This window comes from Lissotriton vulgaris, chromosome 7, assembly GCF_964263255.1.
Source record: "Lissotriton vulgaris chromosome 7, aLisVul1.2, whole genome shotgun sequence".
Classification (NCBI taxonomy): domain Eukaryota; kingdom Metazoa; phylum Chordata; class Amphibia; order Caudata; family Salamandridae; genus Lissotriton; species Lissotriton vulgaris.
In genome coordinates, this window is record NC_141695.1 from 1,435,138,749 (window position 1) to 1,435,282,927 (window position 144,179).

Here is a 144,179-nt window from a genome sequence, read left to right on the forward strand (position 1 = left end):
AAAGAAAAAAAATCCAGCTATGATTTGATTAGATAAGAGGTAGACAGCTGAATATCCTGACCTTATCAAGGGATGCTGCCTCAGTTGTCAGCTTGTCTATTTACAAAGCTTCATCCTCAGGTGGTGGCTGAAAGAAACCAGAAATCCAGCTAAAATATGATTAGATTAGATGCAGACAGCCTAATATTCTGACCTCATCCTGGGATGCTGCCTCAGTTGTCAGCTTGTCCATTTAGGCATCTTCATCCTGATATGGTGGGTGAAAGACAAGATTTGTTTAGATTAGATGGAAACAGCTGAATATACTGATCTAATCAAGGGATGCTGCCTTCATTGTCAGCCTGTCAATTTGGCCATTTTACTTCTCAGAAGGTGGCTGAAACAAACAAACAATTAAGCAAAGATTTGATTAGATTAGATGCAGACGGCTGGATATACTTATTGAATCAAGTGACGCTGCCTTTGTAGTCAGCTTGTCCATTTGTCCATTTTCATCCTAAGAAGATGGCTGAAAAAAACAAAACATCCAGCTCAGATTTGATTAGATGCAGACAGATTAAAAGTCTCACCGTATCGGGCATACTGCCTCAGTTGCCAACTTGTCCATTTAATCATCTTCATCCTGATATGGTGGCTGAAAGAAAATATTTGCTTAGATTAGACGGAGACAGCTGAATATACTGATCTAATCCAGGGATGCTGCCTCCATTGTCAGCTTGTCCATTTGTCCATTTTCCTTCTCAGAAGGTGGCTGAAACAAACACAAAAGTCAGCTAAGGTTTGATTAGATTAGATGCAGACAGCTGGATATACTTATCGAATCAAGGGATGCTACCTCTGTGTTCAGCTTGTCCATTTGACCATTTTAACCCTCAGAAGGTGGCTGAAAGAAACAAAAAAATCAGTTAGGATTGAATTTGATTAGATGTAGACAGCTGAATATTCTGACCTTATCCAGGGATGCTGCCTCAGTTGTCAGCCTGTCCATTTTGGGCATCTTCATTCTCAGAAGGTGGCTGAAAGAAACCAAAACTCCAGTTAAGATTTGATTAGATTAGATATAGACACCTGGAAATACTGATCTAATCAAAGGATACTGCCTCCTTTGTCAGGCTGTGCATTTGACCATTTTCATCCTCATAAGGTGGCTGAAAGAAAAGAAAAATTCAGCTAAGAATTGATTAGATTAGATGCAGACAGCTTAATATTCTGACCTTATCCAGGGATGCTGCCGCAGTTGTCAGCCTGTCCATTTAGGCATCTTCATTCTCAGAAGGTGGCTGAAAGAAACCAAAAATCTATTTAAGATTTGATTAGATTAGATATAGACACCTGGAAATACTGATCTAATCAAAGGATACTGCCTCCTTTGTCAGGCTGTGCATTTGGCAATTTTCATCCTCAGGAGGTGGCTGAAAGAAAAAAAATCCAGCTAAGATTTGATTAGATAAGAGGTAGACAGCTGAATATTCTGACCTTATTAATGGATGCTGCCTCAGTTGTCAGCTTGTCCATTTACAAAGCTTCATCCTCAGGTGGTGGCTGAAAGAAACCAGAAATCCAGCTAAGATTTGATTAGATAAGAGGTAGACAGCTGAATATTCTGACCTTATCAAGGGATGCTGCCTCAGTTGTTAACTTGTCCATTTACAAAGCTTCATCCTCAGGTGGTGGCTGAAAGAAACCAGAAATCCAGCTAAAATATGATTAGATTAGATGCAGACAACCTAATATTCTGACCTCATCCTGGGATGCTGCCTCAGTTATCAGCTTGTCCATTTAGGCATCTTCATCCTGATATGGTGGCTGAAAGACAAAATTTGTTTAGATTAGATGGAAACAGCTGAATATACTGATCTAATCGAGGGATGCTGCCATCATTGTCAGCCTGTCCATTTTACTTCTCAGAAGGTGGCTGAAACAAACAAAAAATTCAGCTAAGATTTGATTAGATTAGATGCAGACGGATGGATATACCTATTGAATCAAGTGACGCTGCCTTCGTAGGCAGCTTGTCCATTTGTCCATTTTCATCGTAAGAAGGTGGCTGAAAAAAACTAAACATCCAGCTCAGATTTGATTAGATGCAGACAGATTAAAAGTCTCACCTTATCGGGCATACTGCCTCAGTCGCCAGCTTGTCCATTTAATCATCTTCATCCTGATATGGTGGCTGAAAGAAAATATTTGCTTAGATTAGACGGAGACAGCTGAATATACTGATCTGAGCCAGGGAGGCTGCCTCCATTGTCAGCTTGTCCATCTGGCCATTTTCCTTCTCAGAAGGTGGCTGAAACAAACACAAAAGTCAGCTAAGATTTGATTAGATTACATGCAGACAGCTGGATATACTTATCGAATCAAGGGATGCTACCTCCGTGTTCAGCTTGTCCATTTGACTATTTTAACCCTCAGAAGGTGGCTGAAAGAAACAAAAAAATCAGGTAAGATTTAATTTGATTAGATGTAGATAGCTGAATATTCTGACCTTATCCAGGGATGCTGCCGCAGTTGTCAGCTGGTCCATTTAGGCATCTTCATTCTCAGAAGGTGGCTGAAAGAAACCAAAAATCTATTTAAGATTTGATTAGATTAGATATAGACACCTGGAAATACTGATCTAATCAAAGGATACTGCCTCCTTTGTCAGGCTGTGCATTTGGCCATTTTCATCCTCAGAAGGTGGCTGAAAGAAAAGAAAAATTCAGCTAAGAATTGATTAGATTAGATGCAGACAGCTTAATATTCTGACCTTATCCAGGGATGCTGAGGCAGTTGACAGCCTGTCCATTTAGGCATCTTCATTCTCAGAAGGTGGCTGAAAGAAACCAAAAATCTATTTAAGATTTGATTAGATTAGATATAGACACCTGGAAATACTGATCTAATCAAAGGATACTGCCTCCTTTGTCAGGCAGTGCATTTGGCAATTTTCATCCTCAGGAGGTGACTGAAAGAAAAAAAATCCAGCTAAGATTTGATTAGATAAGAGGTAGACAGCTGAATATTCTGACCTTATCAAGGGATGCTGCCTCAGTTGTCAGCTTGTCCATTTACAAAGCTTCATCCTCAGGTGGTGGCTGAAAGAAACCAGAAGTCCAGCTAAGATTTGATTAGATAAGAGGTAGACAGCTGAATATTCTGACCTTATCAAGGGATGCTGCCTCAGTTGTCAGCTTGTCCATTTACAAAGCTTCATCCTCAGGTGGTGGCTGAAAGAAACCAGAAATCCAGCTAAAATATGATTAGATTAGATGCAGACAACCTAATATTCTGACCTCATCCTGGGATGCTGCCTCAGTTGTCAGCTTGTCCATTTAGGCATCTTCATCCTGATATGGTGGCTGAAAGACAAAATCTGTTTAGATTAGATGGAAACAGCTGAATATACTGATCTAATCGAGGGATGCTGCCTTCATTGTCAGCCTGTCCATTTTACTTCTCAGAAGGTGGCTGAAACAAACAAAAAATTCAGCTAAGATTTGATTAGATTAGATGCAGACGGATGATATACCTATTGAATCAAGTGACGCTGCCTTCGTAGGCAGCTTGTCCATTTGTCCATTTTCATCCTAAGAAGGTGGCTGAAAAAAACAAAACATCCAGCTCAGATTTGATTAGATGCAGACAGATTAAAAGTCTCACCTTATCGGGCATACTGCCTCTGTCGCCAGCTTGTCCATTTAATCATCTTCATCCTGATATGGTGGCTGAAAGAAAATATTTGCTTAGATTAGACGGAGACAGCTGAATATACTGATCTAATCCAGGGAGGCTGCCTCCATTGTCAGCTTGTCCATTTGGCCATTTTCCTTCTCAGAAGGTGGCTGAAACAAACACAAAAGTCAGCTAAGATTTGATTAGATTACATGCAGACAGCTGGATATACTTATCGAATCAAGGGATGCTACCTCCGTGTTCAGCTTGTCCATTTGACCATTTTAACCCTCAGAAGGTGGCTGAAAGAAACAAAAAAATCAGGTAAGATTTAATTTGATTAGATGTAGACAGCTGAATATTCTGACCTTATCCAGGGATGCTGCCGCAGTTGTCAGCTGGTCCATTTAGGCATCTTCATTCTCAGAAGGTGGCTGAAAGAAACCAAAAATCTATTTAAGATTTGATTAGATTAGATATAGACACCTGGAAATACTGATCTAATCAAAGGATACTGCCTCCTTTGTCAGGCTGTGCATTTGACCATTTTCATCCTCAGAAGGTGGCTGAAAGAAAAGAAAAATTCAGCTAAGAATTGATTAGATTAGATGCAGACAGCTTAATATTCTGACCTTATCCAGGGATTCTGCCGCAGTTGTCAGCCTGTCCATTTAGGCATCTTCATTCTCAGAAGGTGGCTGAAAGAAACCAAAAATCTATTTAAGATTTGATTAGATTAGATATAGACACCTGGAAATACTGGTCTAATCAAAGGATACTGCCTCCTTTGTCAGGCAGTGCATTTGGCAATTTTCATCCTCAGGAGGTGGCTGAAAGAAAAAAAATCCAGCTAAGATTTGATTAGATAAGAGGTAGACAGCTGAATATTCTGACCTTATCAAGGGATGCTGCCTCAGTTGTCAGCTTGTCCATTTACAAAGCTTCATCCTCAGGTGGTGGCTGAAAGAAACCAGAAATCCAGCTAAGATTCGATTAGATAAGAGGTAGACAGCTGAATATTCTGACCTTATCAAGGGATGCTGCCTCAGTTGTCAGCTTGTCCATTTACAAAGCTTCATCCTCAGGTGGTGGCTGAAAGAAACCAGAAATCCAGCTAAAATATGATTAGATTAGATGCAGACAACCTAATATTCTGACCTCATCCTGGGATGCTGCCTCAGTTGTCAGCTTGTCCATTTAGGCATCTTCATCCTGATATGTGGCTGAAAGACAACATTTGTTTAGATTAGATGGAAACAGCTGAATATACTGATCTAATCGAGGGATGCTGCCTTCATTGTCAGCCTGTCCATTTTACTTCTCAGAAGGTGGCTGAAACAAACAAAAAATTCAGCTAAGATTTGATTAGATTAGATGCAGATGGCTGGATATACCTATTGAATCAAGTGACGCTGCCTTCGTAGGCAGCTTGTCCATTTGTCCATTTTCATCCTAAGAAGGTGGCTGAAAAAAACAAAACATCCAGCTCAGATTTTATTAGATGCAGCCAGATTAAAAGTCTCACCTTATCGGGCATACTGCCTCAGTCGCCAGCTTGTCCATTTAATCATCTTCATCCTGATATGGTGGCTGAAAGAAAATATTTGCTTAGATTAGACGGAGACAGCTGAATATACTGATCTAATCCAGGGAGGCTGCCTCCATTGTCAGCTTGTCCATTTGGCCATTTTCCTTCTCAGAAGGTGGCTGAAACAAACACAAAAGTCAGCTAAGATTTGATTAGATTACATGCAGACAGCTGGATATACTTATCGAATCAAGGGATGCTACCTCCGTGTTCAGCTTGTCCATTTGACCATTTTAACCCTCAGAAGGTGGCTGAAAGAAACAAAAAAATCAGGTAAGATTTAATTTGATTAGATGTAGACAGCTGAATATTCTGACCTTATCCAGGGATGCTGCCACAGTTGTCAGCTTCTCCATTTAGGCATCTTCATGCTCAGAAGGTGGCTGAAAGAAACCAAAAATCTATTTAAGATTTGATTAGATTAGATATAGACACCTGGAAATACTGATCTAATCAAAGGATACTGCCTCCTTTGTCAGGCTGTGCATTTGGCCATTTTCATCCTCAGAAGGTGGCTGAAGGAAAAGAAAAATTCAGCTAAGAATTGATTAGATTAGATGCAGACAGCTTAATATTCTGACCTTATCCAGGGATGCTGCCGCAGTTGTCAGCCTGTCCATTTAGGCATCTTCATTCTCAGAAGGTGGCTGAAAGAAACCAAAAATCTATTTAAGATTTGATTAGATTAGATATAGACACCTGGAAATACTGATCTAATCACAGGATACTGCCTCCTTTGTCAGGCTGTGCATTTGGCCATTTTCATCCTCAGAAGGTGGCTAAAAGAAAAGAAAAATTCAGCTAAGAATTGATTAGATTAGATGCAGACAGCTTAATATTCTGACCTTATCCAGGGATGCTGCCGCAGTTGTCAGCCTGTCCATTTAGGCATCTTCATTCTCAGAAGGTAGCTGAAAGAAACCAAAAATCTAGTTGAGATTTGATTAGATTACATATAGACACCTGGAAATACTGATCTGATCAAGGGATACTGCCTCCTTTGTCAGGTTGTGCATTTGGCAATTTTCATCCTCAGGAGGTGGCTAAAAGAAAATAAATCCAGCTAAGATTTGATTAGATAAGAGGTAGACAGCTGAATATTCTGACCTTAACCGGGGATGCTGCCGCAGTTGTCAGCTTGTCCATTTAGGCATCTTCATTCTCAGAAGGTGGCTGAAAGAAACCAAAAATCTATTTAAGATTTGATTTGATTAGATTTAGGCAGTTGTATTTCCTGATCGAATCCAGGGATACTGCCTCCCTTCTCACATTGTGCATTTGGACATTTTCATCCTTAGAAGGTGGCTGAAAGAAAAGAAAAATCCAGCTGAGATTTGATTAGATTAGATGCAGAAAGCTTAATATTCTGACCTTATCCAGGGATGCTGCCACAGTTGTCAGCTTGTCCATTAAGGCATCTTCATTCTCAGAAGGTGGCTGAAAGAAACCAAAACTCCAGTTGGGATTTGATTAGATTAGATATAGACACCTCGAAATACTGATCTAATCAAGGGATGCTGCCTTCATTGTCAGCCTGTCCATTTGGCCATTTTACTTCTCAGAAGGTGGCTGAAACAAACAAACAATTCAGCAAAGATTTGATTAGATTAGATGCAGACGGCTGGATATACTTATTGAATCAAGTGACGCTGCCTTCGTAGTCAGCTTGTCCATTTTTCCATTTTCATCCTAAGAAGATGGCTGAAAAAAACAAAACATCCAGCTCAGATTTGATTAGATGCAGACAGATTAAAAGTCTCACCTTATCGGGCATACTGCCTCAGTCGCCAGCTTGTCCATTTAATCATCTTCATCCTGATATGGTGGCTGAAAGAAAATATTTGCTTAGATTAGACGGAGACAGCTGAATATACTGATCTAATCCAGGGATGCTCCCTCCATTGTCAGCTTGTCCATTTGGCCATTTTCCTTCTCAGAAGGTGTCTGAAACAAACACAAAAGTCAGCTAAGATTTGATTAGCTTAGATGCAGACAGCTGGATATCCTTATCGAATCAAGGGATGCTACCTCCGTGTTCAGCTTGTCCATTTGACCATTTTAACCCTCAGAAGGTGGCTGAAAGAAACACAAAAATCAATTAAGATTTAATTTGATTAGATGTAGACAGCTGAATATTCTGACCTTATCCAGGGATGCTGCCGCAGTTGTCAGCTAGTCCATTTAGGCATCTTCATTCTCAGAAGGTGGCTGAAACAAACAAAAAATTCAGCTAAAATTTGATTAGATTAGATGCAGAGGGCTTCATATACTTATTGAATCAAGTGACGCTGCCTTCGTAGTCAGCTTGTCCATTTGTCCATTTTCATCCTAAGAAGGTGGCTGAATTAAAAATAAACATCCAGCTCAGATTTGATTAGATGCAGACAGATTAAAACTCTCACCTTATCGGGCATACTGCCTCAGTCGCCAGCTTGTCGATTTAATCATCTTCATCCTGATATGGTGGCTGAAAGAAAATATTTGCTTAGATTAGACAGAGACAGCTGAATATACTGATCTAATCCAGGGATGCTGCCTCCATTGTCAGCTTGTCCATTTGGCCATTTTCCTTCTCAGAAGGTGGCTGAAACAAACACAAAAGTCAGCTAGGATTTGATTAAATTACATGCAGACAGGTGGATATACTTATCGAATCAAGGGATGCTACCTCCGTGTTCAGCTTGTCTATTTGACCATTTTAACCCTCAGAAGGTGGCTGAAAGAAACAAAAAAATCAGTTAACCCCTTAAGTGCTGCCTCGGTGCATTGGCCGACGGCAGCACTACCTCCCCAGTGCTGCGCACGACCATTGAACGTCCATTCAGCACTAGTTCTAATGGACAGCGCAGCACTGGGGAGGAATGTTTAATAGCATCTATGAGGTTAAGATTTAATTTGATTAGATGTAGACAGCTGAATATTCTGACCTTATCCAGGGATGCTGCCGCAGTTGTCAGCTTGTCCATTTAGGCATCTTCATTCTCAGAAGGTGGCTGAAAGAAACCAAAAATCTATTTAAGATTTGATTTGATTAGATTTAGGCAGTTGTATTTACTGATCTAATCCGGGGATACTGCCTCCGTTCTCACATTGTGCATTTGGACATTTTCATCCTTAGAAGGTGGCTGACAGAAAAGAAAAATCCAGCTGAGATTTGATTAGATTAGATGCAGAAAGCCTAATATTCTGACCTTACCCAGGGATGCTGCCGCAGTTGTCAGCTTGTCCATTAAGGCATCTTCATTCTCAGAAGGTGGCTGAAAGAAACCAAAACTCCAGTTAAGATTTGATTAGATTAGATATAGACACCTGGAAATACTGATCTAATCAAAGGATACTGCCTCCTTTGTCAGGCTGTGCATTTGGCCATTTTCATCCTCAGAAGGTTGTTGAAAGAAAACAAAAAGCCAGCTAAGAATTGATTAGATTAGATGCAGACAGCTGAATATTCTGACCTTATCCAGGGATGCTGCCGCAGTTGTCAGCCTGTCCATTTAGGCATCTTCATTCTCTGAAGGTAGCTGAAAGAAACCAAAAAATAAAGTTGAGATTTGATTAGATTAGATATAGCCACCTGGAAATACTGATCTAATCAAGGGATACTGCCTCCTTTGTCAGGTTGTGCATTTGGCAATTTTCATCCTCAGGAGGTGGCTGAAAGAAAAAAAATCCAGCTAAGATTTGATTAGATAAGAGGTAGACAGCTGAATATTCTGACCTTATCAAGGGATGCTGCCTCAGTTGTCAGCTTGTCCATTTACAAAGCCTCATCCTCAGGTGGTGGCTGAAAGAAACCAGAACTCCAGCTAAAATATGATTAGATTAGATGCAGACAACCTAATATTCTGACCTCATCCTGGGATGCTGCCTCAGTCTTCAGCTTGTCCATTTAAGCATCTTGATCCTGATATGGTGGCTGAAAGACAAGATTTGTTTAGATTAGATGGAAACAGCTGAATATACTGATCTAATCGAGGGATGCTGCCTTCATTGTCAGCCTGTCCATTTGTCCATTTTCATCCTAAGAAGGTGGCTGAAAAAAAAACAAACATCCAGCTCAGATTTGATTAGATGCAGACAGATTAAAACTCTCACCTTATCGGGCATACTGCCTCAGTCGCCAGCTTGTCAATTTAATCATCTTCATCCTGATAGATGGATTAGACGGAGACAGCTGAATATACTGATCTAATCCAGGGATGCTGCCTCCATTGTCAGCTTGTCCATTTGGCCATTTTCCTTCTCAGAAGGTGGCTGAAACAAACACAAAAGTCAGCTAAGATTTGATTAGATTAAATGCAGACAGCTGGATATACTTATCGAATCAAGGGATGCTACCTCCGTGTTCAGCTTGTCCATTTGACCATTTTAACCCTCAGAAGGTGGCTGAAAGAAACAAAAAAATCAGTTAAGATTGAATTAGATTAGATGTAGACTGCTGAATATTCTGACCTTATCCAGGGATGCTGCCTGCTTTGTCAGGCTGTGCATTTGGCAATTTTCATCCTCAGGAGGTGACTGAAAGAAAAAAAATCCAGCTAAGATTTGATTAGATAAGAGGTAGACAGCTGAATATTCTGACCTTATCAAGGGATGCTGCCTCAGTTGTCAGCTTGTCCATTTACAAAGCTTCACCCTCAGGTGGTGGCTGAAAGAAAACAGAAATCCAGCTAAGATTTGATTAGATAAGAGGTAGACAGCTGAATATTCTGACCTTATCAAGGGATGCTGCCTCAGTTGTCAGCTTGTCCATTTACAAAGCTTCATCCTCAGGTGGTGGCTGAAAGAAACCAGAAATCCAGCTAAAATATGATTAGATTAGATGCAGACAACCTAATATTCTGACCTCATCCTGGGATGCTGCCTCAGTTGTCAGCTTGTCCATTTAGGCATCTTCATCCTGATATGGTGGCTGAAAGACAAAATCTGTTTAGATTAGATGGAAACAGCTGAATATACTGATCTAATCGAGGGATGCTGCCTTCATTGTCAGCCTGTCCATTTTACTTCTCAGAAGGTGGCTGAAACAAACAAAAAATTCAGCTAAGATTTGATTAGATTAGATGCAGACGGATGATATACCTATTGAATCAAGTGACGCTGCCTTCGTAGGCAGCTTGTCCATTTGTCCATTTTCATCCTAAGAAGGTGGCTGAAAAAAAGTCTCACCTTATCGGGCATACTGCCTCAGTCGCCAGCTTGTCCATTTAATCATCTTCATCCTGATATGGTGGCTGAAAGAAAATATTTGCTTAGATTAGACGGAGACAGCTGTATATACTTATCTAATCCAGGGAGGCTGCCTCCATTGTCAGCTTGTCCATTTGGCCATTTTCCTTCTCAGAAGGTGGCTGAAACAAACACAAAAGTCAGCTAAGATTTGATTAGATTACATGCAGACAGCTGGATATACTTATCGAATCAAGGGATGCTACCTCCGTGTTCAGCTTGTCCATTTGACCATTTTAACCCTCAGAAGGTGGCTGAAAGAAACAAAAAAATCAGTTAAGATTTAATTTGATTAGATGTAGACAGCTGAATATTCTGACCTTATCCAGGGATGCTGCCACAGTTGTCAGCTTCTCCATTTAGGCATCTTCATTCTCAGAAGGTGGCTGAAAGAAACCAAAAATCTATTTAAGATTTGATTAGATTAGATATAGACACCTGGAAATACTGATCTAATCAAAGGATACTGCCTCCTTTGTCAGGCTGTGCATTTGGCCATTTTCATCCTCAGAAGGTGGCTGAAGGAAAAGAAAAATTCAGCTAAGAATTGATTAGATTAGATGCAGACAGCTTAATATTCTGACCTTATCCAGGGATGCTGCCCCAGTTGTCAGCCTGTCCATTTAGGCATCTTCATTCTCAGAAGGTGGCTGAAAGAAACCAAAACTCGAGTTAAGATTTGATTAGATTAGAGATAGACACCTGGAAATACTGATCTAATCAAAGGATACTGCCTCCTTTGTCAGGCTGTGCATTTGGCCATTTTCATCCCCAGAAGGTGGCTAAGAGAAAAGAAAAATTCAGCTAAGAATTGATTAGATTAGATGCAGACAGCTTAATATTCTGACCTTATCCAGGGATGCTGCCGCAGTTGTCAGCCTGTCCATTTAGGCATCTTCATTCTCAGAAGGTAGCTTAAAGAAACCAAAAATCTAGTTGAGATTTGATTAGATTACATATAGACACCTGGAAATACTGATCTGATCAAGGGATACTGCCTCCTTTGTCAGGTTGTGCATTTGGCAATTTTCATCGTCAGGAGGTGGCTAAAAGAAAATAAATCCAGCTAAGATTTGATTAGATAAGAGGTAGACAGCTGAATATTCTGACCTTAACCGGGGATGCTGCCGCAGTTGTCAGCTTGTCCATTTAGGCATCTTCATTCTCAGAAGGTGGCTGAAAGAAACCAAAAATCTATTTAAGATTTGATTTGATTAGATTTAGGCAGTTGTATTTCCTGATCGAATCCAGGGATACTGCCTCCGTTCTCACATTGTGCATTTGGACATTTTCATCCTTAGAAGGTGGCTGAAAGAAAAGAAAAATCCAGCTGAGATTTGATTAGATTAGATGCAGAAAGCTTAATATTCTGACCTTATCCAGGGATGCTGCCACAGTTGTCAGCTTGTCCATTAAGGCATCTTCATTCTCAGAAGGTGGCTGAAAGAAACCAAAACTCCAGTTGGGATTTGATTAGATTACATATATAGACACCTGGAAAGACTGATCTAATCAAGGGATGCTGCCTTCATTGTCAGCCTGTCCATTTGGCCATTTTACTTCTCAGAAGGTGGCTGAAACAAACAAAACATCCAGCTCAGATTTGATTAGATGCAGACAGATTAAAAGTCTCACCTTATCGGGCATACTGCCTCAGTCGCCAGCTTGTCCATTTAATCATCTTCATCCTGATATGGTGGCTGAAAGAAAATATTTGCTTAGATTAGACGGAGACAGCTGAATATACTGATCTAATCCAGGGATGCTCCCTCCATTGTCAGCTTGTCCATTTGGCCATTTTCCTTCTCAGAAGGTGTCTGAAACAAACACAAAAGTCAGCTAAGATTTGATTAGCTTAGATGCAGACAGCTGGATATCCTTATCGAATCAAGGGATGCTACCTCCGTGTTCAGCTTGTCCATTTGACCATTTTAACCCTCAGAAGGTGGCTGAAAGAAACAAAAAAATCAATTAAGATTTAATTTGATTAGATGTAGACAGCTGAATATTCTGACCTTATCCAGGGATGCTGCCGCAGTTGTCAGCTAGTCCATTTAGGCATCTTCATTCTCAGAAGGTGGCTGAAACAAACAAAAAATTCAGCATAAATTTGATTAGATTAGATGCAGAGGGCTTCATATACTTATTGAATCAAGTGACGCTGCCTTCGTAGTCAGCTTGTCCATTTGTCCATTTTCATCCTAAGAAGGTGGCTGAATTAAAAATAAACATCCAGCTCAGATTTGATTAGATGCAGACAGATTAAAACTCTCACCTTATCGGGCATACTGCCTCAGTCGCCAGCTTGTCGATTTAATCATCTTCATCCTGATATGGTGGCTGAAAGAAAATATTTGCTTAGATTAGACGGAGACAGCTGAATATACTGATCTAATCCAGGGATGCTGCCTCCATTGTCAGCTTGTCCATTTGGCCATTTTCCTTCTCAGAAGGTGGCTGAAACAAACACAAAAGTCAGCTAAGATTTGATTAAATTACATGCAGACAGGTGGATATACTTATCGAATCAAGGGATGCTACCTCCGTGTTCAGCTTGTCTATTTGACCATTTTAACCCTCAGAAGGTGGCTGAAAGAAACAAAAAAATCAGTTAACCCCTTAAGTGCTGCCTCGGTGCATTGGCCGACGGCAGCACTACCTCCCCAGTGCTGCGCACGACCATTGAACGTCCATTCAGCACTAGTTCTAATGGACAGCGCAGCACTGGGGAGGAATGTTTAATAGCATCTATGAGGTTAAGATTTAATTTGATTAGATGTAGACAGCTGAATATTCTGACCTTATCCAGGGATGCTGCCGCAGTTGTCAGCTTGTCCATTTAGGCATCTTCATTCTCAGAAGGTGGCTGAAAGAAACCAAAAATCTATTTAAGATTTGATTTGATTAGATTTAGGCAGTTGTATTTACTGATCTAATCCAGGGATACTGCCTCCGTTCTCACATTGTGCATTTGGACATTTTCATCCTTAGAAGGTGGCTGACAGAAAAGAAAAATCCAGCTGAGATTTGATTAGATTAGATGCAGAAAGCCTAATATTCTGACCTTATCCAGGGATGCTGCCGCAGTTGTCAGCTTGTCCATTAAGGCATCTTCATTCTCAGAAGGTGGCTGAAAGAAACCAAAACTCCAGTTAAGATTTGATTAGATTAGATATAGACACCTGGAAATACTGATCTAATCAAAGGATACTGCCTCCTTTGTCAGGCTGTGCATTTGGCCATTTTCATCCTCAGAAGGTTGTTGAAAGAAAACAAAAAGCCAGCTAAGAATTGATTAGATTAGATGCAGACAGCTGAATATTCTGACCTTATCCAGGGATGCTGCCGCAGTTGTCAGCCTGTCCATTTAGGCATCTTCATTCTCTGAAGGTAGCTGAAAGAAACCAAAAATCTAGTTGAGATTTGATTAGATTAGATATAGACACCTGGAAATACTGATCTAATCAAGGGATACTGCCTCCTTTGTCAGGTTGTGCATTTGGCAATTTACATCCTCAGGAGGTGGCTGAAAGAAAAAAATCCAGCTAAGATTTGATTAGATAAGAGGTAGACAGCTGAATATTCTGACCTTATCAAGGGATGCTGCCTCAGTTGTCAGCTTGTCCATTTACAAAGCCTCATCCTCAGGTGGTGGCTGAAAGAAACCAGAACTCCAGCTAAAATATGATTAGATTAGATGCAGACAACCTAATATTCTGACCTCATCCTGGGATGCTGCCTCAGTCTTCAGCTTGTCCATTTAAGCATCTTGATCCTGATATGGTGGCTGAAAGACAAGATTTGTTTAGATTAGATGGAAACAGCTGAATATACTGATCTAATCGAGGGATGCTGCCTTCATTGTCAGCCTGTCCATTTGTCCATTTTCATCCTAAGAAGGTGGCTGAAAAAAAACAAACATCCAGCTCAGATTTGATTAGATGCAGACAGATTAAAACTCTCACCTTATCGGGCATACTGCCTCAGTCGCCAGCTTGTCAATTTAATCATCTTCATCCTGATATGGTGGCTGAAAGAAAATATTTGCTTGGATTAGACGGAGACAGCTGAATATACTGATCTAATCCAGGGATGCTGCCTCCATTGTCAGCTTGTCCATTTGGCCATTTTCCTTCTCAGAAGGTGGCTGAAACAAACACAAAAGTCAGCTAAGATTTGATTAGATTAAATGCAGACAGCTGGATATACTTATCGAATCAAGGGATGCTACCTCCGTGTTCAGCTTGTCCATTTGACCATTTTAACCCTCAGAAGGTGGCTGAAAGAAACAAAAGAATCAGTTAAGATTGAATTAGATTAGATGTAGACTGCTGAATATTCTGACCTTATCCAGGGATGCTGCCGCAGTTGTCAGTTTGTCCATTTAGGCATCTTCATTCTCAGAAGGTGGCTGAAAGAAACCAAAAATCTATTTAAGATTTGATTAGATTAGATATAGACACCTGTAAATACTGACCTAATCAAAGGATACTGCCTCCTTTGTCAGGCTGTGCATTTGGCCATTTTCATCCTCAGAAGGTGGCTGAAAGAAAAGAAAAATTCAGCTAAGAATTGATTAGATTAGATGCAGACAGCTTAATATTCTGACCTTATCCAGGGATGCTGCCCCAGTTGTCAGCCTGTCCATTTAGGCATCTTCATTCTCAGAAGGTGGCTGAAAGAAACCAAAACTCCAGTTAAGATTTGATTAGATTAGAGATAGACACCTTGAAATACTGATCTAATCAAAGGATACTGCCTCCTTTGTCAGGCTGTGCATTTGGCCATTTTCATCCCCAGAAGGTGGCTAAGAGAAAAGATAAATTCAGCTAAGAATTGATTAGATTAGATGCAGACAGCTTAATATTCTGACATTATCCAGGGATGCTGCCACAGTTGTCAGCCTGTCGATTTAGGCATCTTCATTCTCAGAAGGTGGCTGAAAGAAACCAAAAATCTATTTAAGATTTGATTAGATTAGATATAGACACCTGGAAATACTGATCTAATCAAAGGATACTGCCTCCTTTGTCAGGCTGTGCATTTGGCAATTTTCATCCTCAGGAGGTGGCTGAAAGAAAAAAAATCCAGCTAAGATTTGATTAGATTAGATGCAGACAGCTTAATATTCTGACCTTATCCAGGGATGCTGCCGCAGTTGTCAGCCTGTCCATTTAGGCATCTTCATTCTCAGAAGGTAGCTGAAAGAAACCAAAAATCTAGTTGAGATTTGATTAGATTACATATAGACACCTGGAAATACTGATCTGATCAAAGGATACTGCCTCCTTTGTTAGGTTGTGCATTTGGCAATTTTCATCCTCAGGAGATGGTTAAAGAAAAAAAATCCAGCTAAGATTTGATTAGATAAGAGGTAGACAGATAAATATTCTGACCTTATCAAGGGATGCTGCCTCAGTTGTCAGCTTGTCCATTTACAAAGCTTCATCCTCCGGTGGTGGCTGAAAGAAACCAGAAATCCAGCTAAAATATGATTAGATTAGATGCAGACAACCTAATATTCTGATCTCATCCTGGGATGCTGCCTCAGTTGTCAGCTTGTCCATTTAGGCATCCTCATCCTGATATGATGGCTGAAAGACAAGATTTGTTTAGATTAGATGGAAACAGCTGAATATACTGATCTAATCTAGGGATGCTGCCTTCATTATCAGCCTGTCTATTTGGCCATTTTACTTCTCAGAAGGTGGCTGAAACAAACAAAAAATTCAGCTACGATTTGATTAGATTAGATGAAGACAGCTGGATATACCTATTGAATCAAGTGACGCTGCCTTCGTAGGCAGCTTGTCCATTTGTCCATTTTCATCCTAAGAAGGTGGCTAGAAAAAAACAAAACATCCAGCTCAGATTTGATTAGATGCAGCCAGATTAAAAGTCTCACCTTATCGGGCATACTGCCTCAGTCACCAGCTTGTCCATATATTCATCTTCATCCTGATATGGTGGCTGAAAGAAAATATTTGCTTAGATTAGACGGAGACAGCTGAATATACTTATCTAATCCAGGGATGCTGCCTCCATTTTCAGCTTGTCCATTTGGCCATTTTCCTTCTCAGAAGGTGGCTGAAACAAACACAAAAGTCAGCTAAGATTTGATTAGATTAGATGCAGACAGCTGGATATGCTTATCGAATCAAGGGATGCTACCTCCGTGTTCAGCTTGTCCATTTGACCATTTAACCCTCAGAAGGTGGCTGAAAGAAACAAAAAAATCAGTTAAGATTTAATTTGATTAGATGTAGACAGCTGAATATTCTGACCTTATCCAGGGATGCTGCCGCAGTTGTCAGCTTGTCCATTTAGGCATCTTCATTCTCAGAAGGTCGCTGAAAGAAACCAAAAATCTATTTAAGATTTGATTAGATTAGATATAGACACCTGGAAATACTGATCTAATCAAAGGATACTGCCTCCTTTGTCAGGCTGTGCATTTGGCCATTTTCATCCTCAGAAGGTGGCTGAAAGAAAAGAAAAATTCAGCTAAGAATTGATTAGATTAGATGCAGACAGCTTAATATTCTGACCTTATCCAGGGATGCTGCCCCAGTTGTCAGCCTGTCCATTTAGGCATCTTCATTCTCAGAAGGTGGCTGAAAGAAACCAAAACTCCAGTTAAGATTTGATTAGATTAGATATAGACACCTGGAAATACTGATCTAATCAAAGGATACTGCCTCCTTCGTCAGGCTGTACATTTGGCCATTTTCATCCTCAGAAGGTGGCTAAAAGAAAAGAAAAATTCAGCTAAGAATTGATTAGATTAGATGCAGACAGCTTAATATTCTGACCTTATCCAGGGATGCTGCCGCAGTTGTCAGCCTGTCCATTTAGGCATCTTCATTCTCAGAAGGTGGCTGAAAGAAACCAACAATCTATTTAAGATTTGATTAGATTAGATATAGACACCTGGAAATACTGATCTAATCAAAGGATACTGCCTCCTTTGTCAGGCTGTGCATTTGGCCATTTTCATCCTCAGAAGGTGGCTGAAAGAAAAGAAAAATTCAGCTAAGAATTGATTAGATTGGATGCAGACAGCTTAATAGTCTGACCTTATCCAGGGATGCTGCCACAGTTGTCAGCCTGTCCATTTGGGCATCTTCATTCTCAGAAGGTAGCTGGAAGAAACCAAAAATCTAGTTGAGATTTGATTAGATTAGATATAGACACCTGGAAATACTGATCTAATCAAGTGATACTGCCTCCTTTGTCAAGTTGTACATTTGGCAAATTTCATCCTCAGGAGGTAGCTGAAAGAAAAAATCCAGCTAAGATTTGATTAGATAAGAGGTAGACAGCTGAATATTCTGACCTTATCAAGGGATGCTGACTCAGTTGTCAGCTTGTCTATTTACAAAGCTTCATCCTCAGGTGGTGGCTGAAAGAAACCAGAAATCCAGCTAAATTAGATTAGATTAGATGCAGACAACCTAATATTCTGACCTCATCCTGGGATGCTGCCTCAGTTGTCAGCTTGTCCATTTAGGCATCTTCATCCTGATATGGTGGCTGAAAGACAAGATTTGTTTAGATAAATGGAAAAAGCTGAATATACTGATCTAATCGAGGGATGCTGCCTTCATTGTCAGCCTGTCCATTTCGCCATTTTACTTCTCAGAAGGTGGCTGAAACAAACAAAAAATTCAGCTAAGATTTGATTAGATTAGATGCAGACGGCTGGATATACTTATTGAATCAAGTGACGCTGCCTTCGTAGTCAGCTTGTCCATTTGTTCATTTTCATCCTAAAAAGGTGGCTCAAAAAAACAAAACATCCAGCTCGGATTTATTAGATGCAGACAGATTAAAACTCTCACCTTATCGGGCATACTGCCTCAGTCGCCAGCCTGTCCATTTAATCATCTTCATCCTGATATGGTGGCTGAAAGAAAATATTTGCTTAGATTAGACGGAGACAGCTGAATATACTGATCTAATCCAGGGATGCTGCCTCCATTGTCAGCTTGGTCATTTGGCCATTTTCCTTCTCAGAAGGAGGCTGAAACAAACACAAAAGTCAGCTAAGATTTGATTAGATTACATGCAGACAGCTAGATATACTTATCGAATCAAGGGATGCTACCTCCGTGTTCAGCTTGTCCATTTGACCATTTTAACCCTCAGAGGGTGGCTGAAAGAAACAAAAAAATCAGTTGATTTAATTTGATTAGATGTAGACAGCTGAATATTCTGACCTTATCCAGGGATGCTGCCACAGTTGTCAGCTTGTCCATTTAGGCATCTTCATTCTCAGATGGTGGCTGAAAGAAACCAAATATCTATTTAAGATTTGATTTGATTAGATTTAGGCAGTTGTATTTCCTGATCGAATCCAGGGATACTGCCTCCGTTCTCACATTGTGCATTTGGACATTTTCATCCTTAGAAGGTGTCTGAAAGAAAAGAAAAATCCAACTGAGATTTGATTAGATTAGATGCAGAAAGCTTAATATTCGGAACTTATACAGGGATGCTGCCGCAGTTGTCAGCTTGTCCATTAAGGCATCTTCATTCTCAGAAGGTGGCTGAAAGAAACCAAAACTCCAGTTGGGATTTGATTAGATTAGATATAGACACTTGGAAATACTGATCTAATCAAAGGATACTGCCTCCTTTGTCAGGCTGTGCATTTGGCCATTTTCATCCTCAGAAGGTGGCTGAAAGAAAAGAAAAATTCAGCTAAGAATTGATTAGATTGGATGCAGACAGCTTAATAGTCTGACCTTATCCAGGGATGCTGCCACAGTTGTCAGCCTGTCCATTTGGGCATCTTCATTCTCAGAAGGTAGCTGGAAGAAACCAAAAATCTAGTTGAGATTTGATTAGATTAGATATAGACACCTGGAAATACTGATCTAATCAAGTGATACTGCCTCCTTTGTCAAGTTGTACATTTGGCAAATTTCATCCTCAGGAGGTAGCTGAAAGAAAAAATCCAGCTAAGATTTGATTAGATAAGAGGTAGACAGCTGAAAATTCTGACCTTATCAAGGGATGCTGACTCAGTTGTCAGCTTGTCTATTTACAAAGCTTCATCCTCAGGTGGTGGCTGAAAGAAACCAGAAATCCAGCTAAAATATGATTAGATTAGATGCAGACAGCCTAATATTCTGACCTCATCCTGGGATGCTGCCTCAGTTGTCAGCTTGTCCATTTAGGCATCTTCATCCTGATATGGTGGCTGAAAGAAAATATTTGTATAGGTTAGATGGAGACAGCTGAATATACTGATCTAATCCAGGGATGCTGCCTCCATTGTCAGCTTGTCCATTTGGCCATTTTCCTTCTCAGAAGGTGGCTGAAACAAACAAAAAAGTAAGCTAAGATTTGATTAGATTAGATGCAGACAGCTGGATATACTTATCAAATCAAGGGATGCTACCTCCGTGTTCAGCTTGTCCTTTTGTCCATTTTCATCCTAAGAAGGTGGCTGAAACAAACACAAAAATCAGCTAAGATTCGATTAGATTAGATGCAGACGGCTGGATATACTTATTGAGTCAAAGGACGCTGCCTTTGTAGTCAGCTTGTCCATTTGCCCATCTTCATCCTGAGAAGGAGGCTGAAAGAAGGTAAAAATCCAGCTAAGATTTAATTAGATTAGATATAGACAGCTGGATATTCTGACCTTTTACAGGGATGCAGACTCAGTTGTCAGCTTGTCCATTTGGGCATCTTCATCCTCCGTAGTTTGATGAAAGAATGCAATAATCCAGTTAAGATTTGATTAGATTAGATTCAGACAGCTGAAAATACCGACCTTATCCAGTGATTTTACTTCCGTTGTCAGCTTGTCCATTTGGCAATTTTCATCCTTAGAAGGTGGCTGAAAGAAACAAAAAATCCAGCTAAAACTGGATTAGATTAGATGTGGACACCTGAATATTTTGACCTTATTAAGGGATACTGCCTAAATTTTCGCTTTGCCCATTTTGTCATCTTCATCCTAAGCCGGTGGCTGACAAAATGCAAAATCCAGCTAACATTTGTAGTGGGTTAAACACTTATTCTACTTCAGTTTATACCACCATTTTGGAAGCTTGTTTATTTGGGTATCTTCATCCTCAGAAGGTGGCTGAAATAAACTATAATTTCAGCTAAGATTTGATTATATAAGAAGTAGATAGATGAATATTCTGACCTCATCCAGGGATGCTTCCTTAGTTGACAGCTTGTCCATTTGTGAATCTTCATCCTCAGAAGGTGGTTGAAAGAAACCAACAATCCAGCAAAGATTTGATTAGATTAGGTGCAGACAGCTGAATATTCTGACCTTATCTAAGTCAGAATATTCAACATTGTCACCTTGCCATTTTTGGTAGCTACATCCTCAGAAGGTGGCTGAAAGAAACCAAAGTCCAGCTAACTTTTCTAATGGATTAAAGACATATTCTACTGATCAGTTTACACCACCTTTATTACACGTCCCTAGAGAACTTTTGTTGGTTTGATAACTAGTTTTCATTCCTCTTAGCTTCTGTATCCGTGTTATTGGAGTGCTCGGTAAATACCGTAAAATAGTGTATCTTTTTGCTTGGTTACCCCAATGTTTGTGGCTTGAATCTGCTGGCTTTTGAACGGTGCACACTGGGGCACTGTTGTCCATCCCCTAATACATGTTTTCTGATCCATAAAACATGGTAAAATTGGTTAATCCCCCACTGGCATATTGGTCAGAAAGTGTTCATGGGTCAACTCTACACAATGACTAGACAATTGAAAAAAGGTAGGACCTCACCCTCAGCTGCTCAGAACACTTTCTGGACCTTTGGCAGAAGAGAAAAGTACTGGACCTGCTGTCTGTCACCTGTCAGGAGACCTAAAGCGATGGACCTGCTTCCACTTTCACAATGATACTACGAAGTTGACTACAAGGGTCAGCTGTCTGAACTCCTTTTTGACTATGAGGACATAACAAGGTGCAAGAGAGCTTTCTTTAGGTTGACCAGTGGGATAATTTACAAGTTACAAATCGAACTGGACTTAACCTTACTGGAGACCTCTGCTGGAGCGTGTTCAGGCTTTACTACACATACCCAATTTCTAGTTCAACACCAGCCTTGCAGTTAATACAAAGCCACTTAAAGGGATGGAGTGCATATGCCATTGGTGAGGGACAGTTACCGGAAACTTTTTCAAGTTTTTACTTTTACTTCCAAAATAGGAGTTTATGTTTGGAAAAGTAGAAAGTAACGGCCCTAAACATCATAATAGTTTTTCTTCCATTTTGTCTGAGTCCTTTTTTAAAATGTTTTCTGTCCCTCACCTCCAGGATATTTCTGGCAACGAGGGACAGTAAAAAAAAAAGGCATCCAACTGCCCTCTGCAGCAGCCTGTGGCCAGACTTATTAACTTGTCACACAACTTATTTACATTTGCACTCCTACCCCAAATTGCTATGGTCCTATTGCATAATGAAGATCTAGAGGACGGATAGGGGAGGTCATTTTCCTCACTCTGTACTCTTCTTAATGGCGGAGGAGCTTCGCCCCACTGAATAAACCAGCAATACAGAGTAATGTGGATCCTGAAATAGCAACGGTACTTTTCATACCTTGATCAACTGGTTTCTAACAGGGAAATGTAGTTTTTACAAATATGGATAATGTATAAACCATCATGCCAATGTGTGTTTTTCACACCAGGCAGTGCGGATACTGGTATCACAGCAGTACCTATAACCTAGAGGATACTACCAATGTGTTAGACAAGTATATGTACAATAAGAAACCAACACTAGTCGTGGCATCCATGAAAATAACTATTACACCATGTTCAGCTCCTTTACCACACTGAGCTCTCTCCTGCCGTTCATTTTCAAACACCCTGGCTTGGGCAGTGGGAATTTAACAAGAAGAAAAACCTTCGATACATTGGCCCTTTCATTCCTATTTTTTTTTAAAGGAGCATGAAACCTTATCGAAGAAACCATGAACAGAACAGTTTTGCTCACATTACAAATCTAATTACAAGAATTGTGCTTGGAGGCGGCACAATGCTACAAGAAGAGGTGCTTTAAGTGACATTACAGACTTACCGGGGCTAGAGAAGCTAGGCTCAAATCTGCTGTGTAGAAATGTTGGAATGGTAGGGCATGGGTATGTGATGTACTCCAAAAGAAGTCCATTGGTAGCCATGTAGTAGGTTGTAGGTAAGAGGTTTGTTAAGCTTGGATAGAGGGTGGTAAGTAGGATAATAAGGTCAGATGTTCAGCAGTTGAGCCCCACCAGGAACAGCATCCTTGCTGCTCAGCCCACACACTCCAACTGTCTCTCTCTCCACTCCACCAGGCACTCCAGCATTCCACTACCTCATCAGACATTCTAACATTCCACACACACACAACACATTCATACAGGCTGAGTAGCAGGGAACAGGTAGCTAAGGAAAATGATGTAAAGCAACATTACAAGTTACAACATATCTCCTTCCCTTAGGGAAAACAATTAATAATTTTACAACCATGTAAAATGAAAGTACACACCATTTGATAACATCGAAATGAAAGAAAAATACACAAATTACAAATAACAAATTGCAAATTTGAAAGAACTCAGGATAGGAGGATATCCACTTTCCAACAATACTGAATAAAAATAGTAATTATACAATGGTTATATTATGCAGGACTGAGAGAATAGAGGACACCACCAAGGTGTAACTCCCTCATCACTCACCCCCTTCTGCACACCACAATTAGCACACCTGACAGAGCAAGAAGTCTCAGGCGAAAACACAGCACAGTGTACACGACCCTTCAGCACAGGGTACACAAGCCCTTAACTCACCCCCAGGTAAAACAACAGTATAGGGTACACGACGACCTTGAACACACACCCCATGGTAAAAACAACAGCATTGGGTAAACAACCCCTCAACACACTCCCGGGCAAAACAACAGCACAGGGTACACAACCCTTCAAAGCACCCCCAGGTAAAACAACAGTACAGGTTACACGACCCTTTAACGCACACCTGGCTAAATCAACTGCATAGGGATCAGGTAGCTAAGGAAAAGGATATAAAGCAACATTACACGTTACAAATGTATGATGAAAGGTAAATGTGGGTTTTGTGACTGTATGTATGATTATAGGACCAGACAAAAAGGGATGTGGGGGGACATTCAGAAAGTGCTTAATTTGAGCTGGTGGATTCCGGTGCTCAGCACTGGCACTTAATTGTCAACACGACAGTCTGCCACAAGGTGGCGCAGTTGGCTAATTTTGAAATGACCAAAACAACAGCTAAATATTTACTCAACATACATTAAAAATAAATATTACCTGCCTCCCAAGCCATTCTTTTAGCTTTGAGGGCCTGAAACAGTCAGAACTGTCACCCTTGTAGGAGTGTGAATGATAGTACTTGTGTTGTTACTATCATGGATGGATTTGGGCCCAGATCTCTGTACTGGGGTGAATGTATGACATTGTTCTGCATTCTGTCCATCACCTGTGGTTTTTGCATTTGTCACCCCTAGTGGGATGGGTATGCTCAGACTTGAGTCCCATGCACTCCACACCACTGGATTCAAGCAAGCCGGGCTGAAGACGTCTGGAATGCCAGAAACCGGTCCTCGGAAGCTTGTTTCCGGTCCAGGGAAGGCATGGCTTGGCAGTTCGGGCTGGACTGTTCCCCATGAGGCACAGGGTCAGACTGATTTGCATATGGCCATGTCTGAACTGGGGTGGTGTGGAGTGCAAAAAACCGATGGATTTGGGCCCAGATCTCTGTACTGGGGTGAATGTATGACATTGTTCTGCATTCTGTCCATCACCTGTGGTTTTTGCATTTGTCACCCCGAGTGGGATGGGTATGCTCAGACGTGAGTCCCATGCACTCCACACCACTGGATTCAAGCAAGCCGGGCTGAAGACGTCTGGAATGCCAGAAACCGGTCCTCGGAAGCTTGTTTGCGGTCCAGGGAAGGCATGGCTTGGCAGTTCGGGCTGGACTGTTCCCCATGAGGCACAGGGTCAGACTGATTTGCATATGGTCATGTCTGAACTGGGGTGGTGTGGAGTGCAAAAAAACGATGGATTTGGGCCCAGATCTCTGTACTGGGGTGAATGTATGACATTGTTCTGCATTCTGTCCATCACCTGTGATTTTTGCACGCGTTACTATCATTGGCAGCATGACAGGGGCAATGTGGAATGAGAACAGCGCAGCCCCTCAGCAAATCTGGCCGAGACTCGATCGCAGAGTGTCTACATGGCGCGCTGCCCTTCACAGGTCCGAGGGAGCACTCTGCACAGAAGCAGTCACATCAGGGATGAATCCTGCAACTTCACAGGTGCTCGCGGCTCACACTGAGACGGCCGCCCAACAACTTGACTCTTTGTTTTCTTCATGTCGGTGGGGTCTCCGCGCTTATGATCACTGGAGAGCACATTCTACTCGGAATCCCTTACTGCGATCTGCAAGACAGACACCTGAGGGTCCCGGAGGCTAATCACTGTTCCTCCACACTAAAAATAATTAGAAAGTTGTTTTCGAAGTAAGGGGCATACTTTCTTTCCTTTTTATGATTCATTAATGTATTACTGGTGAACAGCCTGACTTCAAAATGGCCACCAAAAAAGGCGCCCAATGCCTTATTTCACTATTACTGATCTGCCTGACCTTAAGATGGCGACTAACTATGGAGTATTTTGGAACAATTAGGTTTTCCACACCCACTACTGATCTGCCAGAACTGATCCGCCTCCCAGCTCTCCTGACTTCGACCAGAACCCAAACCCAGCGGAGATGTGGGAATGATACGACTTCCCCTGGATCTCAGCTTACCGGACCTTGGACGAGTTTTTTACCTGTTTACCGGTTTGTGCACCCTTCCCCTCCTCTTTCATGCTCTCTTTCACCCTCCCCTACCGCTTTCCCTCTGTTATTCTTTGTCTACTTCCTCTGCTCCTATCCCCTCTCCACTGCCTGCTATGCCGCCTAGCCCCCTGTCCCGTGTGCCCTATAACTAAGCACTCCTTCTCCTCTTGTTGGGGAAAGATCCAATTACTTACATTCTGGAATCTCTGAGATCCCTCTGAGAGAGTCCACAGCGCAAAGGGAGCCACTCACAGTTGAGGTATGGAATGGCGCCCCTTGCCAATGCACTCCCTCTCCCCTTTTTGGGGAAGGATCCAGTAGGTAGGCCTTGTAGTCTCAGAGACCCCTCTGAGAGAGTCCACTGCATTAAGGGAGCCTCTCGCAACAGAGTTGGGGGAATGATACAACATCCCCTGGGATCACAGCTTACTGGACTATGGACGCAACCATTACTCGTCTACCGGTTTGTGCCCCGTCACCCTCCCCTTCTTCTTTCATGCTGTGTCCCTCCCCCTCCCCCTCCTCTTTCCCTTCTTCATTCGCTGTCTACTGTGAGAAGTTAGCCAGGCATATGATGTCCACTAGTTCTAGTGGGCACCTTGCACCAGTCTAAATGACCCTTATTGATGGTGGTTGTAAAGTCAACCTTATAGAAAGCTATCCTAGTGGTAGCATGGGCCAGCAGTCATCAGGCTAAGACTTCAGAGAGCGTATTAAGCAAGTTGTTTTACCAATTATAATCCCTTGAGTACACCACCCAAGGTATATATCAAATATATATGTATTTATTCTGAACACAACTCCTCTGCACTCTTTATGAGGTCAGAGGTAAAAATACAATACAAGTCACTGAGTTAATATACGATAAGTTGCACAGTATAAGTTATGCCCTAGGGGCCTCACAAACCATATACTAAAATAGTAATATAAGAACCATGAGAGAATTGGAAAGCAGGCCTGGGGCCTGTGGAATCGCTGGGGCTACTCTAAACAGCCAAAGGTTAGGAAGTAGGAGGCCCATGGAAGACGGGTGCAGTGTCTAAATACAGCCGCGGGTTACCATTGACTTTCTATGGGAAACGTAAAAGTTACAAATATACAATTTAAGGACACTTCCAGATGGACTACGATGGAACCCTGTTAAACTAGGACACTTCGAGAGTCAAGACCCACGGGAGCACCGGAGTACTTGTGTTACCTCACCCAGGCAAGCCGGGTGCATAGATGTCTTTTCATGTCGGGTTTCCTCGTTGTTTTCAATGGAGAGCTGCAAAGAAGTGCTGCAGGCGACCAGTGGAAAAGTGTCCTAGTGGATCCAAGGGTGGATCGAACATCTGTAATACCTGAAAGCAGAAGGGACTGAGTCTGGGTCACTTGCCAGTGACCAGGGCGGTGATTGGAAGATGCCACCAGATGTTGGGTGATTTCAGGTGAAGATGTGAAGTTTGTCTCATCAGCCAGGAGGACCAAGAGGTGTCGACGACAACCAGGAGCTGGATTCGAGCTGTCCCATAAAGGATCTATTTGACTGCGGTAGCGGTATCCAGACTGGACCCAACAAGCCTTGGCAAACGCAACCCCCGCAGGATGTCGAGATTGGCTTCGATGCAAACCAGTAAGGTCTGAGGAACTTCTCCTTTGTAGGGAAGTTGGAGCAAGCCTGGAGCAACCAGGAACATGAGGTAGATTCATAATGGAGTCTTCGGGGGGCTCACTAACCAATGGAATCGGAACCGGGAAGATGCGTCCAACTCAAATGCAAGAGCGGGCCCCACGGGACACTCGTGGAGTGTGGAGGCCTGAGCTTCAGTGAAAATGTTGCTCGAGGCTGGGGCTTCAATCACCCCAATGCACAACTTCAAGATTCCTCAAGAAAGGAGTGCAGCTTACAAAATGCAGGATGTCCAGGAGTTAAGTTCCCACGTCTCTCGTGTCTGCCACAGGTCTCAGCTTTGCTGTGAGCGAAGATCGGGGTCAGAAATATCTGGAAGTCTGTGTCCTGTGTCGCAGATTCTTCAGGATCTGGCGGGAGCCTCGAAAATACAGACTTGCAAAGTTGCTGTTGGTGCCTGTTTGAACAGGGTGGTCACTCCTTGACCACAAAAGGGAGATGTCTCCCATCTTCCAGTCGAAATGGAATGTCGAAGGTCCAGGATTTGTGTTTCAAAGTTTCAGCCAGGGTTATCTAAAGTCCTAGGGACACAGCTCCTATACTTATACTGAGTTTAGGGGCTGGACTACCCTTAAGGTCCCTCCTATGGGTGGTCCTGGGAAGGGGGTGGTTACACCCCTTTCCATTTGTCCAGTTTTGCGCCAGAGCTGGGGCAGAGTGCCCCAGCAACCGGTTCGAACTGGGAAATGCATGGAGAACCTTGTGTGCCCCAGGCAGTGTCTGGAAGGTATTCACTGAATGCAGCCCTCCCTGCCCCAATACACAAAAGCCTGTCTGGAGAGGTGCGGGCACCTCCCTGGACAGGAAACCTATTTTCCAGGCCTCCCCTGCCGGGGTTTAGTCCAGCAACACAAGGTCAGACTCGTGTCTGTGGCAGCATCATCCATTTTGTGATGCTGAGGCTCTGTTTAACTTTAACCGGGTAAACCAGTAAATACATGTCTTCTCCCTCTAGAAGGGTGGAATGCTACCCCCGCCGACAAGACTGGCGGGGGGGGGGGGTAGTATTCCAAAGTGTTTGACACCTTACACAACATGTTTTGATAAAGCCAAACCAAAGTTAGCATTAACCGCGAGGGTTATAATGCACTTAAGAGTATATGGTATGGCTATATCATAGAACAGCTACAAGGAGATGGTTCCGAAAGCTGCAGAGGGGCTCAGCTCATGCTAGGGCACCCTCTCACATGAAACCAAGCACTCTGCCTGCAGGATTGTTAAGGCCTGCCATAGGAGTGACTTATAGGTGTATATGTGTCTATTTGTATATAGGGATCTAGGTATACTATATCTCAGTACGGGGTGATTATACCACCTTACCCAGGCTATGTGAACAGACCTGTGGTGTCAGTCTGGAAGGCAAACCAGGGGTGGCACAATATATGCTGCAGCCCCTGGTAGGCCTAAGGTGCACCTATGCCCTGGGTACCTATGGTACACTATACAGGGGCTCACAAGGGTGACCCAGTAACCAATCTGGTATGTACCTAAAGTACATGGTATCAATTTAGAGAGAGAACAGCCGGGCTGTTGGTCTGATTGGCAGGCCAACAGCCACACTAAAGTCGAAAAACCAGAGAATCAAAGCAAAAAGTGGGGGTAACAATAGGAAGCAGACCCTACTCTCCTACATGTACTTCCCCTGCTCCTACCCCGTTCTCCTCTGAATCTCTCCCATTTCCTGCTTTTTCCCTTACCTATATGTCCTTATTGTTTGTCTCGACCTAACATGTAACTATGTAGCTATGCTCTAATAACTGTGTAACCTTTGTAACGATGTAACCTGCAACTATGGTCTGATTCTCATGTAAGGTGCTCTGATGCCTCCGGGTCTAACCAGCGCTATATAAAACCTTTCAAATAAATGAATAAATGAGTGGTACAAGCTGCAGCCCTGGCACTTATTTTTCTGCAAATTAAGCACAGCATTCACTGAAGGCAGTAACGGGGAGTAAAACAAGAAATGTTTTGAAAATTAGAATCAAAGTCAAAGAGGCACAGGTTGGAGAGGCAGAAAGGAAAATGTTGGAAGAACAACAAAAGTGTCTTTGTGAAAAATGGTGATTTCTGAAGAAAGACATATTGTTATTAGGATGGAAAACAGCCTTATATGAAAATCCAGGTAAGTAGAAGAAGGGCTGGATGTCCCTCATTTAGGAAGTGCCTGTTAGACATAGGATTTCTGGTTGGCTAGAGCTTGCGCCTAAGCCAGGCAGAACCATTACTCTAGTCAAGTCAAGGGAGTTACACGCTTAAGATAACCCCTGCTTACCCCCTTGGTACCTTGGTAGAGCAGTCAGGCTTATCCCAGAGGCAATGTGTAATGCGTGTGCGCAACACACTCAAACAGCAGCGACACACTAGACACACCACAAAAAAAACTCCACACAAGGTTATATAACAAATAGCCGTTGTATTACTCATAAAACACATTAGAACGTAACCGCATATATACACTCTTCCACCTGGAATTAGCTATGACTTTACAGGGATTATATAGATTACAGGGCCAATCGGGCCACTGTCAGAACCATCACATCATAGTTAGTGAAAACAACCAGTAATGACTGGTAACAGGGCACTTAGCAACAACATCTTAGGTATACAGCCTAAACATCAGTGCACCCTAGTATGAAGCATTATGCAACCATCATATTTAGCAACAGGGCACCACCTTGGGGGCTCAGCGCAAGACATTAGGCCGTGAATACAGTAAGGGTATTTCACATAGCACATCATATAAACCCTCAATCCCAGTGCACCACCGTACCCACTTTCAGAGGGCACACCTTAGGCAAAAAGCATTCAGTATAAATTATCATCAGAAATGCACCCACTTCATAACACACCATGTCCCTCTAAGGCATGAACATCATTGCGGCACATAACACGGGCAGAGTGCGCATATTAGGGAGATCCCTGAACATGATCCAGCGCACACTATTCCTCAGAGTGCAAATTAGTAAGCTACTTTGCCCCCAATTTTCCCCACTACTCGTGGTGCAACTGCCGTGGTAGCCCCCCCAGGACCAATAAGAAGCCCCTAACAGGGCACCTGACTGCCCGCTGCTGGTGCCAAATATATTGGAGACCTTTCTTGGTCTCATGCACTCGAAGTCGGGTTAGTCCCCATAATTCTGCCAAGAGGCAGGGCAATGAGGCCCAGGACAGGAGAACCCCACCTGGCCTCTCTCGGAGGTCAACTACCCCACTGGCAGCTGCCTGCGATGCCCAGACTCATCAATGCTCGGGGTGAGTCAGGATTTCAAGGGCAGCCTTTTACACACAGAGCAAGGCCTCCGCCGTCTTTCCATTCTTTGGCCCGCCCTCCACCAGGCTTCGCCTGCCTGGCTCACTTTCCCGGGGCGGGATGCTCCGCCCACAGTCAGGCAACAGCCATCCGGCTTCCTGGTGATTGCTCTTGAGCCTCAGCCCTAGCCTACAGAGAGAAGTCTCCGCAACGTCTTGGTCCTGGCAATGCAGCCCAGCACACACTGCACGGCCACGTGCTACTTCAAGAAAAAGGCTGCACAGCACGACTGTCTCCGAGGATCGGCAGGGCCCTCTCCTCAGGCTCAGGAAGCATGCGGGACTCCCCTTGTCACCACGGGAACCCCGCCCACAACCAGGCTTTCTTTGCATGGCTTCTGCTTCGCAATGCGGATTCTCTCGCCGTGTTTGGAAGCAAGAGCCCCTTTCTCGGGCTCAAAAGGAGCAATAAGGTTAAAGCGCTCATGATGAGCTGGTGAGCAGGATTCCCTTTCTCGGTCTCTGGGAAGGTAATTTTAGCCAAGTGCCTATCACGCACTTCTGATGTGTGGCACAGCGCGGAGAGGCATGACCAGGACAAAAAGGTGCTCCTCGTGCTTCAGGTCACACAGGGCAGAGCTGGGCCCAGGCAGGCCAGCTCACAGGGCCCCCTAGCAGAGGGGAAGTCCTTTGTGGCGGTTCCTCAAGGCACCCAGCAGTCCTCTTCATCCTGATCAATAACTACATGGGGTCACAGCCACAATACTTATACCACTGCTAGTCTTTGTTCTCTCCCTGGCACAGGGCTCTGTGCTCGGTCCAAACCAGTTCTTACATATTTCTATACAGTGTACAACAACCTCCTTTGCCAGTGTAGGTCCTGGCCCTAGACACACCACAGGCGGGCAGAGCCAGCATTGTGTAAGGCAGGCACAGTCATATTCAGGCCCAGGTGCTACTCCTCCCACTACTCTTAATGCAAATCGGCCTATTCAGCCTAGCGCTGACTCACCCAGCCCCTCTATCACCACTGCACATCCCCAGACCCTGTCATCCAAAACCAGACATGCAATACACAACAGGCAGGCACAAAGACACATAGCACACAGAAGTGTCCACGTCTAAAAGTGGCATTTCTAAAATAGTGATAATAAACCTGCAAACACCATTACACAACATTTATTACCACTATTCCAAACATTGCAAACTTGATCACGCTGCTCCTCTCATATCAGGAATTTCCACTGAAACACATATCAGGGAATCCCCAGTGCATTCCTATGAGAGAGCAGCCTCACAGTAGTGAGAAACCAAAATGGCTGTTTGTCACTACCAGGACATGCCACACAGTGAAGGCACATGCCCTACCTTTTATCTACAGTGCACCCTGCCCATAGGGCTTTCTAGGGCATAACTTACGGGTGACTGATATGTAGTAAAAGGGGATTCACAGGCGTGGCACCCACTTTATGTGTCACGTCACAGCGACAGTAAACTGCACGTGCATTCCCTGCAATGGCAGAGGCCTGAGACAGGTTTGAAAGGCTACTTTGGTGGGTGGCGCAAGCAGCGCTGCAAGCCCACCAGTAGCATTAATTTACTGGCCCTGGGGATCTGGGATACCAAATTACAAGAGACTGATGGATGAATGAAATACGCAAAACAGGTGTAGACCAATCTTACCAAGTTTACCATAGAGAGCATGTGCACTTTAACACTAACTGTGAAAAAGTGCCCAGAGTCCTAAAACCACCAACACCAAGCCAGAAAAAATAACCAGGAGGAAGGCAATAATTTCAGGGATGACCCTGCAAAAAGGGCCAAGTTCAACAGTGCCAATTAGATCTTTTGACTTCACTATACATAAAACATATTACTTTTTCTTTCTTCTTTCTAATAGCATTCGTACTGTCCTCTTGTTGTTCTATTTTGTCCAGTTTTGCCTCCTAATTAGCCAGGAGCATCCTGTCCAGCCTTGAGTGCTGGATTCATTCTCTCAGCTCTAAGGCCATCCATAGTTCTGCCACAAGCGATACCCTTCTTGTCTGTCATCATCTTTACCAGGTTTCCAAAGATTCTTCGAAACTATGATGTTTTTGCGACTTAAAGGCATTTTCTGGTTCAAATTTCGATTTGATGAAATATTTAAATGCACTCTAGCCTTTCTTACTTAGTGGTTTGTGGGTTAGTTGTAAAATGTCACGCAGATAGAGCAATCGTACAAAATATTAACGTATTAAATGGAACTCACTTTTTAAACACAAAGGGGCATATTAGCAAGGTCCTGCAATAATTATCGCTCAGCGCTTTTAGCGAGCGGATAATTATTGCAGGCTAACGCTGGATTCCATCGCGGAGATAGCGTGCTATCAGCAACGCTTATCTCCCAAGCCATAGGAATCTATGTGTTAGCTGGAAAACGGTGTGATAATCGCTGGAAATCCAGCGATAATCACACTGCAACCAGCGAAACCTTGCTCATGTGGCAGGGTGATCTTAGCCATGTAATTCACCTCCCATTGGATTACATGGCTAAGTCAGGTCACAAGCAGATGTTAGGAAAGTAGCGTTAACTGTGGTAAGCGCTACTTTTCTTAACGCTCTGCTTGTTTGCGTGCAGCTTGATAATTGGAAAAATGTCGGTTAGCGACATTTCTCCAGTTATTTTGGCACGGAATGCCCACTTTGCATCTCATTAGAGATGCACAGCTGGGCGTTGTTGAAAGGGGCGCTAAATCATCAAAACACGCGATAGCTGCTTTTCAGCCGAAAACGGCCACAAAAGTGCCGATAATTTCATATCGCCATCTTGGTAATATGCCCCTAAATCAAGTGAAAATGTACCCTGTTCACTTGATTTCACGACTCAATTTCACCTGAGAGAAATCCAGTCCACAGTTTTTATCGCTACAAGTAGCTTCACAAATTCAAACTACCAGGTAAGACTAAAAAAAGAATTCTCCTTGAAATATTCAACTAGCCACTATGTGAAACCACTGCGAACGTATTTGTTTCCTACTGATGACATGATATGATATTCTCTTACCGGATATTGATCGATCTGCATACGGAGGTGTAAAGCCTAGGAGCCGCCCCCAAGAGGGGCCCTGGCAAGCCTCCATGAAGTCCGCTGACTGCCTTTCAAAGTGGGTATCAGCACAGCCGTTCTGAGGTTAACAGCAGAGACGCCATCTTCTTACAAATCACACTGAGCAAAGCCTACGACTGATGTGGACTCGGACGGCTTAAAGATTCTGACCATCTTGTCATGTGAGGTCACAATGTGACCTCGTGCCTGCTGCCATGGAGACGGATGTCAACAGTTAGGCTGCACAATTCTGAGGCAGACCCATAGGGCTGTAGCTCATAGGTTGATTCAGTGTTTCCCATTACCTGTAAATGTGCACAGGAGTTTAACAGCTGGAGATTCATGGAATCTTTGTGTGAGGCCCACTTTATGCATTCATCAATGGATCTCAGCGTCGAATCGGGCCTTTCTGTGCACAATTCACACCTTTGTGCTCTTGCCACTCTATCAGGCTTGCAGTACACAGTTGTTTATGTAGGCATGTAAAATCTTCACATGCTCGAATTTGTTGCATAAACAAGATTTTAAATTGTGTGTTTTATTAAAGAATTTGAACATTGAATGGTCTTGTGGGATATAGAGGTGGGGCTAAGACAAGACCTGCTTCAAAGCTACCTACCTATGCTAGTTTTTTCGTTGGTGATGGTTCCTGGAAGCTGATTATGAGTTGTGTGAAATGTTCCTATTTGTGAAAGGATAAGAATTCGGAGTTAAGTGGTATTCACTGCATCAAGTAATTGCCGGGTACATCAAATAGTCCACCCTTTATTCAATTTTGACAGGTCAAACCTGCCAGAAATTGACAAAGAAAAAGTGTGTGGGTGTTTAATGCACTATGTGGAGTTTGGTGCCCCAGGTACCAAAATCTGCATGTTATTCTCCAAAAATTTGTAATCGCTGTTTACCACAGTAAATAAATAATGCACCCAGGGTGTTGTTATTTATTGGAAGTGATAAATAGCATAATGTTCTCGACAAACTCTGGGGCATATTTACTAGAGAAGTGGCAAAGGGTGGCGTTAGCCTCCTTGGCTTAAGGCCAAGTTCCACCACTTCTGAAACGCAGAACTGCACCATATTTACAACAAAATGGTGCAGCCCTACGTTTCCCCCTGTGCTGGTGCTAAATTTAGCAGCCTGGCGCCAACGCTAGCACCCTTGCATCATAGTGTAAAGGTGTCTACATTGAGGGGAAGATTGTTTATGTGCAGGAAGGTGTCCCTTCCTGCATATAAACAATCTTTAAATGGTGTTTTGCTTAATGCAGCACACACAGAAGTTGCAAAACATCATTCATTTCTTAATTGATTGTTTATGTGCAGGAAGGGACACCTCCCTGCACATAAGAAATCAACGGCCTTTTGCTATTTCTATGTTTGCTGCATAACGCAGAACACATGGAAACAGCAAAAACAAGGAGAAAGTAAACATTTTTCCTTGTTGCACCTGTTTAAGACCAAGTTTTCCCTGGTCTTAATTTTGGTGCTGCCTCCTGTTTATGCCACCATTGTAAATAGGGGGCAGCGACAAAATCAATGGGTGTTCCGGTGGAACGCACACCGTAACACCCATTGTGCAACCCTTTCACACTAAATATAACATGAAAGGCAGTGTTAAGTGGCTTAACACTACCTTGTAAATAAGGCAATGCACATATTGCAACCGGAACGCCACTAAAAGTGACGTTCTTGTGGCGATAGGGGTTGGTAAATACGCCCCTCTATATCAGAACCCTGGCATCTTTATTGGGAAGGGGAGCAACACCAATAAACCTAGAATAAATTATATCTCCCCAAATGCTGAGCCAAGTACATTTTAAATCGAATACATAGAGACATTCCTGCATGTCTTCCTCAGCATAGTTTATGTGGAATCCATCCATGTATAGTATTTGGGGCTCAGGCATGTCATACGCTTTAAGCACAATACAATTAGGGATCTTACATGCAATCGTACATGACATCACATGCTTACAAAATGAGAGTCCAACCTAACATTCCAAATATGTCTCAACGGTACGACTGTGGTGCATCTTGGTGAGAAATAACCAGCTTGTAATGCCTGCCTATTTAACATATAAAAACACTTGGCACACATGCATTGTCAGATGTATTTTAAGGTACATTAACAACCTTTGTGTAGCACACTTCTACGACACCACAACTATTTCAAAATCTATGTGGCTGATCCGTAAGGTTCTGGGATTTACATCCTTAGATTTAGCATGTTAACAAATGGTTGAGACTGGTTGTATGTCAGATGCCTACTTTGTTAAAGGTTTGCTTTGGTTAGTATGAGAACAACATGAGTTTGATCCTGAAAGAATGCATTTCAGTGCCAGTGGACATTGCTGATTTGTGTTCTGCTCCACTGGCTAACAATTGACCAGTAATACATGTTGTCAATACTAAAACCACCTCTGCAAATGCTCAGGGCATTTTTTACTCTCTGCACCACTTCTACTGGCCTTGTGACATCCATCTTTAAACCCTCCATTGCTGGCCATCACAACCCAGTTATCTAGACTTGTCCCAGCCTCACCTAGCTAATACTCTGACAGGTCAATCTGCTAGTTCCCTGCTAGACCCCTGGCATCAAGTATTTTTCTCCTGACTGAACCTGGCTCAGTTTCCTGCTTCTCATGTATCAAATTGGTCTACTTTCTTCTTTATCCTGTGTCTTCCTGGTCCAGTTTCATGCTTCTGCTGTCTTACCTTGATGCAGTGTTGCCTAGGGGGATGTCAACTGGCAGCAGGTTTTTGTAGACAACAGTAAATAACAGGGTGAATGTGTTTTGTCTGGTTCAACCCAAAAAAGAACTGCATGTGATAATCCCACAAACTGCTGCTAAACCGATAGTTCATATGGTTAATGCAGGAAATCTTCCTGTTTCTCTATTTTGCCTGCACAGCAGATCTTTAGGCTAATATCCCTTTGTGGCCAATCTAAAAGAAATGGCAGATGTCACATGATTGCTTTTCACATAATTGTTTCGCCCAGACCTGGTCTCATCAATTGTGTGTCTGGACCTAGTCCGATCTTTTGCTCTCATGCCTGAACCTTATGCAGCCACTTGCTTTTCCTGTCTAAACCTTGTTCTGCCCCTGCTTACGCAAACCTGGTCCAGTGAAGGACTGGGTTTTTCTAAGACCCAGCGGTGCCAGGGGACAACACCTGAAACCTTCGTGGGTTACCTGTTCCGGCGTACAAATGACAGAGACACGGGACACTTCCTTCGGCGTCAAAGATCGAGGTTTATTTACTGCAGGGAACACAGAAGTCACAAGAAGTACATAGCATGTAGGTTCTAGGAGACTGCTTCAAATTGCATCTGTGGATCGCTCCTTATATACAGTTTTACGTCATAGAACAACATGGCAAACAAAAGGTTACAACCCAGTTCCCACAGTAAATTTCATAGGGGGTTGCTTTCATGTATTCAGGGTCTGGAACATAATTACAGTAGCATCGCCGGTTCCCAACTGTAAAAGTACATCTTCCCACCATTAGTGCATTCCATTCCGTCTGTAAACGAGTTAAGGAAGAGTCAGAAACAGGTGCAGAGGAAGACAAAGATAGTCAACAGATTGAAAAGAGTGTAAGGGGGTGATATCTGAAACACGATTGCAGGATCAAAGGAGACGTGCGTAATGAATGCACGGCTGAGACAATAGACCAGCACGGCAAGATGAGCCTCGAGCGGGGCCATCTGCCTTGCAGTGTCATCCCCCTCATCATAAAGACACCCTCAAAGGAACACGTGTCTTCCGCAAGAGTTTGGGAATCCCAGGGTCACGAAGCGGACAGTGTCCGTTCGCTGGCTACTTGAGGGCAAGAAACAAAAATGGATGCCGTATCTAAAATGGAACCCGTGGGTTCAGATGAAGAAACCCACGAAACAGACGAACGGTTTAGGTTAGCATAGCGAAAACGCGTACACCCACTAAACTCGTCATTTGCGGTTCATAGATACCAAACTCGACCATATTCGAGCGAGTCGAAAACACCACTTACAATTGTCACGGAACCTCAGACGCTCCTTTTGCCCTCATGTAGGCAAGCACTAGTCGATATCAGAATCGATCTCGATATTCATCAGACCATCCAGATGTTGCTGCAACATTATTCTATCCATCAGTGCTTCCTTGGTAGCAGGTGGCCGTCTTATACACGCTGTGGTGCAGAGGCCACATAAGGCAGGACCACACTGTACACAAAGACAACACGTGAACAGAAATGCTACAACAACCCCAATGATCATCAGAATTTTCCAACCCCACGTCGACATCAGGCCCCAAAACCACCCTAGTAGCGTCCAATCACCTACGTCCACGTGTATGGACTCGGAGATCTTATGCAACTTCGAGATGGCTTGATAAACAGTTGGAGCGTTATCAGGAATGAAAATGCAGCAACTCGAATGGATCACCTTACATACTCCACCTCTATCTGCAAGGACAACGTCTAAAACCATACAGTTTTGTAACGTTATAAGCCTGTCAGCCTGAAGCTCTGCTGTGATGTTACCAAGGGCACTTGCAGTGATATTAGCGGTCGATTCCACCACTCGAGTCAACTGTCTCAGGTTCCTACTATTGATCATAGGTCCCCAAAATGGCAAGAAACCCTTAAAGAAGTCTCCTGCTTCTTGACCGGCAGTGTCCTCTTCGCTAATCACGCCTCTCACAACTCTGGTCTTGTGATAATCCGACCCAACAGTAAAGGTCGGCGGCAACAGATTCGCAATATAACAGGGGCCTGAGAAATCACGAGGCAACCATGTATATGCGCGGTCGTAACAAACAAAGTATGTACCCTTGGCAGTCAGAAGAACAGGGGAAGAGGCCGTCGGTAAAACATACGTTTCAGTACAGGCACTCCTCCCAAGCTGAGCTCGCGGGCTTCGGCCAAGGCCTTTCAGACAGAAATTACCGAGATGGGGTACGATCCAGATCGGAGACGAGCTTTTAAGCTGCCGATCACCCACTGACATGCTATACTCAGCCTCACTCAGATCTCTGTATGCTCGCACCCCTTCCTCTGGGATAAGCGATGCGTCGAAGATATCCCTATCTAAATCGGCAATCGCTCTTGCCAAAGGCTTGTGGTACGGGCCAGGACCATGATCTGCAGTGCGTGGCTCTCGATGGGGGTAGGAATCTAGTGCGCTACGAAACATTGTTTGAAATGCTCGAGCTGAACCCTGGGAACTGTAAGGAAGGACCAAGTACGGAATTCCCCTATCCGTGGTATGTGGCATTAAACCACACACCCAACAGTTGGTAGTATTCATCACCAACTGATGTTGATGAAGAAGCTGGACAAAGGAGTTGTTCATGAATTCCGCATGTCTCACCTGCTCGTGTTGAAGTAAAAGGTGAAAGGAATGAGGAGAAACAGTGGGAGTAGGTTTGCGTTCAGAGGAAGAAGTAGGTGAAGCAGAAGGCAATAACGATTGTATCCCATAGTATACTCCACCCACCAATAACATGGAAGCGGTTAGGAACAGTAGGAACACCTGAAACAGAAAGCATTTGGTACGTACAACCCTGTGCAGTAACGATCTTTGCGCTTGAGTCTTCTCCACTTCCGACAACTTTGAGAACGCCATCCTCTAAAAACCGTCCGCAACGTTCTTGACGCACTTCGTTCTGTGTAGCAATTGTCAATCCCCAGGAGTTCCTAGGAATCGACGGCCTCCAGCCTAGTGTCAGAAACCTACTAAACAGAAGGAAGTACCCGCACGGCCCTACGGTCAACCCGGATGTAAGGTTCTTTTAATCAAACAATATATACAAAATCTCCTAGCTGTGGAAAAACACACACGTGGAAAAGAACTCCGAAATTAATAGAAACCACAATTGTTCAAAAATGTTCAAGATGATAATGTGGGGTAACGTGAATTTTCAAAAAGGGGAAAAAACAAAAATTTGTTATTAGTCTCTGGTATTGGAACGAAGAAAATATCTGCTTCTTCCAGGACGAGTCTGCTCTTCAAATAATTGATCAGATTGTGGAACAGAGTCCTGTCGGTCAGACGATAGTTCAGGTCTTGAATTGTCCAATGGCAAAGGTTCAACAAAGTTATCTGATTGCACTGAAGTATCTCCCACAGGCTGAGCGTCACTGAACGGCACAAAGTTCACCGGAGTTTCTGTCTCTGATGCGGCGATGCCAGTCCTCACCCACGAGTCCGCTGGTAAAGGTATTGGTACCTTTTTGGTGTGGGTGGCGTGCACCCAATGCTTGCGGCCCTCCAAACGAACTGCAGTTCTCGTGGCGAGTAGCACCTGGAAGGGTCCCACAAACCTCGGCTCGAGGTTTCGCTTCCGGCCAAAATTCCTTGTCACCACCCAGTCTCCCAGTTGGAGCCGGTGGCCAGGACCCTCCGTCTGTGCCGGCAGTGCTTCAAAGACCTGTTGATGAATTAACCTCAGTTTAGCAGTCAGATCATGAAGATAATCAATTAACATTGGGTATTCAAGACTTGCGGAAGACCTGGGTCTAGGAACCCCCCAAATATTTGCAGGACGGCCGAACACAATCTCATATGGGCTGAGCCCTACTCGAGAGTGCACAGTCGCCCTAGTCGACAAAAGGGCAAGAGGCAAAGCATCAGGCCATGACAGACCAGTCGTAGCCTGAATCTTTGCGAGTTTCAACTTTAGAGTACCATTGTACCCTTCAACCAAACCTGCTGACTGGGGATGATTGGCGCTGTGGAATTTTTGTGTAATTCCAAGGCCCTTACACACACTCTTCATCACACTCCCCACAAACTCACTTCCGTTATCAGACCATACAATCCGTGGCATTCCATACCGAGGAAAGTATTCCTTCAGTAGGACTTTCGCTGTGGACAGGGCAGTATTGTCTTTGAGAGGGTAAGCTTCGATCCATCGGGAGAATGCGCAAACCACAACTAAAACGTACTTCAGGTTATTACATCGCTCCATATGGATAAAGTCCAGTTGGATTACCTCAAAGGGACATGTAGGAGGAGCAAAATGGCCAGGGGGTGTAGGAGTGCCCTTGCCAGGATTGTACATCATACATACCATGCAATTCTTGACCAATCTCTCAGCACACTTAGCGATACCATCATTCTTCCATACAGGGGACAACAACTTGCAGATACCTTTCGCGCTAATATGTGACAAGCCGTGCGCCATAGTCACAACAGCTAGCACATATGCATCCGGCAACATCCATCTTCGATTCTCCGACAAATCAATCCAACATCCATTCGCATCCAACTTTCCTGTGCTCTCCTTCCACTTGCTCTTTTCAGTTTCGGTGGCCTCATTCTGAATCGCTTTCACACTTTCAACAGTATCCTCACACCTACCAGTTTCTGCCGGCCACCTTACCGAACTCGTCACATACATTCTGGTTGCAAGGTTTCTAGCAGTCTCTTTAGCAATCTCATCCGCAAACGCATTGCCACGACCAACATCATCCGTCACCTTACGGTGCGCACTGCATTTAATAATCGCCACCTGCTTGGGCAACGTAAGCGCGTCTAAAAGATTGTTCACGAGCTGTCCGTGTTCGATCTTCGTGCCATGCGTTGTCATAAAGCCTCTCTCTCGCCACAATCGACCAAAACTATGTGCGACGCCAAAAGCATATTGGCTGTCGGTAAACACATTCACCCGCTTTCCTTTCGACAAAACACACGCTCTCGTCAATGCAATTAATTCTGCCGCCTGCGCAGAATTCTGATTCAGTCTCGCAGTTTCCACAACCGTACTCAACGTTACCACAGCATACGCAGTCGTCACATCACCATTCGGCAACTTAAAACACGAACCGTCCACATACAAAGTACCATCGGGGTCTGCCAATGGGGTGTTTTTTAGGTCAACACGACCCTTCGTTTCTTCCTCAGTTCGCAAATAACAATCATGTGGTGGTACCTCGTCTGATTCCATATTGGTTGGCAACAACGTCGCCGGGTTTAGGACATTGCAGCGCTTTATTTGAATATGACTTGCCAAAAGCGTCAACTCGTAACCGGACAACCTTGCGCTCGTCAAGTGTTGAGTTTTTGTACGATTTAAGAGAGTGTCAACTGCATGCGGAACCATCACCGTAAGCATATTATCCATGACCAATCCTGCAGATTGTCGAATGGACACCGCAGCCGCCGCTGTCGCTCTTAGACAACTCGGCAACGCTCTAGCTACTGGGTCCAAGGTCGAGGAAAAATATGCACATGGACACTGCTTACCGCCAAATTGTTGCGTCAAAACACTCAACGCACAACCTTCTCTCTCGTGAAAGTATAGTGTAAACGGCTTACCGTAGTCAGGAGTACCTAACACAGGGGCCGAACACAACACATCACGCAGTTCAGAAAAACTTTTCTGACAATCTTCCGTCCATGGCAAAGGAGTTGGAACATCCTTGCACGTGAGGGCTACCAGTGGTTTCGCTAGCAATGAAAAATTTGGAATCCATTGCCTGCAGTATGACGTGATACCTAGAAAGGCACGCACATCTCTCTGAGTTGTTGGCAGTCATTCGAGCGATCGCTGCAATTCTCTCTGGGGTCAACCTTCTTCCCTCCTTTGACAATAAGTGACCTAGATAGGTCACTTCTTGGCAACAATATTGCAGTTTAGAAGGTGACACCTTGTGATGTAAGTCACAGAGATGCTGTAACAGAGACACCGTAGCAGTCTTGCAAATCTCTCGTGTGTCGGCAGCCACCAATAAGTCATCAACGTATTGGATCAAGGCCGCACCAACCGGTAACACAAACGCATCAAGTTGACTCTTCAGGGCTTGGCTGTATATCGATGGACTCTCACAGTAGCCCTGAGGAGCGCGTTTAAACCTAAAGCTGCGACCACCTAAAGAGAAACCGAATAGGTCCCTGCTTTCCTCAGCAATCGGAATGCTAAAGAAAGCATTCTTCAGATCGATCACTGAGAACCAAGAAGCAGATGCTAGAATCAGAATCAGTAAAGCCGTAATGTCAGGCACCACAGGGAACTGAGGAACCACAATTTTGTTCACCTCCCGTAAATCAATGACAAAACGATAAACAGGAGGCTTAGATGGATCAGTGCGTTTTAGAATAGGTAACACAGGACTATTACACACGTTTCGCCGAGTCTCCTCGATAACATCTTTCTCGATCAAGTCATAGATGATCGCTAACAACGCTCGCTCACCATCAAGGGAGATACGATACTGGGGAATACGTGGTAATCGCACATTCGATTTCAATTGAACAACATAAGGGGAGATGTCAAGCAGGCCCACGACATTGGGACCTGTTGCCCACAAAGATGCAGGAAGAGAACTCAATTCCGGTGGGAGCTTATCAGATGACAAGTACATGGGAGATATCACTCTCTGACCCAACGTAAGCTCCACCCCCGCAGGAGAACAATACAAAGTCGCATACAAACGTTTCAGCAAATCCAGGCCCAAAAGATTTTCACCACAACCAGTAGTCAAAATCAAAGGAGCTTTCAGCTCACGAGGCCCAATTGTAAGGGGCAAAGGGCTAGAAACCGGATTGCTAACAGGGGCGCCAGAGAATCCAACGGAAACATTCGTTAAGCCAGACAAAGGTGCGCCAAGGAGTTTCGAATGCATGATAGAACTTTTCGCTGCACCAGTGTCCAACAGAAAAGGCTCAACTACGCCCGATGTGGCAACTGCGACGTAAGGCCCCCTCTGATCAACCGGAACTGATGCTACTCCCTCTCTTTGTCTGTGGCTGTCCTAGTAATTACCGTCATCAGTACCCTGTTCGATGTAAAAATCGTCCACATGGTACTGTGTGGACCTACCTGACGATGAACCACGCTGATCAAAACAATTATTGGAATCAGAGGAATTGTTAGAACGCTCATTTTGATTCTGAGTAACACCACAACCTCTACCTCGAGAAGCCTGTTGAGGACCACTATGACCTCCTCTAGACGAATTACCATTATTTCGATCGCGCAAAACCGGACAATCAAATTTCAAATGACCCTCACCTCTACAATAGGCACATTGATTGTACCCAAGCATAGATCTCTGCGAGGAAGAGTCATTCCGCGACTGTGACCTAGCGGATTGCGATTGTGATCTATTCCGCTGTTGAGAATCATTTTGATTTGAGCGCGGAGGATACGCTTGCTGTAACAGAACTTTTGTTTTGAGATCTTTCGTCTTTTTATCCGCACGATCATTTTCCTCCTTCTCTCTATTTTCATAGTATTGAGCCATGGCCAATATCTGAGCAGAGGTAGAAACGGCCCACGAACTCTCTGAATTTTTCAATTTGTTGGTAAGTTCAGGCAACAAATTAGATACAAATTTATCCACAAACAACCTCTGACCTCCCTCAGTGCTCATATCTTGACCACTGTGATCGATGAATGCCTCCTCAAATCTCGTAAAGAAATCGGAGACACACTCTTCCTTCTTTTGCTTACAGGCAGACAATTTATCCCAGTTAACTTTCATTGCTGGCATAAGTGTCTTCATCAATGTAATAATTCTCTGAGGCAAAGCCGTAATTAACTGCTCAGGTTTAGCCCCACCAACCTGCAAACCGTCAGCCGCTGTAAGTGCCGCCCAATCGCCACCTAATTCAGCTGCATGATCTTCGTGACGTATTTTCGCCCATACCGGTTGCGGTACGACATTGCCGAACAACATGTCGATGTCGGCAAGATTCATAATCGTAGCATCCACTAATTGGGACAACTCTTTATAGTACTCTGCAGGATTTTTGCGGGGGTCAGGCAAAGTTTGCTTAACCTGCAAAACTTCCGATCGCTTCCATGGAAGGTGTATCCACACTCTCTGGAAATGTGGCGGAATAGCAGGATTAGCAGCAGCATCACCTGGCATCCACACTGGTGGAACTTCACGCATGGGATACTGACCAGGCGTCGCCATCCACTCCTCAGTTTCGTCCTTAAACAATGCTCGGGGTATCACAGTGGGACGAAAAGATAGAAGATGCTCAATAGCACGTCGAACATTGCTACCCACGAGTATACTGCTCGAAAACTGAAGCTGAAGTTCAGTTACGTCGACCGGTACCTCGTTTACCTCATCATTTGATATCGCTTCACGTAAGAATTTGCACATTTCATCAAACACGAATCTCTGTGTTGGCTCATTGAATTGAGAGAAAGTCTCAACAACTATGCGCGGGGGATTTTAAAGGGGATACCTAATCCAATTACGCGCCATTTTGATTAATGTATCACCTTCCCTACCACCAGGAAGCTGACTTCGTCGTTGGGGAACATCAGAATCATCAGACCCAAGAAGCGGTCCAAAAGGAGAGTAAAGATTAGCAACAGCATTAGGAATGCGTCTTCGAACAGACGGAGAAGAGGAGTAAAGTGCAGGAGCAACAACATGAGAGCTAAATACGGGAGCAGTAGGAGCAGTAGGAGTAGCCACAAGAGCAGAAGTAGCGGGAACAACAGCTTGAGAAGGTATAGACAGAGGAGCAGTAGGAACAGCAGCAGGTAGAGGAATAGGGACAGAAGGATTCGCAAGGACAGGACCAGCGACATGCTGATTAACAGCTGCCGGAACAACAGGTTGAGGAACAGGGGGAACCACAGGGGCTGTGGTATCCTGTGCATATGGAGGTGGCGACTTCAGTAGATAGGACAACAAAGGGTCCTCTACTGCTTCCTCTCCCTTCTTATCAGTACCCGTCGGTAAAACGGGATAGCATTTATCCACTGTCATACGTTGTAATCTATCAAAAATTTCCTTTTCCTTCTCTTCTTTGTCACGCTGAAACTGCTCTGCATTTCTCATCGTTGTAACAATACCTTCTCTCTTATTACGTTTAAGCTGTTTGATTTCTTTCTGCTTGGCTTCTTTACGCCATAACCGAAAGGAATCAAACATGGCCGGCCTTGCTTTCTTTTGAAACAATTTAGCTTCAAGATTATCCAAAATAGGGGTCTCAAAACTACCATGAGGTGGCCAACTAAGGACACCGTCATCTTTAGTGTAGCGGACCCAGCAATCATTAAATGCGATAGGACCCACACCATGGCGACTATATAATTCATAAATTGGAGTTCCAACGGGAGGTATCGGACATGAGTCCTCCAATCGGGAATCCGCACCACAACCTCTAAAGCAGCTAAACAAAGTACTACGGCCAGGCATCGTGCACACTAACCGAGTTTCACAAACGTCAAGGGTTATTGGATTACAATGTCCCCGCAAAAATGCAAAAACCCTCGGTTTTTGGCGACTGCAGTCGTCAAATAGAACAACTAAAAACAAAGTACGAAGAACCACAAATGCAATCGAACCATGCAACAACTAAGCACCAACAACAACTAAGGATTCTGGGAGCGACCCACAAATACTTAACTCAAAGAACAATGGCGTCACCAGGAAGGCCCGTCAATCGTCTCGCTGTACCAAGGTCTACGCCAGGCGCCAAAACAGGTCGACAGTCAGGGCATCAGTCCGTCGCAGCCGTCAGGAGGCGGGGATCTTCGCGGGAAAAGTCTTCGGGCCACTTGTTTCGACAACAGGATCGATGAAGCGGGGTGCACCTTCCCTCGGAGATTTCATACGAAGTTCCTCACGATCGTCGGGCTTTGGACCGGTACCGCTGATGCCGCGCCACGTTGGGCGCCAACTGAAGGACTGGGTTTTTCTAAGACCCAGCGGTGCCAGGGGACAACACCTGAAACCTTCGTAGGTTACCTGTTCCGGCGTACAAATGACAGAGACACGGGACACTTCCTTCGGCGTCAAAGATCGAGGTTTATTTACTGCAGGGAACACAGAAGTCACAAGAAGTACATAGCATGTAGGTTCTAGGAGACTGCTTCAAATTGCATCTGTGGATCGCTCCTTTTATACAGTTTTTCGTCATAGAACAACATGGCAAACAAAAGGTTATAACCCAGTTCCCACAGTAAATTTCATAGGGGGTCGCTTTCATGTATTCAGGGTCCAGAACATAATTACAGTAGCATCGCCGGTTCCCAACTGTAAAAGTACATCTTCCCACCATTAGTGCATTCCATTCCGGCTGTAAACAAGTTAAGGAAGAGTCAGAAACAGGTGCAGAGGAAGACAAAGATAGTCAACAGATTGAAAAGAGTGTAAGGGGGTGATATCGGAAACACGATTGCAGGATCAAAGGAGACGTGCCTAATGAATGCACGGCTGAGACAATAGACCAGCACGGCAAGATGAGCCTCGAGCGGGGCTATCTGCCTTGCAGTGTCATCCCCCTCATCATAAAGACACCCTCAAAGGAACATGTGTCTTCCGCAAGAGTTTGGGAATCCCAGGGTCACGAAGCGTACAGTGTCCGTTCGCTGGCTACTTGAGGGCAAGAAACAAAAATGGATGCCGTATCTAAAATGGAACCCGTGGGTTCAGATGAAGAAACCCACGAAACAGACGAACGGTTTAGGTTAGCATAGCGAAAACGCGTACACCCACTAAACTCGTCATTTGTGGTTCATAGATACCAAACTCGACCATATTCGAGCGAGTCGAAAACACCACTTACAATTGTCACGGAACCTCACCAGTGTCTTGCTTCCTCTGTTTTACCGTGATCTATCCTCCTCCTTCTCATGCCTAGCCCTTTTCCCATTTCTCTCTGAACCTGCACCACATCTTCTGCTTCTCCTTACTGAACCTGTCTTGAAATGTCCTTCTTTTGTCTAAACATATTCCATTCTCTTGTTTCCCAGTCTGAACCTAGTCCAGTCAACTGCTTTTTCAGGCTGAAATGTTTTTGGCGTCCTGCTTCTCCTGTCTGAACCTGCTCCAGTCACATGTGCCCTCTCTTTGAAACAGGTAAAGACTTTTCCTTTCTGCATTCATATTGGACAAGTATTGACCTGCTAAGATTCTGGCTGGTTTCAGTACCATACTTCTCCTTTCTGAACCTGGTCCAGTTTCCTGCTCATCCTGTCTTAAACTGGTCCATTGTTTTTGCTTCTTCTATCTGAACCTGGTCCAATCTCTTCTTCCTCATATCTGAATCTGATCTAGTCTTTTGTTTCTCCTTCCTGAAATGTGAGCAATCTGTGCATCTCCTTTCTCGACCTGGTCCACTCCTGCGTCTCTCATTTGAACCTAGTCTAGTTCTTCTATCGCCAGTCCTAATTTGCTGTAGTCTCTTAATTCTGGTGGCTGAGCCGTGTGCAGTCTCCTGCTTCTATTTGTCTGAACCTTGATAAGTCTCTTGTTAAGTCTTCTGCTTCCAAAGCCTAAACCTTTTGTGTCTAAACCTTGTGAAATTCCAAGCTTCTTGTGCAGCAGCCTGGACCATTCTCCTGCTTTTTCAGTCTGAACACAGTCCAGTCTCAGAATTTTACTAACTGAATGTCGTCCAGTCACCTGATATTTCTCAATAAATCTAGTCTAATTTTTCTTATGTCTGAGCCTGATCCAGTATCCTTCTTCTCTTGTTTGATCCTAGTCACATTTCCTGTCTGAATCTGTTACAGTCCTGTCCTTCTTGTGTCTAAACAAGCTCTAATCTTCCCCTCCTGTTTGACCGGTATCCTGTATTGTAGTATATATCCTGAGTCCTGAGTAGTTTCAGTAAAGATTTATTATATCAAATACCCCAGCAACGGGAGCAGTAGCATCCACCGACCAGTAAAAACTCCAGCTGATAATAGGATAATTGGAAACACTCAGTAACCAGACCCCTGTTAAAAAGCCCCTTAGCCCAAACAACTATAGGCCTATTTCTTTATTACCAGGGGCGGCAGAAACTTTAGAAAAACATGTCACAAGAATCTTTCAGTCTTTGTAGAACCACAGGGATTGCTTCATTCCACCCAAATGGGGTTCCAACCACAATACAGCATGGAATGTGCGTTGCTGGCAGTGGTTGAGGAATTAAGGAAAGTTCTGGATCAGGGAAGATCTCCAGCTATCATGCTCCTTGATCTAAGTGCTGCCTTCGACACTGTAGACAATTCTACTTTCATTCAGAGTGTTTTGAATGCAGACATCAAGGGCAGAGCACTTGAATGGCTCTCCTTTTTTCTGAAGGATCATACCTTTCAGACACACTATTCAATTAATCTTTCCCTCAATTGTGGGGTTCCTCAGGGATCTTTCTTGAGCCACACAGTTTTTAATTTGTACATTCTCCCTCTCGCAAATATTGTGCAATCATTTGGAATGTTATTGGTCTCCTATGCTGATGACACCCAGCTAGTCCTGTCTATTCCCCCTGACCATACCAAAATTCATCTTGCTGGTATGGATACTTCGAGAAGTATCCAGAGGATGTCCGGCTGCAAACTAAAACTCAATGAGGACAAGATGGGTCATGTTGATAGGCAATAAATCCCTGAGCTTTGTTCAGAGGCCCATCCAAGATTGTCTACGCAAGCTGCTGACCCCCACAAGCCCAATAAAGAGCTCGGGGGTATGCTCAAGATGGAACACCAAGGCAAGAAAATCTCTGAAAGCTGCTCTGGCATTCTGAGATTATTGAGGAAAGTTCTTAAGCTCCTCCCTTTTACAGCTAGAAGAGTGATTGTCCAAGCCCTGGTGATGGCTCCCCTAGATTATGGGAATGCTTTATACCTTGGTTCTCCGTGCTACATTACCAAAAGACTGCAAAAAGTGCAGAATACAGCAGCTTGACTTCTTACAGACACTCCCAAATGTCAGTCTGCTGCCAAGGTCCTCAATGTGCTTCACTGACTTTCCGTGGCATGCCACATCCAGTTTAAGTCCCCATGCATCATTAATAGGGCAATAAACAATACAGGTCCTCTGTTGTTACAATGCCTAGCCTCTCTGTATGTGCCTAGCATGCCTTTGAGAGTAGCCTCTGCCCACCCACTCAAGGTTCCTAGGATTGGGAGAACACATCAGGGCGGTCGTTCTATGTCTTATCTGGTGTCCAAGCTTTGGAACTCCCTCCCCCTCCAACTTCGCTTCCTGGAGCAAGACCTCCCCTTCCACAAAGCTTTAAAGAACTGGTAATTCAGGGAGTAACCTTATCCCGGAGTTGTTTTATGGTGGCTGTGAAAGGGCTGGGAGGCCCACGGGTAGCCATGCCCTTTACAAATACTACAGATTAAAACAGAGGCCCTGTCCCAACATTCTGCACCAATAATACAATTCCAATTCTACTGATCTTAGGTAAGTTTTCCCTAACAGTACAAATGAAGCACAAATACGCATAATACATTACAAAGCACAATACAACACAACTTTCCACCCAAAATTGTGCAAAAAATAAACATACTACAATGGCATCAAAATACATAGTCATGAAATTTCAATGGTCTCATGAGTAGGATAGAGCGCGCAGGTCACCCGGCCCTACAGACTGCCAGATTATCACGCACTTGGGCCCATGTATGCGTTCAGAATACCCCAATTTATAAGTCGGGTGATTTTACACGCTACCATCAGCCTTGTGGGTGTGTCTCCTGTGACACTTCTAACAAGATACCTGACTTACCACAGGTATTTACTCCTCCTGATGGACCAGGAGCACGAGGGTAGGTGATAAGGTTTCTATCTACAACACTTTATTTATTCAATCAACATTTGATGTACTTTTAGAATGACCACAGACAACTTAGGTAATTCAAGGGTTTTTATATAAAGTATTTTCAAAGAGACAGAATTATGAGACAGATGCTGATAAGGACATCAGTAAGCAATATCAAAAAGATGAAGTAGCTATGCAACAAGGATAACACCATTTAAGGGAAAACGGAATTTCTAAAAGGGTAAGGGTAACAAGGAACATGCTATAAAATTTAGACTTAAACTAGGGACGACAAGTTCAAACCACACAAATCAGTGAATTTATATAGCCTATGAGTAATTCAGCCCTACTCCTATTCTGTCTAGCTAAAGTCTTATTGCAATTTCTGAAGTTCACCACACATTAATAATTCAAGAAAACAGTTCAGATACCTCCTAAGGGAAGGGAAAAATAGGAACATACTAATTAAACAGTTTGCAAATGCATCAGAGGAAAGATCAGAGCAAAAATCATGTGCATATGATAGAGCGCGCGGGTCACCCGGCTCACTTAGATTACCACATTTTCCACGCACTGGGCCCTGGCGTGCATATGATGCAATGAACCGGGTGAAACCTCTGCTACGCTCTATGAGTAACGGAGTGGGCGACTCTTACACCACTTACTATTCATGTACCTGACTTACCACAGGCACATTACTCCTGACGGATCAGGAGCTAGCAGTGGACAGGTGATAAGGGTTTTATAACGAAAATGCCATTACAAGTAGGCAAATGCAAAGCAATACATCAATGATAAGAATCAGAACAAGGGTATAGCTATGGATTAAAGTGAGTACCATAGAGTAAAAGGGAACACTATAGGGTATGAATCACAATAAACAGTATTGTCTAATATGATTTAAACTAGGGCAAGGACGGGAGAAAGACCTAATGTGTGGCCTAATATCTTTATACTAATTCCTAAACCTTATGCTATCTTTACTAACTTCACGGCAACCATGCTAAGGGAAAGGGAATAAGTGGAACAATCTAGATAAACAGTCGGGTTCAACAATGTCCTAAAGGAAGGGCAAGAAGTGGAACATGTACTAATAATCAATTGCATGAAATTACATTCAAAAGAGATATGGAGAATATCACAGGCAAGATTGCTTTAATCAGAGGAGGAAAAGTTGAGGGTATAGTATAGACAGACACCTATGTCAATATTTACCTAGGTGAGAATGAGGATTAACCCTGGCCACGGGTCAGTTGGGAAAGAACGGGACAAGGACCCTCAAGGATTCAGGAAATACCAGAAGGTGAGCAGGTACAGCTCATGGACAGTCAGGACAGGATACCCCTCAGGTCTGGGTCAGGACTGGGTTCACCAAGGCACGACCAACCCCTCACAGGTTCGGATGCAACGCCAGCGTTACCCCCTCTTCTGCACGGAATCCGCCAATAACCCCGATTGGGTTTTCGAATCTCCCAGCAAAGTGCTTTGCTTAGCACTTAGGACTAATTTCCACCCCTTGGAGTTTGTGGAAAGTTTCAGGCAGAATGCTCCGCAGCACTCTGTATCAGGCACCTATAGAGTTCGTAGGGTCAGTGACAGGTCTGCTACTCGGACAAGTCGGACAATTTCTCTAAGCTAACCTAGGCTATTTATACAATTTTAGGTCCCCAGGACCACCCATAAATGTTGCAAAATGACAAAGCCCCATCTTTTGATTGGTCAAGGGAGGTGGTTAGATCATAGGTACCACCTATACTTCACGTGACATTACCCTCCCCCTAACACCTGGGTTCCCAGGCCTACGTGTGGGAAAGTACAATAGTGAAGAAAAGGTTTGCAACATTGTTGCACATTCAGAATAAAAATAGCACATCTTCAAGGGCAAAGGTGCGCCGGGAAAGTCAGTCCCCTTTTCAATGGCCAATCTGGTCAGGTTCCATTGCTGCACGTCCCAGATCTTTGATCACGTGATGAGGGATACGTCAGCTTCAAAATGGAGTCCATCCCCTACTTCAAGGCCCTCATTTACGCGGTACATGAAAAGTAAGCGAAAACAAATTAATAACACAGAATAAAATGAATACACTGTACACCATGACCAACTACTCTTAATCCCTTATTTTATAATACTTATAGCATTAAGAGTTAGTGCAGAAAAGATGCATAGATAAAAGCGGCTTAAGATAGCATGAAGCATGATTAGTGACAAGCGGCCATTTTAACACCACTGCGCATGAGCGAACTTTTCCCTCCAGATTGCGAGTGCGTCACATCACATGGGTATGACCGACGCATGCGCAGACTGGATTTCTGCAAAGCGGCCATTTTATTAATGTGCAAGCTTGATTATGATGAAAAACACATAGGCAAGCCTCCTAGGGACACCCGTGTGTTGGGGAAATACAAATAAAATGACAAACAATCAGAGTTAGTACCGTTATGATTCAGGCGAGGTTCATGAAGAGAGCAAGTCGCGTTACGTGCGAATCCTTGCTCCATCAATCCCCTCTTTGATGATATTTACTATCATCACTACACATGAAAACAGATGCCAACTTCATTCATCCAATTCATCCATCTCAATCTCGACGAACTTATTGTTGAGCTTTCTCTCCGCCTCTCTGTGTGTATGATTGTTCTTTATTTTCTTATATATCTGGTTTCTTAATTCTTCTAATTCTAATTCTTCAGCCTTTCGCTTTCCTCTCTTATTCACTATATATTTTCTGCATTTCTGACATCTGCAACAGATGAATATGATCAGAACAATCAAACCTATTCCAGCTATTGGCATCAGTATTTTCCATATAAGACTTTTACCTAAGTTAGAGAACCAACTACCTACAGAGGAGAGACCATCAGTCAGTCTCTTCCAGGCACTGTCAACCTCTAACGGTTTGAGTTCTTTTTCCAAATTAGTAATGTTTCTTATATACTTCTTAATTTCGACGCTTTTATCAGGAATGTAAGTGCAACAATGTTGTGCCCTCAGCATCCTGCAGACTCCGCCCTCTTTTGCCAATAAGGTATCAAGAGCAAGGCGATTCTGTAAAACCATTGATCTGATCGCAACCATTTCGGTATTGATCATCAGAAATCCAGCAGCAGTGTCAGTAGATAACCGATCCACTACTGTAGATAATTTGCAGATTCTGTGAGTATTCAGAACTACCCCCATTCCAGGTATCAGTGCACTAAAAATATCACCTACAATTTCTCCTACACTTTCACGTTTTCTACGCACTAAGCCATTAGTAATCTCATTGCTTCCAGCTGCATTGTTCACATGGTATATTTTCGGAAAGACAATGCCAAAGTAGCAGCTTCCATACCAGTGATCCGGCAATTTGAAATACGCCTTGTTTCCACATATATAATAAATTCCTGGAAACACAGGTTCTGACCCATTTTTGAAACCCCAACCTCCAATTACCTTGTAATTGTGTTCACACTCGCTGGAACCAATGAATACATTGTTATAATAACTAGTCTTTTCTCTATGAATACAGAGTTTCCCTTTCCGTTCCAAATCCAGCAACAGAGCAGGAGTAACTTCGCTTTGTGAGGTGTTATCCATGTTTTCTGCCCATCTAGGGGTTCGGTTCTTTTCGTCATTTGCCTTTTTCTGAAACTTTTCCCTTCTCTTCTCTGCCATTTTCAAGAACATTTTCTCTTGTGCATGTAAGGAACACGTCAAGTTGTCTCTACGAGCTTCATTCAGATCTATGTCACCTATCGTCAGGAAGTATTCTCCCATGTAGCGAGTCACTCCACCAAGTGTATGTACAAGGTTCAGATTCCCTCTAATAGGAAGTTCTGAAAAGATAACGTCAGTGTTTGAGTAATAGTACTGTAAAGTGCTTCTATAGAACAAGCTTGCTAATATACTACAGGAAATTCCATAGGTCAGGGGTAAATGGTGGTATGTCACGCCTTCAGCTACTGAAGTAGGTAGCATCATGCAGACATAGCAATCTTCTATTTCCATAGCTTCTACATAGTGCACTAAAAGATTAGCGAAAACATTTAAGTGTGTCCTGTTCTTCATTTCGTGATAATGTAGTTATCCAGTATTATGGGTATCTTTCATAGATTCACATGCCTGAATCATTCCCCGTCGTCGGGGTAGGAGTCCCCGGTAAATAACAATAGTAATGTCACATAGACATACACTTAGTACTAGGCCAGAGGCCTCACATTAGCAGCCTATCTAGGTCCTTATGTAAAAAGGACCAAACTTTGGCCAGGAGCCAATCAGCTACCATCACCCTTCTCACCTTCCTGGAAGGAGCCCTAGTCCCTCAGATTTTCTACCGCACGTCGTGCAGAGGAGTCTCCACTGAGCTCTGCTCAGGTTTTTTCCTATATCTTTGGTTTTTTGCCTACTATTTCTTCAGAGTTAGTTGGAAAAGGAGTATTAGTATTTAATATGTCTACTACTCCTAAAAAAGGTCTTTTTAGGCCATGTGCCTCATGTAGTAAAATGAGGTTACACATAGAGGACAAGCATGAAGAATGTTTGTACTGCCTCTATCCTCAGCATTCTGCCAAGGAATGTAAGATTTGTCGCACTCTCCCGGTCAAGACATTGAAAGACAGGGAAGGGCGACTGCTTCTGTGGCTCCAGAGACTGAAGGACAAGGACCAAGTCTCCTCAGGTGAGAGTGAGTGTTCCTTCAGAAGTTTCCACTCCTCTCCTAAAAGGCCTCGACAGACATCTCCAGGTCAGTCTGCTGTGCCTCCTCACAAGAAGCCAAAATCTATGGAGGGTCATCCTAAGGTCAAGCCTTCTCTTCAGATGACAACCTTCAAAAAGCCTGCTGTGGTATCTTCTGGCCTGCCTGTGACGATGTCGACAGTATCCATTTCGACATCCACGGCGTCTACTTTCTCCATGGCTTCCACTGCCACAACGTCGTCGACGATGGGTAGGTCAATACCTTCTGTTATTCCTCTCACAAAACCGTCGACGACGCTCCCGTCGACGTCTGCTTCATCATCGACGAAGGCAAGGCTTCCAGCGTCGACGAAAAACCCATCGTCGACGTCGAGTTCATCGTCGACGAAGACTTCATCGTCGTCGAAGCCACCGTCGACGAAGACACCGTCGACGTCGAGACCGTCGACGAAGACTTCCTCGTCGACGAAGACTACACCGTCGACGACGGCACCGTCGACGAGGACACCGTCGACGACGGCACCGTCGACGAGGACACCGTCGACGACGACACCGTCGACGACGACACCGTCGACGACGACACCGTCGACGAGGACACCGTCGACGAGGACACCGTCGACGAGGGCACCGTCGACGACGACACCGTCGACGAGGACACCGTCGACGACGACCCCATCGTCGACGAGCCCGTCGACGACGACACCGTCAATGAAGCCATCGTCGTCGACTTCTGCAGTGTCGACGCCGCCGTCGACGAGGGCATTGTCGTCGACGTCGACGAGGACATCATCGACGTCGATGCAGTCGACGATGAAAATGTATGATAAAATGTCAACTATTGTAGACGCTCCATCAGACGCTACAATGAATCTACACTCAAAGGGCTCTCCATCACTGAAGTATTCCTATACCCATTTTAAGATGTCATCATGCATGGTGACACCAGAGATGACTTCACCTAGCAAAGTCCAGCAACTGCTGCCAACGCAGTTTCTAGAAGCAGAAGACCCTGACGTGGAGAACATGTTTCCCATAGCATCCAGTCCCTCTCATCTTAACATCAAGGTTCATGAGAGTTCAGACTGTGAAGATCTTGAAGAGGTGACGATTCAAGAAGAAGTTCGACAGCATACCACTGTTCAGCCTATGGTATGCCTTCCGGCGTCAATTGTCTCTGACCTACAGTTTCTGATTTCAGACTATAGGCAAAGATTTCCGTCTTCTGCTCCTGCTTCAGGTGTGCCAGCGCAGCAGGAAGCTCCAACCCCTCAACGTCGCCAGCGACCACCTCCGCTGGTTGTGCATCAGGAGCAAGAGAAATTGCCTCCTCAAATTTCTTCTGATGAGGATGAATATGAGGAAGAAATGAGACATGATGAAGTCCAAGATGAGGAAGGTGAAATACATGATGAGGATTCTGATGACAACGCCAACCAGGATCCGGCATCCCCAGAGCAAGTACAGGATGATTCACCCCCTGAAGATTTAGGGGGATTCCATAATATAGTAGGGAGAGCGGCTGCAAGATTCAACATCCAAATAGCTTCGGAAACGCAGGACTGTTTCCTCCATGACTTTAAGGAATCCTTCAAAAGATCTGTTCGATCCATCCCAGTAATCGATTATATATGGGAGCAAGGACTTAAAATTATGAAAAATCCTTCCTCTCTCATTCCAGTGCCAGGTAGACTTGAAAGGAAGTACAAAGCCCCAGACACTGCTCCCGCATGTTTAACTGGCCAAACTAAACCGGACTCAGTCATATCACAGGCCGCTCAGCAGAAGTCTAGCAACCCGTCAGCGGCAATAACAGCGCCTCCTGATAAAGAGGGAAGAAAACTTGATGCCATCGGCAAAAGATTTTCTTCTATGTCCGCCCTATCAGTCAGGGCTGCAAATTCTCTAGCATTACTAGGTCGCTACAATCGACAGATTTGGGCAGATATAGCCCCATATCTAGAGGAAATCCCAGAAGACCAGAAAGAAGAGGTTAAGAAAATTTTACTGGAGGGCGAACGCTCTGCCTCAGAAATGATCGATGTGGCCTTGGATATCGCTTCCACAGGATTTCGTCAACTGGCAGGAGCAGCGGTTTTGAGACGCCAGGGCTGGCTCAAAGCCACAGCATTCCGGCCTGATGTGCAAGCCAAAGTTCTAGACATGCCATTTGATGGAGAACTGCTCTTCGGTGAACATATCGATGATATGCTGCAAGGTATTAAGAAGGATACCGACACGGCGAAAGCCTTAGGCACCCTACAATACAAAACTAATTCCTTTCGAGGATCCAGAGGTAGAGGGCAGCAGAATCGAGGCAGCTATCAAGGTTACAAGTCCGCTTATAACTCTTCTCAGCAGTACAAGCCTCAATATCAGCAGCGACAGCAACAAGGACGAGCTTCCTACAACAAGTCGTCCTTTCGAGGGAAAGGAGGAAAGAAGGATAATTACAGACGCCAATGACTGCTTTCTCCAGCATGCCTGCACCTCTTCTCCACAATTCGCAGTTGGAGGAAAAATTACCAACTTCCTTCACAATTGGAAGCAAATTACAACAGATCGTTGGGTGCTGCAATTAGTTCGCTTCGGACACACTTTGGAGTTTGTGGAACATCCTCCTCCGAACCCACCATGTCCTATGCAGCACAAGAATCTACGCCTACTTCAACAAGAGCTCTCTCTAATGCTCCAGAAAAGAGCAGTGGAGAGAGTTCCTCGAGGTCAGAAGGGGAAAGGATTCTATTCCCGATTCTTCCTGGTCAGAAAAAAGGAGAAGAAGCAATGGAGACCAATACTGGATCTGAGAAACCTAAATGTATACCTCAAGAAGCAGTCCTTCCGTATGGTTACCCTCCAGGAGGTACTACATCTACTCAATCCAAAAGACTATATGGTATCCTTAGACCTCCAGGATGCCTATTTTCATGTCCTCATTCACAAGAGTCATCGACAATTTCTGAGGTTTGCAGTGGCAGGCAGGCACTACCAGTTCAGAGTTTTACCATTCGGCCTGAAGTCAGCTCCACGCATCTTCACGAAGTGTCTGTCACCAGTAGCGGCATACCTTCGCCAGCATCATCACCAAGTCTTTCCCTACCTAGACGACTGGCTCATCAAAGCTCCGACTCGGTCAGGCGTAGCCAAGTCCTCTTCGGCCTGCCTTCATCTATTCAAAAATCTGGGCCTAACACTCAACCAGGAAAAGTCAACTCTCCAACCGTCACAACGTCTCAATTTCCTGGGAGCAACGTTGGATACACAACAAGAGAAAGCCTTTCCTTCCAGAGAACGTCAGGTCAAGCTGAAGACCCTGGCTGTCCACATTCAGGCCAAACAGAGAGTCAAAGTTCGACTATTCAAATCATTGCTAGGAATGATGTCTTCCAACATTTTTCTCATTCCTCACTGTCGCCTACACATGCGGCCTCTACAGGAAGCCTTAACAAATCAGTGGATCCAATCTACAGGGTCTTTCGACGACTGGATCAGGATCACTCAGGTCATGAAGAAAGCTCTGAGATGGTGGCTTCTGGGCGACAACTTAAACAAGGGTCTCCCTTTTCTTCTCCCAGTCTCTCCTCATGTGATTACCACAGACGCTTCACTGGAAGGATGGGGGGCGTTCCTGCAGGAACTGCAAGTACACGGTCAATGGTCAGTGGCAGAAAAACAACTCCACATCAATCTGCTAGAGTTGAGAGCAGTGCGCCTGGCACTTCGAGCATTTCTGCCCCGAATCAGGAACTCCCCAGTGCTTGTGAGGACGGACAACACCACCACAATGCACTACCTGAACAAGCAGGGGGGTACTCGATCCAGGACGTTGTCTCGAGAATCTCAGCAAATTTGGATCTGGCTGGTACAACACGACATTTCTCTGCGGGCAGAGTATGTCCCAGGAGTAGACAACACCCTGGCAGACTCGCTAAGCAGGCAGCGTTCACTTTGCCACGAGTGGGAGCTCGACCAGCAGACGCTCGACTCGGTGTTCTCCCGTTGGGGCAAACCTCACCTGGATCTCTTTGCGACGGAAGTGAACGCGAAATGCCAACATTACGCAAGCTGGCTTCCCCAGAAAAGGTCCCTAGGGAATGCCTTTTCGATGACATGGTGCAACGTCTTTGCTTACGCTTTTCCACCGTTTCCCCTGATCCCCAGGGTTCTCCGGAAACTGAAAGCAGAGAGTTGTACCATAATCCTGATAGCCCCAGCGTGGCCGCGCCAACACTGGTATACGGAGCTACACCTTCTATCGCTGGAACCTCCAATTCTATTCAGGACATGCCCACATCTCCTCACAATGAACCAGGGACAAGTCCAGCATCCGGATCCAACATCTCTAAAATTATCAGCTTGGCTCCTGAGTTCAGAGAGTTCCAGGATTTAGATATTCCACAGGAATGCAGGGCCGTCTTAGCCCGGGCTCGGGCTGAAAGTACTAATAAGACGTATTCCCTCAAGTGGAAAAGATTCTGTTTGTGGTGTAGAGCTCAGAATTTGCATCCATTCACTTCTACTCCAGCACAAATTCTGCCCTACTTGCTCCACTTAGCCAATTCTGGACTGGCACATGCTTCAATAAAGGTCCACCTGGCGGCCATATCCAGGTTCAGACGATCTTCGTGTGGAGCTTCATTATGGACCAACAGACTAATCAAACAGTTTCTGAAGGGATTATTCAGATCTTTCCCTCCAGTTAGAGCGCCTCCACCTACATGGCAACTAAATGTGGTTCTAGCTCAACTAATGAAACACCCGTTTGAGCCAATCCACAGAGCAGATCTAAAATATTTGTCATGGAAAACAGCTCTTTTGCTGGCGCTCACGTCAGCAAGGAGAGTGAGTGAACTGCAGGCCTTTTCTGTGCAAGACCCCTTCATCCAGTTCAAGAACGACAGGGTCATTCTACGGACTAACCCTAAGTTTATACCGAAGGTTCCGTCCTCTTTCCATCTCAACGAACCTATTGTCCTACGATCTTTCTTCCCGAATCCATCATCTGCGGCTGAAAGATCTCTTCACTCATTGGACCTCAAACGATGTCTCAAATTTTACCTTCACAGGACGGAGCAATTTCGAAAGTCCAACCAATTGTTTGTCGCATTTAGCAGACCCAGGAAAGGCTTAGCCTTAACAAAACAGAGCATTTCCAGATGGATTTCAGCGGCCATCGCCTTCTGTCACCAACAGGCGGGCCACCCTCTGCCTTCAAAAGTACGAGCACACTCCACTAGAGCGGTTTCCACCTCCATGGCGCTCTTTGCTGGGGTATCCATTGTCGACATTTGCAGGGCGGCGACATGGAAGACACCACATACGTTCACGAAGCACTACTGCTTGGACTCTGAACTTATGAAGGATGCAGCAGTGGGACAGGCTGTCTTACGTCATCTATTTCATTAGTGGTGAGCCTTCTTCCTATCATCCCACCTTCCAGGTAATTTATCGCACATTTCTTATCAGGTTGTGAGTATCATGTAAACTGTGTAACAACTTATGATAAGATTGCTATGTCTTTACGAATGTATTATGCGAAATGTGCTCATTATTGCTTGCTATTCTGATTCAGGCATGTGAATCTATGAAAGATACCCATAATACTGGATAAGAAATGCGTTACTTACCTGTAACAGCAGTTATCCAGTATTGGTATCTTTCATAGATTCACATGCAACCCACCCACCTCCCCTGGAAGGGCTCACCTTCTCCCTCTCAGTAGCACTGTGCTTACGAAAATCTGAGGGACTAGGGCTCCTTCCAGGAAGGTGAGAAGGGTGATGGTAGCTGATTGGCTCCTGGCCAAAGTTTGGTCCTTTTTACATAAGGACCTAGATAGGCTGCTAATGTGAGGCCTCTGGCCTAGTACTAAGTGTATGTCTATGTGACATTACTATTGTTATTTACCGGGGACTCCTACCCCGACGACGGGGAATGATTCAGGCATGTGAATCTATGAAAGATACCAATACTGGATAACTGCTGTTACAGGTAAGTAACGCATTTCTTCTCCCTCATCTACTGTTTCTAAGTCAGGTCGTGTATGTCTCAGACTCATTGCATTGTCACGTCTTTCTACTCTTCGTGGTGTTTCTTCAGTATGTACAGCTTCTGCGTCTTGTGTCGTCAATTCTGTAGGATATATGTTAGGGTCTTTGCTTATCATAAAAGGTATAAACACTGTTAATCCTATCCATATCATTACTATCAGTACTATACTACAGATGCATATTTTACAGCATGTTTTGCAACAGCTAAATCTGGATCTTCCAGAGACATTTGAATCAGACATTTTATCTTATAGGTGGCTTTTCAACCCCTCTTCGTTTCTTCTCAGCAGAAGTTTTACTTCGCTTCACCTCAAGGAGGGTCTTCGTCAGAACTCCGATCAGCAATGGACCCTTCGTCGCTTTTGCCACAGGCTTCGGGCTCATCAATTTCTTCCAACACCAGATAGGTCCATTCAGGGCTCCGATACAGTTTGTTCTGTTTCTTTACTCTGCCGCCCTTTCGGATGGACTTTCCTCGGGCTTCTTTTCTTTCACTTTCAGCCCTTTTTCGGTCTTTCAGTTTTTCTTCGACTGTTTTTATTCTTATTCTTAGTCTTTTTACATATCGAGGTTCATCCTTCTTTTCGATCCTATTTGTAGTCGAGGAAACTTGCTCTTCCTCGTGAACTCTTTTGCTTTTTCTTCTTGGTCGCACTATTGCTTCAGCAGTGTCTTTTTCCCTTCCTGTCTGACTAGTTCCAGGTCTTTCATCTATTTCTTCTGCCTGGTCCTTACTCTGACCTAGTTCAGGTTTAGACTGTATGTGATCTTCGTTTGTGAGTGATTCACTAGGCTCTTCTTCCTGAACACGTTCATCTATTACTAACTGGCCTGGTTCATGCTCTTCGATCTCTTGATTTTCTCATGAACTTCCGCTTTGACTACTATCTGTCCCTTTCCAGTCTCCTCTGTCTGAGAAGGAGTGTCGGTGACTTGATCTGTCCCTACTTGGCCTATTCCCTGATCAGATTTGATGATGGCTTTGATGATCTGACCTTCTCCTTCTTGTTCTGACTCACCTGCACTGTCCCACTCACTACCTAGGTAAGAGTATTTTCTGGTTCTTATAGGATCAAGAACCTGGTCATCAGCAGGAAACCATTCAACTTCTTGACTTGTGCCTGGTAGTTCGATGTCAGCGGGATCCGGACCCTCTTCTGGAGTCTCCTCAGCTGGACTACCTTCGGCTTCAGTCGCGTTTTCTCCAGTCACCTTCTTCGTGTGACTTGCATGGATCCACTTTGGTACACCAGCACACTTCACAGCAGTTGTGGTAACAAGGATCACTTGTCGAGGCTTGCCCCACTTCGGTCCAAGGCAACTCTTCCGGGTATGTTTCTTTAACACTACCCAATCACCTGGTCTCAGGTTGTGTGCTGGAGTTGTAGGCCATTCGACAGCAGTCTCTCCAATCTGGTGAGAGATAGAACGCACTTGGTCACCCAACTGCCTGCAGTATTCTAGCACCATATCATCAGAAATACTTAGCAGTTTGTGTCCAGGTACCCATGCCTGTCGCATCATTCTTCCCATCAGCACTTCATGGGGGCTTAGGCCTGTCTTTCTGTTTGGAATACTTCTCAAGCTCATCAGCACCATGGGCAAAGCTTCTATCCAATTCATTTTAGTGGAGTCACACAGTTTTGCCAGCCTGGACTTGAGAGTGCCGTTTATTTGCTCGACTATCCCAGAAGCCTCTGGATGATAGGCACAGTGCAGCCTTTGCTCCATTTTGAATGCTTTGCAGAGTTCTTTTAGGACTTAGTTTGAAAAATGTCCACCTTGGTCTGTTTCAATTGTCTCAGGAATTCCAAAGCGGGGGATCAGTTCCCTAAGTAACAATTTAGCTACAGTCAGGGCATCATTCTTCTTTGCTGGGTAAGCCTCCACCCACCGGGAAAACAAGCAAACTATGACCAGGACATATCTATATCCTTTGCACAGGGGCATTGTTATGAAGTCTGCCTGCATCCTAATGAAGGGACCTTCTGCTCTCCCAATGGTACTTTGTTCCACTACTGTCTTCTTTCCTGCATTGAACTGTTGACACACTAAACACCTCTGGCAAAGTTTGTCTGCTGTGCTCCTGAATTTTGGACTGTAGAACACCTTTTCAAACATTCGGCACATGGCATCCCTCCCAATATGTGTTGGTTCATGTATTATCCGTGCCATTGCGGTAACCAGTCGTTCAGGGAGTACAGGCATACCAGTCACATGGACCACAACACCATCCCCTTTCCTGGGTTGACATTTATCCTGCCTCCACATGTCACTTTCTTTCTTGTCTGTTGTCTGCTGTAGTTCTCTCAATTCATCCCATGTTCCCAACCTTTCAAACAACATCAGTTGGCAGCTGCTTTCACCTCCCCATAATTTAATTAGGAGAGACATTTTATGTCAGGCGCAGTACTGGGCAATTTGGTCAGCATATCTGTTTCCGGCTGTCACCTCGTCATTTCCAGATCGGTGAGCCGCACACTTGACCACAGCCAATTCTTTGGGCAATTGGATGGCTTCTAGTAGGTTTTGTACTGGTTTCCCATTCCGGATGGGAGAACCTGAGGAAGTCATGAATTCTCTTTGCAACCATAGCTGGCCGAAGTCATGAACAACCCCGTAACAGTACTGACTGTCAGTATAAACAGTTACTTTTTTGTTTTTCCCAATTTTACAAGCTCTTGTTAGAGCAATGAGCTCCGCTACTTGAGCAGATTTAACTTCGAAAAGATAGGAAGCTTCCAGGGTCTTTTCCAAAGTGACTACAGCATAGGCAGCACTCAAACCTCCATTCTCATGTCTCAAGCATGAACCATCCACAAACATTTTGAGGTCTTCATCAACCAAGGCCACTTCTTTGATATCAGGACGGGGTTTTGTGCTAAATTCAGTCAAGTCTATGCAGTTATGCTCAATTTCATCTCCTGCCTCTACATCAATGGGAAGGGGCAATAGAGTGGCAGGGTTCAGAATGTTGCATCGGGAAATTATTACATTTTCTGCACCAATGAGAATCCTCTCATACTTAGTCAGCCGACTAGGGGTGAGATACTGTGTCTTAGTTCGGGTGAGCAAGATCACCACTGAATGTGGAACAAATACAATGACAGGATGTCCCATCACAATGTTCTCACTTTGCTCTAGACTAGTACAGGTAGCAGCTACTGCTTTCAGGCATCCCGGTAATCCAGCAGCCACTGGATCTAGGGTGGCTGAAAAGTAGGCCACAGGACGTCTAATCAGACCATGTTCCTGGGTTAAGACCGAGAGCGCACAATTGTCTCTCGTGTCACAGAACAGTTCAAAGTTCTTAGTGTAGTCAGGCATTCCTAAGGCTGGAGCTGTGCACAGACAATTTCGCAATTTTACCCAAGCAGTCATGCATTCATCATTCCAACAAACTGGGTCTTCCGCTCCTTTCTTTGTCATGTTAATCAAGGGTTTAGCTATAGCCGCGAAACCCACGATCCACTGTCTGCAGTACCCAACAACTCCTAGGAACATTCTTACTTCTTTCTGGGTTACTGGTAGTGACATTTCTCGAATGATCCTGATTCTTTCTGAAGTGACCTTTCGGATCCCTTTCTCTATCTGGTGCCCCAGATATTTTACTGAGGTTTTGCAGAACTGTAGCTTGTCTGGTGAAACCTTATGTCCTCCCTTTCCTAGGTGATTCAGCAAGGCAATGGTATCAGTGATACAGTCGTCTTGACTTCTAGATGCTACCAGGAGGTCATCTATGTACTGCACCAGGACAGACTCTTTTGGAAGAACTAGAGATTCAAGGCATTTCTTTAGAATCTGGTTGAAAATCGATGGACTTTCGGTGTACCCCTGGGGGACACGATTCCAGACATAGACCTGGCTGTTGAATTCAAAACTGAAAAGGAATTTGCTTTCTGGATGCAATGGGATGGAAAAGAATGCATGGCACAGGTCAATGACAGTGAACCATTCCGCATCCCAAGGAATTTGATACAGTATTACTGCAGGGTTTGGTACTATGGGACAGCAAGGTACTACAATTTGGTTTACCTTGCGCAGGTCCTGCACTACCCTGTACTTTCCGCTAGGCTTCTTAATTCCAAGTATGGGCGAATTACAGGGACTGCTCATCACTTCCTGAATGATGTTTGCTTTGAGCAATCTGTTTAATTCCTTTGCGACTCCTTCTTTCACTTCTGCACTCATTTTATACTGTTTGGTATTTGGGTATACAGCATTTGCTTTTATGGCTATTTTTACTGGGTCTACATTTGCCATTAAGCCTACATCCTTTCCAGTAAAATCCCAAACTTCAGGTATTACGCTCGATTGGAGTTCTTCAGGTAGACTTTCAATAGACATGGGCTTAATTTCTGTGTCGGGCCTCAGTAACATCAATTTATATAGGCCATCTTCATCTGGGGTCTGGATCTCAACACCATTTGGTGAGCAAAAGATGGTGCAACGCATTTTGCACAACAAATCTCGTCCTAATAGGTTTACAGGACTGGAATCACAGACCACAAATCTGTGCATTTCCTTGAAATTCCCTATGGAAATTTCCATAGGCTCAGTTACCGGAGTACTGATTATCTGATTTGAAACTCCCACTACTTGGATAGCATCTCCCGAGAGGGGTAGGTTAGTAACGTCCACTGTTCTCACAGTGGAACGGGTAGCACCAGTGTCCAACAGAAAGGTGACATCTGTCCCTTCAACCTTTCCTTCAATGTATGGTCCAGTCTGGTCTACCGGTAAGGAAGCGCCAAGCACGCACTCCTTGTCCTCCCCTCTCAGGCCCCGTCAGTATTGATCATCGCAGAGGAAAGTATCATTTAACAGGTACTGAGGAATGGGTGCATTTCTTTCATTCTCTCTTTCCCACACTTCGACCCTTTCATTCTCTTGACCCTGATTCCTATAATTCTGTCTAGGAGCGCGTGGCACTGGGGGTTGATTTACCTGCTGCTGGGTCTTTCGGATCCCCTCTTTCTGCACCTGTGGATTTAAACCATTTACGGGGGCATTACCAGCCTGCGAGTGCGGACATTTATCTCTCCAATGCCCCATCTGACCACATCCGTGACAGGGGAATTTTCCCATAGCATCTTCTCTACTCATTTTTACCCGGGGCCTGCCTCCACCCCCATTATTCGGATTTGTATCATTATTACTGTTAGTCATTTTACTTAACTGTTTTTCTTGTTGTTCAGCTAATTTCACCTGAGCCCACATAACTTTTTCTTTTAGGGCTTTCTTTTTGTTCTCGATCTCATCTTCGCAGTATTTGGCATATTTGAGAACATCATCAATGGGTTTCCCTTGCCAACTGATTTTGTTATCTCTAATCCACTGGGATATTTCAGGTCTCAATCCCAACACGAATCGATAACTGAAATGGGTCATATCCTTCATGTCCACATTATCGATTCCACTGTAAGTTTTGAACACCTGTAGTAACCTTTCATAAAAGGAGTGAACTGATTCATCACGCTCTTGGGTAGTTCTATCTATACGGGTCCAATCAGTTGCTTTTGCAGGTACCTTTTTCTTTAGGTATTGTATGACTTGATCATACTTTCTCATTACTTCAGGTGAGGGAGCTCCTGTTCTGTCATCTCGTGCATATTCCTCATTTGGCCAATCAATTTCAGTTTTGCATTCGGTCCATAGGTCGACAGGTACTACAATGTCGAAAAACCCATCCAGGTCTTTCAGGAGACATTTCTGAACCTTTATGAAGCGTTCAACCTGTCGGTACCACTCAACCGGCTTTTCCCTCAATTTAGGGAAGTCATTGGTAAATGATACTATATCTTGTCTGGACCAAGGGACATGGACATATTTTCCCCCTGGGACTTCTCTCATGGGACATAATTTTTCTGGTTTGTCAACTTCTTGTAGAACGTACTCAGCAGTCCGTGGTCTCTCCTTGCTATCCTCCTTTTTCTTTGCCCACCTGGCTTTCCACTTGTCTAGATCTCCCCATTTCTGTGCTAAGTTTATCAGTTCCTTAATCTGCGTTTTCTTCCCTGCGGTATTCAGGTTTTCTAGATCTTTGTCTGAAAATTCTACCCTGTAGGATTTCTGTAGGACCTTGGATCTGCTGATATCTATTCCCATACATACTGCCGTTTCCATTAATTTGTCATAGTATGATTTTGCATTCCGAGTAAGGTGTTTGCACATGAACAACAACTCATCTTCCTCCCGGACATTCAATCGGTCCAGACTCACATTCCCTGCGCTCAGTTCCTCTAGCTCTATTCTTAGCTTATAAATATCTAATGGTTTCGGATGAGGGGTTCCCTTTTCTAATTCTCGGGTCCACCTTTCTATTTCCTTGGGAGTTACCACTGTCGCACTTTGAGTTCCTGATGAAGACTCTATTAGTACGTCTTTGTTCCTAGTCTGAGGTCTAGTTCGAGACATACTAGGTCCCTGTTCCCTATTAGGCAGATCCATCAAGGAAACCATGGACTCACATTCGCTTGTCTGGTCATCAATAATGAGTGGTTCCCTTCTGGGCGGGGGCATCATCGGGGTTATGACTGGAGTTTTTGGAGTATTCATTCTGTCCCCATATAGAGGAAAAACTGGACCAATGGTTACTGGAATCGTCAGGGCTTCAGGATTTGGATTAATCTGAGCTATGGCATGTATGAGATCATTCCGCTGTCCTCTCAGGGCATCCCTTTCCTGCTCGTGTAATACTCGATTCATGGGGGGATCCTGTATCATTTGGGGTACTAGGGAAGGATAAATATTCGGAGCTGATGGAGTCGATAAAACTAGTCCCTCACCAAAGGGGTTGTAATTCGGGACCACGGGGTCGGGTCTACCAAATCCCTCTCCTCCCGCTCTTCTCTGTTCTATCCCTGTGGAATCGGCTTCACTAGTACTTCTTCTTCCTGAAGGTCTCACTGGAGTAGTTAAGCTTTGAGATCTGGTTTCTTCATTATAAGGCGGGGGATTTTTCATGAATAAGTCTTCTAAAAACTCATCTTCCGATTCACCCAGGGGCATCATGTGTCGGGTTTTCTCAGTACATTTCTTCCCTCCCACCATTTCATTAGCTCCGAACATGGGGAATAACCCTTCTACCATCATATTTTGTCTCCACTGTTTCAATTTCTGCTCCTTGGTTTCTTTTACCATTTTTGGATACCATCGGGTCACTCCCTTGTCCATTCGGGGTCTGTCTCGTTCTAGAGCCTCAATTTCCCATTCCTCTAAAGCTTCATACTGAGTTAATCTAGGTCTGGGATGTAATTCATTCATTCGGGTCCTCAGGTTAAATAGGATTCTCCCGTTAAAAGTACCATCAATGGGAAAGGCTAAAACTCCATCCTCCGCAGTGTACTTTACCCAGTTCTCTAACCATACACAGGTATGATACCCTTTTTCTAACATCATGAAAGAGGCTGGAGTATTTGGCAGAGGAATGATCACGCCTTCCCTAGTTCGTACGGGTTTGTCAGTTTTGAAGAAATTCTTTATTTTGCTGACAAATGACATTTTTCTCTTTCCTCCGTACATGTTGTGAGGTCTGCCTTTACTCATCAACTCTTTATGACACCCTAGATTCCTTGGATCAGGCAGAAAATCAGGGTACCACATACACCGCTCGTAACAATCTATAAGCTCGGTGCGGAAAATTTTGACTACCTCGTTTGAGCTTCCAATGCTAGCGCGACTCCAATTTCGCAACAACCAATCAGTGCAGAGGTTGCAAAAGTTCTTGACCAATGGGTGTGCGGCCTTTTCGCGAGACGCGTTCTCACGCTCAGGCACTCACCCCTCCCTTACAATTTCGGCTTCACTACACACCCGCTGGTTTAACCAATCCCAGCGCGGCACGGAGTGACGTCAGAGCAGCCCTTCGACTGACTCCCTCCTTTACAAGGTAACGGAAACTTTGTATTTTCTCTAAGATGCTAATATTAATTTTAGTCAACAACGTGTAACATTCGCCATTGTGTAGGAGTGTTCTAAAGAGATAGAAAATTCTTCTTTTACTGCAAGTAAACCACTTCTGTCTACTTTTCATACACTTCGGATAGACTTCTCTTGCCTACCCTCACGCAAGCATTAGAAAACCTGCTATTACCCAGTCTCATCCACTTCTTTCCGGGATATATACTAAGCCTGGGGTTCGTCAGCGCTTCCCTTTGCTATCATACAAGCTCCGATGACTCTATTACTCCCTTAGTGTGACCCTTACTAGGTGATATCAGACCAAGGTTTCTATCAGCAGTCCCGTCACTATCATTCATACAGTTTTCCGAAAAAGACCTAATTAGCGCTTCCAGTTCCACTTGAACCATGCACTAACCTTTCCTCCCTACAAATGACCTCAGAACGCGATGGATTCTACTCACCATCCGTTATACAGTTCCCGGGGGATTCCAGACAACACTCAACAATCACATACAATTGGTTAATAAAACATATAATATTTAGCAGCAATACATATATAAATCTTTTAAAACAATTTTGAAATCGATTTCTTTTGCAATAAAATATTTAAGTAACACAATCAATATTAAAAACAATTTTAGCAGCACATTTATTTTTCACGGTTTTATTTCCTAACTATCTTATCTACCTATCTTACTAGTCCTAACCATTCCTCTTGCTACCAGAAATTACTGATAGAGCGCGCGGGTCACCCGGCTCACTTAGATTACCAAATTTTCCACGCACTGGGCCCTGGCGTGCATATGATGCAATGAACCGGGTGAAACCTCTGCTACGCTCTATGAGTAACGGAGTGGGCGACTCTTACACCACTTACTATTCATGTACCTGACTTACCACAGGCACATTACTCCTGACGGATCAGGAGCTAGCAGTGGACAGGTGATAAGGGTTTTATATAGTATAAGTTTAGGACGAAAATGCCATTACAAGTAGGCAAATGCAAAGCAATACATCAATGATAAGAATCAGAACAAGGGTATAGCTATGGATTAAAGTGAGTACCATAGAGTAAAAGGGAACACTATAGGGTATGAATCACAATAAACAGTATTGTCTAATATGATTTAAACTAGGGCAAGGACGGGAGAAAGACCTAATGTGTGGCCTAATATCTTTATACTAATTCCTAAACCTTATGCTATCTTTACTAACTTCACGGCAACCATGCTAAGGGAAAGGGAATAAGTGGAACAATCTAGATAAACAGTCGGGTTCAACAATGTCCTAAAGGAAGGGCAAGAAGTGGAACATGTACTAATAATCAATTGCATGAAATTACATTCAAAAGAGATATGGAGAATATCACAGGCAAGATTGCTTTAATCAGAGGAGGAAAAGTTGAGGGTATAGTATAGACAGACACCTATGTCAATATTTACCTAGGTGAGAATGAGGATTAACCCTGGCCACGGGTCAGTTGGGAAAGAACGGGACAAGGACCCTCAAGGATTCAGGAAATACCAGAAGGTGAGCAGGTACAGCTCATGGACAGTCAGGACAGGATACCCCTCAGGTCTGGGTCAGGACTGGGTTCACCAAGGCACGACCAACCCCTCACAGGTTCGGATGCAACGCCAGCGTTACCCCCTCTTCTGCACGGAATCCGCCAATAACCCCGATTGGGTTTTCGAATCTCCCAGCAAAGTGCTTTGCTTAGCACTTAGGACTAATTTCCACCCCTTGGAGTTTGTGGAAAGTTTCAGGCAGAATGCTCCGCAGCACTCTGTATCAGGCACCTATAGAGTTCGTAGGGTCAGTGACAGGTCTGCTACTCGGACAAGTCGGACAATTTCTCTAAGCTAACCTAGGCTATTTATACAATTTTAGGTCCCCAGGACCACCCATAAATGTTGCAAAATGACAAAGCCCCATCTTTTGATTGGTCAAGGGAGGTGGTTAGATCATAGGTACCACCTATACTTCACGTGACATTACCCTCCCCCTAACACCTGGGTTCCCAGGCCTACGTGTGGGAAAGTACAATAGTGAAGAAAAGGTTTGCAACATTGTTGCACATTCAGAATAAAAATAGCACATCTTCAAGGGCAAAGGTGCGCCGGGAAAGGACAGTCCCCTTTTCAATGGCCAATCTGGTCAGGTTCCATTGCTGCACGTCCCAGATCTTTGATCACGTGATGAGGGATACGTCAGCTTCAAAATGGAGTCCATCCCCTACTTCAAGGCCCTCATTTACGCGGTACATGAAAAGTAAGCGAAAACAAATTAATAACACAGAATAAAATGAATACACTGTACACCATGACCAACTACTCTTAATCCCTTATTTTATAATACTTATAGCATTAAGAGTTAGTGCAGAAAAGATGCATAGATAAAAGCGGCTTAAGATAGCATGAAGCATGATTAGTGACAAGCGGCCATTTTAACACCACTGCGCATGAGCGAACTTTTCCCTCCAGATTGCGAGTGCGTCACATCACATGGGTATGACCGACGCATGCGCAGACTGGATTTCTGAAAAGCGGCCATTTTATTAATGTGCAAGCTTGATTATGATGAAAAACACATAGGCAAGCCTCCTAGGGACACCCGTGTGTTGGGGAAATACAAATAAAATGACAAACAATCAGAGTTAGTACCGTTATGATTCAGGCGAGGTTCATGAAGAGAGCAAGTCGCGTTACGTGCGAATCCTTGCTCCATCACATAGAGGCTTTATTAAGAGCAAAAGGAAAGGGATAGAATGACGGACACCCACAGGTAATATTTACCTAGGCAAGAATGAAGACTAACCCTGGCCACGGGTCAGTTTCGGGAAGGACGAGGACAAGGACCCTCAAGGAATTAGAATACCAGTAGGTGAGCAGGTTGCAGCTCACGGAAAACCAGGACAGGATACCCCTCAGGTTCTGGGTCAGGACTGGGCTCACCAAAGGGCACGACCAACCCCCACAGCTTCGGAAGCAACGCCTGCGTTACCCCTTCACTGCACGGAATCCGCCAATAACCCCGATTGGGTTCTCGATCCCCAGCCAAAGTGCTTCGCCAGCACTTAAGTCTATTTCCACCCCTTGGAGTTTGTGGAAAATTTGGACAGAGGGCTACGCAGCTCTCTGTATCAATCACCTATAGAGTCGTGGGGTCAGTGACAGGTCTGCTACTCTGACAAGTCGGACAATTTCTCCCTAACTGACTAGGCTAGTTATACTCTTCTGGGGTTCCCAGACCACCCACAAATGTTGCAAAATTAGGGTCTCAACTTGTGATTGGTCAGGAGAAATGGTTAGGTCACCTTTACCTCCCCAAATTCTGCGTTCCCACACTTAATATTAATATTTAATACCCGCCCCCCTGTGTACAGGTTCCCAAGCATAGGAATATAGAGAAACAATGGGTTACTACATCAATTGATACAATGTTGCAAGTTACAAGGTGAATGTCAGCATCTTTGACCGGTCTAGGTACTTTCTCATGCGCATCTTGCTTCAGGAGCCAGCTGGCTGAGATTCACTTCTGCGCAGTGTGGATTTTCCCTTGTCACGTGTTGGGGTCGGGACGGGATACAACATGGAGTCGTTACACATATCCAGGCCAATGTTATGCGCGGTACATGAAAAGTAAGCGAAAACAAATTAATATCACAGCAAAACAGAACACACTGTACACCATGTTTTCCTACACTGCACCCCTTACTTTATAATATCTATAGCGTTTAATAATTAGTGCAAGAATAGACAGCACTGCAAAGCTGCATCAGCAAGCATAGAGCATGGTTAAAACAAGCGGGCAGGTCAGCTACAATGCGCATGAGCGGACTCTTTCCCTCCAAATCTGCGAGTGCGTCACATCACATGGGTATGTCTGACGCATGCGCAGACTGAATTTCTACAAAGCGGCCATTTTAGAAGACGCAAGCGGTGTTACTGTTAGTAAACACATAAGCAAGCATCTCTAGGACACCCGCGTGTACTGGAAAAGGGGAATATTAATGACGAACAAGGTGATTTAGTATTATTACAAGTGTACTCGAGGTTCATACATAGAGCTTGTTGCTTTAGGCGCAAACTTCCACTCCATCAATCCCCTCTTTGATGATATTTACTATCATCACTACTAATGGGAAACAGATGCCAACTTTCAATTTACATCTCACTCATTTCAATATCCACAAACTTATTATTATGCAGTTTCTCTTTAGCTTTATTTGGGTGGGATTCTCTAGCCTTTTTATAAATTTGACTCCTTAATTCTTCTAATTCGAGTTCATCCACATTTCGCCACACTCCCCTCCTATTTACAGTGTACCTTTTTCTGCATTTCTGGCATTTACAGCAAATTATTATAATAAACACAATCAAACTTATTCCAGCTATTGGCATCAATATTTTACCTACTAGACTACGGCCTATACTAGTGAACCAACTACCTACAGAAGAGAGACCATCAGTTAGTCTCTTCCAGGCACTGTCAACCTCCAATGGTTTGAGTTCTCTTTCCAAATTAGTTATATTTTGCACATATTTTTCAATTTCCACACTTTTGTCTGGAATGTAAGTGCAAAAATGTTGTGCCTTCAGCATTCTACAGACTCCACCCTCTTTTGCCAATAAGGTATCAAGAGCAAGGCGATTTTGCAAAACCATTGATCTGATCGCAACCATTTCAGTATTGACCAGCAGGAATCCAGCAGCAGTGTCAGTTGATAACCGATCCACTACCGTAGATAATTTGCAGATACGGTGAGTATTCAGAACTACCCCCATTCCAGGTATCAGTGCACTGAAAATATCACCTACAATTTCTCCTACACTCTCACGTTTTCTACGCACTAAGCCATTAGTGTCTTCATTGTTTCCAGCAGCGTTATTCACATGGTATATTTTCGGGAAGACAATGCCAAAGTAGCAGCTTCCATACCAGTGATCCGGCAATTTGAAATAAGCCTTGTTCCCACATATATAATAAATTCCGGGAAACACGGGTTCTGACCCATTTTTGAAACCCCACCCTCCAATTACCTTGTAATTATGGTCGCATTCGCTGGAACCGATGAATACATTGTTATAATAACTAGTCTTTTCTCTATGAAGACAAAGTTTCCCCTTTCGTTCAAAATCCAACAACATCGCAGGATTCGCATCGCCATTTGAGGTGCCTTCAATGTTTTCAGCCCATTTAGGAGTTTTCTGTTTCTTATCATTAGCCTTTCTTTGGAAACTCTCCCTTCTCTTTTCTGCCATTTTTAAAAACATTTTTTCTTGCTCATGTAATGAGCAAGTCAGATTATCTCTTCGAGCTTCATGTAAGTCTATGTCACCTATAGTCAGGAAGTATTCTCCCATGTATCTAGTTACCTCGCTTTTAATATGCACAACGTTTAGGTTCCCTCGAACAGGTAGCTCAGAAAAAATCACGTCCGTGTTAGAATAGAAATACTGTAATGTGCTCCTATAAAACAAGCTTGCTAATATACTACAGGAAATCCCATAAGTCAAGGGCAAATGGTGATAAGTCACACCTTCAGCTACAGAAGTAGGTAGCTTCATACAGACATAACAATCTTCTATTTCCATAGCTTCTACGTAATGCACTAAAAAATTTGCAAAGACATTTAAATGTGATCGATTTCTCATGTGGTGAAAATGTAGTCCATCCTCATCTGGTGCTTCTAGGTCATGTCGTGTTTGTCTTAGGCTAACTGAGTTGTCATGTCTTTCTACACTTCGTGGTGTCTCTTCAGTATGTACAATTACTGGATCTGGGTTCATGGGTTTAGTAGGGTACAGGTTAGGGTCTTTACTTATCATAAAAGGTATAATGACTCTTAGTCCTATCCAGATTACTATAACTATTGCTACACTGCATAAGCATATTTTACAGCAAGTTTTGCAACAAATCCTTTTTGGTCTCCCATTTACACTTGAATCAGACATTTTGGTTTCTGGGACTTATCAACCCCTCTTTGCTTCTGTTTAAGAGGCTAACACAGTTTCACCTTTCAGGGTGGGTCTTCCACCTCAGAGCTGCGATCCTCAATGGAACTGTGATCACTGCGGTCTCTTTCTTCAGAGTCATCAATTTCTTCCAACACCAAATAGGTCCATTCAGGACTTCGATAGTTCTTGTTGGCTTTCTTGAACCTGATGCTGCATCTATTTTGTTGAGCCTCGTCTTTTTGTCTCTCACTTGCAGCCTTTTTTCTGTCTTCTAATTTTTCTTCTACTGTTTTCAGTCTCAGTTTAAGTCTCTTTATATATCTTGGTTTCGCTTGCTTTCTAGGCCTCTTAGTGGTCGAGGATACTTGGCCGTCCTCGGGAATTCCCCTGTTTTCACTTTGGTGTGGCACTATTGTATTGGCAATGTCTTTTTCCTCTCCTGTCTGACTAGGTCCAGGTCTTTCGTCAGTTTCTTCTGCCTGGTTTCTAAACTGGCCTTGTTCAGGTATAGTCTGTATTTGATCTTGATCTTCAACCAGCTTGGGCTCTGGTTCCTGAACACGTTCCTCTGTTCCTATCTGTTCCTGTTCATGCACTTCTTCCCCTTGATTTTCTTCCGCATGAACTTCAACTTTAACCACTATCTGTCCCTTTCCAGCTTCTGGAGTCTCTGGAGGAGTGTCGATGACTTGGTCTGTCCCTACTTGGCCTATTTCCTGATCAGGTCTGATGTGATTCTCGTTGACCTGACCTTCTCCTTCTTGTCCTGTCTCACCCTCACTATCCCACTCTCTGTCTAAGTAAGAATATTTTCTGGTTCTTATTGGATCAAGAATCAGGTCATCCGCTGGAAACCACTCGTCTTGGCTGGTGCCGGGTTGTATCACTTCAGCTAGATCTGGACCCTCGCCTGGAGTCTCCTCAGCTGTATCACCCTCAGCTTCAGCCGTCTCCTCCTTGGCTACCTTCTTAGTGTGGCTGGCATGAATCCACTTCGGCACTCCAGCACACTTCACAGCAGTGGTAGTTACAAGGATTACTTGCCTCTTTTTCCCCCACTTTGGTCCAAGGCAACTCTTCCGGGTGTGTTTCTTCAATACCACCCAATCTCCAGGTCGGATTTTATGGACTGGAGTGGTAGGCCATTCATCAGCAGTCTCTCCAATCTGGTGAGAGATAGAACGCACTTGGTCACCCAGCTGCCTGCAGTATTCTAGCACCAAATCATCAGAAATACTCAGCAGTTTGTGTCCAGGTACCCATGCCTGTCGCATCACTCTTCCCATCAGTACCTCATGGGGGCTCAGGCCTGTTTTCCTGTTCGGGATGCTCCTTAATCCCATCAAGACAAGTGGCAAGGCTTCTATCCAGCTCAACTTAGTGGTATCACACATTTTTGCCAATCTTGATTTGATAGTGCCATTTATTTGTTCAACTATTCCCGAAGCCTCTGGATGATATGCACAATGTAGTTTAGGCTCAATTTTGAACGCTGCATAGAGTTCCTTCAGGACATCCCCAGTAAAATGCCCCCCCTGGTCTGTTTCAATAGTCTCTGGGAAACCAAATCTAGGGATCAGCTCTCTGAGTAACAATTTTGCCACAGTAATGGCATCATTCCTTTTGGCCGGGTAAGCTTCCACCCATCTTGAGAATAGGCAAACTATCACTAGGACATATCTATATCCTCTACACATGGGCAATTGAATGAAATCTGCCTTTAATCTGACAAAGGGGCCTTCTGACCTTCCAATGGTGCTCTGCTCTACCACAGTCCTCTTTCCTGCATTGAACTGCTGACACACCAGGCACCTCTGGCAGAGCTTTTCCGTGATATTCCTGAATTTCGAATTGTAGAACACTTTATCAAACACACGGCACATTCCATCTCTTCCAACATGAGTGTCTCCATGAATCATCCGAACCATTGGGTCAGCCATACAGTCTGGCAACACAGGCATACCATCTTTACTCACTATGATACCATCCCTTTCTCTGAGTTGACATTCTTCAGTCACCCATCTTAGTTTTTCCTCCCCGGATGCAGCCTGTTGCAACTCTCTTAGTTCCGTCCAGGAAGATACATTCTCAAACATCATAAGTTGGCAGCTGTTTCCGCCCCATAATTGTATTTTTAGGGACATTTTGTATTGTGCACAGTACTGAGCAATTTGGTCAGCATACCTGTTTCCAGCTGCCACTTCATCCTTTCCAGATTGGTGAGCAGCACATTTGACCACTGCCAATTCTTTGGGCAATTGGATAGCTTCCAATAGGCTTTGCACCACCTTTCCATTTCTGATGGGGGTACCTGAGGAAGTCATGAATTCTCTTTGCAGCCATAGTTGGCCGAAGTCATGAACAACCCCATATCCATATTGGCTGTCAGTATATACAGTTACTCGTTTGCCCTTCCCATGTTTGCAAGCTCTGGCCAATGCTATGAGCTCGGCTACTTGGGCAGATTTGACTTCACTCAAATAGGACGCTTCTATGGTTGTTTCCAGAGTGACTACAGCGTAGGCAGCACTCAGTCCACCATCCTCATGCCTCAGGCAAGAGCCATCCACAAACATCACTATGTCAGCACTGATAAGGGCCAATTCTTTTATGTCAGGACGAGGTTTAGTACTAAATTCAGTCAGATAAATGCAATTATGTTCGAATTCATCTTCCTCTCCTGTATCTTGGGCAAGGGCCAATAGTGTTGCTGGGTTCAGGATGTTGCATCTGGAAATTATTACATTTTCTGCACCAATAAGAATTCTCTCATACTTAGTCAGCCGACTAGGAGTGAGATATTGGGTCTTGGTTCGAGTTAACAGAATCACAACTGAATGTGGAACATAAACCGTTACCGGATGTCCCATGACAATGTTCTCACTCTGTTCCAGACTGGTGCATGTGGCAGCCACTGCTTTCAGGCACCCTGGAAGCCCAGCAGCCACTGGGTCCAGTGTGGCTGAAAAGTAGGACATAGGACGTCTAGTTAGACCATGCTCTTGGGTCAAGACTGAAAGCGCACAATTGTCTCGCGTATCACAAAATAACTCAAAGTTCTTGGAATAGTCAGGCATTCCCAATGCAGGAGCGGAGCACAGACAGTTTCGCAATTTTATCCAGGCTGTCATGCTTTCATCATCCCAGGTGACTGGATCGTCTGCCCCTTTCTTTGTCATTTTTATCAGAGGTTTGGCAAGTACTGCAAATCCCACAATCCACTGTCTGCAATATCCCACAACTCCGAGGAACATTCTAACGTCCCTCTGAGTTCTGGGCAGTTCCATATCCCGAATTATTCTTATTCTCTCTGAGGTGACTCTTCGGATACCTTTCTCGATCTGGTGTCCGAGATACTTTACTGAATTCTGACAGAACTGCAATTTGTCAGGAGATACTTTGTGTCCACCTCCTCCCAGGTGATTCAGTAGAGAGATTGTATCAGTAACACAGTCATTTTGAGTTTTAGACGCCACCAATAGGTCGTCTATGTACTGGACCAAGACAGATTTCTTTGGCAGTACCAATGATTCAAGACATCTTTTTAAGATCTGATTAAAGATGGAGGGGCTCTCTGTGTACCCCTGGGGGACACGATTCCAGACATAGATATGACTGTCAAACTCAAAAGAGAAAAGAAACTTGCTTTCTGGATGCAATGGGATGGAGAAGAATGCATGACACAAGTCTATGACAGAAAACCACTCCGCATTCCAGGGAATTTGATACAAGATCACAGCAGGGTTTGGCACAATGGGACAACAAGGTGCAACAATCTGGTTTACCTTTCGCAAGTCCTGCACTACCCTGTACTTTCCACTAGGCTTTTTAATTCCAATAATGGGCGAGTTACAAGGACTGCTCAACACCTCTTCAATTATGTTTTCCTCTAACAATCTGTTTATTTCAAGAGCAACTCCAGCTTTCACTTCTGCACTCATTTTATACTGTTTTGTTTTTGGGTAGGCAGCATTAGGTTTGATGGCTATTCTGACTGGATCCACATTTGCCATTAACCCCACATCTTTCCCGGTGAAATCCCAAACTTCTGGTATCACCTTTTGCTGGAGTTCTTCTGGTAGATCAAGAATAGTTATGGGCTTGACTTCAGCATTAGGCCTTAACAGCATTAGCTTGTACAGGCATCCTCATCGGGGGTCTGAATCTCAACACCTCTTGGAGTGCAAAAGATGGTACAATTCATTTTGCATAACAAATCACGTCCCAGTAGATTTACAGGACTAGAATCACACACTACGAATCTATGCATTTCTTTGAAATTTCCTATGGAAATTTCCATAGGTTCAGTTACAGGAGTGCTGATTATCTGGTTTGATACGCCTACTACTTGGATTGCTTCTCCCGAGAGGGGTAGGTTAGGAACATCCGCTGTTCTCACAGTCGAACGGGTAGCACCAGTGTCCAACAGAAAGGTGACATCTTTTCCTTCAACCATTCCTTTGATGTATGGCCCTGACTGGTCCACCGGTAGGGATGCACCAAGCACGCACTCCCCTTCCTCCCCTCTCAGGCCCCGTCAGTATTGATCATCACAGAGGAATGTGTCGCTTAACAAGAACTGTGAGGTTGCCTGATTTCTCTCATTCTGTCCTTCCCACACTTCAACCCTCTCATTCTGTGGAGCCTGATTCTTATAATTTGGTCTGGGAGCTCTAGGTAATGGAGGTAGATTTACCTGGTGCTGATTCTTTCGTGGCCCCTCTTTCTGCACCTGTAGATTTAAACCATTGATGGGGGTGTTACCAGCTTGTAAATGTGGACACTCGTCTCTCCAATGCCCTATCTGCCCGCACCCTTGACAGGGGAATTTCTTCTTAGCCTCTTCTTTACTCATCTTAACTCGAGGCTTCCCTCCCCCTCCCGGGTTGTTGTTTGTAGGATTGCTATTCATTTTGCTCAACTGTTTTTCTTGTTGCTCAGCCAATTTTACCTGTGCCCACATCACTTTTTCCTTCAGGGCCTTTTTCTTATTCTCCATTTCATCCTCACAGTACTTAGCGTACTTGAGAACATCATCGATAGGCTTTCCCTGCCAACAGATTTTATTATCTCTAATCCACTGGGATATTTCTGGTTTTAGCCCTAGCACGAATCGATAAATAAAATGAGTCATGTCTTTCATTTCAATATTATCGATGCCACTGTAGGTCTTGAATACCTGCAATAGCCTCTCATAATATGAATGAACTGTTTCGTTGTGGTCCTGGGTAGTTCTATCGATTCGGGTCCAATCAGTTTCTTTTGCTGGCACCTTTTTCTTTAGAAATTGTATGACTTGGTCATACTTTCTCATCACTTCGGAAGAAGGGGCTCCAGTTTGTGGGTCCCTTTGATATTCTTCAATGGGCCAATCAATCTCTATTTTGCAATCAGTCCATAAATCTACCGGAACTACAATGTCAAAGAACCCATCCAGATCTTTCAACAGGCACTTCTGGACCTTCACAAATCGCTCTACCTGCCTATACCATTCTATGGGCTTCTCCCTTAACTTTGGGAAATCATTGGTGAATGACACAATGTCATGCCGGGACCATGGGACATGTACATATTTTCCTCCTGGCACTTCCCTCGTGGGACACAGTTTTTCTGCTTGACCAACTTCTTTTAGCACAAACTCAGAAGTTTGGGACTTTGTCCTACTCTCTTCCTTTTTCTTAGCCCACCTAGTTTTCCACTTGTCCAGATCACCCCATTTCTGCAACACACTCAGTAATTGCTTTATCTGGGTTCTTTTCCCTGACACATTCATGTTTTCTAAATCCTTGTCTGAAAATTCTGCCCTGTACGGTTTCTTTAGGACTTTGGATCGACTCACATCAATTCCCATGTCTGCAGCCGCATCCATTAATTTTTCATAGAGTACTCTAGTGTTTCGGGTAAGGTTTTTACTGATAAACAGCAGCTCTTCTTCGCTAAGGGTGTTTAGCCTGTCTAACCCCACATTCCCTGCCATTAACTCCTCTATTTCTATCCTTAATCGGAAAATGTCCAAAGGTTTGGACACGGAAGGTTCTCGACTCATTTCCTTAGTCCACCTGTCCAGTTCCTCTGGAGTCACCACTGTTGCACTCCGGATTCCGGATGTGGTTTCTATGAGGACTTCTTTGGCTTTGGTCTGACTCCCTGACCTAGACCCACTGGTACTGGGCTCTCTTATGGGCAGATCCATTAGAGAGACTACAGACTCACACTCGCTTGCCTGGTCATCGATCACAAGTGGTTCTGGTTGTGGAGGAACTGACATTGGAGTAAGGATTGGAGCTTTAGGACTAGTCTGCCTATCCCCATAAAGGGGTATAGCGGGACCAATAGTTACAGGTATCGTCAGAGCATCCGGGCTGGGATGTATCTGAGCTATTGTTTGAATCAGTTCATTCCTTTGTTTAATCAGAGCATCTCTCTCTCTTTCTTGCAGGACCCTTTCTGACGAGTTACCATGCAATACTTGAGGCACTAAAGGAGGGTAAATACTTGGAGAGGTGGGAACAGCTAACCCCGGTCTATCCTCCCCAAAAGGTCGATAATTTGGGACTGCAGTACTAGGTCTACAAAAGTCATCACTATTGCTAGATTTACTGCAGATACCAGCTGGGTCTGTCTCGCTCGCCCTCCTACTCCTAGCATGGTGGAGAAAAGGATTTTTCGAACTCAAAGATCCTGAAGCTTCGGCATAAGGTGGCGGATTTTTCATTAACAAATCCTCCAGATATTCGTCCTCCGAGTCCCCCATGGCTATTAGAGGTCGACTCTTCTCTGTCTTTTTCCCACCTGTTTGCTCAACTACCCCAAACATCGGGAACAGCCCTTCAACCATCATATTTTGTCTCCACCGTTTCATCTTTTGTTCCTTGGTCTCTTTGTGTAACTTGGGATACCATTTGGTCACTCCCTTCTCCATTCGGGGCCTGTCTCGTTCTAGAGCCTCAATCTCCCACTCCTCTAAAGCTTCATACTGTGTCAGTCTGGGTCGGGGTGTAATTCATCCATTCGGGTTCTCAGATTAAACAAAATTCTACCATTGAAGGTACCATCGAGGGGAAAAGCTAGGACTCCATCCTCTTCTGTGTATTTGACCCAATTCTCTAACCACACACAGGTATGGTACCCCTTTTCAAACATCATGTATGAGGCGGGAGTATTAGGAGGTGGAATGATCACTCCTTCCCTAGTTCGAATGGGCTTATCTTTTTTTAAATAGTTCCTTATCTTTTCAGCGAGGGACATTTTTCTCTTGACTCCGTACATATTGTGAGGTCTGCCTCTTCTCATTAATTCCCTGTGACACCCCAAATTTCTGGGATCAGGCAAAAATTCAGGATACCACATACACCTCTCAACACAACCTACGAGCTCTGTTTGGAAAATTTTGTTTACTTTTTGTTCTTCCAATGCAAATACGTCTTTCAGCTCCCGTTAACCAATCCGCACAGAGATTTCAAAATCTGGTAACCAATGGATGCGCGGCCCCTTCGTGAAACGCGGTCTCACTCTTCGGCGCTCACCCCTCCCTTACAACTCTATCTTCGCCTTGTATTCGCCGGCTCCTCCAAAACCAGCGCGGCACGGAGTGACGTCAGCGCAGTCTTGCGACCGACTCCCTCCTTCACAAGGTAACGGAAACTTTGAATTTTTCCTAAAGTGCGCGTACAAATTTTAGCTAACAACGTAAAACGACTGCCACTATGCCAAAGGGTCCTAGAGAGAAAAAGTGTCTTTCTCTTACTGCAAGTAAACCACTTCTGTCTACTTTTCATTCACAACGGATAGATCCCTTCCGCCTATCCTTTTCACACAAGCAAATAGAGAACCTGCTACTCTTTTGACTAATCCACTACTTTCCAGGATATATACCAAGTCAAATTTTCACCAAGGCTCTCTTTTGCTGCCACGTAAGCTCCAAGAACCTATTACTCCTGCCGCCTGTGACCCTTACTAGGAGATATCACAACGGGAGTTTCACCACGGTCCTGATAGCTAACATACACACTTCAGATAATGAAAGAAGAAAACCCTGATTAGCGCTTCCAGTTCTGCCTAACCATGCACTAATCTCTCCCTTTGCCAGTGACCTTACAGCCAAGTGGATTCTGCTCACCACCTGCTATTTCTGTTCCCCGGGGATCCCCACAACATAAAACATTTACTCACGACTGGTTAGTAATATTTTCAAAAACGCATGCAATATATCAAACTTATTCTATAACATTCATATAAACCAATAATCATTTATAGCAGCATATAATAATATTTTAGCAGCACATTTTATTTCTCACGGTTCAATAGTAACTCTCCTATCTACCTATCCTAACTAGTCCTAACCATCCTCTTGCTGCCAGAAAACTGATAGAGCGCGCAGGTCACCCGGCCCTACAGACTGCCAGATTATCACGCACTTGGGCCCATGTATGCTTTCAGAATACCCCAATTTATAAGTCGGGTGATTTTACACGCTACCATCAGCCTTGTGGGTGTGTCTCCTGTGACACTTCTAACAAGATACCTGACTTACCACAGGTATTTACTCCTCCTGATGGACCAGGAGCACGAGGGTAGGTGATAAGGTTTCTATCTACAACACTTTATTTATTCAATCAACATTTGATGTACTTTTAGAATGACCACAGACACCTTAGGTAATTCAAGGGTTTTTATATAAAGTATTTTCAAAGAGACAGAATTATGAGACAGATGCTGATAAGGACATCAGTAAGCAATATCAAAAAGATGAAGTAGCTATGCAACAAGGATAACACCATTTAAGGGAAAACGGAATTTCTAAAAGGGTAAGGGTAACAAGGAACATGCTATAAAATTTAGACTTAAACTAGGGACGACAAGTTCAAACCACACAAATCAGTGAATTTATATAGCCTATGAGTAATTCAGCCCTACTCCTATTCTGTCTAGCTAAAGTCTTATTGCAATTTCTAAAGTTCACCACTCATTAATAATTCAAGAAAACAGTTCAGATACCTCCTAAGGGAAGGGAAAAATAGGAACATACTAATTAAACAGTTTGCAAATGCATCAGAGGAAAGATCAGAGCAAAAATCATGTGCATAGAGGCTTTATTAAGAGCAAAAGGAAAGGGATAGAATGACGGACACCCACAGGTAATATTTACCTAGGCAAGAATGAAGACTAACCCTGGCCACGGGTCAGTTTCGGGAAGGACGAGGACAAGGACCCTCAAGGAATTAGGATACCAGTAGGTGAGCAGGTTGCAGCTCACGGAAAACCAGGACTGGATACCCCTCAGGTTCTGGGTCAGGACTGGGCTCACCAAAGGGCACGACCAACCCTCACAGCTTCGGAAGCAACGCCTGCGTTACCCCTTCACTGCACGGAATCCGCCAATAACCCCGATTGGGTTCTCGATCCCCAGCCAAAGTGCTTCGCCAGCACTTAAGTCTATTTCCACCCCTTGGAGTTTGTGGAAAATTCGGACAGAGGGCTCCGCAGCTCTCTGTATCAATCACCTATAGAGTCGTGGGGTCAGTGACAGGTCTGCTACTCGGACAAGTCGGACAATTTCTCCCTAACTGACTAGGCTAGTTATACTCTTCTGGGGTTCCCAGACCACCCACAAATGTTGCAAAATTAGGGTCTCAACTTGTGATTGGTCAGGAGAAATAGTTAGGTCACCTTTACCTCCCCAAATTCTGCGTTCCCACACTTAATATTAATATTTAATACCCGCCCCCCTGTGTACAGGTTCCCAAGCATAGGAATATAGAGAAACAATGGGTACTACATCAATTGATACAATGTTGCAAGTTACAAGGTGAATGTCAGCATCTTTGACTGGTCTAGGTACTTTCTCATGCGCATCTTGCTTCAGGAGCCAGCTGGCTGAGATTCGCTTCTGCGCAGTGTGGATTTTCCCTTGTCACGTGTTGGGGTCGGGACGGGATACAACATGGAGTCGTTACACATATCCAGGCCAATGTTATGCGCGGTACATGAAAAGTAAGCGAAAACAAATTAATATCACAGCAAAACAGAACACACTGTACACCATGTTTTCCTACAATGCACCCCTTACTTTATAATATCTATAGCGTTTAATAATTAGTGCAAGAATAGACAGCACTGCGAAGCTGCATCAGCAAGCATAGAGCATGGTTAAAACAAGCGGGCAGGTCAGCTACAATGCGCATGAGCGGACTCTTTCCCTCCAAATCTGCAAGTGCGTCACATCACATTGGTATGTCTGACGCATGCGCAGACTGAATTTCTACAAAGCGGCCATTTTAGAAGACGCAAGCGGTGTTACTGTTAGTAAACACATAAGCAAGCATCTCTAGGACACCCGCGTGTACTGGAAAAGGGGAATATTAATGACGAACAAGGTGATTTAGTATTATTACAAGTGTACTCGAGGTTCATACATAGAGCTTGTTGCGTTAGGCGCAAACTTCCACTCCATCAAGTAGGTGTCCTGATCTTCCCCTCCTCACATCATACTACTCCCAGAAGAGATGGATAGATATTGGTGACTGCCATCCTCCTGATCATGATAGTTCTCAACCGCATTTTCACTATTACCATCAACTCCATTACCAATCATTCCAGAACAATCCTCTTCCAACAACCATTAATTCACATTCATTACAGAAGTTACTTCTGGAAGTCTTTTCTCTACTTTGTATAAAGAAATTTTACTCAAATGCCATCCTTACCATAACTTAACTGGACCGAGTTACACAGTACCGCAACCACCTTCAAAGGTTGAAAATATCTTCCATCATTCTTTTTTATAAACCCCCGGTTTCTTGACCCTTACCCAGCCACCTATTTTTACCTCAACCGTTTTGCATTTATTCTTCTTATCCTGCTACTTCTTGCATCTATCCTGCACCATAGTCACACATTCCTTAACTACTGCAAGAGTCGACTCACTCCTCCTGGAACTGTGCATCCATCCTACATTGTCCTTCATACTTGCCATTCTGCCCCTCATAAGTTCGAAAGGACTAAATCCTGCCTGATGCAACCCTGTAAGCCCACACAGTGCTCCATATTTATTTAAACCATAACAAATTGGGGGGCATATTATCAAGGGGGTTATCTCCGCTTTTTTGGCTTTAAAATCCAAGAAAGCGGAGATAAAATTATCTCCCTATTACCTAGCTGTCGCTAACACCAGTTAGCGACAGCTAGTAGGAGATAGCGAAAATCTTGGGCCCCACTTTGCATGTCAGTGATATTTATCACTAATGACATGCAAAGTGGGCGTGCCAAGATGTTAGCGACTGAAAACAGTCGCTAACATCGCTATCTCCTATTACCAACTTTTGGAGATATTCGCGCTAAGCGCGAATATCTCCAAAAGCTAACACCTGCCCTGAGCAGTTCTTAGCCATGTTATCCAATGGGAGGTGGATAACATGGCTAAGAGCATTAGCTCGGTAATGCATGAATATCGCTGACTTTACAGCGATATTCATGCATTGCTGCAATTTTTATCGCATTTGCGATAAACCTGGGTAATACTAAGGTTTATTTGCGGTAAAAATCGCCGCAACTCCGCGGTAAATTTTTGTCTCTAACCAAGCAATAGCGATAATTATCGCTATTGCTTGGTAATATGCCCCTGGATTCTTTAGCCTATTCAATGGCATTTGTTAGAACCTTGTTAAAGAGCTCCATGGCACCACTTCCAGCTGGATGGTAAATGGAGGTGGTCTTATGAACTATGCTATTCGTTGTCAAAAATGCATTGAACGCCTCAGAACAAAATTGAGGTTCATTATCTGTTAAAATGACTTTAGGCAACCCTTCTCTCAAAAACACTATGCCCCAAAAACACACTATAGATTGGGCATATACCTTGGGTATCACCTCAATGTCCGTCCATTTGGCAAAATGATCAAACAAAACAATAACATACTTCGAGTCCTTACCCTCTTGAAAAGGGCCCAATAAGTCCAAATCCTATCCTTTCTCAAAGCATTTCAGGACACCTATGGGGCAAAAATATGGTTTGATTGTCACCAGATATTTTTCCTTACTGTTGCACAAACACAACTTTTTACTTTCTTCTCAATGGCTTGGCCAATACTAGGCCACAAGTTGTTTAACCGTGCTCTTAGTTTTTGTAATGCATAAATGGCCCTCATGGAATATTTCCAAACTCTTATCCTGCAAAGAATCTGGAGGTAAAGGCCTTCCCTGCGTGTAGCATTTTCCCATTCTCTGCAGATAAGTCTTGCCGTAACTCCCAAATACTTTAAATTTGTTGTCCAAATCACTCTTAGAAGGCCAACCTTCCCTAATCCACTTACCAATTTTCTGCCAACTCTCATCCTTAACAGTGGCTTCCACCCATTCGTTTTCCAAAATGCCATTGTTGATTGCTGCAACACAACAACTCTCAAACTCATCCTCGGTTTTATCCGTCAATGGCAAAGGCATCCAGCAAAAAAAACTGCAGTGATCCCCAGCCCTCCCCCTCCACCCGCCTCCCCCGATCCATGCTAGCCACTACTGCTAACGCATGATTCTCATGTCCAAATTTAGTCCAGTCTCCTGCTTTCTTTACTTGTACCTTTACCAATCTCCTCCTTCTCCAACTAAGCATAGTTGAAACTCCTGCTTCTCTCTGAACTAGAGTTATCACCCTTGTCAAAAAAGAGGCCAAGTCATATGTCATCTATGCTGGTGTTGCACACAGAACTTTAGGTTAAAAAAAAATAACCTAGGTCTTATAACATGTACCTACAACTGCTTTAGCTTTTAGCTTCATAAGGCAATGTGCATTACATCAAAGAGTGAAAATACCCATTTTCCATTTGCCAAGAAAGAAATATTGTGCTCTCACAAGCATAGTCTTTATCACTTGCCTGAACCTGGTAAATTGCTCTAAATCAGCCCCTACTCCTTGTCTGGTGATAGTGACACACTAAGGATTCAAACTCCCATAGGCATTGCTCCCTTACTCATGATGTGATGTGTTGTGTGCATCATGGGAAATGTAGTTTTTGATACAAATACTAAATTTTCAATGGCAGCTGTGTGTAGCAATACATGAAAGAGAAAGCATAATACAAAGCCTCCTGTCCTGTAATAGAATCAGGACTATGCTGCCTTATTATTCAGCAACTCCAAATTTAGCAGCAGCAGCTGCGGATGTCTTAACAAAACATTAGGCACCAGCACTTATTATTTTACAAATTAAGCACTGAATTGCCAGCCGGCTTAGGCAGGACAACCCCTTTACATGTATTAATCCAAAAATGGTTTGACTTAACACGTCTCCCACCTAAAAGTGCCTCCATTTAAATGAAAGTAAATGGGGAAAACATTCCTCCAGATTTATTGTTTCAAAATCTCCTACTTTCCTGCTTACAAATGTTGGCATGTATGGGTTCAAGCTACTTCTTATTATTCCTTCTGAGGGCTGGACATGTTTTGAACTTCTTTTCAAGGGTGGTTGTGCTTGTTTATGGATTTTACATGTCAAAACAGCAGTATCAGAAAACTAGGAGGAAATAAGGAGTACAAAGAGACTGGTGGTTTCTGGGCTGAAGAGGGAGGTTGCCCTTCCATAAAGTACTTGGTGCTAGGGGCACTGCGCTCCTGGCGCACTTACAGAAGGTAAACTGAGTTGGGCCACAGAATGGGATTTGTGGAGAGCAGAGGGTGTTAGTCCCAGGTGATACATATTGAAGCAGCTGGCTAACTGGTAGGGAGAAAAGCAGCTGGGACACAGAGTAAAGGTCTAGATGGAGCAAAGAGCAGTCTCAGATATATAGGAGGTGTTCCCCCTCCAGGCCCAAGGGTTTCTTAAAGCCAGCAAGGCATAGGGGTGCTGCTCTGGTGAAATAACGAGCCTAAATGAATGAAAATGCCTAAAAAACGGTCAGTAGCGATGTGCGTAACCCAATCCTACCAGAAAATAGCCCAATTGGGCCACGCACAATGAAACCTAACCAAAACCAAACCAAAAGTGCTCCACACGCCTTCGGCTTATGAGGGGAGCTTCTGCGCGCTTTAAACGATGCCAAATATACCCCGACGTCGGCGGGTCGGTACCGGTAAATCAGTGCAATATTCCCGACCGCAGCGCGGCCAGGTAAACACCCACTCTGCAAGCGTGAAAGCTAACACTGCTTGCGGCGCTGCCACATTCACATCTACAGCCGCCGGAGCGGCAGGGGGCTAATTACACTCGTGCAATGCTCGCGCCACAATCAGGTACCTAATTCCCTAGTCGGCATGTCCCCCCGCAGAGCCCGCGTCCACTGGTGATAACGGGAGGGAGCAGCTCATTTACATAAAGCGTGATCAGCGCGCACCAAATAACAAAACTTGCAATTAGGCATAAAACATCACATTCAAGTGACAAGGTATAAAGCACTTATCTGGCTGCGTGAGCAGCAAAGAAAGAGAAGGATATCCGGTATTGACTGGCTTTTATGGGCTATGACAGGTTGTGATGCGTTGTGTGCATCATGGGAAATTTAGTTTTTGAAACAAATACTAAAGTTTCATTGGCTGCTGTGTGTAGCAATAAATGAAAGAGAAAGCATAATCCTCACCTCCGTGTCCTTAATAGAATTGAAACTTTTTGGCGCAATAGCTAGCTAATTTTTTAATCCACCTCATTCCTCTTACATCCACTTCCACACCCCCAGACAAATTTTCTCACTGTTTCGGTTTCTTTTTCATCCTTTCTTTCCTTCTCACAGTCTTTCTGTCTTTCTCTTCCCCCTTCTGTGTTTTTCATTCTCTCTCTGTCGCTGTAGGTCAAAGTGTGATGAGATAAAATGAGTGCTTGTCCCCAAAAATAAGTGCCAGTGGTCCTCGCCTGCAGTCACATATTAAGCGCTGGCCGGCATGCATTTAAATATTAAAAACCAATATGTTCTTGTGATTTAACAAAACAGTTATTTAACATTCAACAAACGCATAGTCATTTTTCAGTGACATATTTAACTTTAGTGAGTATATTGTAGACAATCAAAACCATCACACTAAAGCACCAAATATGTGCAGCCTACAGACTGAGGCCCCTGAAGCAGCTGTTTGTTGCCACTGTTTTCAGTATTTTTTCAATTTCATTTTGATACTGATAATGCATTTATTCTAATTGGATTTTACTATAGTTTTTGTTGGTGAACATTTTTGTTTAATTCATGCACTTACATTTGTACATACTTTCACAATTGTGTACATGCAATTGTTTTCAAGTGTTTCTCACTTTCCTCCATCCCCCACTCTAAGGTACAGTACACAAATCTGCCAAATTGCCATGAGAACCATTTTAATTTGAGAATGTTGATGGCGAAAATCACATTGGATAAACCTCTTTCCATCTGTTTAGACGGTCATAGGCAAATAATTTTAGCAATGCCATTGATTAGGTTGGTAGAATTATATTTTAGCAGAAGTTAACTCCCTTGTTTGTCTCTAATATCCTGTTGAGACCATTTGTTAATATATACTCAGAAAATTGGTTAAGTTTCTATTGGGTCCTGGATCAGAATATAGTACTAAAATAAATGACTCCTAAATGAGTTAAAATAGGTATTTATTCTGGCACATTTATTAATCTTTCTTTACTTATCTAATTTCCAGAAAACACTAAAAAGGCAATCACCCAACTTCCAAAATGAAATCCAAATGAAATTTCCACAACTATGTACGCCAATGACATAGCTCTAATGTCCCTCCCACTTGTTGCCCTACAGTGGCAGCTAGATATACTTGCCTCCTTTTGTGAATTACACAATTTACCAGTAAACAAGGCGACATCAGAAATTATGATTATGTGTGCTTTAGGCTGAAATACTTGTGGAAGGCTTTGGTACTACAAAAAGGTATTCAACTCAAATAGTGATCTATTACACCTATTTAGGTGTCTGAATGCATCTAGTAACATATCATGGGTGAATCATGTTCAGGGTCAAAATTCAAAAGCAAATAAATCTGGTTTGACTTCAGAATGTTTTTAGATCAATAGCTAATGGAGATATTCAGTCTCTATTAAAAGCCAACATATCTAAAATTCCCTCGGTGGCATTATGTATGGTTGAAACCCATTCAATTAGTGCCTTGAGAAAGTGGTCAAGTGATGAATCAAAATTTTGGGAGCAGTACTTAGGCATTGGGAGTTTTAGCTTGATTGAAATTATACTCCTAGAAGAAGGCCTAACCAGCCTAATATACAGAGCCTGTGGTCAGATTATACATTATGCCATTGTTTATTCTCTAGTCCTGAAATAATATCTGGCTTCTGCTCACCCATGAAATAAATAGGAGTTATGGTTTTCTTTACAATAACATGTATTGCTAAGAGCAATTAAAGATTATGAGTGAAGAGATATTTAAACATAATAAGGCTAAATCCTTGTCCTTGTGGTTTAAGAATATAATAAAATTAAACAATTGTCAGGATGATTTACAACATTGTATGTACATTAAAAGACTTCAATTGATGTGTGCACTTTCTAGGTGTGGGGAAATACAGTTCTATTCAAGAGCAAATTTATGTCCGGTGGGATTCAGAGTATTTTACGAAATATAAATATGGCTCTTTACAGCTAGGAAGCAATATTTGGCGTGATAGAGAGTGTAGGAAGGTAGGATTCTTCTCCATGGGTACTCCCACGTTTTGCCTGGTACTAAGCTATGTTTTGACTAGTCTGACTGGGATCCTGCTAATCAGGACCCCAGTCTACGTGCTTTCTCCCTAAACTGTTATGTTCTTAGGTTCACCCCAGATTTGATACTGGGGTACCCTTGTCAGTCCCTAGAATATGGTACCCATGTACCCAGGGCATAGGTACCCCAGAGCAGAGGTCTCCCATGGGCTGCAGCATGTATTAAGCCACCCATGAGAGACCATACAAAATGGAACTACAGGCCTGCCACTGAAGCCAGTGTAAGTTGGTGCTTGCACCACTTACTAAAGATAGAGGTTTATTATATCTAAGGGTCACTGCACTTAAAACCTGTAAGTAACTTCTAGACCAGGCCTTTACAATCCTGAAGGCAGGAGGCTTGGTTCTAAGTAAGAGGGTGCCCCTGCATGAGCAGGACACCCCTGCAACCTACGGAGTTCATTCTCCCGGGTTGCCAGTGAAGCATCCATATACTAATATAGAGGGACATTACACGAAAGCCTGATCGAAAACGGCTGCAACAAAGCCTATCGTGTTTGGTGTTAAACATGTTGGAATCATACCTCCTCACCGGTAACCGGCGTGGGAGGTATGATTCCACCCACCAGGAAGGCACTTTGTGAGACTCTCGGTGTTCCCGGTACCAGCCTTCTAGCTCCTGACAGCACACAATGGTTGCTACTGACCAGAGACACATTTCTGCCCTCCTGCTGCTGAGCTAAGCTCGAGCAGGGATAGGCAGAACAATAGGCATCCTGTCACAGAGAGGTGTGACTACCTTAAGAACAGGATTTAGTGTATTAGGACTTGGTGGGTGCGCTTGCCAGCACCTGGAAGTCTGCATGAGGGGCACATTTGGTGTCCCTGTGCATAGTCCAGTTCAAACCAGTCCTGGGAGACATTGACTCCTGCTCAGGTTTGAAACTGGACAAAGGACATGGGGGTAACCTCCCCTCTGTCCAGGCCCTCCCCGGGGGGGCTGAATCTTTCCAACCATCTCCAGTGGGTAGTTAAGGGCTTCCCTAGACTCGTGGTGGACAAAATTCAGAATTGAAACCACTGCACTTCTACCGTCTGGGCACTCTGGTCTTTGCTTCCAAGGCCTCTGAAGCATCAATGACAACCAAAGTGATCTCCCTTGGAGTGAAGGAGTCACTCCCCTGCATCCGCAGGCACTTCAGCAAAGATGACCGGTCTGCAGATCCCGAGCAACTCAGGTGGTAGTTTTCCTCTACCCCCAAGGCCTGCTCTCCCCTCTGACCAAGTTTGAGGGTAGCAGCTTGAGTGGGGGTTGCAATGAATGAAACCCTGGGTACCACATCACCTTTGCAGTTGCAGAGGCTTGTTGATATCTTTGCAAGAAGATCTTCAAGCTCCAAGTAGCCCCAACCCCGAACACCTCCTGTGACTAGAATCGTTGGCTACACCACATCGTGTGCATCGTAGCCTGCCTCTTTTGGTGAGCTGCTGGAGGTCCGCTTGCAACTCCTGTGCCATTGGCCTGTGGATCCATTCAAGGGTCACCTTTGATTTTCTTGGGCACCCCTGATTGCTCAGGGCCTACCTTGATACCCCTGCTTGTGGTGAGTCACCTGGACCTTGCTGGCCCAAACCATACACTTTTTTTTTCCTATTGCATGGGTGGCCTTTGCCAAGGCGTGTTGGTGCTCCCGCCAGACACCGATCCCTCAGCACTCAACATCCTTCATGGGACCGCTCGTATCCAGCTCCTGGTCATCCTCAGCATTGCCTGGTCCCCGCAGCTGCAGAGTCAAGGTCACCGTCAACTATCCTGAAGCACCCCACATCGGTAGGAGTCCTAACTTTACTACTACTAAATTGAGAAAAATCCTAATTTTAAGACTTTCGGTATTCACAGAAGGCATTTAGGAGTCCTAAAGTTAGTAGTCCTAACTTTACTACTACTAAATTGAGAAAAATCGTAATTTTAGGACTTTCGGTATTCACAGAAGGCATTTAGGAGTCCTAAAGTTAGGAGTCCTAACTTTACTACTTCTAAATTGAGAAAAATCCTAATTTTTAGACTTTCGGTATTCACAGAAGGCATTTAGGAGTCCTAAAGTTAGGAGTCCTAACTTCTGTGAATACCGAAATGAGTACGTTCATTCTGTGAATACCAAAAGTAGTAAGTGCATTCTGTGAATGCCAAAAGTAGGAAGTTCATTCTGTTAATACCAAAAGTAGTAAGTGCAATCTGTGAATACCAAAACAGTAGTAAGTTTAGGATTGAGTCTTAAGCTCATTCTGTGAATCGGGCCCCATGTGTCTCCGTTGATACCCCATGGATTGCATAATTGAATTAAATACATCAGATAGTTCAAAACCACTGCTATTTAGTCAGAGAATGGATAAATTGTGCCATTTTTAAGCAATAAGCCAGCCACCTGCTAAATAGTAGAGTTTATGTTCAATTAGGCCAGTAGCAGGATACATTATACAGATTAGGTCACAACTGGTGGGAGGATAGAAGAGATTACCTCCTTGTCTGTCTTCCTCGACACAGTAATTCACATATGAGCTTTAGCCTCCCAGAGACACCCCAAAGTAAAAGTCAGCATACTAGCCTCCCATTCCCTCCAAAATGGCTGCCTCCTATATCCACCAATCATATAAAAGGAGTGACCACCACCAGGAAAACCTGTTTTGCGGTTTCTGCACAAGTACTCTGAATGCAGCGTAGGGGGATTGCAGGTAAGTGGGGAGTGTAGTCTTTCTGTAGCAGACTCGGGCTCAAGTGGGGTTAGAATACTGCTATGCATGCCTAGGGATCTTACTTTAGTTTATCGTTGTGTATCCAGGTTCGCACTCCCCAGTACAGGTAGTCCTGCTTGAGTGGACTCAAGTGGAGCGCAATGGCGATCGTGTAGGAGCATTCTCACAAGGCTGTATTAGGAGCCAGCACACTGCTATGCCTCTCCCCTGGTGGTACTGCTGGAGCAGACTCTGAGGAAGCTCGCAATCTGATTTAATTGGAGCTTCATGGTTCCCAATGGGATAGGCTGGCTGTTTCGCGCTTGCATGAGCGAGTGTGAGGGTCTGTCAGTGATCCGTCTACGATTTTGCAAGTGGCCATCGATGCCATTTTATGGCATCATGTCTGCGTGAATGCTTCAATCAGGGTGACTTTCTGGCATCCCTAGACCTGAAAGATGCCTACATCCATGTCCCGGTCCATCAGGTGTCACAGTGTTTTCTGTACTTCTGTGTCCTGGGTGGACATTACTAGTTCAAGGTATTTCTTTGTGGTCTTTGTCCACCTCCAAGGGTCTTTACTACGTTTTTGGCTCCACTGATTGGTGTTTTGCATGGTAGGGGAATTATGATTTTCCCGTATATGGATGACCTCTTCTTTTCCCAAGGCGAAACGACATGTCATGGAAGTCTGCAAGATGCTGGTGAACCATGGATTTTTATTGAATATAAGCAAGTCCTACAAAAAACAAGAGAGGTACTAAGAGTCTATGAAGTGAAGGACTGACAGGACCAGATTGTGTCCAGTATAAGTGTTCAGATCAAACCGTTGATCTTGAGCACATGACACTATTATGTCATAGAGGTGAGGAAAGGAAGATACAGGGTTTAGAAAGTTAGAACCTAGTACCCATCCGCCCACTCATCAGTGGAATTTCGTCATCTGGGTTGGTGAAAAGAAAGGTGTCCTATGGGCTTTTTCTCAGGGAGAGTCTGAGGTAGCCAGACGTTGGACCCTTAAGAACCACATCCAACCAACAGAGGATAGTGTGTGAGTGGAAAGGGCAAATAAATTTGCAGTGCTCAGAAAAGAAAAGAGAAGGAAACTAATCCTAGTGATTAAAAATACCTACTATGATGACATAAGAAAAACTTTTATTCGGTGTGACCATCAAAGTGGTATCGTTAAAAACAGTATGCTGATAGCATGTAAGGAATTGCTATCTATCATGTGTGTTAATTGGTCGACATGTTTCAGCCTATACCGGCTTTCTTCAGGACCTATGATAAGCTACTGCAACATATACTTATCGTGAGTTGGAAGTTGAACATGAACAATCTCCAACAAATGAAGGTGTATCTCCTCCTGTGCAAAAAAATGTGGGAAACAAAAAACACAGTGTTAAATATATACAAACTATGTAGTGTTTACCTCAACCTCTTGAAATACAAAGAAAACATAGTCTTCACTCACCTCAATTGTAGGGAGAAAAAACCTCACCTCGCCTGGCAACAGCTCAGGTTGGAAGGAGGCCACGCACTGAAAAGATAAGTGCGAGAATAAGAATTAATAATGCAGTAACTAAATAAGTCCTGCATTATGTTTTAGACTTTTGCAAACAGTGACACCAAAAGGCATAGGGAGGCGGCTGGATTGAGAAGCTGATGTGAAATTCATCTCTAAAAATTGTATCAAACCCATTAATATTCCAAGGTTATGCTACCAGTGGAGTTATTCAAAGAGGGCCAAAAACCGCCATGCTATGTTGTTAGCGTTTAAATGAAACAAAGGGAGTTGGAGTCTTCCTATTCAGAGCCCTCTCAGAAAGAAGCGCAACATGGAGCGCTAAAGAACTCACCTCTCCGTCGTTACCTCGGGTAGAATCCTGAGCCGAGGGGGAGGTGACTGGCTCACTGAGAATGGCTGTTAATAACAGCCGGTGGCGGACCTGAGAGAGAACTCTCAGTATGTGCGTTGTTATTGGTTGTCAGAAATCGACCAATAGTGGCAATGCAAGCTAAGCCTGCAGGGGCGCGAACCTCTTGGCGCGTTCTCATTGGTTAAGACTTAAACCAATGCCAGCGGATGGAGGCTTTATGTGCGGAACTGTGTGAAATATACGTACCGCTAGTTTTCTATCAGTCATTCATGGTGATCATACATCTGTGTAAGAGAACGACCTCATCTGAGGACTGCATGAAGAGCACTAGCATGGAAAACGTACGCGGCCCGATGACTCCGAGTATGTCAGGGAATCGTCTAAATGGGCTTTGGCACAAGGTGCGTGATTGGTGAACTTGCAACCAATCACGCACTGTTTGGTAGAAAAGGGGGTTGTTTTGTTTACTTTTCATAATGCCAATATAATATGTTAAAGAACAGGTCCGCTTTCAATAAGAGCTCCGCGGTTTGCAGAGAAATGATAGAAAGCAAATTAATGTTCATCTACACTCCATGTATACATCCGATGGTGTGTAAAAAAGGGAAGTTATCATGTCAAACAGGTCGTATCCGAATATAAACAAATGAATAGACAGATCGACCGGCCAAACCGTGTATACCAAAGGGAAGGCAGTATGTCGGCGGCTTGTCCACTTCTATGTGCGATCCCTAGGTTGCGGCTGCGTATAACAACAATGTTGGGCCAGGCTAAATTTGCATGGTGCCAATATCAAATGGGAAGTCAATTCTATAGACCAGAGAGAGCAGGCCTAGACATTGACAACCTCCCATGTGGGACCAATGAGGTGGAGATGGGGTGCACCCATGTTTGAAATGTTAGCCCCAGGTGACCCAAAACCAAGGTGAACTGTGTATATAATGATGTTAAAGAAGGATGCTCACAGTTGCATCCAGGGTATATCATCGTTTAGCCCTTGTGTGTCGCTTCGCAGTTTGTAGACCCACCTTTGCTCTTTTCTCAGAAGGAACAATGAAATGTCTGTGATGTGACTGGGTATGTGTGGTTGTTCCAGGATTAACCACCTCAGTTCATCAGGATGATGTTTTTTCTCCAGAAAATGTGAGGTAAGGCGGGTAGCCTGTTTTGTGCGTCTGATTGTACTTTTGTGCTCTTGGATGCGCAGTTTAATTTTTCTTGCTGTCATCCCTATGTACCTTAAGCCACAAGGGCAGGTGATCTGATAGATGACTTTGTCACTATTACAGTTTGTGTGACGTTTTAGTTTCCAGGGTATAGTGGTGCCGATATCGACTTCCAGGGTTTTGCTGGTTTGGGCACACACTGAGCAGTTGCCACAAGGATAATGGCCCTGCACTGGAGGAAGATTCCATAGGTTAGGAGTGGATTCTGCAATGTCATCACGAGGTCTTGTGTGTACAAGAGCATCTCTAAGATTAGCCCCTCTCTTAAAAGAGAACAGTGGTAGAGAGATGTGTTCACCAGAGCTATTCAAGATGCGCCATTTCTGTCTAATTATTTTCTGTATTTTAGACGAAGAGGTGTTATATGTGGTGACACACACTATTCTGTCGAGGGGTGGTTTAGCAACTGGTGGTTCAAGTAGGGCCTCACGATGATTATTGGCAGCACGTTTGAAAGACTTGTGAACCAGAGATTTAGGATATCGCCGCATTCTCAGTTTGCTAGTGAGATCCTTCGCTTTTGCACGGAAGTCTACAGTGTCAGAGCAGTTCCTCCGGACCCTGAGGAACTGGCCAAAAGGAAGATTTTCCCTCAGGGAGCGGGGATGATGGCTGTCAAATCTGAGCAATGAGTTCCGTGCCATAGGTTTTCGATATAGAGAACTGGCCAAATGCCCTTCTTGTGGAAAGATTGTCAAATCAAGAAAGGGGAGTTCAGTTTTACTGTGCTCTAATGTGAACCGAAGGTAAGGGTTTTGTCGGTTCAACCAGTCTTGAAAAAGCAAGAGGGATTGTATATCTCCTTGCCAGACCACTATGATGTCATCAATGTACCGTTTCCACATCTTCAAATGATGAAGATGTGGATTGGTGTTATTCAGTACCTGTTGGGTCTCAAAATGATGGACATAAAGATTCGCTAAGCTGGGTGCGAATTTGCTGCCCATAGATGTCTCAGAGATCTGTAAATACAGAGAGTCCTCGAAGGCGAAAAAGTTTTCGGTCATGGCAATTCTTGCCAGCTCCATTATAAAATGGATGGGAGTTGCAATATGCGCCGAAAAATCTTCTAGAAGTGTTTTAACCGTCTCCAGTGTTTCAGTCTGTGGTATACACGTGTAGAGTGATTCGACATCAAAACTAGCTAGAATGTCAGTGTTGATGTCGAAAGGGACATCGGGTAGTTTCCGTAAGATGTCCTTGGTATCTTGGAGATATGTTGGCATGGTTTTCACAATTGGACTGAGAAAAACATCAACAAAGCTTGATAGAGGCTCTAACAAAGATCCAATTCCAGAGATAGTCGGCCGGCCAGGCGGTGGTCTGGCCGGTTTATGAATCTTTGGAAGGGTGTAGAAATACGGAATGATGGGGCATTTCGTGACTAGAAAGTTGGCCTCTTGTGGGGTAATCCATCCCTCAGTGCTCGCTTATTCCACTAGACACTTGATCTCATTGGAGAGTCTGGCAGTGGGATTATCAGCAAGGAGGGTGTAGAACTGTGTATTGCCTAATTGTCTAAGACATTCATTACGATATGTAGTGATGTCTTGAACGACAATGGCTCCCCCCTTGTCCGCCGGTTTGATCACTATCGTGGTGTCTTTGGAAAGCGAATTTAGGGCGGCTCTGTCTTTCTTAGAAAGGTTCTGGTAGTTTCCTTCTTTGGAGAAGTTTATAGAATTCAAGTCTTGCAACACTGCTGCCTCAAAAGTGCCAACCTTGGATGGCACTTGTTGGAGTAGAGGCATAAAGTTGGATTTTACTTTCAGTCCTGTGTTCGTGTCATTATTCGGTATAACAGGCTCTTTATCTTTGAAAAAATAGTGTAGCCTGATAGTCCTGAAAAATCATTCGATTTCACTCCTTAACAGAAAGGGTTCTCCACGGTTAGTGGGAACAAACCTGAGACCTCTGTTGAGAACCTCTTGTTCACTGGGGGTGATGATCCGGCTGCTCAGGTTCACAACTAGATCTTCCTCCGGGGGCTGGGGTGTGTCGTCTACTGGCCTCGTTTGTTGTGGCTCGTCGAAGGATCTTGATCGGCTGCCCATTGTACATGGCCTTGTCCCTGCCCTCTTCGTCTGCCTCGGTTCCAACCACGGCCCTGTCCTAAAAAAGCCTGATTGTCAAAGTACTGAGGCTGCATGGGGTAGTGAGACATAGGTGGGGGAAATTGAGGGTAACCCCATGGGGCGGGTGGCCACCATGGTCCTGTCTGATACATACTACCCCGTCCGTTATATCTCTTGTTGGCTCGATTATTACGGCCTCTGCCCCTTGGTTGACTGGTATCCCCACTGTCTGAGCTAGAGGAATCAGTGTCTGTTGATGTGGCATAGGAAGAACCTTGAGTGTTTTTCTGTTTATGAGAGTCAGTGGGAGTGTAATTATCACTGGTGTATGGGTATACTCTCTCATGTGAAAATTTGGACAGATCTTTCTTGAACTTCTCTATCTTGGCCAAAAAGATTGGTTCTTTATATTCCTTATTCGCCTTGTTGGAATCTTCTTGTTGTTTCTCGAATTTTTTAGCTGTTAAGGTAGTTTGGATTTGTCCTTCAAGGATCTGTATTTCCACCAAGATGGCGTCTGCGATACGTTTGGCTGTAGTGATAATTAAAATCAGCCAGTCTCTTGTACAGCGCCAAGCTATTAGCGACCAGTCCTTGATAAAGGCCTTGTCTGTGAGAAACAGCCTTGGCGCATTGGTCACTATGAGACCTGTAGGGGCACATTTTCCATGCAAATACTCCGCCATGATCTGTCCATGTATGACTGTGCGAGAATGACTTTTTTTAAGGTTAAGTACTGTCTCCCAGTCTGCCACTACAGTAGGTGTCGGGGTTGGGAGTTGATCTAGCATGCTCGGATTTTCTGATAGAATCTATACTACTTATATAAAGAGAGAACACAAACCTTTGAGCCAGGTAAACTCGGGAACCACAGCGCCAATTCAAACACTCCATACATCATTGTAATTGTCAGGGTGTACAGATGGACATAGGTTATATAAATAAAAAAATATATACGTTGTTTAAGAAATGTAAGTTAAATAAAAAAGTAGTCCCTCCAAAGTAGCGCCGGCTGCGACGTGCGTGCTGACATCAGGAGCAGCGGGGATCGGCGCGGGGAGGAGCGGTGACGAGCGGAGGAGCGGGTGCTTGAGGCAGAGAGCGGGAGGAGCGTGGAGGTAAGGCAAGGGCACGTTTGCAGATGACACCGACTGACTGTGAGGATTCTGGCCGACGAGGTCGGAGCCAGAAAACACCCGTGTACCTTGTGACGGCTGTCGGAGTCTGTATGAACTGAGCGATATCCCTGCCATCGCCGCAAAATACAAAAGCAAACGTGAGCAACATGAGACCATTACAACCTCTGCCCTCTGTGCACACAACTCCTTCTGTGCACACTCCTGCCTCCGCACACTGTGCACACTACTGCTTCCACACACTGAGCACACTCCTCCCCGTGCACCTCTCCCCTCTCTGTGCACACTCCTCCCTCTGTGCACACTCCTGCCTCTGCGCACTGTGCACACTCCTCCATGTGCACCTTTCCCCTCTCTGTGCAAACTCCTGCCTACACACACTGTGCACACTCCAGCCTCCACACACGCTGCACCTTGCCCTTCTATTATCCACTCTGGGTTCAGCCCCTGCCCCTCTAGGCGCTATCTGCCGCCCCCAGACACCGACCTGATGCAGTTCTTGGCCCGCTGGACTCCCACAGGGGAGCAAGCAGAGAGGCCAAGTTCGGAGCCGGGGCAGGGTCAAGACTCGGCACCAGCTCTACATCCTGTGATCTGAGGCAATCCCCCGGCGCATAAAGGAGTGTGTTCCTGTCGAATGTAACTTGGCCTCGTGTAAAGCGCTGCAAAACCGAGTCGGCACTATAGAAAAATTGCAAAACAAGCTCTCCCTCTGTGCACACGCATTACCACTCCCTCAATGCACACTCATGCCTCTGCCCACCGTGCACACTCCTGCCTCCGCACACTGTGCACACTCCTGCTTCCACACACTGAGCACACTCCTCCCTGTGCACACTCCTGCTTCCACACACTGAGCACACTCCTCCCTGTGCACCTCTCCCCTCTCTGTGCACACTCCTCCCTCTGTGCACACTCCTGCCTCTGCGCACTGTGCACACTCCTCCATGTGCACCTTTCCCCTCTCTGTGCAAACTCCTGCCTACACACACTGTGCACACTCCAGCCTCCACACACTCTGCACCTTGCCCTTCTATTATCCACTCTGGGTTCAGCCCCGGCCCCTCTAGGCGCTATCTGCCGCCCCCAGACACCGACCTGATGCAGTTCTTGGCCCGCTGGACTCCCACAGGGGAGCAAGCAGAGAGGCCGAGTTCGGAGCCGGGGCAGGGTCAAGACTCGGCACCAGCTCTACATCCTGTGATCTGGGGCAATCCCCCGGCGCATAAAGGAGTGTGTTCCTGTCGAATGTCACTGGGCCTCGTGTAAAGCGCTGCAAAACAGAGTCGGCACTATAGAAAAATTGCAAAACAAGCTCTCCCCTCTGTGCACACGCATTACCACTCCCTCAATGCACACTCATGCCTCTGCCCTCCGTGCACACTCATGCCGCCTCCTTCTGTGCACACTCCTCCCTCTGCCCTCCGTGCACACTCCTCCCTCTGCCCTCTGTGCACACTCATGCCTCCTCCTTCTGTGCACACTCATGCCTCTGCCCTCCGTGCACACTCATGCCTCCTCCTTCTGTGCACACTCATGCCTCTGCCCTCCGTGCACACTCATGCCTCCTCCCTCTGCGCACACTCCTCCCTCTGCCCTCCGTGCACACTCATGCCTCCTCCTTCTGTGCACACTCATGCCTCTGCCCTCTCGAGGGTTTGCCTGAAGAGTTTCCCGTCTCGGAAGATTTATGGGGACTTGCTTGGCTCCGTGCTTTGAAGGTCTCTATTTAGGGCATTGGGAAGAATTGGTTGTTATGAAACAAAAAAGGTGTTACATAGACGATATATTTGTGGTGTGGCATGGAAAAGAGGAGGAAGTTAAATAATTTGCCAATGTCCTTAATAACAATTGTTTTAACTTAAAGTTTACCAGCCAGTTTTCAGAAAAAACAATTGAGTTTTTAGATCTTAAACTCACAGTTGTTGAAGGGAGACTGGAGAGTAACCTCTTCCAGAAAGACACGGCAGGAAATAGCCTGCTACACGCCTGGAGCTTCCACCCAGACACTCTTATTCAAAGTATCCCCTGGGAGCATTACTACGAGCAAAACGCAGTTGTACTTCGTAGGGGAGGTATGAATTAGAGGAAGCAGTTATGACCAAAAGATTCCTCCAGAGAGGGTACACGCAAGCCACCATCAGAAAGGCGAGTACGGAAGTTAAAAAATGCAGTAGATTGGATCTGCTTGCTGTTAAAGACAGATCATATGAGGAATCTAATCCGAAGGTTAGGTTTATCACCACTTTTAGCAGACAAGCTAAACAAGTAAGAAAGAGCCTACATGATTGTTTATTTAAACAAGCACGACACATTTCTATTCGTGATCAAGGGGTTCTCCTCAAAACACATTGAGTTTGTCGAAAGCTTAATAAACTACCACTTTGCAACAACTTGAGTCTACCTTCTTCTGCTTTTGGATAGACGTATCAGCATTGGAACTGGTACATAGGGACTCGCCGTCCCACTGTGGAACGCCGCTGCATGAGGCAAGGGTGAGGCAATTGCATTGCTTTGCATGCTCGGCTGTAGGATATATATATGTATATCTATATCTATACTACTATTATAAAGAGAGAACACAAACCTTTGAGCCAGGTAAACTCGGGTACCACAGCGCCAATTCAAACACCCGATACATCATTGTAATTGTCAGGGTGTGCAGATGGATATAGGGTATATAAATAAAAAATATATACGTTGTTTAAGAAATGTAAGTTAAATAAAAAAGTAGTCCCTCCAAAGTAGCGCCGGCCGCGACGTGCGTGCTAACATCAGGAGCGGCGTACACAAGCGCGAGGAGGAGCGGCGGAGATCAGCGCGGGGAGGAGCGGTGACGAGCGGAGGAGCGGGTGCTTGCGGCAGAGAGCGGGAGGAGCGTGGAGGTAAGGCAAGGGCACGTTTGTAGATGACACCGACTGACTGTGAGGATTCTGGCCGACGAGGTCGGAGTCAGAAAACACCCGTGTACCTTGTGACGGCTGTCGGAGTCTGTATGAACTGTGCAACCTGAGCGATATCCCTGCCATCGCCGCAAAATACAAAAGCAAACGTGAGCGACATGAGACCATTACAAGTGAGCAAAATACAAGAGGTAGCAAAAGATGCATTACAAAAGTGACAATCGTGAGACAGTATGAGGAGCAGGTGCTTGCAACAGAGAGCGGGAGGAGCGTGGAGGTAAGGCAAGGGCACGTTTCCAGATGACACCGACTGACTGTGAGGGACGGTGCATTACAAAAATGACAATCGGGAGACAGTATGAGGAGCAGGTGCTTGCAGCAGGGAGCGGGAGGAGCGTGGAGGTAAGACAAGGGCACGTTTGCAGATGAATTTTTAAACAGTTCTCCTCTAGACGCCGATTATACCAGGACCCCCACGAAACGAGGCACATGTACTACTTATCCGACTCGAAGTGATTTTACCCTGATATTGAAGACTCTGAAAATAGATGATACCTAGTGGACATTGTCTTACAAAGGAACTTTCAAGTTATGGTCATCTGAGGTCTCGCCAATACCATAGATTAAAGATATTCACTGCCCTGACGAAGTCCATTAACTATATTTAGTTAGGACGAAACACGTGTTGGCAAAAGAAAAGAAAAAGTACTGAATGTCTGGAAAAGAAGAAAAATAAAGAAGAAGTTTTGTGAAATACACTGGATTGATTTCTTCTGATTTGTGTTGCTATTTGTTGGATGCTTCTTTTTGAATTGATCCTAAGATATTGCTATAGTAATTGCTCAGGAGGAGAACTGTTTAAAAATTCATTATATAGACAGAATTTCTGCCTATTTTTACAGTTTATGACAAGGGACTGTATCTCAACCTTTGAGCAGTACTAAGCCAGATAGATCTTTCATTTAATAGGTACACTGTAAGCGCAAGAAGCCCCTCTTGTCAAGTTGTTAAATTATCCACGTTTGCAGATGACACCGACTGACTGTGAGGATTCTGGCCGACGAGGTCTGAGTCAGAAAACACCCGTCTAGCTTGTGACGGCTGTCGTAGTCTGTATGAACTGCAACCTGAGCGATATCCCTGCCATCAGAGCATGTAAGATTTGAGTTACACAAGGGATGGCTGTTCTATTTTAGGAAGGCTCAGGGGGACCCACGGACAACGTCAGGGCAGCGGGGGCCCTGAAGCCTGATTCCTCCCGGACAACGTCGGGACGGGCTGCTAGTAGATGATAAAGTCTCATCATCAAAACCCAAACCACCAAAGTCTGCCATGGTATCACTGAATGAAATTGTCAAGTAGCATTCGCACAATAATGCGAGAATATGGAAAGGTAGGGACCCGCAGCCTGAGCTGCACAAATGAACAAAAATACAACAGAGTATTGGGGGGTCCTAGGGGAGTTAGTTTATAGACAATGTGAGTACCTTGTCCCCCAACTACTACTACAAAAAACAAGAGAGGTACTAAGAGTCTATGAAGTGAAGGACTGACAGGACCAGATTGTGTCCAGTATAAGTGTTCAGATCAAACCGTTGATCTTGAGCACATGACACTATTATGTCATAGAGGTGAGGAAAGGAAGATACAGGGTTTAGAAAGTTAGAACCTAGTACCCATCCGCCCACTCATCAGTGGAATTTCGTCATCTGGGTTGGTGAAAAGAAAGGTGTCCTATGGGCTTTTCCTCAGGGAGAGTCTGAGGTAGCCAGACGTTGGACCCTTAAGAACCACATCCAACCAACAGAGGATAGTGTGTGAGTGGAAAGGGCAAATAAATTTGCAGTGCTCAGAAAAGAAAAGAGAAGGAAACTAATCCTAGTGATTAAAAATACCTACTATGATGACATAAGAAAAACTTTTATTCGGTGTGACCATCAAAGTGGTATCGTTAAAAACAGTATGCTGATAGCATGTAAGGAATTGCTATCTATCATGTGTGTTAATTGGTCGACATGTTTCAGCCTATACCGGCTTTCTTCAGGACCTATGATAAGCTACTGCAACATATACTTATCGTGAGTTGGAAGTTGAACATGAACAATCTCCAACAAATGAAGGTGTATCTCCTCCTGTGCATAAAAATGTGGGAAACAAAAAACACAGTGTTAAATATATACAAACTATGTAGTGTTTACCTCAACCTCTTGAAATACAAAGAAAACATAGTCTTCACTCACCCCAATTGTAGGGAGAAAAAACCTCACCTCGCCTGGCAACAGCTCAGGTTGGAAGGAGGCCACGCACTGAAAAGATAAGTGCGAGAATAAGAATTAATAATGCAGTAACTAAATAAGTCCTGCATTATGTTTTAGACTTTTGCAAACAGTGACACCAAAAGGCATAGGGAGGCGGCTGGATTGAGAAGCTGATGTGAAATTCATCTCTAAAAATTGTATCAAACCCATTAATATTCCAAGGTTATGCTACCAGTGGAGTTATTCAAAGAGGGCCAAAAACCGCCATGCTATGTTGTTAGCGTTTAAATAAAACAAAGGGAGTTGGAGTCTTCCTATTCAGAGCCCTCTCAGAAAGAAGCGCAACATGGAGCGCTAAAGAACTCACCTCTCCGTCGTTACCTCGGGTAGAATCCTGAGCCGAGGGGGAGGTGACTGGCTCACTGAGAATGGCTGTTAATAACAGCCGATGGCGGACCTGAGAGAGAACTCTCAGTATGTGCGTTGTTATTGGTTGTCAGAAATCGACCAATCGTGGCAATGCAAGCTAAGCCTGCAGGGGCGCGAACCTCTTGGCGCGTTCTCATCGGTTAAGACTTAAACCAATGCCAGCGGATGGAGGCTTTATGTGCGGAACTGTGTGAAATATACGTACCGCTAGTTTTCTATCAGTCATTCATGGTGATCATACATCTGTGTAAGAGAACGACCTCATCTGAGGACTGCATGAAGAGCACTAGCATGGAAAACGTACGCCGCCCGATGACTCCGAGTATGTCAGGGAATCGTCTAAATGGGCTTTGGCACAAGGTGCGTGATTGGTGAACTTGCAACCAATCACGCACTGTTTGGTAGAAAAGGGGGTTGTTTTGTTTACTTTTCATAATGCCAATATAATATGTTAAAGAACAGGTCCGCTTTCAATAAGAGCTCCGCGGTTTGCAGAGAAATGATAGAAAGCAAATTAATGTTCATCTACACTCCATGTATACATCCGATGGTGTGTAAAAAAGGGAAGTTATCATGTCAAACAGGTCGTATCCGAATATAAACAAATGAATAGACAGATCGACCGGCCAAACCGTGTATACCAAAGGGAAGGCAGTATGTCGGCGGCTTGTCCACTTCTATGTGCGATCCCTAGGTTGCGGCTGCGTATAACAACAATGTTGGGCCAGGCTAAATTTGCATGGTGCCAATATCAAATGGGAAGTCAATTCTATAGACCAGAGAGAGCAGGCCTAGACATTGACAACCTCCCATGTGGGACCAATGAGGTGGAGATGGTGTGCACCCATGTTTGAAATGTTAGCCCCAGGTGACCCAAAACCAAGGTGAACTGTGTATATAATGATGTTAAAGAAGGATGCTCACAGTTGCATCCAGGGTATATCATCGTTTAGCCCTTGTGTGTCGCTTCGCAGTTTGTAGACCCACCTTTGCTCTTTTCTCAGAAGGAACAATGCAATGTCTGTGATGTGACTGGGTATGTGTGGTTGTTCCAGGATTAACCACCTCAGTTCATCAGGATGATGTTTTTTCTCCAGAAAATGTGAGGTAAGGCGGGTAGCCTGTTTTGTGCGTCTGATTGTACTTTTGTGCTCTTGGATGCGCAGTTTAATTTTTCTTGCTGTCATCCCTATGTACCTTAAGCCACAAGGGCAGGTGATCTGATAGATGACTTTGTCACTATTACAGTTTGTGTGACCACATATAACACCTCTTCGTCTAAAATACAGAAAATAATTAGACAGAAATGGCGCATCTTGAATAGCTCTGGTGAACACATCTCTCTACCACTGTTCTCTTTTAAGAGAGGGGCTAATCTTAGAGATGCTCTTGTACACACAAGACCTCGTGATGACATTGCAGAATCCACTCCTAACCTATGGAATCTTCCTCCAGTGCAGGGCCATTATCCTTGTGGCAACTGCTCAGTGTGTGCCCAAACCAGCAAAACCCTGGAAGTCGATATCGGCACCACTATACCCTGGAAACTAAAACGTCACACAAACTGTAATAGTGACAAAGTCATCTATCAGATCACCTGCCCTTGTGGCTTAAGGTACATAGGGATGACAGCAAGAAAAATTAAACTGCGCATCCAAGAGCACAAAAGTACAATCAGACGCACAAAACAGGCTACCCGCCTTACCTCACATTTTCTGGAGAAAAAACATCATCCTGATGAACTGAGGTGGTTAATCCTGGAACAACCACACATACCCAGTCACATCACAGACATTTCATTGTTCCTTCTGAGAAAAGAGCAAAGGTGGGTCTACAAACTGCGAAGCGACACACAAGGGCTAAACGATGATATACCCTGGATGCAACTGTGAGCATCCTTCTTTAACATCATTATATACACAGTTCACCTTGGTTTTGGGTCACCTGGGGCTAACATTTCAAACATGGGTGCACACCATCTCCACCTCATTGGTCCCACATGGGAGGTTGTCAATGTCTAGGCCTGCTCTCTCTGGTCTATAGAATTGACTTGCCGTTTGATATTGGCACCATGCAAATTTAGCCTGGCCCAACATTGTTGTTATACGCAGCCGCAACCTAGGGATCGCACATAGAAGTGGACAAGCCGCCGACATACTGCCTTCCCTTTGGTATACACGGTTTGGCCGGTCGATCTGTCTATTCATTTGTTTATATTCGAATACGACCTGTTTGACATGATAACTTCCCTTTTTTACACACCATCGGATGTACACATGGAGTGTAGATGAACATTAATTTGCTTTCTATCATTTCTCTGCAAACCGCGGAGCTCTTATTGAAAGCGGACCTGTTCTTTAACATATTATATTGGCATTATGAAAAGTAAACAAAACAACCCCCTTTTCTACCAAACAGTGCGTGATTGGTTGCAAGTTCACCAATCACGCACCTTGTGCCAAAGCCCATTTAGACGATTCGCTGACATACTCGGAGTCATCGGGCGGCGTACGTTTTCCATGCTAGTGCTCTTCATGCAGTCCTCAGACGAGGTCGTTCTCTTACACAGATGTATGATCACCATGAATGACTGATAGAAAACTAGCGGTACGTATATTTCACACAGTTCCTCACATAAAGCCTCCATCCGCTGGCATTGGTTTAAGTCTTAACCAATGAGAACGCGCCAAGAGGTTCGCGCCCCTGCAGGCTTAGCTTGCATTGCCACTATTGGTCGATTTCTGACAACCAATAACAACGCACATACTGAGAGTTCTCTCTCAGGTCCGCCACCGGCTGTTATTAACAGCCATTCTCAGTGAGCCAGTCACCTCCCCCTCGGCTCAGGATTCTACCTGAGGTAACGACGGAGAGGTGAGTTCTTTAGCGCTCCATGTTGCGCTTCTTTCTGAGAGGGCTCTGAATAGGAAGACTCCAACTCCCTTTGTTTTATTTAAACGCTAACAACATAGCATGGCGGTTTTTGGCCCTCTTTGAATAACTCCACTGGTAGCATAACCTTGGAATATTAATGGGTTTGATACAATTTTTAGAGATGAATTTCACATCAGCTTCTCAATCCAGCCGCCTCCCTATGCCTTTTGGTGTCACTGTTTGCAAAAGTCTAAAACATAATGCAGGACTTATTTAGTTACTGCATTATTAATTCTTATTCTCGCACTTATCTTTTCAGTGCGTGGCCTCCTTCCAACCTGAGCTATTGCCAGGCGAGGTGAGGTTTTTTCTCCCTACAATTGGGGTGAGTGAAGACTATGTTTTCTTTGTATTTCAAGAGGTTGAGGTAAACACTACATAGTTTGTATATATTTAACACTGTGTTTTTTGTTTCCCACATTTTTATGCACAGGAGGAGATACACCTTCATTTGTTGGAGATTGTTCATGTTCAACTTCCAACTCACGATAAGTATATGTTGCAGTAGCTTATCATAGGTCCTGAAGAAAGCCGGTATAGGCTGAAACATGTCGACCAATTAACACACATGATAGATAGCAATTCCTTACATGCTATCAGCATACTGTTTTTAACGATACCCCTTTGATGGTCACACCGAATAAAAGTTTTTCTTATGTCATCATAGTAGGTATTTTTAATCACTAGGATTAGTTTCCTTCTCTTTTCTTTTCTGAGCACTGCAAATTTATTTGCCCTTTCCACTCACACACTATCCTCTGTTGGTTGGATGTGGTTCTTAAGGGTCCAACGTCTGGCTACCTCAGACTCTCCCTGAGGAAAAGCCCATAGGACACCTTTCTTTTCACCAACCCAGATGACGAAATTCCACTGATGAGTGGGCGGATGGGTACTAGGTTCTAACTTTCTAAACCCTGTATCTTCCTTTCCTCACCTCTATGACATAATAGTGTCATGTGCTCAAGATCAACGGTTTGATCTGAACACTTATACTGGACACAATCTGGTCCTGTCAGTCCTTCACTTCATAGACTCTTAGTACCTCTCTTGTTTTTTGTAGTAGTAGTTGGGGGACAAGGTACTCACATTGTCTATAAACTAACTCCCCTAGGACCCCCCAATACTCTGTTGTATTTTTGTTTATAAGCAAGTCCTGCCTTACCCCGACTCAGGATCTGACTTACATTGGGGCCAGGTTCAGGACTTTGTTGGGGAAGGTGTTTCTGCCCCAGTCCAGAAAAATTCAGGAATTGTTGTCTCTGGACTGTCCTTCTGTGACCTTACAAAGTAAAAGAGTTACCCCAGTTAGGCTAGAAAGGACTGGGTAGGAAACTTATACACAACAAAATACCCCTCTGTGCTTCAATTTTAAAGGTAGTGTCAATCAAATAGTGTCCACTGAACCAAAACCCTCACTCAAAAAAACGATATAACAAAATTTGATATATTTAAATCAATTATATGATACCAGATCATTGTTAAGGTGAATCCATCTCCAGGAGATTTTAATAATAAAAATGTTTTTATGTAATGTGCTACATGCTTTTAAATTAACTTAATGTAATACATTGATTTAAATATATCAAATGTTGTTATATATTTATTTTGAGTGAAGGTTTTGGTTCAGTGGATACTATTTGATTGACACTACCTTTAAAATTAAAGCACAGAAGGGTATTTTGTTGTATATAACTGTCCTCCTGTGAGCCATTGGTTGAGGGCTTGGGGGCTTATGTCTGCTTCACCTATGGTTATTCCCTGGGCCCGGTTACATATGTATCCAGTGATCAACCATGTGTTGTCCCACTGGCTTCCAAGTGGTCAGGAATATCACCAGGGAGTGCCTGTGACTCCCCAGGTCAGAGAGGATCTGAGTTTGTGGGTTAATGAGGTAAATCTGTCCTGGGGTCAGAATTTTCATGTGGTTCCTACCCATATTGTGACAACTGATGCCAGTCTGTTGGGGCGGGGTGCTACCCAAGGGGATTTGTTGGTACAGGGCAAGTGGTCCCATATTATGACAGCTTGTTCTTCCTACTACAGGGAGCGGAAGGCAGTTCACTTGGGTCCCTTGGCTTTTGCTCCGCATCTAGTGGATCCGCATGTGCAGGTCAAGACTGACAACCAGGTTGTCATGAGTTACATGAATCATTAAGGAGGGTGTCGAGTAAAATCCCTCAGTTGTCTCAATTGGGTCATTTGCTAGTAGGCACAAGTTGAATTGAGGTTGCTGTCTGCCATCTACTTGCTGAGCAGGTAGAATGTAGTGGAGGCCAGGCTCAGCAGGGTATTTCCGTCCATGACTACCATCTCCTGTATAAAATGAATGTACAAAGTTAAGGCCCGACGTCATCCTTAAACTGACACAGTAACACAGCAAGGTAGGACCACTGGGGAGACATATGGGTAAATATACATCACATCTTGCTAAGATAGCGGGAGGATACAGGGACTTCCCGGCTGACACACTGACCAGAGACACAGAGGCTCCTGCATGCAGACGCTCCAGCTCGCAGTGGTTTAACATTCCTCTTAGGGTGTCTAACTCGAAACCAAGACAGGCTCCCACAGTCTCACTTAAGGTAATGGGGTTGACTAGATCCTAGAGGGATTCTTGACTTAACACCTACACCCATGCTAGGCACACTTTGGTACATCTAGAGAGGGAGGCATCGTAGGAGTACGCATCATGTGTTCTATATGCTTGAATGTATTCATGATTTTAGTAAGATGGTAGAACTCTACCATTCTTTTACTTTTGTGGTACTGTTAATCACTTATATCCCATACTGTCTAACGTTTGTTGCAGCACATCTAATCCTCACCAGAATAACAACTTATTGAAAACGTCCAGCTTGTTTCATTCGGTGTATCTCTCGGAGACAGACTGAGTAGGCACGAGTGACTGAGCGAAAAGTAGTATATTGGTTCCACGGTCCTGAGGGATCAGGTTGTCATGTTCTGAGGTTGCCAGAATCTATTATCTCCTTGGTAAGAGGAGATTATAGTGGCACTGTGAGCTAGCTGATACAGACAGGATAACATACCCGGTGGGGGTGTACAGAATAAGCGTGGGCGTAAAATCCATTTCGTGAGCGAATTTGCGGATTTTTAACGATTTTGCGAGCCGTGAATCGCGCAAATTTACCCAATAATTCGCAAATTCTCAAGGTACGAATTATTTTGCTTGGTCGCTCTTGAAAAATACAATATTGCACGCGCGGCCTTGACTTACCGTGTTTCTGAGTCCGCCGAGTTGTTTTTCTCCCGGTTTTGCGTGTGCTGCGCCATTTTCGATCTTGCTGCGTGATCGTGCGAGAGTTTTTCGAACACAATGACGTTATCGCGGCTTGCCATCTTGCACAGCGAGAGTTTGACAACGCGAGTACGTCATAAAGGCCAGCAATCACGCATTGCTGAAGTAAACAATGCTGAACACGTAGATGCAGTGCGCAGCTGACGTCCGGCGGGAGATTTGAACAGCTCGAGTTTCCAAAATTGCAAAAATTGCAATTCTGCACAAGAAATCCACTGCAGGAATCATAAACCTTGTGAAAATGATGATTTTGATCAGAATAACTCCTCAGATTGACATTTGGCTGCACTTTTTGGTGCAGGAGTCCATTTTTTGGGGTGGGGTGGGAGGAAGGAAGTGCCCCAGAGTCTCCAACTTCCTGTTCCTGTCCAGCAGGCTCCTCCCAGTGCTTTGTCCATGTCCTGGTCACTTTTCATTTGGCTGTGGAGCTGGAAGGATTACTTTTTGTTACTGCTGCTGGAAATTTGTATTTGAGGACTTTTTGGACTTTGTAGTTTGGATCACTTTTGGACTTGAGATTTTACAAGTAAGTTGGTGTTGTTTGTTTGGGGCATTGCAGTTGAATGAATGAATGAATGAATGAATGAATGAATCTTTATTGTGTGGTTACTTAAAACCATTACATTCGACCAGGTATAAAATTACGAAAGTTAAAAAAAAAAAAAAAAACCACAAAATTTCTGTAAGCAGGCATTTGTTAAAAAAGTTCCCAAAGTTCATAAGGACGAAAAACCACAGCATTTTTGATGACAAGCGTTTATAAGAAGTTCCCAAAGTTCATACGGGCACACGCGGTCAAATGCCTTTAAGGGCCACCGGGGGTCCTATGGCAAGGTCTCTATTCCTGCGTGGCCTTTGCGGCTATCAACTCCAGCCGGGCATTGCAGTTGAGGCAACTACAGTTCTAAAACGTTTTTCACAACTTTAACAAAATATATATTGTGGTGGGTAGCCACAGTATCCAGTAGGCCCAGGGTTAGTCATGGGTGCATAATACAACTGTTTCTGTGATTTTTTTTAACTTAATTCTCATTTATGTCATGGAATTTTAGCTCACTGTTATATGTTTTTTTTTATTTTGGGGTGCCTGTAAAACCTCACTAGTCAGTAGGCCCAGGTGTAGTAAGTGGTGCATGGACCTAGTCTTTCTATGGGGTGTCTTGAATTTAAACATCATTGAGGGCATGGATGGCATTGGATTATGGTGATTTTTGTGTGGTTTTCGACTTTTTGGGGTGTTGTTGGGGCCTGGCCATGTGGGTGGGGGCCATTTTGAGGCCTGGTACAGGCAAGGCCTGGCCATGTGGTGGGGGTCAAGGGGTCATTTTGAAGCCAGGCAGTGTGCTCAGGCCTGCACCCAGTTTTCCTTGCTTTCAACCATTATGCCCAGGGGTACTCAGTGGTGCATGGGCCTAGTCTTTCTGTGGGGTGTCTTGAATTTGAACATCATTGAGGGCATGGATGGCATGGGATTGTGGTAATTTTTAAGTGTTTTTCGACTTTTTGGGGTGTTGTTGGGGCCTGGTCATGTGGGTGGGGGCCATTTTGAGGCCTGGTACAGGCAGATCCTGGCCATGTGGTGGGGGCAAGGGGCCATTTTGAAGCCAGACAGTGTGCTCAGGCCTGCACCCAGTTTGCCTTGCTTTCAACCATTATGCCCAGGGGTACTCAGTGGTGCATCGGCCTAGTCTTTTTGTGGGGTGTCTTGAATTTAAACATCATTGAGGGCATGGATGGCATGGTATTGTGGTGATTTTTCGACGTTCCTTTGGCTGCCATTGCTTTTAGGTGCACAAGAGAACCACCAGTGCCAGGAAGAAGTCCTGCAGCGGTGTGTGAAGCACAACATCACGTGACGTCACGTGTGGCCACAGACAAGACAACTCTGCAACTCGTGCAACTGCGGCCTGCTGTTCTGACATCTCAAGAAGATGGCCCCAAAGAAAGTTGGCCGTATCGCCTCAGCGAAAAAAGTTGCCAGTGCCACTGCCAGTAAAAAGGAGCAGAAGAAGCAAGTGGCACCACCTACCAAGGAGACTGGTGTGCCCACCGACACCTTTTTTGGGAGAAAAAAACTACGCCTGCAGCAGCAGCGGTGTCCGCCGGGGACCAAGCTGGAAGCAGCACCTCCGCTTCATTGGGCTCAGTGCCACTACGCCAACTTAGGTCCAAGAACATGAGTGCTGCTGCGGCAGCCACTTTGGTTGTTCAATCACCATCGACCAGTGATCTTGGCTCATCACAAGAAAGTTCCATCCAATCAACGCCGGGTGTAACTCAGCTGACGAATGTTCAACAACCACAGCCACAAACACAGGTGCAACTAATCCAAGCGCAAGTACATGGGCAAGGAGAGACGCAAGGAGAGCCGCAAGGAGAGGCGCAAGTAGAGCCGCAAGGTGAGGCGCAAGTAGAGCCACAAGGAGAGGCACATGGACAGGTGCATGGAAAGGTGCAACTAGAAGTTCATGGAGCGGCACAACTGCCTACAACGCTTGTTCCTCCAGAAGTAGGGGCACATCAGGAAATTGATATTCAAGAGGAGGTATCATCCGAGGAAGCCACTCCTCCTGAAGATAATTATCCATTGTCTTCCAGATCCCTAGCAAGAAAAAGGTCAAGGAGGGATACTACTACTACTACAAGTCCTTCTTCAAGCCCCCTTCATTCTGATGACCTTGATCGTGATTGGAACCCAGCCATGCAGTCTGAGAGTGAGTCACGCCATGAGCCGACAAAGGTAGCTAAGCCTGAAAGGAAGGCTCCCTCAAAGCTTCCACTTATGGGTGATGATGACGAACAAGAAGTGGTGTCTTTTGCTGCTGATGAACAGTCTGACTGAGGTTCCGTGACAATTGTAAGTGGTGTTTTTGACTCGCACGAATATGGTCGAGTCTGGTATCTATGAACCGCAAATGACGAGTTTAGTAAGTGTGCGCAGTTTTGCTGTACTAACCTAAACCGTTCGTTTGTTTCGTGGGTTTCTTCATCCGAGCCCACGGGTTCCATCTTAGATACGGCATCCATTTTGTCTCTTGCCCTCAAGTAGTCAGCGAACGGACGCTGTCCGCTTCGCGACCCTGGGATTCCCAAGACTCTTGTGGAAGACACATGTTCCTTTGAAAGTGTCTTTATGATGAGGGGGATGATACTGTAAGGCAGATGGCTCCGCTCGAGGCTCATCTTGCCGTGCCGGTCTATTGTCTTAGCCGTGCATCTCATTAGGCGCGTCTCTTTGATGCCTGTAGCTCGTGTTTCCCGAGACCACCCTTTTACACCCTTTTCCGATCTCCCCACTGTCCTGTCTTCCTCTGCACCTGTCCTTGTTCCTTCTTCGATCTGTTTATTGCTGATTGGAATGTACTAATGGTGGGAAGATGTTTTTTTTACAGTTGGGAACCACCAAATGTTTCCGTACTTATGTTCCGGACCCTGAATACATCAAAGCGACCCCTCTCGGGGATAATGTTGGGAACCAAGTTGTAAACCTTTGTGTACCATGTTAACGTATGAGAGAAATGTGTATAAAAGGAGCGACCTACAGTAGCAATTCGAAGCAGTCTCCTCGAACCTACACACGCTGTACTTCTTGTGACTTCTGTGTTCCCTGCAGTAAATAAACCTCGAATCTTTGATGCCGAAGGAAGTGTCCCGTGTCTCTGTCATTTGTACGCCGGAACAGGTTACCCACGAAGGTTTCAGGTGTTGTCCCCTGGCACCGCTGGGTCTTAGAAAAACCCAGTCCTTCAGTTGGCGCCCAATGTGGGGCTGCATCAGTGGTACCGGTCCAAGCCCGACGATCGTGAGGAACTTCGTGTGAAATCTCCGAGGGAAGGTGCACCCCGCTTCATCGATCCTGTTGTCGAAATAAGTGGCCCGACGACTTTTCCCGCGAAGATTCCCGCCTCCTGACGGCTGCGACGGACTGCTGCCCTGACTGTAGACCTGTTTTGGCGCCTGGCGTAGACCTTCGTACAGCGAGACGATTGACGGGCCTTCCTGGTGACGCCATCGATCTTTGAGTTAAGTATTTGTGGGTCACTCCCAGAGTCCTTAGTTGTGGTTGCTTAGTTGTTGCATGGTTCCATTGCATTTGTGGTTCTTAGTACTCGGTTCTTTGTTGTAATATTTGACGCCTGCAGACGCCAAAAACCGAGGGTTTTGTTCATTGCTGGGACTTGGTAAACCCTGTAACCCTTGAAGTTTGTGAAACTCAGCTAGTGTGCGAGATGCCTAGCCGTAGTACTTTGTTTAGTTGTTTTCGTTGTTGTGGTACGGATTCCCGATTGGAGGACTCATGTCCGATACCTCCGGTTGGAACTCCAACATACGAGCTCTACAGCAAGCACGGACTAGGTCCGATTACTTTTAATGAATATTGGATCCGCTATACCAAAAAAGATGGTGTCCTTAGTTGGCCACCTCATGGTAGTTTCGAGACCCCGATCTTAGATAATCTCGAGGCTAAATTGTTTAAGAAAAAGTCAAGGCCGGCCATGTTTCATGCCTTTCGGTTGTGGCGTAAAGAAGCCAAACAGAGAGAAATCAGACTGTTAAAACTTAGTCAGAGAGATGGAGTTGCTACCATTGTAAAGAAAGCAGAGCAGTTTCAGCGAGATAAGGAGGAAAAGGAAAAGGAAGTCTTTGATAGATTACAACGTATGTCTGTCGATAAGTGCTATCCTGCTTTACCGGCGGATACGGACAAAAAGGAGGAAGGTATCGAGGACCCCTTAATGTCTTATCTTATGAAATCACCACCTCCGTACACACAGGATACCGCAGTTCCTGTGGTTCCTCCTGTACCTGTTCCACAACCAGCTCCTGTCCCTGCACTTCCCGCTGTCCCTGCTCCTCTGCCTGTTTCTGTCCCTACTGCTCCTCCACTAGTGCTTCCTCATACTCCTGCTCCCGCTGCCTCTACTGTTCTGGTTTCTCCTGCCGTTCCTTCTGTTCCTGGTACTTCTCTTGTTACCCCTTTGGGCTATTCTTTGTCTCCGTCTGTTCGACATCGTACTCCTTCTGTAGCTGCTAACTTCTTTACTTCTCTTGGACCTATTCTTGAGTCCGCTGGTTCGGGCGGTCCTCAAAGGCGTAGTTAGCTTCCTGGTGGTAGGGAGTGCGACTCATTGTGTAATATGGCTATGGGTTGGGTGAGATGTCCTGCTAGGAATGCTCCACGTGCGGTATTGAAAACGTTTGAGCAATTTAATATACCGACACAAAGATTTGTTTTTGAAGAAATGTGCAAGGCTTTGCATGACCTAATATCGGCTGACGCATCCGATGATGTAATGACTGCCTTGACTAATCTACAGCTTCAGTTCTCAAGCGGAATGATCATAGGTACCAATGTTCGACGTGCAGTCGAGCAATTACTGTCCCTTCGTCCTTCTATGATGCCTCGAGCATTATTTGTCGAGGACATTGAGGGACCGTTAGAGGTACCTGGTCAGTTTCCCATGCGTGAAGTTCCACCAGTGTGGATGCCAGCTAATCCTCAGGCTCAGCCCCCGGTCTTGGCACATTTTCAGCGAGTGTGGATCCATCTTCCATGGAAACGATCAGAAGTTTTACAGGTGAAGCAATCTTTGCCTGACCCTCGCAAAAATCCTGCAGGGTACTACAAAGAATTATCGCAGCTTGTAGACGCTACGATAATGAATCTTGCCGATATCGATATGCTGTTTGGCAATGTCGTGCCGCAACCGGTATGGACAAAGATTCGTCAGGAAAATCATGCAAACGAATTAGGTGGTGATTGGGCTGCTCTCATTGCGGCAGATGCACGACAAATTGGTGGGGCTAAACCTGAACCGATTATTGCTGCTCTTCCTCAGAGAATCATTACCCTAATGAAAACGCTCATGCCAGCTATGAGGGTAAATTGGGACAAACTGTCCGCTTGCAAGCAAAAGAAGGATGAGAGTGTCTCGGATTTCTTCACGAGATTCGAGGAGGCTTTCATCGACCACAGTGGTCAAGATATGGGTACCGAAGGTGGTCAGAGGTTGTTTGTGGACAAATTTGTTTCCAATCTATTGCCTGACTTGAGCAACAAATTAAAAAATTCCGAAAGTGCGTGGGCTGTTTCTACTTCTGCTCAGATATTGGCTACGGCTCAATATTATGAGAATAGGGAGAAAGAGGAGAACGATCGTGCTGACAAAAAGACGAAAGAACTCAAAACTAAAGTGTTGTTGCAACAGGCGTATCCTCCGCGTTCGAATCAGAGTGATTCACAGCAACGTAATAGGTTGCAGTCCCAATCAAATAGGTCACAACCACGAAATGATTCCTCCTCACAAAGATCGTCGTTAGGGTACAATCAGTGTGCCTACTGTAGACAGGAGGGTCATATAAAATTCAACTGTCCCGTTTTGAACGAGCGTTATGGTGGTAACACATCTAGAGGAGGTCGTGGTGGTTCCCAACAGACATCACGTGGTAGGGGTCGCGGTGCTCAGAACGATCGTTCCACTAACACTTCTGACTCCAATAATTGTTTTGATCAGCGTGGATCGTCGCAAGGGCGATCTGCTCAGTACAATGTGGATGATTATTACGTCGATCAGGGAACTGACGACGGTAATTACTAGGACAGCCTTAGACAAGGAGAGGGAGTGGTATCAGTTCCGGTTGATCAGAGAGGGCCTTACGTCGCAGTTGCCACCTCGGGCGTCGTTGAGCCTTTTCTGTTGGACACTGGTGCAGCGAAAAGTTCCATAATGCATTCGAAACTCCCTGGCGCACCTTTTGTCTGGCTTAACAAATGTTTCCGTTGGATTCTCTGGCGCCCCTGTTAGCAATCCAGTTTCACGCCCTTTGCCTCTTACAATTGGGCCACGTGAGCTCGAAGCTCCGTTGATTTTAACCACTGGTTGTGGTGAAAATCTTTTGGGCCTGGATTTGCTAAAACGTTTATATGCGACTTTGTATTGTTCTCCTGCGGGAGTGAAGCTTACTTTGGGTGAGAGAGTTATCTCTCCAATGTACTTGTCTCTCGATAAGCTTCCACCGGAATTGAGTTCTCTTCCTGCATCTTTGTGGGCAACAGGTCCCAATGACGTGGGCCTGCTTGACATCTCCCCTTATGTTGTCCATTTGAAATCTAATGTGCGGTTGCCACGTATTCCCCAGTATCGTATCTCTCTTGATGGTGAACGAGCATTGTTGGCGATCTTCTATGATTTGATCGAGAAAGACGTTATTGAGGAGACGCGGGGAAACGTGTGTAACAGTCCTGTGTTGCCTATTCTGAAACGTACTGATCCTTCGAAACCACCTGTCTATCGTTTTGTTATCGATTTACGGGAGGTAAATAAGATTGTGATTCCTCAGTTCCCCGTTGTGCCCGATATCACGGCGCTACTGACTCTGATTCCAGCATCGGCATCTTGGTTTTCGGTGATCGATCTGAAGAATGCGTTCTTCAGTATTCCGATTGCTGAGGAAAGCAGAGACCTTTTCGGTTTCTCTCTTGGTGGACGCAGCTTCCGGTTCAAGCGTGCTCCTCAGGGCTACTGTGAAAGTCCATCGATATACAGTCAAGCCTTGAAGGGCCAACTAGATGCGTTTATGTTGCCGGCTGATGCAGCCTTGATCCAATATGTTGACGACTTATTGGTCGCTGCAGACACTCAGGACATTTGCAAAATTGCTACGGTATCGTTATTGCAACATCTCTGTGACTTACATCATAAGGTGTCTCCTTCTAAACTTCAATATTGTTGTCAAGAAGTAACCTATCTAGGTCAATTATTGTCAAAGGAGGGAAGAAGGTTGACCCCAGAGAGAATTGCTGCGATTGCCCGGATGACTGTGCCAACAACTCAGAGAGATGTGCGTGCCTTTTTGGGCATCACGTCATACTGCAGACAGTGGATCCCGAATTTTTCACTGTTAGCGAAACCATTGGTGACTCTTACGTGTAAGGACGTTCCAACTCCTTTACCATGGACGCAAGAATGTCAGAAAAGTTTTTCTGAATTACGTGACGCGTTGTGTTTGGCCCCTGTGTTAGGTACCCCTGACTACAGTAAACCGTTCACATTATACGTGCACGAGAGAGAAGGTTGTGCGTTGAGTGTTTTGACGCAACCTTTTGGTGGCAAGCAACGTCCATGTGCATATTTTTCCTCGACCTTGGACCCGGTAGCTAGAGCATTGCCGAGTTGTTTGAGAGCAACAGCGGCAGCTGCGGTGTCCATCCGACAATCAGCAGGATTGGTCATGGATAATATGCTTACGGTGATGGTTCCGCATGCAGTTGACACTCTCTTAAATCGTACGAAAACTCAGCACTTGACGAGTGCAAGGTTGTCTGGGTACGAGTTGACGCTTTTGGCAAGTCATATTCAGATAAAACGCTGTAATGTCCTAAACCCGGCGTCTTTATTGCCAATTAGTACAGAGTCAGACGAAGTAACAGCTCATGACTGTTATTTAAGGACTGAGGATGATCCCGATGGGACTTTGCATGTGGATGGTTCATGCTTTAAATTACCGAATGGTGATGTCACGACTGCGTATGCTGTGGTAACTTTGAACACTGTTGTGGAAGCTGCGAGATTGAATCAGAATTCTGCTCAGGCTGCGGAGCTGATAGCTCTGACTAGAGCGTGTGTGTTGTCGAAAGGGAAACGGGTGAATGTGTTTACTGATAGTCAATACGCATTTGGCGTTGCGCATAGCTTTGGACGATTGTGGCGAGAGAGAGGTTTTATGACGTTGCATGGTACGAAGATTCAGCATGGACAACTTGTAAATGATCTTTTGGATGCACTTACATTGCCTAAGCAGGTAGCGATTGTTAAATGCAGTGCGCATCGTAAGGTGACGGATGACATCGGTCGTGGTAATGCGTTTGCGGATGAGACTGCTAAGGAGACTGCTCGGAACCTTAGCACTAGAATGTATGTGACGAGTTCGGTTAGGTGGCCTACAGAAACAAGTATGTGTGAGGATACCATTGAGAGTGTGAAAGCGATACAGAATGAGGCCACCGAGACTGAAAAGGCGAAGTGGAAAGAAAGTACGGGAAAGTTGGATACGAATGGATGTTGGATTGATTTGTCGGAGCACAAGAAGTGGATGTTGCCAGACGCATATGTGCTAGCTGTTGTGACAATGGCACATGGGTTAGCACATATTAGTGCGAAAGGTATTTGTAAGTTGTTGTCCCCTGTGTGGAAGAATGATGGTATCACGAAGTGTGCTGAAAGATTGGTGAAGAATTGTATGATATGTATGATATACAACCCTGGTAAGGGAACCCCTACACCTGCTGGTCATTTTGCACCCCCTTCATGTCCCTTTGAAGTGATCCAGCTAGACTTCATCCATATGGAGCGATGCAATAACCTGAAGTATGTTTTAGTTGTGGTTTGCGCATTCTCCCGATGGATTGAAGCCTACCCTCTTAAAGACAACACTGCTATGTCCACTGCGAAAATCCTACTGAAGGAATACTTTCCTCGGTATGGAATGCCGCGAATTGTATGGTCAGATAACGGAAGTGAGTTTGTAGGAAGTGTAATGAAGAGTGTGTGTAAGGGCCTTGGAATTACTCAGAAGTTCCATAGTGCCAATCATCCCCAGTCAGCAGGTTTGGTTGAAGGGTATAATGGCACCCTTAAACTTAAACTAGCGAAGATTCAGGCCACGACTGGTCTTTCTTGGCCTGACGCTTTGCCTCCAGCTTTGTTGTCAACAGGGGCGACTGTACACTCCCGAGTAGGGCTTAGTCCCTATGAAATAGTGTTCGGTCGTCCTGCAAATGTTTGGGGGGTCCCTAGACCAAGTATGTTTTCTAATCTTGAGTATCCAATGTTGATTGATTATCTGCATGATCTGACTGCTAAACTGAGGTTAATTCATCAACAGGTCTTTGAAGCATTGCCAACGCAGACGGAAGGTCCAGGCCACCAGCTCCAACCGGGAGACTGGGTGGTTACCAGAAACTTCGCTCGCAAGAAGAATCTGGAACCTCGTTTCACTGGACCCTTCCAGGTCCTCCTTGCTACGAGAACTGCTGTCCGCTTGGAGGGACGCAAGAACTGGGTGCATGCCACCCACACCAAAAAGGTACCTATACCTTTACCGGCGGACTCGTGGGTGAGGAAGGACATTGCTTCATCTGAAACCGAAGGGCTGCAGACCTTTGTACCTTTTAGCGACGCACAGCCTGTTGGAGAATCCTCAGTGCAGCAGAAAGACATTGTTGAACGTTATTCATCACACGACTCAAGATCGGAACAATCGACTGATCGACAGAACTCTGTTCCCTCATCGGATCCCTTGTTTGACGAACAGACACGTCCTGGAAAGAGGCGATACTTTTTGCGATCCAATCCTAAAGACTAATAAAAGATTTGTTTCTATCCTTCTGACATCTACGTTACCCCTTTGCCACGATCAGTCTAAACGCACGTACTATTGTGATTTTTGTAAATATTGAGTTTTTTTCCACCTGTGTTTTTGCTTCCACAGCTGAGAGACTTTTGTACATACTTGTATATAAAATACCTTACATCCAGGTGAACCGTAGGGCCGCGCGTGTACTTCCTTCTGGTTAGTAGGTCTTGACACTAGGTCAAAGGCCGTCGGTTCCTAGGAACTCCTAGGGATTGACTACTGCTACACAGAACGAAGTGCGTCAAGAAACGTTGCGGACGGTTTTAGGGGATGGCGTTCTCAAAAATTGTGGATTTGGAAAAAGCTCAGGCGCAAAGATTCAAACTGCAACAAATTACCCGTACCAAATGCTTTATGTTTCAGGTGTTCCTCCTGTTTCTAATTGTTTCTTTGTTATTGGCGGGTGGGGTGTATTACATGATGTCGGACTTCTTACCTTCTGCCATACCTACTCCTACTTCTGAACCTAAACTTACCTCCACTATATCCCCTCATTCCTTCCATATCTTACCCGAACACGAACAGGCTAGACGTGCAGAATTCCGAAATAATTCCTTTATTCAGCTCCTTCATCAGCACCAGTTAGTGGTTAACACTACTAATTGTTGGGTGTGTGGGTTAATGCCACATACCACGGATAAGGGAATCCCGTATCTGGTCCTTCCTTATAGTTCCCAGGGTTCAGCTCGAGCATTTCAAACAATGTTTCGCAGTGCACTAGATTCCTACCCCAATCGAGAGCCACGTTCCTCCTACTCCGGTCCTGGCTCGTACCACAAGCCTTTGGCTATAGCGATAGAGGATTTAGATAGGGATATCTATGACCCGTCGCTCATCCCAGAGGAAGAGGTACAAGCCTATAGGGTCCTGAGTAAGGTTGAGTATAGTGCGCTCGTGAGTGAAAAACAGCTTAGAAGCTCGCCCCCGATATGGGTCGTACCCCACCTTGGCAATTTCTGCTTAATTGGTCGTGGCCGAAGAACGAGAGCTCGTCTTGGAGAGAGTGCTTGCTCCGAGTTTTACATTCTGCCGATGCTCTCTTCCCCTGTGTTTCTGGCTGCCAAGGGTACGTACTTTGTCTGCCATGATCGTGCATATACATGGTTGCCTTCTGACTTTGTGGGCTCATGTTATATCGCAAATCTATTGCCTCCGACGTTCACTGTTGATGCAGATTATCACAAGACTAGAGTTGTGAGAGGCGTGATTAGCGAAGAGGACACTGCCGGTCAAGAGGCGGGAGACTTTTTCAAGGGTTTCTTTCCGTTTTGGGGACCTATGGTTAATAGTAGGAACCTGAGACAATTGACTCGAGTGGTGGAATCGACAGCTAATATCACTGCCAGTGCCCTTGGTAATATCACCACAGAACTTCAGGCGGATAGGCTCATGACGTTACAAAACCGTATGGTTTTAGACGTTGTTTTAGCAGATCGAGGTGGAGTATGTAAGGTGATCCATTCGAGCTGCTGTATTTTCATTCCAGATAACGCTCCGACTGTCTATCAAGCCATCTCAAAGTTGCATAAGATCTCTGAGTCCATACACGTGGACGTAGGGGATTGGACGCTACTTGGATGGTTTTGGGGCCTGATGTCGACTTGGGGTTGGAAGATTCTGATGATCATCGGAGTTGTTGCAGCGTTTCTGTTCACGTGTTGCCTTTGTGTGCAGTGTGGTCCTGCCTTATGTGGCCTCTGTGCTACGACGTGTATAAGACAGCCGCCTGTTACCAAAGCTGCTCAGTTGGATAGAATTATGTTGCAGCAGCATCTAGATGGTCTGATGAATATCGAATATGATTCTGACTAGTGCTTGCCTACATGAGGGCAAAAGGAGCGTCTGAGGTTCCGTGACAATTGTAAGTGGTGTTTTTGACTCGCACGAATATGGTCGAGTCTGGTATCTATGAACCGCAAATGACGAGTTTAGTAAGTGTGCGCAGTTTCGCTGTACTAACCTAAACCGTTCGTTTGTTTCGTGGGTTTCTTCATCCGAACCCACGGGTTCCATCTTAGATACGGCATCCATTTTGTCTCTTGCCCTCAAGTAGTCAGCGAACGGACGCTGTCCGCTTCGCGACCCTGGGATTCCCAAGACTCTTGTGGAAGACACATGTTCCTTTGAACGTGTCTTTATGATGAGGGGGATGATACTGTAAGGCAGATGGCTCCGCTCGAGGCTCATCTTGCCGTGCCGGTCTATTGTCTTAGCCGTGCATCTCATTAGGCGCGTCTCTTTGATGCCTGTAGCTCGTGTTTCCCGAGACCACCCTTTTACACCCTTTTCCGATCTCCCCACTGTCCTGTCTTCCTCTGCACCTGTCCTTGTTCCTTCTTCGATCTGTTTATTGCTGATTGGAATGTACTAATGGTGGGAAGATGTTTTTTTTACAGTTGGGAACCACCAAATGTTTCCGTACTTATGTTCCGGACCCTGAATACATCAAAGCGACCCCTCTCGGGGATAATGTTGGGAACCAAGTTGTAAACCTTTGTGTACCATGTTAACGTATGAGAGAAATGTGTATAAAAGGAGCGACCTACAGTAGCAATTCGAAGCAGTCTCCTCGAACCTACACACGCTGTACTTCTTGTGACTTCTGTGTTCCCTGCAGTAAATAAACCTCGAATCTTTGACGCCGAAGGAAGTGTCCCGTGTCTCTGTCATTTGTACGCCGGAACAGGTTACCCACGAAGGTTTCAGGTGTTGTCCCCTGGCACCGCTGGATCTTAGAAAAACCCAGTCCTTCATGACGACGACCCAGTCATCACAGTCGTCACTCCAGCCCCAGCGGGCATGCAGCAGACACACATTTTGACCCTATCCCGAATGGCTGCTGAGCTGGATATGGGCGGCGTGGCACTGGTACCACCACCGTTAACTACAACACCAACACGACCTACAGCTTCCATCTTTTTTAGTCAGAAGGGCCGGCATGGACCTCCATCCAGCTCGACCTCAAGTAGTGGTGCTGTAAGTGAACAACAGAAACAAATTCAGCCACGCCCATCCTCCACTTTATCTGGCATTGAAAGTCAAAGTAGCACCTCCACCTTCAGCAGACATCACCAGTCCCCAGTTTGGGACTTCTTTACTGTTAGCGCAAAGGCGGAAAACATGGTCGTTTGTTCGATTTGTAAAGTTTCCGTTAGTCGGGGTAAGCTTGGTACCAACTATGGTACCGAAGGCCAGAGAGGTAATCTCAAGCAACACCACACTATCATTTGGGAAGCACACATGAGGAAGATCGAGGAAGGCAAAAGAAAAACAAATCCAAATGTATCCCTTGATATTGCATCTGATGATGACGAGAGGCTGATCGTGCAGGGGGGAAGTGAAGAAGCGACAGACATTTTTTCTGGTACACCCAGTTCTGCTGGCAGCAGCACTGCAGTGGTATCGCCAACACCTTCTACCCCTGCAACATCTATGAGGCACACTAAGAGTGTGGGAGAGACACCAATGCGAAAAACGACATCACTGGGCCTAACTGGTTAGAAGACGTCATCATCATCATCATCACGTAAAATGATCCAGCCCACCATTTGCGGAATGTTGTGGTTGGAGGCGCCATTTGAACGCAACCACCCAACGGTATGTCTGTATAACGCAAAGATGGCTAAAATGCTAGCGCTGGACCTTCTCCCTTTTTCTTTCGTGGAAGGGGTGGGGTTTCTAGAATTAGTGGCAACAGTCTGCCCTAAATGGAAGGTTCCTAGACGGTCCTATTTTGCCAGTGTTGCGGTTCCAGCACTACATCAAGATGTGCTGGAGGTGATTGGGGCAGCTTTGCAGAAGAGTGCTGTTCACCCTATCCACTTGACAACAGACATGTGGACCAGTTGCCAAGCCCTTGATTACATGTGCATCACTGCACACTGGGTCTCTTTTGCAGGGTCTTTTGCAGGGGTTAGAGACAAGTCAAGTGCAGTTGTTGACCTGGACACAGTTTTTCAAGCTGCTCGGAAACATGCAACATTAGCCATGTTTGCCATGGAGAAAACTCATACTGCAAAAAACATTTTGGAGGAGTTTAACAGTAAGGTCTCTGAATGGCTGCAACCAAGAAATCGCATAATTGGTTATGTTTCAACGGATAATGGCAGTAATATAGTTAAGGCCATGCATCAAGGTGAATATTTCAGAGTGCCGTGTTTGGCGCACTGTATAAACCTGGTTGTGCAAGATTTCTTGAAAACTGAAAACACAGTCAAGAAGTTACTGACCACCTGCCGAAGAATCTGCATACATTTCAGCCATTCTTTTAAGGCCCGGAAGGAGCTGAGGAGCATTCAACATGAACGTAAAGTGGCAGTCAAAGGTCTCATCCAGGAGGTGGCAACACATTGGAACTCAACCTTTTACGTGCTTGTGCGTCTGTTTGAGCAGTGCATGGTAATCAATGACTATATCTTTTCACTAGGTTCTACTATGAAAGACATGAGGCTAGAGTTGGAGGAATGGCAGCTAGTTAAAACCCTGACAGACATGCTTCGTCCTTTTGAGGTCTTCACGCTTGAAGTCAGCAGGGAGGACTGTTCTTTGAGCAAAGCTATCCCATTGTTGGTCATGCTAGAGCACCAACTGAAGGCGGTGTCTTCAACGTTCAGAGATGATGTTGGAAAGCAAGAGGCATATCTGTTGGCGGAGAGGTTATTAAGCCGCCTAGTTGCCAATGAAAGGCTTAAAAACATACATACAGACCAACATTGCATTTGTGCCACTATTCTGGATCCACGGTACAAAAAGGCAGTGGCGAGCAAAGCATTCATTACTTTTGATGAAGCAGATGTTTCAAAGTACAAACATTGGCTAGCTGTGTCAGCCAGTCGGTTCGAAAAAGATCGGCAGAAAATTCAAGGAGCCGTCAGAAGTCCAACTGAATCAGCAGGCCATCCAGCGTCAAGTTCCACTTCTGAATCTGTGGGCGAAGGGAGTCACTTTCCCTCACAGCCGTTAACGACACCAGCAGCAACCGTATCATCATCCTCACCTGCACCAGGCCCAGCCATAATATTGTCGGAAGCGGATTGGCTAACTCATCAAGGGTTTGCTCGTGCCAGTGCTGAGAAGGCCACAGATGGTACGCAAAGTGGAGCAACAGTGGAGAACCTTGAGTTGATGGTGCAGGCCTATCTGGATGACCCAACACAGGTCTTTGTTAATACGAACCCATTGCTGTATTGGTACAGGAAAATGGCTCTTTGGCCACTGTTCACCAACCTGGCTATAAATTATTTGTCTTGCCCACTCGCAAGCGTGTCTTCTGAACGTGTTTTCAGTGCTGCTGGTGCCATTGTAACTTCAAAAAGGACCCGCCTCTCGGCCAAAAATGTGGAGAGGTTAACACTGATCAAGATGAATCAGCACTTGATACCACCAGATTACAAAGTACATGAATGCAAGCAGGAAGAAGAGGACACCGACTTAGGTGACGGAAGTTCTTCTCTGTTACCTGACCTACTCCTGTCTCAATTCATGGAGTTTGAGGACGAGCTCTACTTCGCTGACACCGAGCCCTGAAAATGACTTCCTTTTTTTCGTCCTTATTCACTTTATTCCTGTGTGTCTTTCTTTGTTTTGCAACTTTTACCACAACAAAACTCTAATCACCTAATCACAACAAGTCCATCAGCAGCACTGTCTTCATCTTATATTCCTTATTGATTTGAAGATGCCGCAGTCTGCATTCCTGAGGTTCACAAGTTCACAACTCAATCATGCTCCTTTATACTCCTCCTCCAGACTCTCTCTATCCATTTCCCATGGATGGATTGCGACGAGTCGCCTCAAGTGGGACTGAAATTACTGACTGTCTACATGCTTGCTGATTGCTGACAGAGTTACTTGTGATATTGACAGGAGAGGCTACCCTGTGGGTCCTCACTTTCCAAAGAAGATGCGGACAAAAAGTAGAAAAGGTAATGAATAATGGAGAAGATGGCATGCAGTAGACAGCAATGGCTGTCTGGCTCTGGTGATACCAATTGCTGTTTGTTTTTGTGCATGAAATGATGATTCATATGTCTGATCTTAGTTTTTATTTAATCTTTCACACAGTAATTGTAACTCATGTCAACAACTCTGCTTTTTTTACCTTGTTTAATTAAAATTGTGCGGACTCACTTGCCAATATACCATGATGATTGATTAAATAATATATCTTTTTTCTTTACAGTCACTCACTGGGATGGATGGATCATCAGCGTCGGTTTACGGAAGAACTATGGCCAATTCATGAGTGGCAAACAGGTAAACCAGTCTACAACAACTACTACAGCAGGACTATATGTCTGTCTATTCGTGGTATGTATTGGTCGAGGGTGAGGCAGTGTACTGTTGTTGTTATGCCAGGCAGAGTCCACTCCAGACAGCAGTACATGTAAAATTGGGGCTATGTGGCTTGCTGCATACAATTAGATATGCTTTGTCTGTCTGACAAAGAGCCTAGGTATGCTACATCAGGTTGCTTCACTCAGTGGTGCCTGCCTTGACCCTCTGCATGGCACTGCCTCAAGCCTGGTCCAAACATCCGTTATGTTTGCAAAATTTGCTGTTTTTCTGTGTTTCGCAAATCTCGCGAAAGTACCGAAAAAATCGCAAATTCTTGAGCGGAACGGATTTTTGGCCCATGCTTGCGGCAGGGCCATGCAGACGGTCAAGGCAGGCACCACTGAGTGAAGCATCCTCCTGATGTAGCATACCTAGGCTCTTTCACACAGACAGACAAAGCATATCTGCGGTTTAGGGTTCAGTGCGATTTACTCGGGTTTTGGGGTTTAAGTTGGTATGGTTCACGCTGATTCTAGGGCTCGGGCCCGATGCAGGCTCGTTCATAATGATGTTGGCAATGTTTTAGGGGGGTTTGGTGTTGTTTGGTCCAGAATTGGTAGAATTTTGGCCTTTTTGGGTGTTTTGCGGGCGCGTGTGTTTGGGTGAAAACTAGTCATAGACCTTCTTCTTCTTCTTCTTCTTCTTCTTCAAAGAGCGCAGTAGTTTGATTTTGTTCTGTCTTGCTGAGATTCTTGCGAATCGCTGGAACAAGTGACTGTCCAGGTGAGCTTCAAGAACATCGAAGTAGTGGAAGTGCTGAAAACAGCAATGTTTTGTGAACAGCGCAATTTGCCATGTTCTGAAGAGAATATACCAGCATTGCATGTTTTTGGGGGGCTGTTTGGGGGTGTTCTAGATTTGTGGGGGAGGGTGTGGGGGTCTGGGAGCACTGCTGGGATAGCATAATTTTTATTGGAAGTGATTTGAAGAAAATCCATGGTGGGAAAGAGGAGTTAGGGCCTAGCTGCAGAGCGCGTTTGACCCGATGTTGACTGGTTGGCTGAAAATTTTCTAAGTATGAGTTTTTGCATTTTTGCTTTTTGCCTGTTTAGGGGTGTACTGCTTTTTTGCAGGTGGCTGCAGGGGTCTGGGGGCATAGCTCGGAAGGTCTAATATCCGAATCAAGTGTTTTGGACCAAATCCATGGTGAAAACGTTTTTGCGTTTTGGCTCACTTGCCTGTCTTTGGCGTGCTGTTTGGAGGGCTTCTAGGTTTTTGTGGGTGGGTTTTGGGGTCTGGGAGCACTGCTGGCACAGACTTATGTTGATTGCATTTGTTTTTCAGGAAATCCATGGTGGAAAAGGGGAGTTAGGGTCTAGCTGCACAGCGCATTTGGACTGAATTCCAGGTAGGCCCGAAATTTGCTGTCTCACTTTTTGCGATTTTGCTTTTTGGCTGTTTGGGGGTGTTAAACTTGTTTCCGCCTGGGTTGACGGGTCTGGGGGCATTGCTGTGAAGGTCTAATACCGGATAAAAGTGGTTTGGAGAAAATGGGAGGTGAAAATGTTTTTCAATTTTCAGGCATTTTGCTCACTTTAGCGTTTTCGGGGGGCTGTTTGGGGGGGTTCCTGGTGTTTGTGGGGGGGGTTTGGGGTCTTGGAGCAACGCTGGGTATGGATACTTTTGATTGCAAGAGGTTTTAAGAAAATCCATGGTGGCAAAGGGGAGTTAGGGCCTAGTTGAAGAAAGCGTTTGACACTATTTTTAACTTAGGGCTCGTTAGGGTTAGCAGTTTTGCATGTGTTTGGGGGTGTTCGAGATTTTGGCAACTGGGTTCTGGGGTCTACTCTTGGAGCACTTGTCGAGAAATGTCTAATTTTGGCTGCAAGTGGTTTGAAGAAAATCCATGGTGGGAAAGGGGGGACTTGGGCCTACTTTACTTTCAAAGTACGTTTTGTCACCATTTTCCACTAGGCCTCAGACAGGTAGCTGTATCGCACGTTTTTTGGGGTCTGATTCGGGGTATTCTACATTTTAGTGTCTGGGTTTAACGGTATGGGAGCACTGCTGGGAAGGTCTAATTTTGTTCTAAAATCGTAGTTTACAGTACACCTAGCTTGAGGGGAAAGATACGCAAAATTCACCTATACTTATTTATCCATCAAAAGGAGACTCAGAGTACGCCCTTTTGAAACTATTGTACTGTCGATTCTGAAACTGAAAGTGTGACTGTTTGCACTACACAGCGTACGTACCTTATATTTTTTTCTCAGTGGTGTTTTAATATCACTTCCTGTTTTTCCATCAACATTTACAGGCCGCTTTCACCCTGTGCAATGGAAAAAAGGATGAAGTTAGGCTTCACATTAGCGAGCCGCAATTCAGCATCCGCCAGGCAGGCAGTGGACAGGGTGTCTTCTGGTCATCCAACATTGATCGACGGAGCATCAGATGGAACGGAGGAGTACCGCAAATAAGTGGAATGGCTGGATACATGCAACTTACCAAATTCAACAGGACAAGTACAACAACATACAGTAACAGTATCCATTCATTTCTACTTATCTTTTAAGTAATGTTATTGCTGTGAACTTCTATGAGTGTGACTGCATTTCTTTGCTCTCTGCTTCTAAATTTGCTATGTTTTTGCTATGTTTAACAGTAATTTAATGTTCTAAGTGTTTATTCTCTCTGAGGGCAGAGAGGCAAGTGAAATTGCGTAATGACTGCAGCCCTGTACTGTCAACTTGTTTCTTCGTAGTTACTAGTAAGTTGCACTAAGTAGTAGTGCTACTTTGCAGTAACCTAACCATCCATTTAGTAAACAACTTCTGGCATGCAGTAGTGCACTTCCTTTATGTCCTTTTAAAGATGTATCAATATCTTCAAATCCAAAGATTTGTTTCTCTTCATTTGTTGTTTGACTGTCCATGCTGTGTTTTTTTTCCTCTCTACCAAACTTTCCCCAAAACCCCCATTCCCATCCAATTTTCAAACCCTAACCCTCTTCCCCCGGGCTGTGTGGTATTTCATTGTGGTGTGACTGACAACAACAATACATTCCACAAACTTGCTGGGGAGGATAAGGTCAAAGCAACCAAAATCATTACAATCAGAAGGTAATGTGCGCCATCGTGGATTGATAAGAACATCCTCCTCCTACACAACGTGAACAATCAAATTCTTAATGCTTACGTTACGTTGATGACGTTTCCTTTGCCTTAATTTCTTATAGCAGTCAAACTCCACGCAACTACTACTTATATTTACATTCATTTAGCACTGCTTAGGCTACAATTTAGGGCACTGTTCTCTACCGTATTATCTAATGTACTGTTGCTAATGCTACGCTCAGGCCACTCAATGTTTCATTTCCTTTTTTTTCATATGGTGATACTGCCAGTGTGTACCACTACTGCTACCAGCACAACAATGATATTGCATCCGTTGAGGATTCAAGTCAACAACCAACCTTAATCACCATTTGCAATGCAGGCAGCCCTGGGGCTACCCCGATTCGCAAACACAAATAACAGGTAAGATAAGCATATTGGAGAGGTAGTAGAATAATGGGCTAGGACTAAGTTGGGAGGAGAGCAGAGACTGACAGTACTACTAGTAAAGTACAGTAGTAGGGCTACTGAATTGACTAACTCGGTTACTTACATTTTGGTACATTTCAGGACTAGATGTTTCATTCATGCTGGTAAGTTTGAAAAACCAAACGTCCAGTAACCACCGCCAACCCCCACACAAAATAATATGAGCACGTATACTGTGTTTTGGTATGAAAAATATAATTATTAAGAAACTAGCAGCCCGTCCCGACGTTGTCCGGGAGGAATCAGGCTTCAGGGCCCCCGCTGCCCTGACGTTGTCCGTGGGTCCCCCTGAGCCTTCCTAAAATAGAACAGCCATCCCTTGTGTAACTCAAATCTTACATGCTCTGATGGCAGGGATATCGCTCAGGTTGCAGTTCATACAGACTACGACAGCCGTCACAAGCTAGACGGGTGTTTTCTGACTCAGACCTCGTCGGCCAGAATCCTCACAGTCAGTCGGTGTCATCTGCAAACGTGGATAATTTAACAACTTGACAAGAGGGGCTTCTTGCGCTTACAGTGTACCTATTAAATGAAAGATCTATCTGGCTTAGTACTGCTCAAAGGTTGAGATACAGTCCCTTGTCATAAACTGTAAAAATAGGCAGAAATTCTGTCTATATAATGAATTTTTAAACAGTTCTCCTCCTGAGCAATTACTATAGCAATATCTTAGGATCAATTCAAAAAGAAGCATCCAACAAATAGCAACACAAATCAGAAGAAATCAATCCAGTGTATTTCACAAAACTTCTTCTTTATTTTTCTTCTTTTCCAGACATTCAGTACTTTTTCTTTTCTTTTGCCAACACGTGTTTCGTCCTAACTAAATATAGTTAATGGACTTCGTCAGGGCAGTGAATATCTTTAATCTATGGTATTGGCGAGACCTCAGATGACCATAACTTGAAAGTTCCTTTGTAAGACAATGTCCACTAGGTATCATCTATTTTCAGAGTCTTCAATATCAGGGTAAAATCACTTCGAGTCGGATAAGTAGTACATGTGCCTCGTTTCGTGGGGGTCCTGGTATAATCGGCGTCTAGAGGAGAACTGTTTAAAAATTCATCTGCAAACGTGCCCTTGTCTTACCTCCACGCTCCTCCCGCTCCCTGCTGCAAGCACCTGCTCCTCATACTGTCTCCCGATTGTCATTTTTGTAATGCACCGTCCCTCACAGTCAGTCGGTGTCATCTGGAAACGTGCCCTTGCCTTACCTCCACGCTCCTCCCGCTCTCTGTTGCAAGCACCTGCTCCTCATACTGTCTCACGATTGTCACTTTTGTAATGCATCTTTTGCTACCTCTTGTATTTTGCTCACTTGTAATGGTCTCATGTCGCTCACGTTTGCTTTTGTATTTTGCGGCGATGGCAGGGATATCGCTCAGGTTGCACAGTTCATACAGACTCCGACAGCCGTCACAAGGTACACGGGTGTTTTCTGACTCCGACCTCGTCGGCCAGAATCCTCACAGTCAGTCGGTGTCATCTACAAACGTGCCCTTGCCTTACCTCCACGCTCCTCCCGCTCTCTGCCGCAAGCACCCGCTCCTCCGCTCGTCACCGCTCCTCCCCGCGCTGATCTCCGCCGCTCCTCCTCGCGCTTGTGTACGCCGCTCCTGATGTTAGCACGCACGTCGCGGCCGGCGCTACTTTGGAGGGACTACTTTTTTATTTAACTTACATTTCTTAAACAACGTATATATTTTTTATTTATATACCCTATATCCATCTGCACACCCTGACAATTACAATGATGTATCGGGTGTTTGAATTGGCGCTGTGGTACCCGAGTTTACCTGGCTCAAAGGTTTGTGTTCTCTCTTTATAATAGTAGTATAGATATAGATATACATATATATATCCTACAGCCGAGCATGCAAAGCAATGCAATTGCCTCACCCTTGCCTCATGCAGCGGCGTTCCACAGTGGGACGGCGAGTCCCTATGTACCAGTTCCAATGCTGATACGTCTATCCAAAAGCAGAAGAAGGTAGACTCAAGTTGTTGCAAAGTGGTAGTTTATTAAGCTTTCGACAAACTCAATGTGTTTTGAGGAGAACCCCTTGATCACGAATAGAAATGTGTCGTGCTTGTTTAAATAAACAATCATGTAGGCTCTTTCTTACTTGTTTAGCTTGTCTGCTAAAAGTGGTGATAAACCTAACCTTCGGATTAGATTCCTCATATGATCTGTCTTTAACAGCAAGCAGATCCAATCTACTGCATTTTTTAACTTCCGTACTCGCCTTTCTGATGGTGGCTTGCGTGTACCCTCTCTGGAGGAATCTTTTGGTCATAACTGCTTCCTCTAATTCATACCTCCCCTACGAAGTACAACTGCGTTTTGCTCGTAGTAATGCTCCCAGGGGATACTTTGAATAAGAGTGTCTGGGTGGAAGCTCCAGGCGTGTAGCAGGCTATTTCCTGCCGTGTCTTTCTGGAAGAGGTTACTCTCCAGTCTCCCTTCAACAACTGTGAGTTTAAGATCTAAAAACTCAATTGTTTTTTCTGAAAACTGGCTGGTAAACTTTAAGTTAAAACAATTGTTATTAAGGACATTGGCAAATTATTTAACTTCCTCCTCTTTTCCATGCCACACCACAAATATATCGTCTATGTAACACCTTTTTTGTTTCATAACAACCAATTCTTCCCAATGCCCTAAATAGAGACCTTCAAAGCACGGAGCCAAGCAAGTCCCCATAAATCTTCCGAGACGGGAAACTCTTCAGGCAAACCCTCGAGAGGGCAGAGGCATGAGTGTGCACAGAAGGAGGAGGCATGAGTGTGCACGGAGGGCAGAGGGAGGAGTGTGCGCAGAGGGAGGAGGCATGAGTGTGAAGGACTGGGTTCTTTTGGACCCAGCGGTGCCAGGGCACAACACCTGAAACCTTCGTGGGTAACCTGCTCCGGCGTACAAGTCACAGAGACACGGGACACTTCCTTCGACGTCAAAGATTCAAGGTTTATTAGCTGCAGGGAACACAGAAGTCACAGGAAGTACATCGAGTGTAGTTCGGGGAGACTGCTTCAAATTGGTTCTGTGGATCGCTCCTTTTATACAGTTTTTACCCATAGGATAACATTGAACACAAAAGTTTACAACCCGGTTCCCACATTTAACTCCCAGTGGGGTCGCTTTGGTCACTTAGAAACACATAAGGTCCGGAACATAAGTGCGGAAACATTTGGCGGTTCCCAACTGTAAAAACCCATCTTCCCACCATTAGCGAATTCCAATCAGCAGTAAAGTAGATCGAAAATAGGAATGAAGACAGGTGCAGAGGAAGACGGAGACAGTGGGGAGATCGGAAGGGGTGTAAAAGGGGAGGTATCGGAAAGCACGAGATACAGGCATCAAAGGGACGTGCCTAATGAGATGCACGGCTGAGACAATAAGTCCATGCGGCAAGATGAGCCTCGTGCGGCGCCACCTGCCTTACAGTAGCAACCTCCTCGTCATAAAGACACTTACAAAGAACATGTGTCTTCCGCAAATATCTTGGGAGTCCCAGGGTCGCGAAGCGGACAGCGTCCGTTCGCTGGCTACTTGAGGGCAAGAGACAAAATGGATGCCGTATCTAAGATGGAACCCGTGGGTACAGATGAAAAACCCACATAACAAACGAACGGTTTAAGTTAGCACAGCGAAACTGCGCACACTTACTAAACTCGTCATTTGCGGTTCATAGATACCAGACTCGACCATATTCGTGCGAGGCGAAAACACCGCTTACAATCGTCACGGAACCTCAGACGCTCCTTTTGCCCTCATGTAGGCAAGCACTAGTCGGAATCATATTCGATATTCATCAGACCATCGAGATGTTGTTGTAGCATAGCTCTGTCCAACCGAGTCCCCTTGGTAACAGATGGTTGTCTCATACACGTTGTAGCACAGAGGCCACATAAGGCAGGACCACACTGCACGCAAAGGCAACACGTGAACAGGAACACTACCACAACTCCGATGATCATCAGAATCTTCCAACCCCAAGTCGACATCAGGCCCCAAAACCATCCAAGTAGCGTCCAATCCCCTACATCCACGTGTATGGATTCGGAGATCTTATGCAACTTCGAGATGGCTTGATAGACAGTGGGAGCATTATCTGGGATGAAAATGCAGCAGCTCGAATGGATCACCTTACATACCCCACCGCGATCTGCTAAGACGACATCTAAAACCATGCGGTTTTGTAACGTCATAAGCCTCTCCGCCTGAAGTTCTGTGGTGATATTACCAAGGGCACTGGCAGTAACATTAGCTGTCGATTCTACCACTCGAGTCAACTGTCTCAGGTTCCTACTATTAACCATAGGTCCCCAAAACGGGAGGAAACCCTTGAAAAAGTCTCCTGCCTCTTGACCGGCAGTGTCTTCTTCGCTAATTACGCCTCGTACAACTCTAGTCTTATGATAATCGGCATCTACAGTGAACGTCGGAGGCAACAGATTTGCAATGAAACATGTGCCCATAAAGTCTGCGGGCAACCATGTGTATGCACGATCATTACAGATAAAGTAAGTACCCTTGGCAGCCAGAAACACAGGGGACGGGGTCATTGGCACAACGTAGGTTTCAGTGCAAGCACTGTCTCCAAATCGGGCTTGCGGACCTTGGCCACGACCCATGAGACACAAATTACCAGTGTGGGGTACGACCCATATTGGAGGCGAGCTTTTAAGCTGCTTTTCACTAGTGAACAAACTGTATTCCCCTCTACTTAGGACCTTATAAGCTCGTACCTCTTCTTCAGGGATAAGAAAAGGATCATGGATCTCATCCTCCATATCCTCTATTGCCATTGATAGCAGCTTCTGATACGAGGTAGGACCAGAGTTGGGGGAACGTGGTTCTCGATTGGGGTGGAAACCCAGTGCGCTTCGAAACATTGTTTGAAATGCTCGAGCTGACCCTTGGGAACTATACGGTAATACCAAATATGGAATTCCCTTACCCGTAGTATGTGGCATCAACCCACACACCCAACAATTAGTTGTGTTAACCACTAACTGATGCTGATGGAGGAGCTGAATAAAGGAATTGTTGCGGAATTCTACACGTCTAGCCTGTTCGTGTTCCGGTAACATGTGAAAGGAATGAGGAGAAGCAGTAGTGGTAAGATTAGGGTGAGGAGTAGGAGTAGGGGTAGCAGGTAAGAAGTAAGACATAGTGTAATACACCCCACCTGTCAAAAATGCAGAAGCAGCCAGAAATAACATAAACAATTGAAATATAAAACATTTGATACGACTGAGTTGCTGCAGCTTGAATCTATAGACTTGAGCTCCTTCCAAATCATGTAGCTTCGAGAAAGCCATTCCCTACGACCGTCCGCAACGTTTCTTGACGCACTTCGTTCTGTGCAGCAATAGTCAATCCCCAGGAGTTCCTAGGAACCGACGGCCTTTAACCTAACGTCAAAACCCACTGTCCAGAAGGAAGTACGCGCGCGGCCCTACGGCCTTCGATACACAATATGTATATATAGGCACAATGTCTCTCAGCTGTGAAAGTAAAAAGATACAAGGAAGAAGCTTGACATATGCACAGAAAATTTTCAATGTTACGAATGTTCAAAGTTGATCATGGGAAACGAGAATATTGCAGTTATCAATTTCAACAAAACAAAAAATTTTTATTTGTCCTTGGTGTGAGATCGCAAAGAATATCGATGTTTCCCGGGACGTGTCTGCTCGTCGAACAAAGGATCTGTTGAAGAGACAGCGTCCTGCTGATCAGTTCGTTGATCTGGTCTTGAGTCTTTTGCTGACAAATGTTCAACAGTGGCTTTCTGCTGCGCTGAGGGTTCTCCAACCAGCTGTGCGTCGCTAAACGGTACAAACGCCGGCAATGTTTCTGTTTCTGTTGACGCAATGCCTTTCCTTACCCACGGGTCTGCCGGCAGAGGAATAGGGACTCGCTTACAATGGGTAGCATGTACCCAATTTTTCCGCCCCTCGAGACGAACGGCAGTCCTCGTGGCCAGGAGTATCTGGTAAGGTCCGGTGAATCGGGGGTCCAGATTATTCTTGCGTGAGAAGTTACGAGTAACCACCCAATCCCCGGGCTGGAGCTGGTGGCCTGGACCCTCCGTCTGCGTTGGCAAGGCGTCGTAAACCTGTTGGTGAATTAACCTCAGTTTAGCAGTCAAGTCATGTAAGTAGTCAATCAACATCGGATACTCAAGATCAGAGAATATTCCTGGCCTAGGAACCCCCCATACATTCGCAGGACGGCCGAACACTATCTCATAGGGACTAAGCCCTATTCGGGAGTGTACAGTCGCCCTAGTTGACAGTAATGCTATAGGCAAAGCATCAGGCCACGAAAGTCCAGTCGTAGCCTGAACCTTCGCTAGCTTTAGTTTAAGGGTGCCATTGTACCCCTCAACCAATCCAGCTGACTGGGGATGGTTGGCGCTATGGAATTTCTGATTAATTCCAAGGCCCTTACACACACTCTTCATCACACTTCCAACAAACTCACTTCCGTTATCCGACCACACGACTCTAGGCATTCCATACCGAGGAAAGTATTCCTTCAGTAGGATTTTCGCAGTAGACAAAGCAGTATTATCTTTGAGGGGATAGGCCTCGATCCATCGGGAGAATGCGCAAACCACAACCAAAACGTATTTCAGGTTATTGCATCGCTCCATATGGATGAAGTCCAATTGGATCACCTCAAAGGGATACGAAGGAGGAGCAAAACTGCCAGGAGGAGTTGGGGTTCCTTTGCCAGGATTGTACATTATACATACCATACAATTCTTCACCAAACGTTCAGCACACTTTGTGATGCCATCATTCTTCCACACATCGGCCAACAACTTGCAAATGCCTTTCGCGCTAATATGTGCTAACCCATGTGCCATTGTCACAACGGCCAGTACATACGCATCAGGCAACATCCATCTTTTCTGATCCGACAAATCAATCCAGCAACCATTCACATCCAACTTTCCCGTACTTTCTTTCCACTTCGTCTTTTCAGTCTCAGTGGCCTCATTCTGAATTGCTTTCACACTCTCAACAGTATCTTCACACATACTTGATTCTGTAGGCCACCTAACCGAACTCGTCACATACATTCGAGTGCTAAGGTTCCGGGCAGTCTCCTTAGCAATCTCATCTGCAAACGCGTTACCACGACCAACATCATCCGTCACTTTACGATGCGCACTACACTTAACAATTGCAACCTGTGCAGGCAAAGTCAATGCATCCAAGAGATCGTTCACAAGCTGGCCATGCTGGATTTTCGTGCCATGCGACGTCAAGAAACCACGCTCTCGCCACAATCGTCCAAAACTATGCGCTACACCGAAAGCGTACTGGCTATCGGTGTACACATTCACACGTTTCCCTTTTGCTAACACACATGCTCTAGTGAGAGCAATCAATTCTGCAGCTTGGGCAGAATTCTGATTCAATCTCGCAGTCTCAACAACAGTATTCAATGTTACCACAGCATAAGCAGTAGTCACATCGCCATTCGACAGCTTAAAACATGACCCATCCACATACAAGGTGCCATCCGGGTCTTCCAATGGGGTGTTTTTAAGGTCCACTCGACCTTTTGTTTCCTCTTCTGTCCGCAAGTAACAGTCATGTTCTGCTACTTCATCTGACTCTGCACTAATTGGTAACAAAGTTGCCGGATTTAGGACATTACAACGTTTTATCTGAATGTGGCTTGCCAAAAGCGTCAATTCGTACCCAGACAACCTCGCACTCGTCAAGTGCTGAGTTTTCGTTCGATTCAAAAGAGTATCGACTGCATGTGGAACCATCACCGTAAGCATATTATCCATGACCAATCCTGCTGATTGTCGGATGGAGACCGCAGCTGCCGCAGTTGCTCTCAAACAACTCGGCAATGCTCTAGCTACTGGGTCTAAGGTCGAGGAAAAATATGCACATGGACGTTGCTTACCACCAAAAGGTTGCGTTAAAACACTCAAAGCACAACCTTCCCTCTCGTGAACATATAATGTAAAAGGCTTACTGTAATCAGGGGTACCTAACACAGGAGCCGAACACAACGAATCACGTAATTCAGAAAAACTTTTCTGACATTCTTCCGTCCATGGTAAAGGAGTTGAAACATCCTTGCACGTAAGAGCCACCAATGGTTTCGCTAGTAATGAAAAATTAGGGATCCACTGCCTGCAGTACGATGTGATACCTAGAAAGGCACGCACATCTCTTTGGGTTTGTGGCACAGCCATTCGCGCAATCGCTGCAATTCTCTCTGGGGTCAATCTCCTTCCCTCCTTTGACAATAAGTGACCTAGATAGGTTACTTCTTGACAACAATATTGGAGTTTAGAAGGCGACACCTTATGATTTAACTCACAGAGATGTTGCAGCAATGACACCGTAGCAATCTTGCAAATGTCCTGAGTATCAGCAGCCACCAATAAGTCGTCGACGTATTGGATTAAGGCCGCACCAACCGGCAACCTAAACGCGTCCAGTTGACCCTTCAAGGCTTGACTGTAAATCGATGGACTTTCACAGTAGCCCTGAGGAGCGCGTTTGAACCGGAAGCTACGCCCACCGAGAGAGAAACCGAAAAGGTCCCTGCTCCCCTCGGCAATCGGGATGCTGAAAAACGCATTTTTCAAATCAATCACCGAAAACCATGAAGCAGTAGCTGGAATCAGAGTCAGTAGCGCCGTGATGTCAGGCACAACAGGAAATTGAGGAACCACAAGTTTATTTACCTCCCGTAAATCGATAACAAAACGATAAACAGGCGGTTTTGTAGGATCAGTACGTTTAAGAATGGGCAGTACAGGGCTGTTGCACACGTTTCCCCGAGTCTCCTCAATAACATCTTTCTCGATCAAATCATAAATGATCGCTAACAATGCTCGCTCACCATCGAGGGAGATACGGTATTGGGGAATACGTGGCAGCCGCACATTAGCTTTTAACTGAACAACATAAGGGGAGATATCAAGTAGGCCCACATCATTTGGACCCGTCGCCCACAAAGACGCAGGAAGAGAACTCAATTCCGGTGGAAGCCCATCGAGAGACAAATACATAGGAGAGACAACCCTTTCTCCTAACGTAAGCTTTACACCCGCAGGAGAACAATACAATGTTGCATACAGACGTTTAAGCAAATCCAGACCCAAAAGATTTTCGCCACAACCAGTGGTCAAAATCAACGGAGCTTCGAGCTCACGTGGCCCAATTTGAAGGGGCAAAGGGCGAGAAACTGGATTGCTAACGGGGGCGCCAGAGAATCCAACGGATACATTTGTTAAGCCAGACAAAGGTGCGCCAGGGAGTTTCGAATGCATAATAGAACTTTTCGCTGCACCAGTGTCCAACAGAAAAGGCTCAACGACGCCCGATGTAGCAACTGCGACGTAAGGCCCTCTCTGATCAACCGGAACTGATACCACTCCCTCCCCTTGTCTTTGGCTGTCCTAGTAATTACCGTCGTCAGTTCCCTGATCGACGTAATAATCGTCTACATTGTACTGCGCAGATCGTCCTTGCGACGATCCACGTTGATCGAAACAATTATTAGAATTTGATGAATTATCAGAGCGATCATTTTGAGCACCACGACCTCTACCACGTGATGCCTGCTGTGAACCACCACGGCCTCCTTTAGACGAATTACCACTATTACGTTCGTTTAAAGCGGGACAATTGAATTTAATGTGTCCCTCCTGTCTACAATAAGCACATTGATTATACCCTAACGAGGATCTTTGGAAGGAGGAATCATTACGCGACTGCGATCGATTCGATTGCGACTGCGATCTATTCTGTTGGGAAGCATTCTGATTAGAACGCGGCGGATACGCTTGTTGCAGCAACACTTTAGTTTTTAACTCGTTCGTCTTTTTAACAGCACGGTCATTCTCTTCTTTCTCCCTATTTTCGTAATATTGCGCCGTAGCCAATATCTGAGCTGAGGTAGAAACGGCCCATGCACTTTCCGAATTCTTTAATTTATTGCTCAAATCGGGCAACAAGTTCGACACAAATTTATCCACAAACAACCTCTGTCCACCCTCAGTACCCATATCCTGTCCACTATGATCAATGAATGCTTCCTCGAACCTCGTGAAGAAGTCGGAAACACTCTCATCTTTCTTTTGTTTACAAGCTGACAACTTGTCCCAATTTACCCTCATAGCTGGCATAAGAGTCTTCATTAACGTTATTATCCGCTGAGGAAGAGCAGCAATCAATTGATCGGGCTTAGTAGCAGCCACTTGTCCAGCATCTGCCGCTGTAATGGCAGCCCAATCACCACCTAATTCATTCGTGTGATCTTGGTGACGAATCTTAGCCCATACGGGTTGCGGTACAACGTTGCCAAACAACATATCGATATCGGCAAGAGTCATTACCGTAGCATCTACGAGCTGCGATAATTCCTTATAATACCCAGTAGGATTTTTACGAGGATCGGGCAAAGATTGTTTCACCTGAAGCACTTCCGAACGTTTCCATGGAAGATGTATCCATACTCTCTCAAAATGTGCCGCTACTGGATGGGCAGCATTAGTATTATCAGCTGGTACCCAAACCGGCGGAACTTCGCGCATAGGATATTGGCCAGACTCGTCTTGTTTTTCAATATCCTCAACAAACAGTGCATGAGGAATGGGAGCGGGACGAAGGGATAGCAACTGCTCAATAGCACGTCGGACATTAGTATCTACTATTAGTCCGGTTGCGAACTGAAGCCGGAGGTTAGACAGGGCGGTCAGCACCTCGTCAGGCGCATTGGCCGCTATCTGATCATGTAGTAACTTGCACATTTCGTCAAACACATATCTCTGAGTTGGTATATTGAATTGACTAAACGTTTCAAGGACAACTCGGGGTGGATTTCTCTGCGGATTGTCCATCCAACCCATCGCCATATTATATAGCGCAGCGCGTTCCCTGTTACCAGGAAGCTGGCTACGTCTCTGAGGACCATCAGAACCAGCAGACCCAAAAACAGGTCCAAGCGACTGGAAAAAACTTGGTGCAATAGGAGAATTACGACTACGAGTAGATGGAGAGAGATAAGACACAGGACTGACAAGAGAAGGAGTAGAAACAGTAGCAACAACAGGGGTTAACAACACAGGAGCAGCAGCGGGAGCAGGAGTATGTGGAAGCGGAGGAGCAGTAGGAATAGAAACAGACAAAGGAGCAGGGACAGTCGGAAGAACGGGTGCAGGTTGAGGAACTGGTGGAGGAACAATAGGTGGAAGAACAGGTACGGCAGGGACCACAGGAGCTGCGGTACCCTGAACGTATGGAGGTGGCGACTTCATTAGGTAGGACAGTAAAGGATCCTCAACTGCCTCTTCCTTCTTATCCGACTCCGTAGGTAAAGCAGGATAACATTTATCTATGGTCATACGCTGTAGTCTCTCAAACACTTCCTTATCCTTATCCTCCTTATCACGCTGAAACTGCTCAGCTTTCTTTACAATGGTAGCAACATTATCTCGCTGACTACGTTTATTTTGTCTGATTTCTTTCTGTCGGGCTTCTTTGCGCCACAACCGAAAGGCATCAAACATGGCCGGCCTTGATTTACGTTCGAACAACTTCATTTCTAGATTATCTAAGATGGACGCCTCGAGGCTACCGTGAGGTGGCCAACGAAGGTCGCCGTCTTTCTTTGTATATTTAATCCAATAATCGTTAAAAGCAATCGGGCCTAGCCCATGTTTGCTATATAAGTCATAAGTAGGAGTTCCAACTGGAGGTATCGGACACGAGTCCTCCAGCAGGGAATCCGCACCACAAGGTCTGAAACAACTAAACAAAGTACTACGTCCAGGCATCTTGCACACTAGCCGAGTTTCACAAACTTCAAGGGTTACGGGATTTACCAAGTCCCAGCAAAGAACAAAACCCTCGGTCTTTGGCGGCTGCAGTCGTCAAACAACACAA